This window comes from Cherax quadricarinatus, unplaced genomic scaffold (assembly GCF_038502225.1).
Source record: "Cherax quadricarinatus isolate ZL_2023a unplaced genomic scaffold, ASM3850222v1 Contig253, whole genome shotgun sequence".
Classification (NCBI taxonomy): domain Eukaryota; kingdom Metazoa; phylum Arthropoda; class Malacostraca; order Decapoda; family Parastacidae; genus Cherax; species Cherax quadricarinatus.
Genome location: NW_027195279.1, coordinates 90,596 through 234,774, shown reverse-complemented (window position 1 = coordinate 234,774; position 144,179 = coordinate 90,596). Strand labels below are relative to the sequence as shown.

Sequence of the window (144,179 nt, the reverse complement as noted above, 5' to 3'; positions counted from 1 at the left end):
TAACACTCCTGCATTGTATAGTAAACCTTAAAAGGGGCTAGTCCCCTTTCTGCCCCCTGCTGTCCCCCCTTTTTTTGCTGACCTGTTCTATTGTCTTTATTTATAACTTCATGCTGAATGCCATAATTTAATGTTTCCAACCCCAGTGTTGCAACCTGTTTTTCCCCCCCCACACCCCCTACCTCTATCTTCCATCAGTTTAAAACTAGGATTTCCCTGGCCTTTTAATAGTCGAAGTGCACCCCCTGCCCCAAAAGATGAACCCATCCCTTTCATACATATCATGTTTGCCATAAAAGTTTTCCAGTTGTCAATGAATGGGATTTCCTTGAGTATCTTCTAGAAATTTACACCAATTGCCTGACAAACCATTCATTTCCTACTCCCTTCAGGGAAAATCTCATATGTTGGGGTCCCCCCCTTGACTTAATAAATCTATAGCACCTGTACTTATCGCAGCTCTTTTCTCCTACCCTTCCCCAAAATTTTCCGCACTGGGGGCAGATAATGGGCTTGTTCCCATTCCCCACTGATATTATCAGTCTGTTGACAATGTCCCCCAAAACCAGCTCAGGGGAAACAACTCTATCTCCATCTTCTTTTCCATTACAAAAAGCATCAACATATCTTACCGGGGCACCAAACCCCAAAAAATCGCTTCCTTCTTTCGGGGGGAGTAGTACCCTTACCCACTGATAAAACATTCATCCTGGAGAACAGAGAAACGTTTCCTACCTTAATCTTCACTCTTTTTCCTTATTGGCGCCTCCCATTACTGTGAACAACTCGCCATTGTGCGGTGCTGGGTGCCCCTCACTGCTGGTACCCTTTTCCCTCCCCACCACAGCCTCCTCACGTGAAAACAGACTGCCTCACTGAAAAGCCTCTTTCCCCCACATCCCCAAACCCCTCACCTCTCCCCGGGCCCCATTGAGGGGCCCTTTTTCCCCCAATCTCCTCCTGGAGAAGCAAGACCTCCCCTTAAACTCTCCAACCTCATTTTTTAAAACACTGCAAAAAAGAAGCCATGCTTTGAAACTCCGTAACCCCCAAAAGCAGCCAGGTCTGTGACCTCAGGGACGACTGACCACAACACTGATAGTTGGCGAGTCGTAGTTCCCTTGAGTCTGATGTTGGCGAGTTGATGTTGGGAGTAATGATAGTTGGCGAGTACTGATTTTGGGTTTAGTCGTTTTGGCGGCATGGTTGGTTAGTCTGATTTTTTAAATACTGATGTTGGCGAGTCTGATGTTGGCGAGTAAGATGGTTAGGGGCTGATGGTTCCCCAGTAATGTTGAAGTTTGCTGATGGTTAGGGGGTTGTGGTTGGGGTCTGATGGTTGGCGGTATGATGGTTGGCGGTCTGATGGTTGGCGAGTAATGATGGTTGGCGGTCTGATTTAGAGTTGATGGTTGGGATCTGATGGTTGGAGTCTGATGGTTGGCAGTCTGATGGTTGGCGGTCTGATGGTTGGCGAGTCTGATGTTGGCTTGATCTGATTTTGGGGGAGTCGATGGTTGGCGGGATGATGGTTGGCGGGTACTGATAGTTGGCAGTCGATGGTTCGAGTCTGATGTTGGCGGGTGAGATGTTGGCTTGAGTCTGATTTTGGGTACTGATAGTTGGCTTGAGTACTGATAGTTGGCTTGAGTACTGATAGTTGTCTTGAGTGATGTATAGTGTGATTGAAGGTCATTCTTCTCCTGTGTCCAACAACGTGTGTGTTAATTTATGTATGTACTTATTGTTGACAATAGTTTCATAATATATATATATGTATTATGTCAGCAAAATTTGCTCTTATGTATGTACTTACTGCTCTCTATAGTGTTATACTATATGTATATGTATTATGTCTGTACAAGATTTCCTATCAATAAAATATAAAAATAAAATACCCTGGATGCCACACCAGTCCACTAACACCCAGGATGTGACCCACACCAGTCCACTAACACAGAGGATGTGGCCCACACCAGTCCACTAACACCCAGGATGTGGCCCACACCAGTCCACTAACACCCAGGATGTGGCCCACACCAGTCCACTAACACCCAGGATGTGGCCCACACCAGTCCACTAACACCCAGGATGTGACCCACACCAGTCCACTAACACCCAGGATGTGGCCCACACAAGTCCACTAACACCCAGGATGTGGCCCACACCAGTCCACTAACACCCAGGATGTGGCCCACACCAGTCCACTAACACCTAGGATGTGGCCCACACCAGTCCACTAACACCCAGGATGTGGCCCACACCAGTCCACTAACACCCAGGATGTGGCCCACACCAGTCCACTAACACCCAGGATGTGGCCCACACCAGTCCACTAACACCCAGGATGTGGCCCACACCAGTCCACTAACACCCAGGATGTGGCCCACACCAGTCCACTAACACCCAGGATATGGCCCACACCAGTCCACTAACACCCAGGATGTGGCTTACACCAGTCCATTAACACCCAGGATGTGGCCCACACCAGTCCACTAAGACCCAGTATGTGGCCCACACCAGTCCACTAACACCCAGGATGTGACCCACACCAGTACACTAAGACCCAGGATGTGGCCCACACCAGTCCACTAACACCCAGGATGTGGCCCACACCAGTCCACTAACACCCAGGATGTGACCCACACCAGTCCACTAAGATCCAGGATGTGGCCCACACCAGTCCACTAACACCCAGGATGTGGCCCACACCAGTCCACTAACACCCAGGATGTGACCCACACCAGTCCACTAAGACCCAGGATGTGACCCACACCAGTCCACTAACATCCAGGATTTGGCCCACACCAGTCCACTAACACCCAGGATGTGACCCCCACCAGTCCACTAACACCCAGGATGTGACTCACACCAGTCCACTAACACCCAGGATGTGACCCACACCAGTCCACTAACACCCAGGATGTGACCCACACCAGTCCACTAACACCCAGGATGTGACCCACACCAGTCCACTAACACCCAGGATGTGACCCACACCAGTCCACTAACACCAAAGATGTGCCCCACACCAGTCCACTAACACCCAGGATGTGACCCACACCAGTCCACTAACACCCAATATGTGACCCACACCAGTCCACTAACACCCAGGATGGCCCACACCAGTCCACTAACACCCAGGATGTGGCCCACACCAGTACACTAAGACCCAAGATGTGACCCACACTAGTCCACTAAGACCCAAGATGTGACCCACACCAGTCCACTAACACCCAGGATGTGGCCCACACCAGTCCACTAACACCCAGGATGTGACCCACACCAGTCCACTAACACCCAGGATGTGACCCACACCAGTCCACTAACATCCAGGATTTGGCCCACACCAGTCCACTAACACCCATGATGTGACCCACACCAGTCCACTAACACCCAGGATGTGACCCACACCAGTCCACTAAGACCCAGGATGTGACCCACACCAGTCCACTAACATCCAGGATTTGGCCCACACCAGTCCACTAACACCCAGGATGTGACCCACACCAGTCCACTAACACCCAGGATGTGACCCACACCAGTCCACTAACATCCAGGATTTGGCCCACACCAGTCCACTAACACCCAGGATGTGACCCACATCAGTCCACTAACACCCAGGATGTGACCCACACCAATCCACTAACACCCAGGATTTGGCCTCACCAGTCCACTAAGACCCAGGATGTGGCCCACACCAGTCCATTAACACCCAGGATGTGACCCACTCCAGTCCACTAACACCCAGGATGTGACCCACACCAGTCCACTAACACCCAGCATGTGACCCACACCAGTCCACTAACACACAGGATGTGACCCACACCAGTCCACTAACACCCAGGATGTGGCTCACACCAGTACACTACGACCCAAGATGTGACCCACACCAGTCCACTAAGTCCCAAGATGTGGCCCACACCAGTCCACTAACACCCAGGTTGTGACCCACACCAGTCCACTAACACCCAGGATGTGACCCACACCAGTCCACTAACACCCAGGATGTGGCCCACACCAGTACACTAAGACCCAAGATGTGACCCACACTAGTACACTAAGACCCAAGATGTGACCCACACCAGTCCACTAACACCCAGGATGTGACCCACACCAGTCCACTAACACCCAGGATGTGACCCACACCAGTCCACTAACACCCAGGATGTGGCCCACACCAGTACACTAAGACCCAAGATGTGACCCACACCAGTCCACTAACACCCAGGATGTGGCCCACACCAGTCCACTAACACCCATGATGTGACCCACACCAGTCCACTAACACCCAGGATGTGACCCACACCAGTCCACTAACACCCAGGATGTGACCCACACCAGTCCACTAACACCCAGGATGTGGCCCACACCAGTACACTAAGACCCAAGATGTGACCCACACTAGACCACTAAGACCCAAGATGTGACCCACACCAGCCCACTAACACCCAGGATGTGACCCACACCAGTCCACTAACACCCAGGATGTGACCCACACCAGTACACTAACACCCAGGATGTGACCCACACCAGTCCACTAACACCCAGGATGTGACCCACACCAGTCCACTAACACCCAGGATGTGGCCCACACCAGTCCACTAACACCCAGGATGTGACCCACACCAGTCCACTAACACCCAGGATGTGGCCCACACCAGTACACTAAGACCCAAGATGTGACCCACACTAGTCCATTAAGACCCAAGATGTGACCCACACCAGTCCACTAACACCCAGGATGTGACCCACACCAGTCCACTAACACCCAGGATGTGACCCACACCAGTCCACTAACACCCAGGATGTGGCCCACACCAGTCCACTAACACCCAGGATGTGGCCCACACCAGTACACTAAGACCCAAGATGTGACCCACACCAGTCCACTAAGTCCCAAGATGTGGCCCACACCAGTCCACTAACACCCATGATGTGACCCACACCAGTCCACTAACACCCAGGATGTGACCCACACCAGTCCACTAACACCCAGGATGTGACCCACACCAGTCCACTAACACCCAGGATGTGGCCCACACCAGTACACTAAGACCCAAGATGTGACCCACACTAGTCCACTAAGACCCAAGATGTGACCCACACCAGTCCACTAACACCCAGGATGTGACCCACACCAGTCCACTAACACTCAGGATGTGACCCACACCAGTCCACTAACACCCTGGATGTGACCCACACCAGTCCACTAACACCCTGGATGTGACTCACACCAGTCCACTAACACCCAGGATGTGACCCACACCAGTCCACTAACACCCAGGATGTGGCCCACACCAGTCCACTAACACCCAGGATGTGACCCACACCAGTCCACTAACACCCAGGATGTGGCCCACACCAGTACACTAAGACCCAAGATGTGACCCACACTAGTCCACTAAGACCCAAGATGTGACCCACACCAGTCCGCTAACACCCAGGATGTGACCCACACCAGTCCACTAACACCCAGGATGTGACCCACACAAGTCCACTAACACCCTGGATGTGACCCACACCAGTCCACTAACACCCAGGATGTGACCCACACCAGTCCACTAACACCCAGGATGTGACCCAGAAGTTCAGAGTGACTCTTGACTAGCTTCCCACTTATATTTCAGTAGGTAATTTCCAATAATTACGAACGGACAAATGTTCATAAAGGAATTAATTATTATTATTATTAAAGATTCGCCGATATTCTCCCGGCCCGGGCCTTTTCCAAGTGGTGGCCCGGCCTTGGCTCCCTCTTTAGGGAGTGTCTGAGACCTAAGTCTCCCATGGGAGGAGGCACAAGTACCTCCTCATCTTTGGGACCAATTGTCCCCAGGCCTAGCCACAAGCTAGGCCTCTCTGGTCTGCCATCCCCGCCACAAGGGAGCAAATGGGAATGACAGTCTTATGAGCTAAAGGCTCGGGCTCGGGCTCAGGCACCTACCCTACCCTAAAAGGGTTAGGCATGGTGTCGATCAAAGGAATTAAAAATTCCCTTCAAAAATAACTTACATAAACACTATGAATGTTAAATGCACACTGTGTGTATGCAAGATTAATTGTGGAAATATGTTTATAACAGTGGTATATATATTATGTAATTTTTTTAAAATGTCGTATTTTTTTTAAAACCTTTCCTTAAGTCTATTGTAATTTCTATCACTTTGTTTTATTTTAAAAAGAAAAATGCTATAATAATTGCAAATAGCCGATAATTAAAGTTTTATTATTAACTCCCATTTTGATACATTTCTATCTGTTTAACATAGACTAAACTAACATGATCGTTGGAGAAGCCAGGTTGAAATACTAAAAAATCCAGGATAAAGGGTTACCCCGTGACTTGGCTGGCAAAGCTCTCGCTTCACACACGGAGGACTCGAGTTTGATTCCAGGCGGGGTAGAAACATTTCTACGTGTTTCATTACACCTGTTGACAGTGTTCACCTAGCAGTTGACTGGTGTGGGTGGCATCCTGGGGGACAAGATTGAGGACCACAATGGAAATAAGACAGACAGTCCTGGATGACGCACTGACTTGTGTTTTCCTGGATGGCTAACTCTCCGGGGTTAAAAATCCGAAAGAACTCTTGTCTTCCTATGGATTCCATCACACATTGGATTACTCCTTGATGATAAAGTTGATATGTTAGCCAAGAAGAGTACCCAAAAGGAGAATGTAGAATATAACTTTGGTATAACTGTGTCTAGCATTAGGAATAATATAAAGAGAGAAGTGTGGAAAATAATTTCCCAAAATTATGCTGTGTATATAAACCTGATTAAAAGTATATCTTAAAGAAGTGAACCGATAGGGAAGCTCTGTGCCTGTGCTGACGGGAACGAGAGTAGCCATTGTTTTTTAATGTGATACAAGCAGGGCTGGATTACCGCATAGGCAAACGGCAAACTAGGCATTTGCCTAGGGCCCCGCGCACTTGGGGGCCCTGCGGTCCAAGCGGTTCAGGGGCTCATCCAAGACTGCACACATGGTGCAAGTGCAAAAGGTTCCCTACCTAAAAAGTTCAAGTGTTTGGAGAGTAAAATTAATTTTTAAAAATTAATCAAAACAAAAATAAATAATGAAATAAAATAAAATAAAAATAAATAAACCTAACCATAGATGGCAACACTCAACACGCCTTTGTTTACATCAGAACAGCTGTGTTTTCCCGCTAATGGGTGAGTATGGCAGATTCCTCTCCAGTTTTCTGTAGTAATTACACGTTATCTAGACTTGTACTGTGACAAATTAACTGAAGTGTTGTTGATAGACTTTGATGTGTATGGATAAATGTTTGTTTTCGCCTCTAAATGTTAAGGGAGGTACCTGATAGGGTTACTTGACCAGTAAAGACACATGGACCAGTAAAGACGCATTTTTGTTAAAAATACTATAAAGAAAAACCTAAAAACACAAACTGACTTCCGTTTGTAGGTTTTAAAAGCACTTTGTCCTGTCTTTAAGTCTTTATCATTTCAATAACAGATCTCAATTGATTGATGTTCTACATCACTTCCGTCGCAAATGCTTAGTTTTCAAGTTGCGACGGAAGTGATGTAGAACATCAATTAATTTACTACATATTTCCCCAGAAACACATAAGCCACATCAGAAAATCGTTGGTTGGGTGAAACTGAAAATTGTCCCTGCATTCTTTAATTCTCATGTCCTTATCTATGGTGGTAGGCCATATATCATGCAAAACATAATGATTAGTTTAGTTATGAAAATGGTAATATAAATACCATTGTGCATTGTTCTTGGACTCAGTATGATTTCTGTTTAAGTAAATTGGAGATCAAGGAGGATGAATTAGTAAAATATTCGTAGCCCAAATCACTAACCTAATCTATGGTAAAAGTTCTGTATATGACTCCTTTCTGGTAACGTTTTGAATTTTTAGATGCGCAGCCAGAGGAAAGGGGGCTACAAGGGCCATATCCCCCAATTGACAGAAAAAAAATTAATAATTAAAAAATTAATAATAATTGCTAATGAAAAATTTGTATTTGCATGATTACAGACAGTGATACATCCTCATAATGGCATCTCGTGAACGTGATGTTGGACGTTCTTATGCGAGTGAGTCACAGAAAGAAAGAAGAAAATTCAAGAAGAAGAACAGAAAAAGAAAGATGTAGGAAGCTGCAGAAAGATCACAGACATGCTCACGAAAACAGTTTCTGATGTTACCAGTACAGTTGAATCTGCAGATACGTCAGATCATACAGGAAGCCCTCCCTCCATTATTTCTCAGCCAGCATCTACTTCTTTTGTGTCTCCTCTCAATGTCTCAATAGACATTTCATCCACAGGATTTGTCTTAAAAGATCCTGCCTCATGGCCAAATGTAATCCCAGATTCTCTACGTAATGCTTTCATTGCAGAAAACTTCAGTCAAACTCTGAACATTGACTTTAGGAAATCAGCAAGGATTTATGATGATTGAAGTCGTCGTTGTTTAAAGTCATCTATGTTTTATAGGAAGCTTGCAAATTCAGAAACTGTGAAAAGATCATGGATGGTATACTCTGAAAGCTCAGGAAAAGTGTACTGTTCAGCATGCAAGCTATTTTCTACCAAAGAAAATACCTTCACACAGGGGTTCAATGACTGGAAAAATTCCAAGCGTTTCGAGGAACATGAAAACAGCACCACTCACAGGAGCTGCATTTTAGCCAGTGTATTTCGTGCACAGAAAAAAGGCTTATTGGATTCTCATTTGGAAAATCAAACTGAAAAAGAGCGCACTTATTGGAGAAAAGTTCTAGAAAGAGTTGTTGCTGTTGTAAAATTCTTAGCTCTAAGAGGACTTGCTTTCCGTGGAGAAAAATGAGGTTTTTGGTTCGGAAAACAATTGCAATTTCCTAGGGATCATAGAACTGTTAGCACAATTCGATCCATTCTTAGCAAATCATGTGTCACGCCTTGGGAATGCAGGAAGAGGCACTGTATCTTACATGTCATCTACTATATGCAATGAATTTATTGAACTGATGACTAAGAAGGTCCTCAATAACATCATAGCAGCTGTGAAAACTGCAAAATACTTTGCAATAAGTGCAGATTCAACACCAGATATTTCACATACAGATCAGTTGACATTCATTGTTCGCTTTGTCGACTCCAGTGGTAAGCCTGTAGAGCGCTTTATAAAATTCATTCCTCTTTCAGGCCATGATGGAGAAACAATGATGAATGTAGTACTGGATACTCTGCTTGAACATGATCTCTCTATTATGGATTGCCGTGGCCAGAGCTACGACAATGCAAGTAACATGTCGGGTAAATATAATGGATTGCAAGCCCGTATCAAGCAAATCAACCCACTTGCTGAATATGTGCCCTGCTCAGCACATTCTCTTAATCTTGTTGGGTCATGTGCTGCGGAGTGTTGTGTCGCTGCAGTTTCATTTTTTGGACTTTTACAAGCACTCTTTAATTTTTTCTCTGCTTCAACGCATCGGTGGAGTATACTCAAGTCAACCATTCATGGAGATGTCATCAAATCATTATCAACAATCAGGTGGTCACGCAGCATGATGCAACACATGCTTTGAAAGACAGCTTTGCTGAAATACGTTCTGCTTTGATCCAAATAGCAGAGGATGAAGACCAGACAGCAACTACAAGAAGCGAAGCAGCCAGCTTAGCATCAAAATTGGAAGATTTTGAATTGGCCTTACTCTGTGTGCTTTGGGACTGTATACTGGAACGGTTAAATGCCACGAACAAGACACTTCAGAAAATTGAAATTGAAATGGCTACTTGTGCTAACCTCTATGCAGGCTTAGTGGAATTTGTAAGCTCACTTCGCAATGATGAAGCTTTTGAAATGTTTGAAGAGAAAACTAAACTGCTGGTGAAAGACTACAGTTACCGGGCTGATCATCAGCGGTCAAGGAAGAGGAAACGCAATTTTGAAGAGCCAGACAATGAAATTGTGTTGCTACCAAGGCAGAAATGTAAGACAGCTACATACTTCGTCATTCTGGATTCACTGATTACAGAATTGGTGAAAAGAAAAGAAATGTAGCAGAATCGCAATGACAAGTTTGGATTTCTGTTCAAAATTACTACTATGCCAGATGCAGAATTGAGAGAAGCTGCATTAAAGTTGCAACAACACCTTTCAGCAGATGTTCAGGACACATTTGTTGAAGAAATAGTTCATTTTTCTGGGTATATGAATCAGATTAAAGCTCCACCTGAAAAATGTGCTCCCTCAGCTGCTTTGAAACATTTAAGAAATGCAGGTATCTCAGAAACCTTCCCTAATGTTGACATAGTGTATCGCCTTTACCTAACACTTCCAGCTACTAACTGTGAAGGAGAACGTTCATTTTCTGTTTTGAAAAGAGTGAAAAACCAGCTCCGTTCAACAATGAGCCAAGACAAATTGTGTAACCTAGCCTTGTTGACCATTGAGTCTGATCTAACAAGAAATATTGATTTTCAGAATATAATTGATGATTTTGCCAATATGAAATCCAGAAAAAAGTTTATTTAAGAAGTGCCTGTGAATATAAACAATTCTTTACTTTCTTGAGTTTATATGATTTGATAGTCTTATGCATGATGCAATGATAACAATAATGGTCAGTGATTTATAAAGGGAATAATAGTGCTGTAGTGGTTATGCTGAATATAATAGGTACATGATGTCACTACTTTAATAGCCTAATCTAGTAATACTATGCTGTCTTGAGTTTATTCTCTTTAAAATACATGATTTAACAAGATAGTTATAATGGCTGTTGGTAAATGGTTTTGGTTGTCTTGATGTACTTTCCCTATTAAATTTAATCTAAATAGCCAGAATGTATTTAATTAGACCTTAAACAGGCTCACACCAACCCCCCCCCCCGCCCCAAGCTGGAAGGGGTCGCTTCGCTTACCCGTAACTCAAAGGGGCCCCGCCAATCTGAAAAGCCTAGGGCCCGGAGACTTCTTAATCCGGCCCTGTGGACTGCGGGGGGCACTGACCCCCCCGCAACACCCTCCAGCATGGGCAGCTTTAACCCTTAAACTGTCCAAACGTAGAAGTACGTTTTTTCAAGATTTAAAAGTATGTAAAAAAAGTAGATCTTTTCTTTAATTTACATTTGAAAACGTGTAAAAAAAACTTTGATCTACTTTTTTTTGTTATACGTATTTGAAAATATGTAAAAAAACGTAGATGTACTTTTAGAGCACTAAGCATGTGAACATAAATTTGTTTGGACAGTTTAAGGGTTAAATATTTCCAAGCAGGCTGGGTGACTCATGCTATGGTATGGCATGTGTAAGAATGGTATAAAATACCGACAAGATGAAATTAAGACACATGTGCAACATCTGGGTATCTTTATTGTAGACGTTTCGCCCTCCAGTGGCTTTATCAATACAAATTCCAGGACATAACTTGAAGACAGGACATGTACATAACCTTCACGACTACTACAACTACTACTGCAACTAACCCATCTCTTTGGGAAGGACCTACTTCCACTGGGGAATCCCGCCTACCAGTGACTATGCCCTCGTCTGCTACACCTGAAGATACTATATAAGCGCCAGGCTCCTTGCTTCTGCTTCAGAATCTCAACGACTACGGTACTCTTCGCACCTACTGCAAGGTTGAGGGACTGATTACCTCATCTTCTGTATATAGTTCTACTGTCTTCAAGTTATGTCCTAGAATTTGTATTGATAAAGCCACTGGATGGCAAAACGTCTACAATAAAGATACCCAGATGTTGCACATGTGTCTTAATTTCATGGTATGGCATAAACAGACAAAAAGAGAAAGTGATTATCATTACAAAAGTCAAGGTTAGGTTAGGTTAGGTAAGGTTTGTCAGGAAACAGGACAAGTGTTTCCTGACGTGGGTCTTAATCAGATGATGATCCGCCCTTTTAGCTTTTGATCATATGACTGAGACCTTCTGCTAGCTTACACTTCTCTAAAAATTATGAATATCACAAATGCCACATTTTCATATATGTATATATCAGAATATAAAAGTATCATCACAGATTTCATATAAAAAATATAAATTATTATTATTATTACAATCATAACTGTTAAATCCACAAGGGTCGAAAAATTAAATATATATTATACATTACAGATAAACCATTCTCTGAACCTCAACAACAGCCCCATACATCATGGGTGATGGTGCCATTCACTGAATCTGAGTAACATCCCCATACATCATGGGTGATGGTGCCATTCACTGAATCTGAGTAACACCCCCATACATCATGGGTGATGGTGCCATTCACTGAATCTGAGTAACATCCCCATACATCATGGGTGATGGTGCCATTCACTGAATCTGAGTAACATCCCCATACATCATGGGTGATGGTGCCATTCACTGAATCTGAGTAACATCCCCATACATCATGGGTGATGGTGCCATTCACTGAATCTGAGTAACATCCCCATACATCATGGGTGATGGTGCCATTCACTGAATCTGAGTAACATCCCCATACATCATGGGTGATGGTGCCATTCACTGAATCTGAGTAACATCCCCATACATCATGAGTGGCAATGATGGTGTCATCATAGGTCACTATACAAGCATTACTGGCCTTAGAGACGTATGCTCACTGTAACTTAAAGTTAAAGCTACAGTGACATATAAATACATAACTTTCTATACTGAAATGTTAGTCTTCGAGGAATAAACCAAGTCTTAGATGGGTGTCACATGCTAAACTAAGGAACATCAGTCTTGTGGAACTGACAGGATGATAAATGAGGTACTCGTCCAACACTTGGGGATTTTTATTGTAGAAACTTTTGGCCAACCAGTGGCTTCTTCAGTCAAATACAGAGTACAGGAGTTTGAGGTAATCAGTCCCATTGCTTTGAGTCCATGTCATCAATCTCTCAATTAAGATTTTGTCACCACCAGTCAGGTTAAGACACTGCTGCACTGAGTGTGGGTACACATGTCACAGCAAGACACTGCTGCACTGAGTGTGGGTACACATGTCACAGCAAGACACTGCTGCACTGAGTGTGGGTACACATGTCACAGCAAGACACTGCTGCACTGAGTGTGGGTACACATGTCACAGCAAGACACTGCTGCACTGAGTGTGGGTACACATGTCACAGCAAGACACTGCTGCACTGAGTGTGGGTACACATGTCACAGCAAGACACTACTAGTAATGTTTGTATTTATTTATCATTGTTTTGTGTATGCAAAACTATAGTTAAACTTTACAAATGCATTTTTTTTTATTATTTTTGGGTGTCTGGAACGGATTAATTGTATTTACATTAATTCTTATGGGAATTATTGCTTCGAATTTAGGCAGACCTTCTGGAACAGATTACGGCCGATATTCAGGGTTCCACTGTACCTCCTAGCAAGCGTCTTCACTAACATTTCAACCGTAGTATTTGGGAAAGTTGTACAGTAAATCTTTCATTTAATGACGTCAGAAAAACAGGACAAAAACAGCTGAATTGATGAATATTGGTTACAAAATTGTCTGTTATTATTACAATTGGCACAAAACAATCTCATTTTTATCCTCCATAATCCCTTACAAGTCACCGCTTTTCCCTCTTAGTCTCTTATATGAAGGGTTCACTGTACCTGGGAATGTCATTAAGGAGGGACTCCCTATCTAATCGTAAAGAACAATAAGGCGCAATGCCGTGACTGGAACAATACACAGATAAGCCGCACATACGAGAAATGTACTATCTCCACTTCCTTTCTTCCTCCTCTCTCTGTCCCATCCCTGCCCTCTTCTTCTGTCCCATCCCTGCTCTCTTCTTCTATGTCAACTGGCTCTCTTACCTTCATGTGTTAGGGGGGGGGATGCAACATATCCCCAATGAAAAGCAGGGGTGCCACTAGCATGATAAGAGACACCACACTAAGTGTGAGAGGCTCAAGACTGTTCAACTGCCTCCCAGCATACATAAGGGGGACCCCTGGCTGTCTTCAAGAAGGCACTGGACATGCACCTAAAGTCAGTACCTGACCAGCTGTGCTGTGGTTCGTACGTCAGGTTGCATGCGGCTAACAGTAACAGCCTGGTTGATCAGGCCCTGATCCACCATGAGGCCTGGTCACAGACCAGGCGACAGGGGCAATGACCCCTGAAACCTTCTCCAGATATACTCCAGGTATCTCCAGTTAATGGTCCAAGTTGAACCGAAAAGCAGTGTGCCCTGTGGCCTGGTGATAAAATCTCTCGTTTCACATGGTGAGTGTCCGGGTTCAATTCCTGGCAAGGGTAGAAACATTGGGCATGTTTCCTTACACCGGTTGTCTATGTTCACCCATCAGTATAAAATGGGTACTTGGGTGTTAGTGGATTGGTGTGGGTGGCATCCTGGGACAAAACTGACCTAATTTGCAGGAAATGCTCTATATAACAAAGGTCTTTCTATATAATAATGATATCTTTATTTACTACAAGTACGTACATGTACAAGGTATACAGACTATAGCTGACATCAGTGACATACTATAGTGGTACCTCGGGATATGAACAGCTCAAAACTCGAACAATTATGTAAGTGTATTTATGTAAGTGCTTTTGTAAGTATAGTTGTGGGAGTCTGAAATGGATTAATCTAATTTATATTATTCCTTATGGGAACAAATTCGTTCAGTATTGGCACTCGAACAGCCTTCTGGAACGAAATAAATACGTATCCCGGGGTACCACTGTACTATATAGAAAGACCCTTGTTACGCTGAGCATTTCAGGCAAATTAGGTCAGTGTCCCAGGAAGCGACCCACACCAGTCAACTAACACTCAGGTACCCATTTTACTAATGGGTGAACATAGACAACAGGTGTAAAGAAACACACCCAGTGTTTCTACCTTGGCTGGGAACTGAACCCAGACCCTCGCTGTGTGAAGCGAGCGCTTTAGTCACCAGGCCACCAGAACCCCTTGGTAGTACGTCACTGATGTCAGCTATGGTCTGTATCCCTTGTACATGTACTTGTGGTAATAAATTATTATTATAAGTTTCCTTCTCCTATATGCAGGTTATCTGTGTATCTAAACATAATTTCTGTCTTGAAAATTTCACGTTTAACCAAATTTCTGAAAAAAATTTACTTTGATGAATGTTTTTTGTTCTTCTGTAAGTTCTTGTGCATCAGACAAGATGAGTTGTGAAGAACATTCTGGACAAATTGAACAGTGATCTGGTTTTCTCCTGAGATCTGTTTTATGTGCTAAAAACAAATAGAAGTTCTAAATTATGATTCAAACATCACGACTAAACTGATTTATCATTTCTCACAAATCATGGAACGGGTAGGATTTAAACCCAAGGCAAATGAGTCGTAAAACTCCAGGTTGGAGCGTGAGCCACTTGGCCAGCTGGCTGCAATATGACTGAAACAACTAGGTATACAGTGGACCCCCGGTTAACGATATTTTTTCACTCCAGAAGTATGTTCAGGTGCCAGTACTGACCGAATTTGTTCCCATAAGGAATATTGTGAAGTAGATTAGTCCATTTCAGACCCCCAAACATACACGTACAAACGCACTTACATAAATACACTTACATAATTGGTCGCATTCGGAGGTGATCGTTATGCGGGGGTCCACTGTATTTCTATGCACCATAGGATGAACAGAAATGGTATACAGAAATATACCTAGTTGAATGAATCTTACTTGAGTCAGCTGGCTGAGTGGCTGAATCGTAAAACTCGAGCCCAGTGTTATACTGGCCTCGAGTTTTACGATTCACTTGCCAAAAGTTTGTTTTCAATAGTGTTAGTATAATTTTGTGAGTTATCATCTCTCAGTTTGTACATGTCACTAGATTTTTTTGTTGAGTCCTTTACAAAATCCAAGAATAAATGTTTTCTCCCTTGTAAGACTTTGTGTGTGTTTTTTGTTAGATTTTTCTAAAGTCTCTTAGAGAGACACAGTCCCAATGTGGTGTCTCCCCTGTGTGAGTCCTTGTGTGTGTTCTTAGATGAGATTTTGTTGAAAATTCTTTTAGACAATCCAAACATTGATATGGCTTCTCTCCTGTATGAGTTCTCATGTGTCTCACTAGGACAGTTTTTGTTGAAAAGTCTTTCAGACACTCTGAACAATTATATGGTTTATCACCTGTATGATTTCTCATGTGATATGCCAGACCAGATTGGTGAGTAAAGGCTTTCAGACACTCTGTGCATTTGTATGGTTTCTCTCCTGTATGAGTTCTTGTGTGTCTCTCTAGAAGAGCCTTTGTTGAGAAGTCTTTTCGACATTCTGGACAGCTGTATGGCTTACTGCCCGAATGATTTTTCACGTGATATGCTAGACCAGATCTATGGCGGAAATCTTTTAGACACACAGGACACTGGTATGGTTTCTCCCTTGTATGAGTTCTCATGTGTGTCACTAAATTATATTTTTTGGAGAAGTCTTTAAGACACTCTAAACACTGAAATGGCTTCTCACCCGTATGAATTCTCATGTGCGTCAACAGATGAGATTTAAATGAGAAGTCTTTCAAACAGGTTCTGCACTGATATGGCTTCTCTTGTTTCTGAACTCTCATTTGCATTATTACACCTGATTTTTTTATGTTTACATTGATGTGGGTCATCGCCTGAGACTGACCCACGGAACCTGTGGTCTCAGAAGCCATCGTAATGTAGGTACTACATGAAAATTTGCAATTTATAATTTTTGCCAATGAGTAGTGACTTTTTTGTTTTACGTGGACTCAAATATGTACTCTTGCTGTCACAATGTAATATATTAAGAGTACAAATAATGCTCTTTCGTAAATACAGTGGTCTTACACATTTCAGATTCCCCTAAGATCCATAACAAAATATTTTGAGAGTCTGTACACATATATTTTGGCTATGAACTCTTATGATACAATAACAAATAAATATATTAATACATATCAAGAACTCCAGTTAATACTTTCAGTGTCTAGCTCTTGGCCTTTGTTTATTTTTTTGCTATACAGAAGATGGATATTGAGTGCAAAATAAACTAGGCACTTCAGGGGTAAATTTAAAACATATGATAATTTCTTACAAGGGAAACGTTTTCATAAAATTCTTTAAGAACTTGCAGAATAATATTGATACAAAGACTAAAATGATTCTCTCTGCTGCAGTCTTACATTCTACAGGATAAACTTTTATGTATGTTAATTACTGCTAAGAACACTGTGCAGTAACCTCTTCTGTTGAATAAATTAATACGTGTAAAAAGAAAGCTTTCTTCTTCATCAGGTCGCCCTGACTTGGTGGGAGACGGCGTATGTGTTAATAAAGAAAGCTTTCTTCTTCATCAGGTCGCCCTGACTTGGTGGGAGACGGCGTATGTGTTAATAAAAAAAATATTTTATACTTGCTATCTGGATGGGCTTCACTTCACAAAATATTGATACTGAACACTGAATACTGGTAAATATTGTACATGTAACAGCCAGGATATGGAGGCAAGTGTCAGGTGCTGACAGTGTACATGCAGTTTTTCTGACACCGCGGAGAGCTTCATCAAATTCAGTGTTGACGCACTATGTCAAGTATTTCTTCCATGTTAGCTTCATGCCACTGAGTTTTGCCAAACTCAGTTCTGTCTTCTGCATGAATGACCTGCAAAAGGAATGAGAGAGAAACAGGAGTTGATCAAATTAATCTAGAGGAAGTTAACAGAGTTTGTACCAAATCTAGAGGAAAATAACAGACCTTGTACCAAATCTAGAGGAAAATAACAGACCTTGTACCAAATCTAGAGGAAAATAACAGACCTTGTACCAAATCTAGAGGAAAATAACAGAGCTTGTACTAAATCTAGAGGAAAATAACAGAGCTTGTACTAAATCTAGAGGAAAATAACAGAGCTTGAACTAAATCTAGAGGAAAATAACAGAGCTTGAACTAAATCTAGAGGAAAATAACAGAGCTTGAACTAAATCTAGAGGAAAATAACAGAGCTTGAACTAAATCTAGAGGAAAATAACAGAGCTTGAACTAAATCTAGAGGAAAATAACAGAGCTTGTACTAAATCTAGAGGAAAATAACAGAGTTTGTACTAAATCTAGAGGAAAATAACAGAGCTTGAACTAAATCTAGAGGAAAATAACAGAGCTTGAACTAAATCTAGAGGAAAATAACAGAGCTTGTACTAAATCTAGAGGAAAATAACAGAGCTTGTACTAAATCTAGAGGAAAATAACAGAGCTTGAACTAAATCTAGAGGAAAATAACAGAGCTTGAACTAAATCTAGAGGAAAATAACAGAGCTTGAACTAAATCTACACTAAATGGACATGATATAAATGATTTAGTAAACTGATATGTTGAAAAACTAGACACCTGTGAAATAAATTCACATGTTTATTGTTGAGGTTTATTGTTGAAACGTTTTGTCAACAAGTGGCTTCCTCAGTCCAGTACAGAGATGAATGGTGGCAGATGAAAAGAAGTTGGAGGTAATCAGCCTGGGGTCAATGTACTCAGTCCATCAATCTTGAGAAACGTATAGTACAGGAAGGCCCAGGGTATACAGTATTCTCTTTCGGCTGCCAAACCGTCGTTGGATTTCAATTGAGCCGTTGTTCATTATGTTTGGTGCATTTACCACTTTTCTGCAGTTATCACCATTTTCGTACAATAATTACATAAGGGAAGGACAGTGAAACATATATGTGAACAGTATTTAGATAAGGTTAAAGAGGTCTTTGTGGCATTTATGGATTTGGAAAAGGCGTATGACAGGGTGGATAGGGGGGCAATGTGGCAGATGTTGCAGGTGTATGGTGTAGGAGGTAGGTTACTGAAAGCAGTGAAGAGTTTTTAAGAGGATAGTGAGGCTCAAGTTAGAGTATGTAGGAAAGAGGGAAATTATTTCCCAGTAAAAGTAGGCCTTAGACAAGGATGTGTGATGTCACCGTGGTTGTTTAATATATTTATAGATGGGGTTGTAAGAGAAGTAAATGCGAGGGTCTTGGCAAGAGGCGTGGAGTTAAAAGATAAAGAATCTAACACAAAGTGGGAGTTGTCACAGTTGCTCTTTGCTGATGACACTGTGCTCTTGGGAGATTCTGAAGAGAAGTTGCAGAGGTTGGTGGATGAATTTGGTAGGGTGTGCAAAAGAAGAAAATTGAAAGTGAATACAGGAAAGAGTAAGGTTATGAGGATAACAAAAAGATTAGGTGATGAAAGATTGAATATCAGATTGGAGGGAGAGAGTATGGAGGAGGTGAATGTATTCAGATATTTGGGAGTGGACGTGTCAGCGGATGGGTCTATGAAAGATGAGGTGAATCATAGAATTGATGAGGGGAAAAGGGTGAGTGGTGCACTTAGGAGTCTGTGGAGACAAAGAACTTTGTCCTTGGAGGCAAAGAGGGGAATGTATGAGAGTATAGTTTTACCAACGCTCTTATATGGGTGTGAAGCATGGGTGATGAATGTTGCAGCGAGGAGAAGGCTGGAGGCAGTGGAGATGTCATGTCTGAGAGCAATGTGTGGTGTGAATATAATGAAGAGAATTCGTAGTTTGGAAGTTAGGAGGAGGTGCGGGATTACCAAAACTGTTGTCCAGAGGGCTGAGGAAGGGTTGTTGAGGTGGTTCGGACATGTGGAGAGAATGGAGCAAAACAGAATGACTTCAAGAGTGTATCAGTCTGTAGTGGAAGGAAGGCGGGGTAGGGGTCGGCCTAGGAAAGGTTGGAGAGAGGGGGTAAAGGAGGTTTTGTGTGCGAGGGGCTTGGACTTCCAGCAGGTATGCGTGAGCGTGTTTGATAGGAGTGAATGGAGACAAATGGTTTTTAATACTTGACGTGCTGTTGGAGTGTGAGCAAAGTAACATTTATGAAGGGGTTCAGGGAAACTGGCAGGCCGGACTTGAGTCCTGGAGATGGGAAGTACAGTGCCTGCACTCTGAAGGAGGGGTGTTAATGTTGCAGTTTAAAAACTGTAGTGTAAAGCACCCTTCTGGCAAGACAGTGATGGAGTGAATGATGGTGAAAGTTTTTCTTTTTCGGGCCACCCTGCCTTGGTGGGAATCGGCCAGTGTGATAATAAAATAAAATAAAAGGACAAAGGGCACCACATTTTAAGGTAAGCATTGCATGTACTGTGTATTTATTTCACTTTTATCAGTTTTTTAAGCCTAGTTGTATTGAACACTTAATATGTGATAGTGTGAATAATTATTAAGCATTTTAGACACATTCAATAATGAAAAAAAAACTCTTTTCCATCAGCTGGTAAATTTTGCTTAATGTATGGGGTCACGAATCTTACAGCCATACGAATGAGGCCCACCCGTACATGTGTGGAAGATTCCCAACTACATGGACACACATTAGCAGAGGACTCAGGAATTCTAAAATACAGTGGACCCCCGCATAACGATCACCTCCCAATGCGACCAATTATGTAAGTGTATTTATGTAAGTGCGTTTGTACGTGTATGTTTGGGGGTCTGAAATGGACTAATCTACTTCACAATATTCCTTATGGGAATAAATTCAGTCAGTACTGGCACCTGAACATACTTCTGGAATGAAAAAATATCGTTAACCGGGGGTCCACTGTATATGAGGGTAAAAATACAGAAATTTAAAAACTAACAAAGCAGAGGGGATATGAAATCATGCCACAATGTATACAGTGAAAGATTCAATACTCACATGTGCTTAGATGAAGTGAAAATGAATTATACAGAAGTAAAGAAGTGCCTGAAAGCAGTGATATAAATACAGTAGTCCCCCCCGTGTCCACAGGCAATATGTTACAAGACCTGCCATGGATACCCAAAACCGCAGATAGTAGCAAACTCTATACATCTACCATCCGACTTACGACCGAGTTTGGTTCCGAGAAACCGGTCGTAAGTCGAAATGGATGTAAGTCGAACTTTACTACTGAATATCAACATAACATTTTTCTGCTGCAGGAAATAAAACAGGGAATACAAAAAAAATGTTATTTGTGTACTACCACTTAGAAAATAAAGTTAAAGGAATGATACAACTGCTTAATGTGTTACATGGCACATATATCCATATTTCATTGACTACCACACTCTGAAACACAGCTAATAAGATATATAGACAGTCTGATGGCTTGGCTTTATTGGGGTATCCTGGGTTACTAACCCGTCAGCTAAATACACCTACCATCCGACTTACGACCTGCTCGACTTACGGCCACTCGGCTTACGACCGTGTTTTTTTTGCCAAATTTCTGGGAAATAAACAAGTATTTGTGTTGTACACAGTGTTTATCCTAAACCTTACAGTATAAAATACAATACTAACAACATAAAAAGTAAAGTAAAACATGAAATACCAAAATAAATCAATAAAATAAAGTCATTACAAAAATGTTTTGTTGATATTCAGTAGTAAAGTTCGACTTACGTCCATTTCGACTTACGACCGGTTTCTCGGAACCGAACTCGGTCGTAAGTCGGATGGTAGGTGTAATCCAAACGAAATCCTTTTCATCTAAAACTGTTAAAAAGAGTATAATTTATAAATACAGTAACAGGACAACAGAAAACGCGCAAGCATGAGAAATAACCATGCAAAATAATTTTGTTCTATGCGGCATTTTTGCTGCCAAGCTGCTAATTTGGCTAAATTAGTCAACCTTTATGTTGCTATAGAAGGGTAAGTGCTCACTATTTTTCACTATTTGTCTTGCTAGAAGTGCACAGACTCATCAATTACAGCATCCTCACGCCTCCTTCAGAATGCAGGCACTGTACTTCCCACCTCCAGGACTCAAGTCTAGCTAACTGGTTTAACCAAATCCCTTCAAATATGTTATTCTTGTTTGCACTCCAACAACACATCAATTCCCAAAAAATAAATGTTACCATTAACTTCAACCTAATACAGACGCCTCCCAACTTACGAACAAATTACGTTCTAGAGGGCTGTTCTTATCATGAATTGTTTGTAGGTCGTTATTTTGCCATTTTTCAATTGTTACGATTATTATTATTGTTTTAATATTATTAGCATTATTATTATTGCTCTCTCTCTGAACCAATGTTCATTGAAAACTTAGACACAATACTGTACAGTATCGGTAATGTACGTTTCTTAATACTAAAGCATATTTTAATAATAAATACTGCAATAAAAAAACTTCTTACCCTTTTAATTGGTACAATAAGCTTGAGGTGATGGTCGAGAGGAAGATCAGAGGTTGTGTGGGGCTACTGGGGGAGAGGGTCGTCAACCTCATACACTTCGTCATCAAAGGCTTCGTCAGTCAGGGTTTCGTAAGTACTATGCAGAAGGCGCGCAACTCAAAATTTGGATTTGTGGAAGTATTGCGAATGAAACTTTAACTAACCCAGCAGTCTATTCGTATGTCCGAATGTTCGTAACTTGAATGTTCGTAAGTACGGTAGTGTCTGTATACAAAAATAAATATCCACAGTTAGAGTAGAATTTCTTGGCTGGTTGAGCACAAGCTACATACCACTAGTACATCAAGTTGACAGGTTGAAGCTGGAGGCTTATTCCATCTCAAATAAACCAGATACAGTGGACCCCCGGTTTGCGATATTATTTCATTCCAGAAGTATGTTCAGGTGCCAGTACTGACCGAATTTGTTCCCATAAGGAATATTGTGAATTAGATTAGTCCATTTCAGACCCCCAAACATACACATACAAACGCACTTACATAAATGCACTTACATAATTGGTCGCATTGGGAGCTGATCGTAAACCGGGGGTCCACTGTAGTGTGAGGGATCGGACTGGTCCTAATCACTGCTTATTTAACATTTTCTTCCTGTTGCGATCTTCCTCACCACAAATCGACCATCTCTAACGAAATACTGACGAATTAACACCACAAGCTACTAGCACGAACTTTCAAGATGGACTGAAGTCTTACCTGAATATAAAGAAAAATTGTTAAAACTAATAATACCAGGTTTGGTCTGTGTAACAATAACCCACAAGTTTAGGCCCCAAAAAAAACCCACACATTTTGGCCCCTTGAACAAAAAACCCACACGGGTTTGGGCCCCTTGTAACAAAAAACCCACACAGTTTTAGGCCCTTTCCCCCCCCAAGTTTAGCCCTTGTAACAAAAAACCCCCCCGGGTTTTGGGTCCTTTGTGTGAAAAAAAAACCCAAGGGGTTTGGCCCTTGTCGGGGCCCACGGTTTTGGGGTCTTTGTAACAATAAACCCACAGGGGTTTTAATGTTGAAACCTCACACGGGTTTGGTCCTTTTTAAAATACCCACGGGTTTGGGTTGCTCGCAGTAAATAAACAGGTCTCTAAAAGCGTCATTTTTGGGTCTGGGGTTAACCCCCAAAACCCCCACCACTGTATTTTTATAAACCCATGGGGTTACATCTTGAAAGTGTTTCTTCCCCTGAAAATATCTGGGGGAAATCAAGTTGATCAGTTGTTTTTTTTTGTTTTGTTGTTGGGCCACTGCGGGTCCTCTCTGTCATAGGTCTTTGGGGGGACTGCGCTGACTGCTGTTTACTGACTGACGACCGACGCTGACTTCTACTGACTTCTGACAGACGCGGCCCCCACCGACGACTGCTGTCTGCTGCTTCTGACGGGCTGACTGGGTGACTGACTGACTGACTGTGCGGTCGCCCGGCCCGTCGACTGTGACGCTATGTCGCTCTGTCTGGCTGTCTGACACTGGCCCTTTTGTCGATTGCCGGCTGACTGACCGACTGACGCTTTTCCGGCTGTCGCTTCTGACTGACTGACTGGACTTCGAGGCATGACACTGCTGACGGCGCTGACTGTCTGACAACGCTAATGCGCTGCTGCTGCGGTCTGTCACGCTACGGCAAATATACTGACTGTCGCTAACTTCGACTGACTGTCGATATCGACCCCTTAATTATAGCATTGACTGCTTCTGACACGGCTGGACTAACTGGTGTGTACTGGGCCCCCCTACTGAATTTTAGGGCCGGCAAATGGTAAAAAACTAACACCGGGACCCCACTAAAACAACGGTAAGGCACTGTTCCCACTACCCCTACAAAACCCCGACGACCAACGTAGTGACGCACTGTCCACTGGCACGCTGATGCGGGCCTGCGACCTGTGCTGGCACCCAACAAATACCCGCCTGACCTGTCACCAACAACAATGAAACCCTTTTACCACCTACTCCCCTGGTATATGACTACACTTCCCCCGCCCCATCTTAACTAAATTAGTATACTACCCGCTGACTGACGCTGACTGCTGACGACTGACGCTGACTGCTAACTGGTAGTGACTGACCCGACTGTGACAACTGGTGGTGGTGACTGACTACCCCTTTTACTGGGACGGCTAACTGGTAGTGACGCTGCTGACTGACTGCTAACTGGTATGACTGACTGACTATGCGCTGACACTAACTGGTAGGGTGGGGACTGACTACTGACGCGCTATGACATGCGGCTAACTGGGGGTGACGAAAAACCCCCGGGTGATGCGTAAGGTAAGGGGAAATGCGTATAGACTGATGTGACTATGGGTGGTGACTGACTATATGCTGGTGACTGCTGATAACTGGTGATGACCTGACTGACAACTGGTGGTGACGCTGACTGATGACCGGTGACTGACGCTAACTGGGGTTTTGAAAACTGACGTGACTACTAAATGACGACTGACTAACTTTTACCCCAACGGTGGTACAAATAACTTAATAAATGGTAATTAAATAAGTAAATGGTGAGTAAATGCGAATGAGTAATAAGTAAGTGGTAAGTGGGGTGAGTGGGTGAGTGGTGGTAATTGGTAATGAGAAAATGAGAAAAGTAATGGTAATAAGTGGTGGTGATAAATGAAAAAATTAAGTAAGTGGTGGGGGGTAGTGAGGAAAATGAAGTAATGGGAAAGGAAGTAATAAGTGGGGGTGGGGGGGGAAAAAATATGATAATGTGGTGGGTGATAAAAAAAAAATGAGTAAATAAATGAGTAAAGGTTGGGGTGGTGGAGGAGGTGGGTGGGAAGTAGTGAGGGGGAGTAAGGGGGGGGAGTGAAGTATGGTGGTGGGTAAGTGGGGGTGGGTGGAGTGGTGGTTGGTGGGTGGTGAGTGGGGTGGTGGGGGAGAAAATGGGTGGTGGGGTGATGAAAAGTGGGTGGGTGGTGGTGGGATGGGGGGTGAAGTTTGGGTGGGAAAGAGTAGGTGGGGGGAGTGGGGTGATGGGGGGGTGGAAGTGGGGGTAGAGTGGGTGGTGGGGGGAGTGGGTGGAGTGGGGTGGGTGGGGGGGGATGAGGGGAGTGGGTAAAGGGAAGGGTAGTAAATGGGGGGGGGTGGTGAAGTGGGGGAGAAAAGTGATGGTAATGGGGGGGGTGGGTGAATGGGTAAGGGTGGTAAATTTGGGGGTGGGGGGTTTTTAAAAGGGGTAAAGGGGGTGAATAGGGGGGGTGGGGGGGAAAAATTTAGTGGGTGGTAAGTGAGTAAGTAAGTGAGTAAGTGAGTAAGTAAGTGAGTAGTAGTGAGTAAGTAAGTGAGTAAGTAAGTGAGTAAGTGAGTAAGTGAGTAAGTGAGTAAGTGAGTAAGTGAGTAAGTAAGTGAGTGAGTAAGTGAGTAAGTAAGTGAGTAAGTGAGTAAGTAAGTGAGTAAGTGAGTAAGTAAGTGAGTAAGTGAGTAAGTAAGTGAGTAAGTGAGTAAGTAAGTGAGTAAGTGAGTAAGTAAGTGAGTAAGTAAGTAAGTAAGTGAGTGAGTAAGTGAGTAAGTAAGTGAGTAAGTAAGTGAGTAAGTGAGTAAGTAAGTGAGTAAGTGAGTAAGTAAGTGAGTAAGTGAGTAAGTAAGTGAGTAAGTGAGTAAGTAAGTGAGTAAGTGAGTAAGTAAGTGAGTAAGTGAGTAAGTAAGTGAGTGAGTAAGTGAGTAAGTAAGTGAGTAAGTAAGTGAGTAAGTGAGTAAGTAAGTGAGTAAGTGAGTAAGTAAGTGAGTAAGTGAGTAAGTAAGTGAGTAAGTGAGTAAGTAAGTGAGTAAGTGAGTAAGTAAGTGAGTAAGTGAGTAAGTAAGTGAGTAAGTGAGTAAGTAAGTAAGTGAGTAAGTAAGTGAGTAAGTGAGTAAGTAAGTAAGTGAGTAAGTAAGTGAGTAAGTGAGTAAGTAAGTGAGTAAGTGAGTAAGTAAGTGAGTAAGTGAGTAAGTAAGTGAGTAAGTGAGTAAGTAAGTGAGTAAGTGAGTAAGTAAGTGAGTAAGTAAGTGAGTAAGTGAGTAAGTGAGTAAGTGAGTAAGTAAGTATACCTGGACTATACCTGCAGAAGGTTTCGGCGGTCAACGCCCCAAATTAAATGCGTTGGATTGCGTGGAGCCAGCAGTAACAACCTGGTTGATCAGCCTCTGATCCACCATGAGGCCTGGTCACAGACCGGGCCGCGGGGGCGTTGACCCCCGGAACTCTCTCCAGGTAAACTCCAGGTAATGTTTATTACTACCAGTACCTGACACAACTTATACAGACCATAATAATAATAATAATAATAATAATAATAATAATAATAATAATAATAATATTTATTACTACCAGTACCTGACACAACTTATACAGACCATAATAATAATAATAATAATAATAATAATAATAATAATAATAATAATAATATTTATTACTACCAGTACCTGACACAACTTATACAGACCATAATAATAATAATAATAATAATAATAATAATAATAATAATAATAATAATAATAATATTTATTACTACCAGTACCTGACACAACTTATACAGACCATAATAATAATAATAATAATAATAATAATAATAATAATAATAATAATAATAATAATAACAATAATAATAATAATAATAATAATAATAATAATAATAATAATAATAATATTTATTACTACCAGTACCTGACACAACTTATACAGACCATAGCTGACACCTATGACATACTACTATATAGAAAGTTCCTTGTTATGTACAGCAGTTCCTGAAAATTAGGTCAGTTTTGTCCCAGGATGCCACCCACACCAGTCACCTAACACCCAGTAGGTACTTGTGTGTAAGTGGGCTTACACCTGTTGTCCCTGTTCACCTAGCAGTAAGTAGGTACCTGGGTGTTAGTCACCTTTCACCTGCTGTCCCTGTTCACCTAGCAGTAAGTAGGTACATGGGTGTTAGTCACCTTCCACCTGCTGTCCCTGTTCACCTAGCAGTAAGTAGGTACATGGGTGTTAAGATAAGATAAGATAAGATTTCGTTCGGATTTTTAACCCCGGAGGGTTAGCCACCCAGGATAACCCAAGAAAGTCAGTGCGTCATCGAGGACTGTCTAACTTATTTCCATTGGGGTCCTTAATCTTGTCCCCCCAGGATGCGACCCACACCAGTCGACTAACACCCAGGTACCTATTTGCTGCTAGGTGAACAAGACAACAGGTGTAAGGAAACGTGTCGAAATGTTTCCACCCGCCGGGAATCGAACCCGGGACCTCCGTGTGTGAAGCGGGAGCTTTAGCCACCAGGCCACCGGGCCAGGTCACCTTCCACCTGCTGTCCCTGTTCACCTAGCAGTAAGCAGGTACCTGGGTGTTAGTCACCTTTCACTTGCTGTCCCTGTTCACCTAGCAATAGGTAGGTACTTGGGTGCTAGTCACCTTCTACCTGCTGTCCCTGTTCACCTAGCAGTAAGTAGGTACATGAGTGTTAGTCACCTTCCACCTGCTGTCACTGCTCACCTAGCAATAAATAGGCACCTGGGCGTTAGGTAACAGGTGTGGGTGGCATCCTGGGGAACAAGATTGAGGAACCACAGTGGTAATAAGATCCACGATGACACACTAACTATCTCTGGTTATCCTGGATAACTAACTCTCCCAGGGGTAGAAATCCCAACAGAAATTAAACCACATTAAAAATAAATCTTTGTTTGTTCTTACTAGTTTATTCTAAGCTCAGTTCTGCATAGTTTAATCAATAAATATTCCGTCGAGGTCAAAATTATGTACAAAATTCTAAATGAACCCACACTCTATGTGAGTCAGTGACCGGCTTTCCGGTATGACCGTTGAAAATCATTGGACCGGAAATATATAGATGTAAAAAGATAATTTTTTTAATGAAAATCCGTATATACAAGCAATTTACAGGGATTATATAAATAATCTTGTAAATTATATATATATAAAGTTCAAATAGTGCTCAACCAGGCTGAAAAATGTGGGTTATTCCCGCAGATAAGATCATTTGGTATTCCCTCAGAGGTGTGACCAGTTCAGTTTTATCAAGAGTTATACACTTTTAACTAGAGAATGCCTTATCTGACCGGTTTGAAACTTTCCAGGCTGGTGTATCGTAGCTACAGAAAGATTGAAGTTACTATTGACATGTGTGTGTGCCCTCTGATCACTCTTATACCATTAAACTCTATAAAAAGTGTTCATTTTTTAAACCACTTGGGACCGTAAGTAGGTAAGTAGGTAGGTAAGTAGGTAGGTAGGTAGGTAGGTAGGTAGGTAGGTAGGTAGGTATGTAGGTAGGTAGGTAGGTAAGTATGTAGGTAGGTAAGTAGGTAAGTAAGTAGGTAAGTAAGTAGGTAGGTAAGTAAGTAGGTAGGTAAGTAGGTAGGTAAGTAGGTAGGTAAGTAAGAAGGTAGGTAAGTAGGTAAATAAGTAGGTAGGTAAATAGGTAAATAAGCAGGTAGGTAAGTATAGAAGTAGGTAGGTAAGTATAGAAGTAGGTAGGTAAGTAGGTTGGTAAGTCAGGAAGAAGGTAGGTAAGTAGGTAGATAAGTAGGTAATTAAGTAGGTAGGTAGGTAAGTAAGTAGGTAGGTAATTAAGTAGGTAGGAAGGTAGGTAGGTAAGTAGGTAGGAAGGTAGGTAAGTAAGTAGGTAAGTAGGTAGGTAAGTAAGTAGGTAAGTAAGTATGTAGGTAAGTAGGTAGGTAGGTAAGTAGGTAGGTAAGTAAGTAGTTAGGTAGGTAGGTAGGTAAGTAGATAGGTAAGTAGGTAAGTAAGTTTATCCAGGTATGTGTAGTCTGTGGTCAGTCAAACAAACGGGCTTCCACATGCATAAATTGTCATTTTTGTGGAAATTGGTGTCACGTCCCTTGTGCAGATATCCAAGAACTAGCTACAAGCAATATTAAAACAGGGAAGTGTTTTTGGGTATGCACAAATGAGGAAAATCTGTGGACTAAAATCACAAGGGTATTAAAAGAGGATAACATCAAAGCTGCTTTCATAGACAACCTGGAAGCTTTCTACAACAGATGGGAACATAAAAAGTCTGGGCAGAATGGTACTGCCCTTGATACTGGCCATGTAGTCAGAAACTGTAAGGCTGGAGGTGATGTCCTGGTAGTCAGTAAATGTGGGGCTGATAGTGCTGTCCTGGGAGACAGTAATGGTGAAGCTAATGGTGAAGCTGGAGGTGCTGTCCTGGGAGACAGTAATGGTGAAGCTGGAGGTGCTGTCCTGGGAGACAGTAATGGTGAAGCTGGAGAGACATTAATTTGGAGATGTCCTGGGAGACAGTAGTGAAGCTGGAGGTTATATGTCAGACAGAAATGGTGAAGCTAGATTTTGTCCAGGTAGTCGGGATAAAGGAAGGAATGACCTCACAGGGGACAGGAGCCGTAGTAGGGAAACAAGTGTAGTCAAAGATAAGATAAAACCAATATTGCAAACTAGAAATACCGCAGGAAATAGCAAACAAGAGGACTCCAATAGCAATAGTGAGGATAAATTACCAAAAACAACTGGTGGGAGCTCCATTGTTGGTGCTAGGGAGGATAGAAGTAAGACAGGGAAACATGCACCAACAGGGAATACAGTCACAGAAACCCAAGGCAAGCGGAAACCAAGACTGTGCACATACTATGCACTTGGTATCTGCTGGCATGGGAAATCTGGAAAAACAGATGGGACATGCAACTATGACCACCCTAGAAAATGCCATGCCCATATGAAAACAGGAAAATGCAAACTCCCTTCCTGTAAGCTTTTTCACCCTGAAATGTGTACCTCTTCAGTACAGGAAAGACTGTGCTATAACTTAAATTGCCAGGCATACCATCTAAAGGGGACAAAAAGATACAAAACATCCAGGCCAGGGGAAAACCTGGGTAGCCACAGCCACTCAAGAGGGAGAGGTTTTTTAGTGCCAGGAAGGAAAAAAAACTGGCAGGAAATGGCAGAAATCGTACACCAAATCCAGTCATTCCTGGAGTGGAACCACAGTCGATGGCCTCCACTCCAAACCAACAGATACAGATACTAATGCCGGAAAAAAAATCCCCCCCCAGTACCAACAATACCACCAGTCCGATAACATTCTTCTTTGCAAATATACAGGGTCTAAAGCCAGCTACAAACAACAAAATACCTTTCATCCGTGGACTGCTTGCAGAGGCAAAGGCAATGTTCGCGGCTTTCACTGAGACCCACATAAAGGATCACTTGGACAACGAAGTATGGATCCCAGGTTACAACCTATACAGATGTGACAGAGTGAACAGGCAAAAGGGGGGGGTTGGCCTGTACATTGCAGAGTCACTTGTTTGCACAGAACTGCTTAATGCCTCAAATGACGTAGTGGAAGTTTTAGCAGTAAAGGTCGAGAACCAAAACCTAGTCATTGTGGTAGTCTACAAGCCTCCGGATGCAACATCCCAGCAATTCCAGGAACAGCTGTTAAAAATTGACCACTGTCTGGAAAATCTTCCAGCTCCTGCACCCAACATCTTGCTCCTGGGGGATTTCAACTTAAGGCACCTAAAATGGAGGAATATAGCAAATAATATTGTTGCAGAAATAACACCAGGAGGCAGCTCTGATGAAAACTCACACTCACACGAGCTTTTAAATCTCTGCACAAAATTCAATTTAAACCAGCAAATAATAGAGCCTACAAGACTGGAGAATACACTAGACCTCATCTTCACTAACAATGATGATCTGATAAGAAATGTCACCATATCAAAAACAATATACTCAGATCACAACATAATTGAGGTTCAGACATGTATGCATGGAGCCCCAGACCGACAAAATGAGACTAGTCATGAGGGAGCATTCACCAAATTCAACTTCAATAACAAAAACATAAAGTGGGACCAAGTAAACCAAGTCCTAACCGATATAAGCTGGGAAGATATACTAAGCAACACAGACCCAAACTTATGCCTAGAACAGATTAACTCGGTGGCACTCGATGTATGCACAAGGCTTATTCCTCTAAGAAAAAGGAGGAGTAGATGTAAAATAGAAAGAGACAGGCGCTCCCTTTACAGGCGACGGAAAAGAATAACAGAGCGGCTAAAAGAGGTCAATATATCTGAAATGCGCAGGGAGACACTGGTCAGAGAAATAGCAAGCATCGAACTTAAGCTAAAAGAATCCTTTAGGAGTCAGGAATCGCGGGAAGAACTAAAAGCCATAAATGAAATCGAAAGAAACCCAAAGTATTTCTTCTCCTATGCCAAATCAAAATCGAGAACAACGTCCAGTATTGGGCCCCTACTTAAACAAGATGGGTCCTACACAGATGACAGCAAGGAAATGAGTGAGCTACTCAAGTCCCAATATGACTCAGTTTTTAGCAAGCCGCTAACCAGACTGAGAGTCGAAGACCAAAATGAATTTTTTATGAGAGAGCCACAAAATTTGACTAACACAAGCCTATCCGATGTTATCCTGACGCCAAATGACTTCGAACAGGCGATAAATGACATGCCCATGCACTCTGCCCCAGGGCCAGACTCATGGAACTCTGTGTTCATCAAGAACTGCAAGAAGCCCCTATCACGAGCCTTTTCCATCCTATGGAGAGGGAGCATGGACACGGGGGTCGTCCCTCAGTTACTAAAAACAACAGACATAGCCCCACTCCACAAAGGGGGCAGTAAAGCAACAGCAAAGAACTACAGACCAATAGCACTAACATCCCATATCATAAAAATCTTTGAAAGGGTCCTAAGAAGCAAGATCACCACCCATCTAGAAACCCATCAGTTACACAACCCAGGGCAACATGGGTTTAGAACAGGTCGCTCCTGTCTGTCTCAACTACTGGATCACTACGACAAGGTCCTAAATGCACTAGAAGACAAAAAGAATGCAGATGTAATATATACAGACTTTGCAAAAGCCTTCGACAAGTGTGACCATGGCGTAATAGCGCACAAAATGCGCGCTAAAGGAATAACAGGAAAAGTCGGTCGATGGATCTATAATTTCCTCACTAACAGAACACAGAGAGTAGTCGTCAACAGAGTAAAGTCCGAGGCAGCTACGGTGAAAAGCTCTGTCCCACAAGGCACAGTACTAGCTCCCATCTTGTTCCTCATCCTCATATCCGACATAGACAAGGATGTCAGCCACAGCACCGTGTCTTCCTTTGCAGATGACACCCGAATCTGCATGACAGTGTCTTCCATTGCAGACACTGCAAGGCTCCAGGCGGACATCAACCAAATCTTTCAGTGGGCTGCAGAAAACAATATGAAGTTCAACGATGAGAAATTTCAATTACTCAGATATGGTAAACATGAGGAAATTAAATCTTCATCAGAGTACAAAACAAATTCTGGCCACAAAATAGAGCGAAACACCAACGTCAAAGACCTAGGAGTGATTATGTCGGAGGATCTCACCTTCAAGGACCATAACATTGTATCAATCGCATCTGCTAGAAAAATGACAGGATGGATAATGAGAACCTTCAAAACTAGGGAGGCCAAGCCCATGATGACACTCTTCAGGTCACTTGTTCTATCTAGGCTGGAATATTGCTGCACTCTAACAGCACCTTTCAAGGCAGGTGAAATTGCCGACCTAGAAAATGTACAGAGAACTTTCACGGCGCGCATAACGGAGATAAAACACCTCAATTACTGGGAGCGCTTGAGGTTTCTAAACCTGTATTCCCTGGAACGCAGGAGGGAGAGATACATGATTATATACACCTGGAAAATCCTAGAGGGACTAGTACCAAACTTGCACACGAAAATCACTCACTACGAAAGCAAAAGACTTGGCAGACGATGCACCATCCCCCCAATGAAAAGCAGGGGTGTCACTAGCACGTTAAGAGACCATACAATAAGTGTCAGGGGCCCGAGACTGTTCAACTGCCTCCCAGCACACATAAGGGGGATTACCAACAGACCCCTGGCAGTCTTCAAGCTGGCACTGGACAAGCACCTAAAGACAGTTCCTGATCAGCCGGGCTGTGGCTCGTACGTTGGTTTGCGTGCAGCCAGCAGCAACAGCCTGGTTGATCAGGCGCTGATCCACCAGGAGGCCTGGTCACAGACCGGGCCGCGGGGGCGTTGACCCCCGAAACTCTCTCCAGGTAAACTCCAGGTAAACACTAGACCTCATCTTCACTAACAATGATGATCTGATAAGAAATGTCACCATATCAAAAACAATATACTCAGATCACAACATAATTGAGGTTCAGACATGTATGCGCGGAGCCCCAGACCGACATAATGAGATTAGTCACGAGGGAGCATTCACCAAATTCAGCTTCAATAACAAAAACATAAAGTGGGACCAAGTAAACCAAGTCCTAACCGATATAAGCTGGGAAGATATACTAAGCAACACAGACCCCAACTTATGCCAAGAACAGATTAACTTGGTGGCATTCGATGTATGCACAAGGCTTATTCCTCTAAGAAAAAGGAGGAGTAGATGTAAGATAGAAAGAGACAGGCGCTCCCTTTACAGGCGACGGAAAAGAATAACAGAGCGGCTAAATGAGGTCAATATATCTGAAATGCGTAGGGAGACACTGGTCAGAGAAATAGCAAACAACGAACTTAAGCTAAAGGAATCTTATAGGAGTCAGGAATCGCGGGAAGAACTAAAAGCCATAAATGAAATCGAAAGAAACCTAAAGTATTTCTTCTCCTATGCCAAATCAAAGTCGAGAACAACGTCCTGTACTGGGTCCCTACTTAAACAAGATGAGTCCTACACAGATGACAGCAAGGAAATGAGTGAGCTACTCAAGTCCCAATATGACTCAGTTTTTAGCAAGCCGCTAACCAGACTGAGAGTCGAAGATCAAAATTAATTTTTTATGAGAGCCACAAAATTTTATTAGCACAAGCCTATCCGATGTTATCCTGACGCCAAATGACTTCGAACAGGCGATAATTGACATGCCCATGCACTCTGCCCCAGGGCCAGACTCATGGAACTCCGTGTTCATCAAGAACTGCAAGAAGCCCCTATCACGAGCCTTTTCCATCCTATGGAGAGGGAGCATGGACACGGGGGTCGTCCCACAGTTACTAAAAACAACAGACATAGCCCCACTCCACAAAGGGGGCAGTAAAGCAACAACAAAGAACTACAGACCAATAGCACTAACATCCCATATCATAAAAATCTTTGAAAGGGTCCTAAGAAGCAAGATCACCACCCATCTAGAAACCCATCAGTTACACAACCCAGGGCAACATGGGTTTAGAACAGGTCGCTCCTGTCTGTCTCAACTACTGGATCACTACGACAAGGTCCTAAATGCACTAGAAGACAAAAAGAATGCAGATGTAATATATACAGACTTTGCAAAAGCCTTCGACAAGTGTGACCATGGCGTAATAGCGCACAAAATGCGTGCTAAAGGAATAACAGGAAAAGTCGGTCGATGGATCTATAATTTCCTCACTAACAGAACACAGAGAGTAGTCGTCAACAGAGTAAAGTCCGAGGCAGCTACGGTGAAAAGCTCTGTTCCACAAGGCACAGTACTCGCTCCCATCTTGTTCCTCATCCTCATATCCGACATAGACAAGGATGTCAGCCACAGCACCGTGTCTTCCTTTGCAGATGACACCCGAATCTGCATGACAGTGTCTTCCATTGCAGACACTGCAAGGCTCCAGGCGGACATCAACCAAATCTTTCAGTGGGCTGCAGAAAACAATATGAAGTTTAACGATGAGAAATTTCAATTACTCAGATATGGTAAACACGAGGAAATTAAATCTTCATCAGAGTACAAAACAAATTCTGGCCACAAAATAGAGCGAAACACCAACGTCAAAGACCTGGGAGTGATCATGTCGGAGGATCTCACCTTCAAGGACCATAACATTGTATCAATCGCATCTGCTAGAAAAATGACAGGATGGATAATGAGAACCTTCAAAACTAGGGAGGCCAAGCCCATGATGACACTCTTCAGGTCACTTGTTTTATCTAGGCTGGAATATTGCTGCACACTAACAGCACCTTTCAAGGCAGGTGAAATTGCTGACCTAGAAAATGTACAGAGAGCCTTCACGGCGCTCATAACGGAGATAAAACACCTCAATTACTGGGAGCACTTGAGGTTCCTAAACCTGTATTCCCTGGAATGCAGGCGGGAGAGATACATGATTATATACACCTGGAAAATCCTAGAGGGACTAGTACCGAACTTGCACACGAAAATCACTCACTACGAAAGCAAAAGACTTGGCAGACGATGCACCATCCCCCCAATGAAAAGCAGGGGTGTCACTAGCACGTTAAGAGACCATACAATAAGTGTCAGGGGCCCGAGACTGTTCAACTGCCTCCCAGCACACATAAGGGGGATTACCAACAGACCCCTGGCAGTCTTCAAGCTGGCACTGGACAAGCACCTAAAGTCGGTTCCTGACCAGCCGGGCTGTGGCTCGTACGTTGGTTTGCGTGCAGCCAGCAGCAACAGCCTGGTTGATCAGGCTCTGATCCACCAGGAGGCCTGGTCACAGACCGGGCCGCGGGGGCGTTGACTCCCGGAACTCTCTCCAGGTCTCCAGGTAATACACAAATACATTATCACACATAGCAACATACATATAGACAACCTGGAACAACATACATGTAGACAACCTGGAACAACATACATGTAGACAACCTGGAACAACATACATGTAGACAACCTGGAACAACATACATGTAGACAACCTGGAACAACATACATGTAGACAACCTGGAGCAACATACATGTAGGCAACCTGGAACAACATACATGTAGACAACATGGAACAACATACATGTAGACAACCTGGAACAACATACATGTAGACAACCTGGAACAACATACATGTAGACAACCTGGAACAACATACATGTAGACAACCTGGAAAAACATACATGTAGACAACCTGGAACAACATAAACAAGTCAGAATGACATATTTCCACTGGTGGTCACATATATATTACCTGGAGTTTACCTGGAGAGAGTTCCGGGGGTCAACGCCCCCGCGGCCCGGTCTGTGACCAGGCCTCCTGGTGGATCAGAGCCTGATCAACCAGGCTGTTGCTGCTGGCTGCACGCAAACCAACGTACGAGCCACAGCCCGGCTGGTCAGGAACTGACTTTAGGTGCTTGTCCAGTGCCAGCTTGAAGACTGCCAGGGGTCTGTTGGTAATCCCCCTTATGTATGTGGGAGGCAGTTGAACAGTCTCGGGCCCCTGACATTATTGTATGGTATCTTAACGTGCTAGTGACACCCCTGCTTTTCATTGGGGGGGATGGTGCATCGTCTGCCAAGTCTTTTGCTTTCGTAGTGAGTGATTTTCGTGTGCAAGTTCGGTACTAGTCCCTCTAGGATTTTCCAGGTGTATATAATCATGTATCTCTCCCTCCTGCGTTCCAGGGAATAAAGGTTTAGGAACCTCAAGCGCTCCCAGAAATTGAGGTGTTTTATCTCCGTTATGCGCGCCGTGAAGGTTCTCTGTACATTTTCTAGGTCAGCAATTTCACCTGCCTTGAAAGGTGCTGTTAGTGTGCAGCAATATTCCAGCCTAGATAGAACAAGTGACCTGAAGAGTGTCATCATGGGTTTGGCCTCCCTAGTTTTGAAGGTTCTCATTATCCATCCTGTCATTTTTCTAGCAGATGCGATTGATACAATGTTATGGTCCTTGAAGGTGAGATCCTCCGACATGATCACTCCCAGGTCTTTGACGTTGGTGTTTCGCTCTATTTTGTGGCCAGAATTTGTTTTGTACTCTGATGAAGATTTAATTTCCTCGTGTTTACCATATCTGAGTAATTGAAATTTCTCATCGTTAAACTTCATATTGTTTTCTGCAGCCCACTGAAAGATTTGGTTGATGTCCGCCTGGAGCCTTGCAGTGTCTGCAATGGAAGACACTGTCATGCAGATTCGGGTGTCATCTGCAAAGGAAGACACGGTGCTGTGGCTGACATCCTTGTCTATGTCGGATATGAGGATGAGGAACAAGATGGGAGCGAGTACTGTGCCTTGTGGAACAGAGCTTTTCACCGTAGCTGCCTCGGACTTTACTCTGTTGACGACTACTCTCTGTGTTCTGTTAGTGAGGAAATTATAGATCCATCGACCGACTTTTCCTGTTATTCCTTTAGCACGCATTTTGTGCGCTATTACGCCATGGTCACACTTGTCGAAGGCTTTTGCAAAGTCTGTATACATTACATCTGCATTCTTTTTGTCTTCTAGTGCATTTAGGACCTTGTCGTAGTGATCCAATAGTTGAGACAGACAGGAGCGACCTGTTCTAAACCCATGTTGCCCTGGGTTGTGTAACTGATGGGTTTCTAGATGGGTGGTGATCTTGCTTCTTAGGACCCTTTCAAAGATTTTTATGATATGGGATGTTAGTGCTATTGGTCTGTAGTTCTTTGCTGTTGCTTTACTGCCCCCTTTGTGGAGTGGGGCTATGTCTGTTGTTTTTAGTAACTGTGGGACGACCCCCGTGTCCATGCTCCCTCTCCATAGGATGGAAAAGGCTCGTGATAGGGGCTTCTTGCAGTTCTTGATGAACATGGAGTTCCATGAGTCTGGCCCTGGGGCAGAGTGCATGGGCATGTCATTTATCGCCTGTTCGAAGTCATTTGGCGTCAGGATAACATCGGATAGGCTTGTGTTAATCAAATTTTGAAATTTTGTGGCTCTCTCATAAAAAATTCATTTTGATCTTCGACTTTCAGTCTGGTTAGCGGCTTGCTAAAAACTGAGTCATATTGGGACTTGAGTAGCTCACTCATTTCCTTGCTGTCATCTGTGTAGGACCCATCTTGTTTAAGTAGGGGCCCAATACTGGACGTTGTTCTCGACTTTGATTTGGCATAGGAGAAGAAATACTTTGGGTTTCTTTCGATTTCATTTATGGCTTTTAGTTCTTCCCGCGATTCCTGACTCCTATAAGATTCCTTTAGCTTAAGTTCGATGCTTGCTATTTCTCTGACCAGTGTCTCCCTACGCATTTCAGATATATTGACCTCTTTTAGCCGCTCTGTTATTCTTTTCCGTCGCCAGTAAAGGGAGCGCCTGTCTCTTTCTATCTTACATCTACTCCTCCTTTTTCTTAGAGGAATAAGCCTTGTGCATACATCGAATGCCACCAAGTTAATCTGTTCTAGGCATAAGTTGGGGTCTGTGTTGCTTAGTATATCTTCCCAGCTTATATCGGTTAGGACTTGGTTTACTTGGTCCCACTTTATGTTTTTGTTATTGAAGTTGAATTTGGTGAATGCTCCCTCGTGACTAGTCTCATTATGTCGGTCTGGGGCTCCACGCATACATGTCTGAACCTCAATTATGTTGTGATCTGAGTATATTGTTTTTGATATGGTGACATTTCTTATCAGATCATCATTGTTAGTGAAGATGAGGTCTAGTGCATTCTCCAGTCTAGTAGGCTCTATTATTTGCTGGTTTAAATTGAATTTTGTGCAGAGATTTAAAAGCTCGTGTGAGTGTGAGTTTTCATCAGAGCTGCCTCCTGGTGTTATTACTGCAACAATATTATTTGCTATATTCCTCAATTTTAGGTGCCTTAAGTTGAAATCCCCCAGGAGCAAGATGTTGGGTGCAGGAGCTGGAAGATTTTCCAGACAGTGGTCAATTTTTAACAGATGTTCCTGGAATTGCTGGGATGTTGCATCCGGAGGCTTGTAGACTACCACAATGACTAGGTTTTGGTTCTCGACCTTTACTGCTAAAACTTCCACTACATCACTTGAGGCATTAAGCAGTTCTGTGCAAACAAGTGACTCTGCAATGTACAAGCCAACCCCCCCCCTTTTGCCTGTTCACTCTGTCACATCTGTATAGGTTGTAACCTGGGATCCATATTTCGTTGTCCAAGTGATCCTTTATGTGGGTCTCAGTGAAAGCCGCGAACATTACCTTTGCCTCTGCAAGCAGTCCACGGATGAAAGGTATTTTGTTGTTTGTTGCTGGCTTTAGACCCTGTATATTTGCAAAGAAGAATGTCATCGGACTGGTGGTATTGTTGGTACTGGGGGGGGAGATTTTTTTTTCCGGCATTAGTATCTGTATCTGTTGGTTTGGAGTGGAGGCCATCGACTGTGGTTCCACTCCAGGAATGACTGGATTTGGTGTACGATTTCTGCCATTTCCTGCCAGTTTTTTTTCCTTCCTGGCACTAAAAAACCTCTCCTTCTTGAGTGGCTGTGGCTACCCAGGTTTTCCCATGGCCTGGATGTTTTGTATCTTTTTGTCCCCTTTAGATGGTGTGCCTGGCAATTTAAGTTATAGCACAGTCTTTCCTGTACTGAAGAGGTACACAGTTCAGGGTGAAAAAGCTTACAGGGAGGGAGTTTGCATTTTCCTGTTGTCATATGGGCATGGCATTTTCTAGGGTGGTCATAGTTGCACGTCCCATCTGTTTTTCCAGATTTCCCATGTCTGCAGATACCAAGTGCATAGTATGTGCACAGGCTTGGTTTCCGTTTGCCTTGGGTTTCTGTGACTGTATTCCCTGTTGGTGCATGTTTCCCTGTCTTATTCCTATCCTCCCTAGCACCAACAATGGAGCTCCCACCAGTTGTTTTTGGTAATATATATATAAGTAATTATTTAATTTTGGTGTATTAGCCTTAAGATAAGTTTAATATGGAGGAGAAGCCTTATTTCTACAACCATTGTGGCAGGCTAACAAGTGTTCAGAGGTCTACTTTGTTCCAGTACAGAGGTCTACTTTGTTCCACTCCAAATGTCTACTTTGTTCCATTACAGAGGTCTACTTTGTTCCACTCCAGATGTCTACTTTGTTACATTCCAAATGTCTATTTTGTTCCAATACAAAGGTCTACTTTGTTCCATTACAGAGGTCTACTTTGTTCCACTCCAAATGTCTACTTTGTTCCATTGCAGAGGTCTACTTTGTTCCACTCCAAATGTCTACTTTGTTCCATTACAGAGGTCTACTTTGTTCCTACTCCAAATGTCTACTTTGTTCCATTACAGAGGTCTACTTTGTTCCTCTCCAAATGTCTACTTTGTTCCATTACAGAGGTCTACTTTGTTCCATTTTAAATGTCTACTTTGTTTCATTCCAAAGGTCTACTTTGTTCAGTTCTAAAGTCTAGTTTGTTCTATTCCAGAAGTGTGTTTTGTGCTATTCCAGAGGACTATATTGTTCCATTCCGGAAGTCTACATTGTTCCATTCCAAAGGTCTACACTATTTCATTCCAGAGGTCTACATTATTCCATTCCAGAGGTCGTCATTGTTCCATTCCGGAGGTCTACAATGATCCATTCCAGAGGTCTACACTGTTCCATTCCAGAAATCTACATTGTTTCATTCCAGGGATCTTCATTGTTCCATTTCATGTATCTACATTGTTCCATTCCAGAGGTCTATACTGTTCCATTCCAGCGGTCTACATTGTTCCATTCCAGGGGTCTACATTGTTCCATTCCATGTATCTACATTGTTCCATTCCAGAGGTCTACATTGTTCCATTCCAGCGGTCTACATTGTTCCAATTCAGGGGTCTACATTATTCCATTCCATGTATCTACATTGTTCCATTCCAAGGGCCTACATCGTTCTATTCCAGGGATCTGGACTGTTCCATTCCAGAGGTCTACATTGTTCCATTCCAGGGGTCTACATTGCTCCATTCCGGGGATCTACATTGTTTCATTCCAGGGGTCTACATTGTTCCATTCCATGTATCTATATTGTTCCATTCTAAGGATCTGCAGTGTTCCAATCCAGAGATCTACATCGTTCCATTCCAGGGGTGTACTTTGTTCCATTCCATGGGTCTACATTGTTCCATTCCAGAAGTCTGCACTGTTCCATTCCAGGGGTCTACAGTGGTCCATTCCAAGGGTCTACATCGTTCTATTCCAGGGGTCTACATTGTTCCATTCCAGGGATCTACATTGTTCCATTCCAGGGATCTACATTGCTCCATTCCATGTATCTACATTGTTCTATTCCAGATGTCTACACTGTCCCATTCCAGAGGACCACCGGACGCACCTGTAGCGCTGCGTCCGAACGTGTGACTCAAATTAAAAATAACAAGACGATAATTAACAATTACTTAAATTTTAAACATTTAAACTCACTCAAAACAATTTATTAATAAAATTTAATAAGTTTTCAAAACGTCAGAAGTAAATAAATGACGTATAAAGAGACGAAAGTAATAAATAAAGACATAAAATAAGGGAATCGGATTAGTGGTGTTTTGAAACAAGGGTGACGAGGTGTGGCAGTTGATAAAACTGCTGTTTTAACCTCCTGGCGGCGGTTTATGAGGCGGTTTAAGGGTGTGAGAGGCAGTGTGACACCGTGGGCAGTGTGTCAGCAGCACCTGACACCCCGTGTAGTTAGTAGTTTGTTAGTAATTAGGTGATTATTGATGTGAGTTCCTGCGACCTTGTGGCCTCAGGTGAGTTAATATTTGTTGGGCTCTTGATCCAGGGAGATGGAGCTCTACTCCGGCTCCTTGGATCAAATTGGTATGTCTACTGTCCCACTAGGCCTATGTAACCCGTTTGGATTTAGTGCTCCGCCCCTTTTCCTCCCCCTCATTGTGTTGACGGGCTCTTGATCCAGGGAGATGGATCAGTACTCCAGTTCCTTGGATCAAACCTGATACCCCCAGAGTACTCTGGTTGTTCCAGAGTACTCTGGTTGTTCCAGAGTACTCTGTGGTTGTTCCAGAGTACTCTGTGGTTGTTCCAGAGTACTCTGTGGTTGTTCCAGAGTACTCTGGTTGTTCCAGAGTACTCTGTGGTTGTTCCAGAGTACTCTGTGGTTGTTCCAGAGTACTCTAGTTGTTCCAGAGTACTCTGTGGTTGTTCCAGAGTACTCTGGTTGTTCCAGAGTACTCTGTGGTTGTTCCAGAGTACTCTGTGGTTGTTCCAGAGTACTCTGTGGTTGTTCCAGAGTACTCTGTGGTTGTTCCAGAGTACTCTGTGGTTGTTCCAGAGTACTCTGTGGTTGTTCCAGAGTACTCTGTGGTTGTTCCAGAGTACTCTGTGGTTGTTCCAGAGTACTCTGTGGTTGTTCCAGAGTACTCTGTGGTTGTTCCAGAGTACTCTGTGGTTGTTCCAGAGTACTCTGTGGTTGTTCCAGAGTACTCTGTGGTTGTTCCAGAGTACTCTGTGGTTGTTCCAGAGTACTCTGGTTGTTCCAGAGTACTCTGTGGTTGTTCCAGAGTACTCTAGTTGTTCCAGAGTACTCTGGTTGTTCCAGAGTACTCTGTGGTTGTTCCAGAGTACTCTGTGGTTGTTCCAGAGTACTCTGGTTGTTCCAGAGTACTCTGTGGTTGTTCCAGAGTACTCTAGTTGTTCCAGAGTACTCTGTGGTTGTTCCAGAGTACTCTGTGGTTGTTCCAGAGTACTCTAGTTGTTCCAGAGTACTCTGTGGTTGTTCCAGAGTACTCTAGTTGTTCCAGAGTACTCTGGTTGTTCCAGAGTACTCTGTGGTTGTTCCAGAGTACTCTGTGGTTGTTCCAGAGTACTCTGGTTGTTCCAGAGTACTCTGTGGTTGTTCCAGAGTACTCTAGTTGTTCCAGAGTACTCTGTGGTTGTTCCAGAGTACTCTAGTTGTTCCAGAGTACTCTGGTTGTTCCAGAGTACTCTGGTTGTTCCAGAGTACTCTGGTTGTTCCAGAGTACTCTAGTTGTTCCAGAGTACTCTGGTTGTTCCAGAGTACTCTGGTTGTTCCAGAGTACTCTGTGGTTGTTCCAGAGTACTCTGTGGTTGTTCCAGAGTACTCTAGTTGTTCCAGAGTACTCTGTGGTTGTTCCAGAGTACTCTAGTTGTTCCAGAGTACTCTGGTTGTTCCAGAGTACTCTGGTTGTTCCAGAGTACTCTGGTTGTTCCAGAGTACTCTGGTTGTTCCAGAGTACTCTGGTTGTTCCAGAGTACTCTGGTTGTTCCAGAGTACTCTGGTTGTTCCAGAGTACTCTGGTTGTTCCAGAGTACTCTGTGGTTGTTCCAGAGTACTCTGTGGTTGTTCCAGAGTACTCTAGTTGTTCCAGAGTACTCTGTGGTTGTTCCAGAGTACTCTAGTTGTTCCAGAGTACTCTGGTTGTTCCAGAGTACTCTGGTTGTTCCAGAGTACTCTGGTTGTTCCAGAGTACTCTGGTTGTTCCAGAGTACTCTGGTTGTTCCAGAGTACTCTGTGGTTGTTCCAGAGTACTCTGGTTGTTCCAGAGTACTCTGTGGTTGTTCCAGAGTACTCTGGTTGTTCCAGAGTACTCTGGTTGTTCCAGAGTACTCTGTGGTTGTTCCAGAGTACTCTGTGGTTGTTCCAGAATACTCTAGTTGTTCCAGAGTACTCTGGTTGTTCCAGAGTACTCTGGTTATTCCAGAGTACTCTGGTTGTTCCAGAGTACTCTGGTTGTTCCAGAGTACTCTAGTTGTTCCAGAGTACTCTGGTTGTTCCAGAGTACTCTGGTTATTCCAGAGTACTCTGGTTGTTCCTGAGTACTCTGGTTGTTCCTGAGTACTCTGGTTGTTCCAGAGTACTCTGGTTATTCCAGAGTACTCTAGTTGTTCCAGAGTACTCTGGTTGTTCCAGAGTACTCTGGTTATTCCAGAGTACTCTGGTTGATCCAGAGTACTCTGGTTGTTCCAGAGTACTCTGGTTGTTCCAGAGTACTCTGGTTGTTCCAGAGTACTCTGGTTATTCCAGAGTACTCTGGTTGTTCCAGAGTACTCTGGTTGTTCCAGAGTACTCTGGTTGTTCCAGAGTACTCTGGTTGTTCCAGAGTACTCTGGTTGTTCCAGAGTACTCTGGTTGTTCCAGAGTACTCTGGTTGTTCCAGAGTACTCTGTGGTTGTTCCAGAGTACTCTGGTTGTTCCAGAGTACTCTGTGGTTGTTCCAGAGTACTCTGGTTGTTCCAGAGAGTACTCTGTGGTTGTTCCAGAGAGTACTCTGTGGTTGTTCCAGAGTACTCTGGTTGTTCCAGAGTACTCTGGTTGTTCCAGAGTACTCTGTGGTTGTTCCAGAGTACTCTTTGGTTGTTCCAGAGTACTCTTTGGTTGTTCCAGAGTACTCTGGTTGTTCCAGAGTACTCTGTGGTTGTTCCAGAGTACTCTGTGGTTGTTCCAGAGTACTCTGTGGTTGTTCCAGAGTACTCTGTGGTTGTTCCAGAGTATTCTCTGGTTGTTCCAGAGAGTACTCTGTGGTTGTTCCAGAGAGTACTCTGTGGTTGTTCCAGAGAGTACTCTGTGGTTGTTCCAGAGAGCACTCTGTGGTTGTTGCAGAGTAGTCTGTGGTTGTTCCAGAGTACTCTGGTTGTTCCAGAGAGCACTCTGTGGTTGTTCCAGAGAGCACTCTGTGGTTGTTCCAGAGTGTATTCTGTGGTTGTTCCAGAGAGTACTCTGTGGTTGTTCCAGAGGGTATTCTGTGGTTGTTCCAGAGAGTACTCTGTGGTTGTTCCAGATGGCATTCTGTGGTTGTTCCAGAGAGTACTTTCTGGTTGTTCCAGAGAGTACTCTGGTTGTTCCATATAGTAGTCTCTGGTTGTTCCATATAGTACTCTGGTTGTTCCATATAGTACTCTCTGGTTCCATATAGTACTCTGGTTGTTCCATATAGTACTCTGGTTGTTCCATATAGTACTCTGGTTGTTCCATATAGTACTCTGGTTGTTCCATATAGTACTCTGGTTGTTCCATATAGTACTCTCTGATTGTTCCATATAGTACTCTGGTTGTTCCATATAGTACTCTGGTTGTTCCATATAGTACTCTGGTTGTTCCATATAGTACTCTCTGGTTGCTCCATATAGTACTCCCTGGTTGTTCCATATAGTACTCTCTGGTTGTTCCATATAGTACTCCCTGGTTGTTCCATATAGTACTCTGGTTGTTCCATATAGTACTCTGGTTGTTCCATATAGTACTCTGGTTGTTCCATATAGTACTCTGGTTGTTCCATATAGTACTCTCTGGTTGCTCCATATAGTACTCCCTGGTTGTTCCATATAGTACTCTGGTTGTTCCATATAGTACTCTGGTTATTCCAGAGAGTACTCTCTGGTTGCTCCATATAGTACTCCCTGGTTGTTCCATATAGTACTCTGGTTGTTCCATATAGTACTCTGGTTATTCCGGAGAGTACTCTCTGGTTTGGTGTTTAATAGAGTACTTTGGTTTATTAACTTGTTCTTTAGTGTAAGAGAAGATAAATTTTTTTTTTAGATTTTGAAGCCGGTGGGTTTATTGTCAAATAAATACAAACTGACACTGTTGTGCGTAAGTTTTTTTCCTGACAAAATAACACTGATTTGACAATTTTATATATTTTTATGAGTTTTCTGTATAACCCTTGTGGTTTACTGCTTCTTTTTGACTATAATAATAATTTATAAGAGTTAGTACAGGTACATATTTGTTCCAGAACGATGGTGTTACGAGTGTTGATGACTGTGTTGGCCCTGAGCACTATAGTGGGTCAGGCACAGCAGCTCAGCACGTTTCTGAAGGATCCGCTGGTAGAGGAGAAAGAAGAGAAGAAATGTCCTACCAATTGGTTTACCTTCAAGACCTCGTGCTACAAATTTATCCGTTCCCCAGTGAAGACCAGAGAGCAAGCGAGAGCGCAGTGTCAGGTACGATTATGTTAATGCAGTACTATGCAATATAATATGATCAAATTACAGTTGACCCCCACTTAACGATTACCTCCGAATGCGACCAATTATGTAAGTGTATTTATGTAAGTGCGTTTGTACGTGTATGTTTGGGGGTCTGAAATGGACTAATCTACTTCACAATATTCCTTATGGGAACAAATTCGGTCAGTACTGGCACCTGAACATACTTCTGGAATGAAAAAATATCGCTAACCGGGGGTCCGCGGTACTTTATTGGTCAGAGTTTAATTGCAATTTTGGATTGAAGAACAGAAGGGCACAATACCATGACTGGTTTTTTGCATCATCTGCAGACATAAGAATGGAGGAACACTGCTGGAGACCTACTGGCCCATACAAGGCAGGTCCTTATCACAACCACCTATTCCCACCCATGTATTTGTCCAGCCTTTTCCCAACGCTACCCAAGAATTTCCTTCAGTACCCCAGATGCTAATCAAACCCGGCCCTTTTCACTCATACATCTGTCCAATCTCTTTTTAAAGCTACATTTTTGTATAGTTGTACAGTGGTACCTGTTTGTATAGTTGTACAGTGGTACCTCGAGTTACGAACTTAATTCGTTCCAGAAGGCTGTTCGAGTGCCGATACTGAACGAATTTGTTCCCACAAGGAATAATGTAAATTAGATTAATCCGTTTCAGGCCCCCAAAAATGCACTTACAAAAGCACTTACAAAAATACACTTACATAATTGTTTGAGTTGGGAGCTGTTCGAAACTCGAGGTACTATTGTTTGCTTAGCTACCTCACTTTTATACATAACATGATTGTCTGGTTCTTAAGTCGCCTGTATGCAATAGGATTAGTTTGCCTGAAATGCTCTGCATAGTAGTGGCTTTCCTTTGTAATTAAGAGTATTTTATTACATATATACAGCCTCTCCTCACTTAGCGACGGAGTTCCGTTCCTTAGACCTCGTCAGCGAACAACTTCATCGCAAAGTGAGGAGCATATTATAGTGGTAGTGGGTTTGTGTCAATCATCTTTGATATTGTTTTAGTGTCATCTTCACACCATTTATAACATTTCTGGTATATTTTTAAATGTTTATACAGTAGTGTAATGTATATTGTAATAAACAGAATAGAGATCAGCTCCAATATACATTATTTGGGTATGCATACTGGTCAGAGAGTCTGTCGTAAGTCTGAGTCATCAGTAAACGAGTACGTCGCTTAGTGAGGGGAGGCTGTACAACATTTATAATACTGCATAAAGAAATCAAATTTGTTTGACATATCACACTGTTTAGGCATACGGTGAAGGATCTGACTTGGTGAGTGTGAGCAACAAGGAGGAACATGGCTTCATCACACGTCATCTGCATGAGAACGACCCCCTCCAGCGAGAGTGGTACACTTCAGGCTATCAGAAGACCCCAAGTTTCTGGGAAAATGCTGGAGATGGAACTTCATTTCAAGATATGATGGAGGCTTTACTTCCCAACCAAGGCTCAAGTCCCACCAGAAATTTTCTTGCATACAGGTTAGTGCATTAAATTTAATGTGATCTTGGCCAATTCTGTAAAAGCATTTCTGATGTTAAAAGTGGTATAAAATACCAACAGTTTGAAGATTAAGACATGTTCAACAGTTGGGTATCTTTATTGATGAAATGTTTTGTGAGATACGAAGGGAGCAGTGCTAATGAAATAAGGGTGATGTAAGCAGTCCATCAACCTTGGAGAAAAAGTATTGAGGTGGTCAGTTCCTCAGGGACTGACCACCTCAAATATTTTTTTCCCAAGGTTGGTGGACTGATTACTACTTCTTTTAACAAACTGGCCAGGTGAAATTGCTGACCTAGAAAATGTACAGAGAACCTTCACGGCGCGCATAACGGAGATAAAACACCTCAATTACTGGGAGCGCTTGAGGTTCCTAAACCTGTATTCCCTGGAACGCAGGCGGGAGAGATACATGATTATATACACCTGGAAAATCCTAGAGGGACTAGTACCGAACTTGCACACGAAAATCACTCACTACGAAAGCAAAAGACTTGGCAGACGATGCAACATCCCCCCAATGAAAAGCAGGGGTGTCACTAGCACGTTAAGAGACCATACAATAAGTGTCAGGGGCCCAAGACTGTTCAACTGCCTCCCAGCATACATAACAGACCCCTGGCTGTCTTCAAGCTGGCACTGGACAAGCACCTGAAGTCAGTACCTGACCCGCCGGGCTGTGGCTTGTATGTTGGATTGCGTGCAGCCAGCAGTAACAGCCTGGTTGATCAGGCCCTGTTTCACCATGAAGCCTGGTCACAGACCGGGCCACGGAGGCGTTGAACCCTGGAACTCTCTCCAGGTGAACTCCAAGTAGTACTCCACCAAGGCACGGTGGCCCAAAAGGAAAAACAAAAGTTTCTCCTTTTACCAGCCCCTTGCTCCCGGCATTTTAGTCGCCTCTTACAACATGCATAGCTTATGGGGGAAGAATTCTGTTCCACTTCCCCATGGAGATAAAAAAAAACTAGTAAGAAAATAGAAGAAAACCCAGAGGGGTGTGTATATATGCTTGTACATGTATGTGTAGTGTGACCTAAGTGTAAGTAGAAGTAGCAAGACGTATCTGAAATCTTGCAAGTTTATGGGACAGAAAAAAGACATCAGCAATCCTACCATCACGTAAAACAACTACAAGTTTCCGTTTTACGCCTGGCAGGACGGTAGTACCTCCCTGGACGGTTGCTGTTTACCAACCTACATAGGTGGACTGATTATCTTTATATCATTATTACTGCTCCCTCTGTATCTGACTGATAGTGTAAACATGTTCTTAGGCCTTTATATGCACTGGTGAGTTAAAAAATGACCGTGATTCGCTTGAAAGCGGGGGTCTGGAACCTAACCCACCGTATTAGCGAAGCAGTATGCCTGCATATATTTTTTTTTTTATCATGATGGTTGTCTCCTGCCATGACAGGATGACTCATAGAGGAAAGCACATTCACCATCATTCTTTTGATCCAGAAGAGTGCTGATGTCACAATTGGATTACCCCTCTGATTGCAACATCCTTACCTCTTCAGAGTGTCTGGGTGCAGGTACTACCCTCCCCACTTCCAGGACTCAAATCTAGCTAACTGGTTCCCCCTGACTCCCTTCATAAGTTACTCTGCTCGCACTCCAACAGCACATCCATTAAAAGCCACTTATTTCTATTCACTCCTAACACACACTCACAAGCCTGCTGGATGCTTAAGCCCCTAAAACTCAAAGCTTCTTGTACCTCTATCTCTCCAACCATTCCTAAGATGACCCCCTTCCCTCTCTACCTCCCACCCCAGATTTATACACCCTCTTCATTGATCTATCCCTGCCCATCCTCTACATGCCCCCACCACCTCAACAGTTCATCCTAAATTCACTGAATTATACTCTTGGCTATTCCACATTGCTTCTGAATTTTTAAGCTCTGATTTCTCTGCATGATTTTTCACACCACACAGTGCTCTCAAACATGTCTCTACTCCCTGTAGCAAGTATCTTCACCAGGTGCCAGATCAACCAGGCTATGATGGATATGTGGGTCGGCAGACCACTAGTAGTAACACCCTGGTTGATCAGGCAAGCACCAGACGAGCCTGGCCTGTGGCTGGGCTCTAAGAGCAGAAAAAACAGAATTTATCAAAGGTATTCTTTTCACTGCAGCATTCAAAATCTTTCATGTCTCCATAGGAAAACTCAGCAGCATGTGTGAGTGTGCTCGATAGGAGTGAGTGGAGGCATGTGGTTTTTATGACTTGATGTGCTGTAGGAGTGTGAGCAAAGTAGCATTTATGAAGGGATTCAGGGAAACCATTAGCTGGACTTGAGTCCTGATGGTGGGAGGTAGTGCCTACACTCTGAAGGAGGGGTGGAGATATGTTGCAATTTGGAGGGACATCTGAACTGTGATGTTAGTGTACCTTTGGCAAGACAGTGATGGAGTGAGTGATGGTGAAAGTGTCTTTTTTTTGTGTCACCTTGCCTTAGTGGGAAACAGTTGATGTGTTAGAAAATAAAACAGATATGTCCAATAATTTCTTTTTGTTAGTATTAGGCTCGTTCTGCTTGAAGCTTTGGGCTTTTCTATGTAAGTAGTTATTAGCCTACTTGTAATCTCTAATGCATCTTCTTGGTAATGATTTAGTATGGACCAAAATGTTGTCCAAAATTCCCTCTGTTATGTTCTGTTTCTCAACAGTTACTCATATCGACACAAAGAATGGGGTCTGTTGATGGTGGATGGGGAGGAGCCACTGCTGTACATCTGTGAAATACCTCAGGGTAACATAGACATGTTGATTGACGAGTCTGTCGAGCGAGACCACGAGTATGGCTTCCTGGTCAAGGACCCCACGAAGATACCCCGGGCTCCCATTATCGTTACCCAGCCTAAAAACACCATGTTTGACCTCGTGCGGAGGGAAGTGATCAACTACGTCTCTGTTATGTGTATAGGTATGTAATGTTCTCGACTTTTTACTATTTTTGCATTCTTTCGTATGTTGGTAGACAGCAAACAACCAGAGAAGTATTACTGTTATGTGGTAGTAGGTCAGTAGACAGCTGTCACCCAGGCAGATACTCCCATCTTGTGGTGGTAGGTTGGTAGACAGCAACCACCCAGGGAGGTATTACGTACTGTCCTGTGGTAGTAGGTTAGTAGACAGCAACCACCCAGGGAGGTTGTGCAAGAAAGGTATAAAATACTGGATGGCGAAACGTCTACAATAAAGATATCCAGATGTTGCACATGTGTCTTAACTTTCACCCAGGGAGGTATTACGTACTGTCCTGTGGTAGTAGGTTAGTAGACAGCAACCACCCAGGGAGGTACTACCATCCTGCCAAATCTGTACGAAACAGACCAGTAATTGTTTTACACAATAGTAAGATTGCTGGTGTTTTTTCTTTCTGTCTCATAAACACTCAAGAAAATAAGTACATCTGGCTACTTCTTAGGTCACACTACACATTCATAAACACGTATATATATATACACACTCACCTGACTTTTCTTCTATTTTCATAATACTTCTTGTTCTTATTTTCATCTCCATGAGGAAGTGAAATAGAATTCTTCCTCTGTAAGTAATGCGTGTCGTAAGAGGCGGCTAAAATGCCGGGACAGTTGGCTATTAACCCGTCATCCTATACACATTACTAAATGTGAAAAGGAAAACTTTAGTTTTTTCTTTTTTAACCCTTAAACGGTCCAAACGTATATATACGTTTTTTCAACATCTGAAAGTATGTAAAAAAATGCAGATTTTCTTTTTTGTTTTACATGTGAAAACGTGTAAAAATTTTTATCTACAATTTTTTTTGTTATATTTGAAAATATGTAAAAAAAGTAGATCTACTTTTGTAGCTACGAATTTGAACGTCGATCTGTTTGGACCGTTTAACCCTTTCAGGGTCCGTCCCGTAGATCTACGGCTTCACATTGAGTGTCCAAACCGTAGATCTACGCCAAAATTCTAGCGCCGTCAAATTTAGCGCGAAAGCTCTAATAGGCCTACATGTGAGAGAACGGGTCTGTGTGGTGGGTGTGCGCCATAAACAAAAAATCTAGGCGCCCGCATAGCATTGTGGGAACGCCGGCTCAGTTACCCCTGTTCACCATGCCTTGTCGCAAGTCAGCTCTCAGTCCCCGGAAAATTGGGACTCTCCTCTTCCTGTCTGATAGTTCTGACACTGATGGAAGTGGAAATGAAGACGAATTCTACGGCTTTGATCAGTTAGTGACCGAAAAGAATGACCAGGATATCGATAATAGTGCAGAAAACCCTGATGATCCTCAACCTTCTACCTCTGGTGTGGGCACTCGTGACTCACGGTCGGTTGTTCCTCAACGCAAGAGAAAACTAATATTTTCGTGTGGGCAGGCCTCTGACTTCAGTAATGATGATGATAGTGACGTGGATTGTGATTTTATTGCGCTCGACAATCATTCGAGTAGTGATAGTGAGGAATCATATTCACCAGTGAAGCATCGGTATGTTCGCCGCAGCATGCGCTCGGGTAGTGTACCCTATGCTGTGCCCAGGGGACAGAGTACATCCCGGAGTACATCCTGGAGTACATCCCGTGGCCCTACACCAGTTTTAGGTAGTGATAGTGAGGATGATGTGGTTACACTTGGCATGGATAGACCACAGGCATCAATGGATGGTGTTAGTGGTGATGGTAGTGGCACCGCCGTGCGTGACTCACCAGCCCAGGCTGGGACCCACGCTGCTGACTCGTCAGTTCAAGGACAAAGCGGAGCGTCAGCCACCAGCCCACCACAACCACAACCACCCGCACAACCAGCCTATGATGTCCAGTATCCACCAGCAAACCGTATGTGGGATTGGCAGCAAAATCCCAATTTTGTTCCCAAGCCTCACCACTTTGATGACTTTCAAAGTGGAATTCTACCTACTTGTCCCCTTGGAACCACGGCCAATGAACTGGAATTCTTTGAATTATTCTTTGACCAGCCATTGATGGAAACTATTGTCAGGGAAAGTAATAAGTATTTTGAGTACACCATGGCAAATACGATCATATCACCACAGTCAAGACTACACAGGTGGAAAGAGACGACTGTTGCAGAAATGTATTTGCTTTTTGCAACAATAATGCTTATGCCTCATGTCTATAAGCATAATATAAAAGCATACTGGTCCACAGATCGGCTAATTTCTACCCCGGTCTTCAGTGAAATCATACCAGTGAACAGGTTTATCTTACTCTTACGTATGTTGCACTTCTCTGACAAAACCAGGCCTGACAGAAGTGACAGGTTATACAAGATTAGAAATGTTTTCATGTATCTCAAACAAAAGTTCAGCATATACTTTTATCCATTCAAGAATCTTGTAATTGACGAGTCTTTGATTTTGTTCAAAGGTAGACTGTCATTCAAGCAGTATATACCGAGCAAGAGGAAACGCTTTGGTATAAAACTGTTTGTACTCTGTGATTGTGACAGTGGCCTGGTGTTGGATATTGTTGTATACACGGGAAGTAAAACATTGAAAGATACCAAGATGTTATTGGGTATCTCAGGTGACGTAGTGAGAAACATGATGGCACCTTACCTTGGTAAGGGGCATACATTATATACCGATAACTGGTACACAAGCCCATTACTCAGTGATTTCATGTGAGTGAACAAGACAGATGTGTGTGGCACAGTGCGTTCTAATCGTAAACATATGCCCAGGCTCAACGCAGGTGCTCGTGGTGATGACGTGCAGGTGTTTACTGCCAATGACATCATGGCATTATGGTGGCATGACAAACGAGATGTCACATTGTTGACAACCATTCACCGTAATGAAATGCAAGACAGTGGCAAAGTTGATCGAGTGACTAATGAACGTATTCGAAAACCAGTGACAGTGATTGATTATACACAAAACATGCGCTTGGTTGACAAATGTGACATGCAGATTGGTTTTGTTGATTGTGTTCGTAAGAGTTACAAGTGGTACATGAAACTTTTCTTCCATCTCATGGACATTTCAATGCTCAATGCATATAATATGTACCAAATAAAGACTGGCAACAGACCACCGTATGGTGAATTTTGTTTGTCTGTTGTCAGACAACTCATAATGAAGTACCAGGTAACAACACCTGCTATACAACACGGTCCTCGAATTACTCAGGATATATCCAAGCGTTTGAGGAGGGAAGGTGATCATTTCATAATACAACTTCCTTCAGCTCAGAAGAAATTTGCTCAGAAGAGATGCATCGTCTCTGCAACAAAGACGCAAAGACACTCGGTTTATGTGTGAGGAATGTAAGGTACCTCTGTGTGAGGAATGTAAGGTGCCTCTGTGCATGGTGCCTTGTTTCAAGGAGTTCCACAAGCTCCAGCAGTTCTAAAACCATGTCCAGTGATTGTAAATATGTAAATATATGATAGAACATTAGTATTATACAATATTTGTGCAACAGTGGTAAACAATAATATGATAATAACTTTAGTGCGGTTATTGTGTTCAATACAGTGAGTATATATATATCAATTATATACAGTATTGGTCTCTCAGGCCCCAAATGTTAGTAGGAAAAGAAAAAAATTGGAAAAGAAAAGAAAAAACTATAAAAACCGCAAAATAATGTAATGCGCGTATGTGGAATTCATCGATGTTGCCGCCACCACGTCATTTTTGACAAACTTCTTGGCACTGTATCTCGGTAAGTACTGATCAGAATTTTTTTTTTTTGTCTTATTACCTTCACAAAAATATGCTCTTTAATTCTGTAAGAAAAATAATTTTTTTTTTTTTCAAAATTTCTTGGACACTGGAGCACCACTTCAGATTTTGGCCTTGGACCCTGAAGGGGTTAAGGGTTAAGTCACCCTGTCTTAGTGGGAGACAGTCAGTATTAATAATGAAAATCAAGTTTTTTAAATCTTTTGTTTTTGAGAACATAGCTCTATATACAACATATACAGTGGACCCCCGGTTAACGATATTTTTTTATTCCAGAAGTATGTTCAGGTGCCAGTACTGACCGAATTTGTTCCCATAAGGAATATTGTGAAGTAGATTAGTCCATTTCAGACCCCCAAACATACACGTACAAACGCACTTACATAATTGGCTGCATTGGGAGGTGATCGTTAAGCGGGGTTCCACTGTACTTCGTTTGGGAATACTTGATCTTTCTGCGCTTTCTTCCTTTTGAGGGGGGGGGGTGCCTTGAAGCTAATTAATGGCTCTTGATCCAGGGGAATCAGAGCTACCCTTCCCATATCTTGGACCAAACCTGTTCCCCAGTTAGATGAAGTGAGTTTAGAATATCATATTCTGCAGACCTCAAGCTGAGAACACTCGGTCATTGTCACATGACAACGGGGCATGTGGGTATACAACACTTGATAAATTAGAAACGTATGCAGCACTTGGGCAACTTTATTAAGCAAACATTTTGCCACACAGTGGCTTCATCAGTTCTATACAAAGAAGAATGTGAAGATCAGGAGTTTGAGGTAATCAGTCCCTCAGGCTTGAGTCGATGTAATCAACTCCAGGCTGAGGGACTGATTACCTGAAAGAGTGAAACGTTGCCACAATACATGTATAATGTAACATTATTTGCTCATGTGTCCTTTTACGTACATATTGTCAGTAATCCTACCAACATTATTGCATTGTAATTCACGATTTTCACCTTTCACTATTTTTTCTCCTGCAAGCCGACGGTTACCCGCACCCAACTTACCAGTGGTACAAAGAAACATACGAAAATGAGGCGCTAAAGTCCAAGCTGATCAACCCCTTGGATGACAGACGCTTCACCGTGTCTGGAGGAACGCTCATCATTAATGATCCCAAGCAGGTAAGTCAGTTATATGGGCATGCCTCGTTAATTCGGTGCTCGCTTTTGGGTGCTTCGCTAATATGGCGCTTTTCGGTTATATTCGTGTTTATTATTTTCGGTGCTTGCCTTGTTCCTGGGATGGTTTTCGGCAATTTTCTATTTTTTATTCATTATTTTTAATTTTGCATCGTTTTTTTAAGCCTAGTGCTATTGCGCACTTAATAAATGATAATGTAAACATATTTTCAGGCTTTTGTATGCACTGGCAAGTGAAAAAAGGACTGTGATTTGTTTTAAGTTGGCGGTCTGGAACCTAACCAGTTGTATTAGTGAGGCATGCCTGGCCTTCAAGTGGGGAGCAGCGATGCTGAGGGTGGGCTTTTGATTTAGGAAATTGGGGCCTACCCTACGTTTTTTCAGATCAAATCTTGTTATCTCCTCTTTCTCTAGGCACTGTACAAGCCTAACATTATTAACGCTTCTCTGAATATAATAATAGGGAAGGTGGGGTAGGGGTTGCCCTAGGAAAGGTTGGAGGGAGGGGGTAAAGGAGGCTTTCTGTGCAAATGGCTTAGACATCCAGCAGGCACATCTGATTGTGTTAGAAGCAAATGGAGGCAAATGGTTTTTGGGATTAAATGAGCTGTTGGAGTAACATTTTATGAAAGGATTTAGGAAAACCGGTTAGCCAGAATTGAGTCCTGGTGGTGGGAAGTACAGTTCATGCACTCTGAAGGAGGGGTGGGAATATCTGCTGTTTTGAGCTGTAGTATCAGCACGTCTCTGGCAATACAGTGATTAAGTGAATGATGGTGAAAGTACAGTGGACCCCCGGTTTACGATCACCTCCCAATGCGACCAATTATGTAAGTGTATTTATGAAAGTGCGTTTGTATGTGTATGTTTGGGGGTCTGAAATGGACTAATCTAATTCACAATATTCCTTATGGGAACAAATTCGTTCAGTAATGGCACCTGAACATACTTCTGGAATGAAATAATATCGTAAACCGGGGGTCCACTGTATTTCTTTTTTGAGTCACCCTGCCTTGGTGGGATATGACTGGTTTGTTGTAAAAAATAATATAAGCCTCCAGGATGGACTGAAATGCAAAAATATTCTGCAGATTGTTGGCTGTTAAACATTTAATAACACACCTCAGTTTAATGGACTTGGAGAGTATTAGACAAAATCAGTCGAGTCAGTTGATTCGGAAACACCACCAGACAAGTTCGTTTTTTTTTTTTTTTTTTTTTTTTAAACAAGTCGGCCATCTCCCACCGAGGCAGAGTGACCCAAAAAAGAAAGAAAATCCCCAGAAAGAAAATACTTTCATCATCATTCAACACTTTCACCACACTCGCACATAATCACTGTTTTTGCAGAGGTGCTCAGAATACAATAGTTTAGAAGCATATATGTATAAAGATACACAACATATCCTTCCAACTGCCGATATCCCAAACCCCTCCTTTAAAGTGCAGGCATTGCACAAGTTCGGTTATGGAGTTCTATTTATTGTTGCAATGATGGCAAAGGAGTTTCATCTCTGTCTACCACAATCACTGGTACTGGCAACTGTTTCTCTCCCTGTTAGTTCCATAAATTGAGGGCTAGTTTCCATGCTGACAAACTTGAAACTGCCTTATCGTGATTGTAATGATATAACAAGGAACTCAGAAAATCATACTATCACGATTGCAAACAAACCACAGAATGGGTGTGGTTTGAATCCATGGCAGATGAGTTGTGAAGCTTCAAGTCAGCTGGCCTAGTGGCTTACACACTGGCCTGGAGTTTACAACTCGCTTTGAACTCCATCCTCACATGAGTTGGGTTGAAACCCACCTGTTTCATGGTTTATAATGAGGAACATTGTTGCTATGAACTACTGACCCAATCACAGGGTATACACTTGTACAATATTGAGAGGAATTGACAAGGTGGATAGGGACAGGAATTTTTCAGAGATGGGGCACAGCAACAAGGGGTCACAGTTGGAAGCTGAAGACTCGGATGAGTCACAGGGATGTTAGGAAGTATTTCTTCAGTCATAGAGTTGTCAGGAAGTGAAATTGTCTGGAGAGTGATGTAGTGGAGGCAGGATTCATACATATCTTTAAGAAGAGTTATGATAAAGCTCATAGAACAGGGAGAGAGGACCTAGTAGCAACCAATGAAGAGTTAGGGCCAGGAGCTATGACTCATCCCCCTGAAACCACAATTAGGTCAGTACACATACATTACCTCTCTACCTTTGTCATTAATTATCTAACAGTGGTCACACTTCCAAACATTAACTGTCTTCGATTTTTTTGCTGAAAAAGTTATTGCTTTTAGCATGCTAGCCGTCTCCCCCCAAAAATGGTCACAGAAACGAAAACACATTCACCATCATTCATTCGATAGCTGTATTGTCAGAAGTATGCATGCATCATGGTTCAGATCCCCCTCTGAACATATTCACCCCTCCTTCAGAGTGCAGATACAGGCACATCCCTAATACAGCACTCTTCATTTTTTTTTTTTAACAAACTGGTCGTATCCCACCGAGGCAGGGTGACCTAAAAAGAAAAAACGAAAGTTTTCCTTTTTAAATTTAGTAGTAACATATACAGGAGAAGGGGTTACTAGCCCCTTGCTCCCAGCATTTCAGTCACCTCTTACGATACACATGGCTTACGGAGGAAGAATTATATTCATTCAGTTATATTCGTGTTTATTATTTTTGTCATTTGCCTTGTGACTTTCACACATGCTTCGGCCAGTTTCACACATGTTTGGGCCAGTTTCACACATGTTTGGGCCTGTTTCACAAATGTTTGGGTCATTTTCACATTTGTTTGGGCCAGTTTTATAGTTGTTTGGGCCAGTTTTACAATTGTTTAGGCCAGTTTTACAATTGGGTGGGCCAGTTTCACATATGTTTGGGCCAGTTTCATACATGTTTGTGCCAGTTTCATACATGTTTAGGCAATTTTCACACATGTTTGGGCCACTTTTACACCTGTATCTGCTGCACCTCTTAAAAGTGTGATTGTTTGTGCAACTCGGAGCATTTACAGGTTTGTAACCTGCATTGAATAATAAATTCCTTTAGGGTGTAAGTGCATTTGAAGGGATACCTATAATGCTTTAAGAAGAGGTATGACAAAGCTCTTGGAGTAGGGAGAGAGTGGAACCAGTAGCGACCAGCGAAGAGGCGGGGCCATGGTGCTTGACTCACCCCCTACAACCACAAATAAATGAGTACAAATGTAAAGGTTTAAGCATTTGTAATGATGATGCAATTTTACAGGTAGAAGACCGGGGCAAGTATCACTGCCGAGCGACCAACATGTTCGGCTCGGTCACGTCTGAGAGCATCCAGCTGTCATTTGCATATGTTGCCGAGTTCAACCTCAAGCGATCCAACGAACAAGGCAATCAGTTCTGGGGAAAAGCCATCTACTGTGATCCACCACAGCATTTCCCTGGTAGGAGAGCATGAACTTAGTTAAATGCTAATGTGTATTTTATGAAGGTTAAATAACTGTGCTATAACATTTGCACGGTTCTTTTACCTGCAAATATTATTCTTTTTTAATATAGACAGGTTAAGTCATGGTGCCATGATATATACATGCTTCTTTGACATGCAAATTTTTTTTTATATAGATAGGTTAGGTAACTGCTGTAATATACTGTATACATGTTTCTTTTACACGCAAATAATTTTTTAATGTAGACAGGTTGAGCAACTGCTTCATGATACAGTCATGTGCCGCATAATGACATTTCAGTCACTGACAGACAGCATGTACGACGGTGCACCCATGTGCTGCCAGTCGTGTAAAAATATAGCACATACAATTATGTACAGTACATAATACGGTGGCACCCTGAGTTTTGAACTGCTCCCAATTCGACCAATTATATAAGTGTATTATTGTCAGTGCTATTGTAAGTATATTTTTGGGGGTCTGAAATGGAATAATCTAATTTACATTAATAATAATAGATAAAGAATCACACATAAAGTGGGAGTTGTCACAGTTGCTCTTTGCTGATGACACTGTGCTCTTGGGAGATTCTGAAGAGAAGTTGCAGAGGTTGGTAGATGAATTTGGTAGGGTATGCAAAAGAAGAAAATTAATAGTGAATACAGGAAAGAGTAAGGTTATGAGGATAACAAAAAGATTGGGTGATGAAAGATTGGTTATCAGATTGGAGGGAGAGAGTATGGAGGTGAATGTATTCAGATATTTGGGAGTGGACGTGTCAGCGGATGGGTCTATGAAGGATGAGGTGAATCATAGAATTGATGAGGGGAAAAGGGTGAGCAGTGCACTTAGGAGTTTGTGGAGACAAAGAACTTTGTCCTTGGAGATAAAGAGGGGAATGTATGAGAGTATAGTTTTACCAACGCTCTTATATGGGTGTGAAGCATGGGTGATGAATGTTGCAGCGAGGAGAAGGCTGGAGGCAGTGGAGATGTCATGTCTGAGGGCAATGTGTGGTGTGAATATAATGCAGAGAATTCGTAGTTTGGAAGTTAGGAGGAGGTGCGGGATTACCAAAAACTGTTGTCCAGAGGGCTGAGGAAGGGTTGTCGAGGTGGTTTGGACATGTAAAGAGAATGGAGCGAAACAGAATGACTTCAAGAGTGTATCAGTCTGTAGTGGAAGGAAGGCGGGGTAGGGGTCGGCCTAGGAAAGGTTGGAGGGAGGGGGTAAAGGAGGTTTTGTGTGCGAGGGGCTTGGACTTCCAGCAGGCATGCGTGAGCGTGTTTGATAGGAGTGAATGGAGACAAATGGTTTTTAATACTTGACGTGCTGTTGGAGTGTGAGCAAAGTAACATTTATGAAGGGGTTCAGGGAAACCGGCAGGCTAGACTTGAGTCCTGGAGATGGGAAGTACAGTGCCTGCACTCTGAAGGAGGGGTGTTAATGTTGCAGTTTAAAAACTGTAGTGTAAAGCATCCTTCTGGCAAGACAGTGATGGAGTGAATGATGGTGAAAGTTTTTCTTTTTCGGGCCACCCTGCCTTGGTGGGCCACCCTGCCTTGGTGGGCCACCCTGCCTTGGTGGGCCACCCTGCCTTGGTGGGAATCGGCCAGTGTGATAATAATAATAAAAAATATAATAATATAATAATAATATATAATAATAATATATAATAATAATAATAATAATAATATCTTTATTTACTGCAAGTACATGTACAAGGTATACAGTCCTAGCTGACAACAATGACATACTACTATATAGAAACTCCCTTGTTATGCTCCGCATTTCGGGCAAATTAGGTCAGTGTCCCAGGATGTGACCCACACCAGTCTACTAACACCCAGGTACCCATTTTACTGATGGGGAACATAGACAACAGGTAGAAAGAAACACGTCCAATGTTTCTACTCTGGCTGGGAATCGAACCCAGGCCCTCGCCGTGTGAAGCGAGAGCGTTAGCCACCAGGCCACTTGAACAGCCTTCTGGAGCGAAGACAGTTTGAAACTCGGGGTACCACTGTACTTGATGATGATAATAAATGATAATGATGATATAACATTGATATACGCAATACAGAAGATTCTCAATATGTTTGTGAGTCAAGGGCTTACTGTATGATACTGGTTTATGTATTTACTATACTTTAATTTTTATCGTTATTCTAGAGTGTACTCTTTCTCCTTATAAAAAAAGTTTACTGTTAACCCTTAACCCTTTCAGGGTTTCGGCCGTACTAGTACGGCTTAAGCACCAGGGTCCATGACGTAATAGTACTCATAAATTTTAGTGCCTTCAAATCTAGTGAGAGAAAGCTGGTAGGCCTACATATGAAAGAATGGGTCTATGTGGTTAGTGTGCACAGTATAAAAAAAATCCTGCAGCACAGTGCGTAATGAGAAAAAAAAACTTTGACCGTGTTTTTGGTTTAAAACGGTGACTTTGCACTATATTTTCGTATGGTATTTATTGTTGTATTCTAGTTTTCCTGGTCTCATTGTATAGAATGGAAGACATATTACAGAAATTGAGATGATTTTGACTGGTTTTACAATGAAAAGTACCTTGAAATTGAGCTCAAAGTAGCAGAAATGTTCGATTTTTACTTAAGTTCAAAAGTAAACAAATCGTGCCAAGCGTCCAATACACGTCAACTGGTGAGTCTAATATTCTTTCACAAGTGCGCTGATATTATTTATACCATTTCTACACTAATGCAGTAGTCTGCATAACAGTAAATCTTCTATTTTTTGTGAGAATAAAAATTCAAAGTGGAAAGCAAAAGAAATGTAAGAGGGGCCTGGGGACCTGACTAATGAACAGAGGAAATGTTATTTTAGTGCCAGGAATGTCTTTCTTGTTTATTCTGGACTCTATTCAGAAATTGGCATCTTTTGAAATTTGTGTGAAATTGGCAAAATTGCTAAATTCTGACCACTGTATTGGATAGTTGAAATCAGTAAATTGGTGGTTTCTTGTACTCATTCGATAGAAAAAATGGAGTTCTAGCGAAATAGTTATGATTTTTGTCGACTAGTACATTGGAATTGACCGAAAATAGGGCTCAAAGTGGGCAAAATCGTCGATGCGTAAACATCGTTGAGACTGCTAACTTCGCAATAGCATAATTCCATAAGTTTTCCATCAAAGTTTATACTTTTTGTGTCATTATGATCGGGAAAAGATTCTCTATCTTTTCATAAGAAAAAATAATTTTTTTTTTATTTTTGAAATTTGGGGGACCCTGAGAACAAGTCTCTGAGAGGGCCTGTGGATCCTGAAAGGGTTAAACTGTCCAAACATAAATCTACATTTGCTTGCATAGCGCTCTGAACGTAGATCTACGTTTTTTTCCATGCTTCCTTATGGAGAAAATCAAGGTCGGAGCACTACGCGCACAAACGTAGATCTACGTTTGGACAGTTTAAGGGTTAAACACTGTGCTGTGTTACACTGGCAGTGGCCTCTTACACTCAGTAACATTTGCACAGTGATAGTCGCCTAACAATGCATTTCTCAGAGTGTATCCCCATTGTTAAATGATGAATAACTATATATACATATATCCAGTAGTCTCCCTCAAGGTATCCATGGGGGATATCTTTTAAGACCTACCATGGATACCTGAAACTGTGGATAGTAGCCAACCCTAAATAAAAGTCACTTTTGTTTACATGCATATCCATGATAAAGTTTAGTTGATAAATTATGCAAAATAAGTCTAGAATTACCACTTCTTGCCTGATGGGCAGCACTTTACAGCTTCTCGTAGGCTTTGAAGAACTCCCATCTTCACTACTTTTGCACTTTGGGCCATGGTAAACTGTGGATAACTGAAACTGTGGATACTGACTACATGGAGATGGCATCTCTACTGTACATGTTTCTTTAATACGCAGATTATTTTTCCTTACAGATGTGCACTATTACTGGGCAAGGGACTACTTTCCTAATTTTGTTGAGGAGGACAGGAGAACTATGGTGTCATACGATGGCAACTTATACTTCTCATACTTGGACTTCATTGACATCGGCAAATACAGCTGTAACGTTCAGAGTACCGTCTCTGGTATCGGCAAGAATGGTCCGTTCTTCAACCTGGAAATTTATCCACATCGTAAGTCAATTTTAGTACATAAATTGTTATTGATCGATAAAAATGTTTTGTGTGCAAGTGGCTTGGACATCCAGCAGGCACGTGTGAGCTTGTTAGATATGAGTGAGTGGAGGCAAGTAGTTTTGTGGATCTAACGATCTGTTGGAGTGGGAGCAGGGTAACATTTTGTGAAAGGATTCAGGGAAACTGGTTAGCTGGACTTGAGTCCTGGAGGTAGGAAGTACTATGCCTACACTCTAAAGGAGAGGTTTGAGATTTTTTGCTGTTTGGAGTGACATCTGACCTGTCATATCTGTATGCCTCCAGCAAGAGAGTGAATTATGGTGAAAGTGGTAGCAGTGTGACTTTGTAAATGGTCCAAGTCGACTGAAACGTCATCATAAGCTCCTCTCTCTATGTGCAGGTTAAAAATAGGTATTTAAAGGTATTTTTTAGGATGGTTTTAGGGTATACATCCATATCACGTACAAAAAAGGTTAAAAATAGGCATTTTAAGGTATTTTTTAGGATGGGTTTAGGGTTTTATTGGCTGTTTCTTGGTATTATTTGATAGAATGGAAGACATAGTACTGAAATAGAGATGATTTTGGTTGGTTTCAGGATCAGAAGTAGTGTCAAATTAGACTCCAAGTATGTATTGGAAATGTAAAGATTTGGCCGATTTTCCTTAGGACAGGAAAGGCACCCCCTCCATACACCCCCTGGCCTGTTTTCTGGGTTTTTAATAGGTCTGATTCAATAATTGGGTCACTGTAAACCATGATCAATCATTCCTAATTATATTTTAATATCTAAAAAAATAGAGTAAATTTTTTTTTTTTTTTTTTTTTATTATCACACCGGCCGATTCCCACCAAGGCAGGGTGGCCCGAAAAAGAAAAACTTTCACCATCATTCACTCCATCACTGTCTTGCCAGAAGGGTGCTTTACACTAAAGTTTTTAAACTGCAACATTAACACCCCTCCTTCAGAGTGCAGGCACTGTACTTCCCATCTCCAGGACTCAAGTCCGGCCTGCCGGTTTCCCCTGAACCCCTTCATAAATGTTACTTTGCTCACACTCCAACAGCACGTCAAGTATTAAAAACCATTTGTCTCCATTCACTCCTATCAAACACGCTCACGCATGCCTGCTGGAAGTCCTAGCCCTTCGCACACAAAACCTCCTTTACCCCCTCCCTCCAACCTTTCCTAGGCCGACCCCTACCCCGCCTTCCTTCCACTACAGACTGATACACTCTTGAAGTTATTCTGTTTCCATTCTCTCCACATGTCCGAACCACCTCAACAACCCTTCCTCAGCCCTCTGGACAACAGTTTTGGTAATCCCGCACCTCCTCCTAACTTCCAAACTACGAATTCTCTTCATTATATTCACACCACACATTGCCCTCAGACATGACATCTCCACTGCCTCCAGCCTTCTCCTCGCTGCAACATTCATCACCCACGCTTCACACCCATATAAGAGCGTTGGTAAAACTATACTCTCATACATTCCCCTCTTTGCCTCCAAGGACAAAGTTCTTTGTCTTCACAGACTCCTAGTGAGTGATGAATTCAAAATGGAAGACAAGTGTAATATAGGAGAGGCTTTAGGATGTGATTAATGAACAGAGGAAAGGTGCTGTGGCATACCTGAATAATGTATATTAGAGCTGATTTCCTCTATTCTGTTTATTACAATATACATTACACTACTGTAAAAACTTTTAAAAATATGCCAGAAATGTTATAAATGGTGCAAAGGTGACATTAACCCTTAAACGGTCCAAACAGATCAACGTTCAAATTCGTAGCTACAAAAGTAGATCTACTTTTTTTTTACAAATATATTTTCAATTACAGTGGACCCCCGCTTTACGATCACCTCCCAGTGCGACCAATTATGTAAGTGTATTTATGTAAGTGTGTTTGTACGTGTATGTTTGGGGGTCTGAAATGGACTAATCTACTTCACAATATTCCTTATGGGAACAAATTCGTTCAGTACTGGCACCTGAACATACTTCTGGAATGAAATAATATCGTAAACTGGGGGTCCACTGTATAACAAAAAAAAATGTAGATAAAAGTTTTTTTTACACGTTTTCAAATGTAAAACAAAAAAGATCTACATTTTTTTACATACTTTCAGATGTTGAAAAAACGTATATAGTATACGTTTGGACCGTTTAAGGGTTAAAACATTAAAACATTAAAACCACTACCATTATTGTATGCGTCTTGCTTAGTGATGAATTCATTTACTGACGTGGTTTTAGGAGTGGAACCGTGTCGTTAGTGAGGAGAGGCTGTACCGTACCTTAATTTTTAATGATGGCTATGTGTTTTGCTCTAAAGACCGTGTTTTTTCCTCCTACAGCTAACTACCAGCAGCTGAAGTTTGCTAACAACTTTCCTAAAGCCTTTCCTGAAGCTCCAATAAGAGGTGAAGATGTCAGGCTGGAGTGCATTGCTTTTGGATAGTAAGTGCTACTGTGTGTGTGATTCTCATTACGACATAACCTGCACACAGGAGAGACTTAAAATGACATTTCAGACCGACTTGGACCGTTAACGTCACACAGTGTGTGGCTAGTTAATGGTTAAAGTCAGACCAAAAGTTGTCATAAATTTCCCTCTCCTATATCTGGGTTATTTGTGTATTGTTCTGGTCACAGTGGTGGCCCATGCTAACCTCCCTATGGTGTATAGAAATACAGTGGAACCTCAAATATCGAACTTTTTTCGGTCCAGAAGGCTGTTCGAGTGCCTTTACCGAATGAATTTATTCCCATCAGGAATAATGTAAATTAGATTAGTCCATTTCAGACCCTCAAAAATACACTTATAAAAGCACTTACAAAAATACACTTACATAATTGGTCGTGTCGGGAGCAGTTCGATTTTTGAGGTTCCACTGTATATCTAGTTGGATGAATCTTATTAGAGCCAGCTGGTTAGGTGGTTAATGCATTGGCCTGTGAAATTTAGGACTCACTTGTCATGGGTTTAAACCCCACCTGTTTCCTACATGTATGTGACACCAGTCAGTCTTAAGACCACAGCTTATACATATCCTCTTTTTTTCATAAAAACTACACTTCTGGCTTAAGATATGTAAAATATTACCTTGGCTGTAAAGTTAATTACAGGAGGGCCCTGCTTTTATGGCTGTTAGGTTCCCAAGTCCCGCTGGTTAGCGAAATTCACTGGTGAGTTGAAAAATACGTTTTTTTTCAATATTGGTGTCATCTACAATGCCTGAAAATGTGTTTACACTATGATATATTAAGTGCTTAGTACAGCTAGGCTTAAAAAAAGTTACAAAAGTAATTAAACAGTACATACAATATATTTACCTCATTATATGGTGTGGGTCGCCCTTTTCTTATGCAACTGTTGTGTGAAAACAGCGAAAGGCTGGAAAAAGCACTCGCCTCTGGCAAGACCATAATGGAATGAGTGATGATGAAAGTGTTTCTTCTTTTTTGGGTCACCCGGCCTAGGTGGGAAATGACCGATGTATTAATAAAAAAATAATGAATGGTAGTTCAATTGAAAACTGCCATAAAAGTGGGACACCAACAAAGAGGGAGCCAGAAATGTGGGGCCCTTGTGTATTTTACTAATTTTTGTACCACTGTCTCTCCAGCCCAGTGCCAATGTACAACTGGACTCGCAGAGATGGTCAGCTGCCCCGAGGTGCCCAGCTGCTCAATTATAATAGGGTCTTGGTGCTGCCTAAAGTAGAGCCCTCAGACATTGGTGACTATGTGTGTCGTGCTCAGAACTCCAAACTGGCCATAGAAAATACTATCTCTCTCAGCATACAAGGTGTGTATTTCTCTGTATTCTCTCTCAGAATTCCAGACTGGTCATAGAAAATACAGTGTCTCTTAGCATATAAGGTGTGTATTTCTCAGTGTCAGAATCAGGATTTTAGACATGTTATAGAAAATAATACTGTCATCCTTCAAGGTAGAGTACATCATTCCCTGTGTCACACAGATAATACTGTCATCATTCAAGGTAGAGTACATCATTCCCTGTGTCACACAGATAATACTGTCATCATTCAAGGTAGAGTACATCATTCCCTGTGTCACACAGATAATACTGTCATCATTCAAGGTAGAGTACATCATTCCCTGTGTCACACAGATAATACTGTCATCATTCAAGGTAGAGTACATCATTCCCTGTGTCACACAGATAATACTGTCATCATTCAAGGTAGAGTATATCATTCCCTGTGTCACACAGATAATACTGTCATCATTCAAGGTAGAGTATATCATTCCCTGTGTCACACAGATAATACTGTCATCATTCAAGGTAGAGTACATCATTCCCTGTGTCACACAGATAATACTGTCATCATTCAAGGTAGAGTATATCATTCCCTGTGTCACACAGATAATACTGTCATCATTCAAGGTAGAGTACATCATTCCCTGTGTCACACAGATAATACTGTCATCATTCAAGGTAGAGTACATCATTCCCTGTGTCACACAGATAATACTGTCATCATTCAAGGTAGAGTACATCATTCCCTGTGCCACACAGATAACCCACACACAGGGAAGGGAAGCTTGTGAGGATGTTTTGGTCCGACTTGGACCATTTACAAGTCACAGTAACACAGTGAGGAAGCCGGTATATGTAGGGGAGTGGAACAAGGATGTGAACAAGAGAGGGAGAAGAGGTAATTGTACCTCTTCTCCCTCTCTTGGAAGTAGTGGTACTAGAAAGTAGGGAGAGTAGTTTAGTGGCACAAGAGAGTAAGGGGAGCAAAGCAAGGTAATAGTAAAGATAGTAGCAATAGTAGAAGAATGTAGATGTAGTAGTAATAGTAGAGGAATGGAGATGTAGTAGAAGTGAGGCCAAACTGCCCTTAGAAATACTCTTTCTGTCAGCCTTCAAAGGTGCATATTTTCTTGTGTTGCTCAGAACTAGATTTGTTATACTAAATACTTCGTTTTCAGAGTTATTGTCTTTGCGAATTTTTTTTTTTTTTTTAACGAACTGGCTGTATCCCACCGAGCCAGGGTGACCTAGAAAGAAAAATGCAAGTTTTTCTTCTTAACCCATAAACGGTCCAAACGTATATATACGTTTTTTCAACATTTGAAAGTATGTAAAAAAAGTAGATCTTTTTTTTTTTACATTTAAAAATGTGTAAAAAACTTTGATCTAATTTTTTTTTGTTATATTTGAAAATATGTAAAAAAAACATAGATCTACTTTTGTAGCACTACACATGTGAACGTAGATCTGCTTGGACCATTTACGGGTTAAATTTAGTAATTTACACAGGAGAAAGTGTTACTAGCACCTTGCTCCCAGCATTTAGTAATTTATACAGGAGAAGGGGTTACCAGCCTCTTGTTCCCAACATTTTAGTTGCCTCTTATGACACGCATGACTAACGGAGGAAGAATTCTTTTCACTTCCCCATGGAGATATATACAGTGGACCCCCGCATAACGATTACCTCCGAATGCGACCAATTATGTAAGTGTATTTATGTAAGTGCGTTTGTACGTGTATGTTTGGGGGTCTGAAATGGACTAATCTACTTCACAATATTCCTTATGGGAATAAATTCGGTCAGTACTGGCACCTGAACATACTTATGGAGTGAAAAAAAATCGTTAACCGGGGGTCCACTGTATATATATACAGTGGACCCCCGGTTAACGATATCGTTATGCGGGGGTCCACTGTACAGTGGACCCCCGCTTAACGATCACCTCCAAATGCGACCAATTATGTAAGTGTATTTATGTAAGTGCGTTTGTACGTGTATGTTTGGGGGTCTGAAATGGACTAATCTACTTCACAATATTCTTTATGGGAAAAAATTCGGTCAGTACTGGCACCTGAACATACTACTGGAATGAAAAAAGTTCGTTAACCGGGGGTCCACTGTATTTGTGTTTTATAAATCCCAGTTCCTATAATTTTGATACACAGTGGAACCTCGGTACATGACCAGCTGCCTAGTTGAACAAAGCTCAGCGCACGACCAAACAAATACAACCTGCCAGAACATAGCTGTAAACTATTTTGTGTTTCTTCAAATTTTTTGGTGTTTTTTGTATTATTTGTATAAATAAGTCGCTATGGGGTCTACAACAATTAGTGATAACAGCCAACCAAACAGAAAATTGGTTGGGAAGAACTTGTTAGAAGTATTGGGAAGATGGAGGGAATATTTTGAGGAATTGTTAAATGTTGATGAAGATAGGGAAGCTGTGATTTCGTGTATAGGGCAAGGAGGAATAACATCTTGTAGGAGTGAGGAAGAGCCAGTTGTGAGTGTGGGGGAAGTTCGTGAGGCAGTAGGTAAAATGAAAGGGGGTAAGGCAGCCGGGATTGATGGGATAAAGATAGAAATGTTAAAAGCAGGTGGGGATATAGTTTTGAAGTGGTTGGTGCAATTATTTAATAAATGTATGGAAGAGGGTAAGGTACCTAGGGATTGGCAGAGAGCATGCATAGTTCCTTTGTATAAAGGCAAAGGGGATAAAAGAGAGTGCAAAAATTATAGGGGGATAAGTCTGTTGAGTATACCTGGTAAAGTGTATGGTAGAGTTATTATTGAAAGAATTAAGAGTAAGACAGAGAATAGGATAGCAGATGAACAAGGAGGCTTTAGGAAAGGTAGGGGGTGTGTGGACCAGGTGTTTACAGTGAAACATATAAGTGAACAGTATTTAGATAAGGCTAAAGAGGTCTTTGTGGCATTTATGGATTTGGAAAAGGCGTATGACAGGGTGGATAGGGGGGCAGTGTGGCAGATGTTGCAGGTGTATGGTGTAGGAGGTAGGTTACTGAAAGCAGTGAAGAGTTTTTACGAGGATATTGAGGCTCAAGTTAGAGTATGTAGGAAAGAGGGAAATTATTTCCCAGTAAAAGTAGGCCTTAGACAAGGATGTGTGATGTCACCGTGGTTGTTTAATATATTTATAGATGGGGTTGTAAGAGAAGTAAATGCGAGGGTCTTGGCAAGAGGTGTGGAGTTAAAAGATAAAGAATCACACATAAAGTGGGAGTTGTCACAGTTGCTCTTTGCTGATGACACTGTGCTCTTGGGAGATTCTGAAGAGAAGTTGCAGAGATTGGTGGATGAATTTGGTAGGGTGTGCAAAAGAAGAAAATTAAAAGTGAATACAGGAAAGAGTAAGGTTATGAGGATAACAAAAAGATTAGGTGATGAAAGATTGGATATCAGATTGGAGGGAGAGGGTATGGAGGAGGTGAATGTATTCAGATATTTTGGAGTGGACGTGTCAGCGGATGGTTCTATGAAAGATGAGGTGAATCATAGAATTGATGAGGGGAAAAGGGTGAGTGGTGGACTTAGGAGTCTGTGGAGACAAAGAACTTTGTCCTTGGAGGCAAAGAGGGGAATGTATGAGAGTATAGTTTTACCAACGCTCTTATATGGGTGTGAAGCATGGGTGATGAATGTTGCAGCGAGGAGAAGGCTGGAGGCAGTGGAGATGTCATGTCTGAAGGCAATGTGTGGTGTGAATATAATGAAGAGAATTCGTAGTTTGGAAGTTAGGAGGAGGTGCGGGATTACCAAAACTGTTGTCCAGAGGGCTGAGGAAGGGTTGTTGAGGTGGTTCGGACATGTAGAGAGAATGGAGCGAAACAGAGTGACTTCAAGAGTGTATCAGTCTGTAGTGGAAGGAAGGCGGGGTAGGGGTCGGCCTAGGAAAGGTTGGAGGGAGGGGGTAAAGGAGGTTTTTTGTTCGAGGGGCTTGGACTTCCAGCAGGCATGCGTGAGCGTGTTTGATAGGAGTGAATGGAGACAAATGGTTTTTAATACTTGACGTGCTGTTGGAGTGTAAGCAAAGTAACATTTATGAAGGGGTTCAGGGAAACCGGCAGGCCGGACTTGAGTCCTGGAGATGGGAAGTACAGTGCCTGCACTCTGAAGGAGGGGTGTTAATGTTGCAGTTTAAAAACTGTAGTGTAAAGCACCCTTCTGGCAAGACAGTGATGGAGTGAATGATGGTGAAAGTTTTTCTTTTTGGGGCCACCCTGCCTTGGTGGGCCACCCTGCCTTGGTGGTCCACCCTGCCTTGGTGGGAATCGGCCAGTGTGATAATAATAATATAATAATAACTTGTTCAATACTCAGAGCGGTACTCGAACTGCCTTCTGGAATGAATTAAGGTCGCATACCGTGGGTCCGCTGTATAAGGAATAGTGCACTTTTCTCTTATGTTGTGCGACTCTCACAACTAGATTTCTTATAGTAAATACTTAATTTAAATATCCAAGTTATTGGCTTCTTCTGTGTGAAAAAGTTGCTTTGCAAGTGATATATATATATTCATTCTCCACAGGGAAGTGGAAAAGAATTTTTCTTCCGTAAACCGTGTGTGTTGTAAGAGGCGACTAAAATGCCAGGAGCAACGGCCTAGTAACCCCTTCTCCTGTATAAATTACTAAATTTAAAAAGAGAAACTTTCGTTTTTCTTTTTGGGCCACCTGCCTTGGTGAGATACGACCAGTTTGTTGAAAAAAAAATATATATATATATATATATATTCATTCTCTATAGGGAAGTGGAAAAGAATTTTTCTTCCATAAACCATGTGTGTTGTAAGAGGCGACTAAAATGCTGGCAGCAAGGGCTAGTAACCCCTTTTGTATACATTACTAAATTTAACCCTTTCACTGTTGGTGCCGTAGTACTACGGCTTACATGCCAGTGTTGGTGTTGTAGTACTACGGCTTACATGCCAGTGTTGGTGCTGTAGTACTACGGCTTACATGCCAGTGTTGGTGCTGTAGTACTACGGCTTACATGCCAGTGTTGGTGCTGTAGTACTACGGCTTACATGCCAGTGTTGGTGCTGTAGTACTACGGCTTACATGCCAGTGTTGGTGCTGTAGTACTACGGCTTACATGCCAGTGTTGGTGCTGTAGTACTACGGCTTACATGCCAGTGTTGGTGCTGTAGTACTACGGCTTACATGCCAGTGTTGGTGCTGTAGTACTACGGCTTACATGCCAGTGTTGGTGCTGTAGTACTACGGCTTACATGCCAGTGTTGGTGCTGTAGTACTACGGCTTACATGCCAGTGTTGGTGCTGTAGTACTACGGCTTACATGCCAGTGTTGGTGCTGTAGTACTACACCAAAATTCTAGCGGCTTAAAATCTAGCAGGAGAAAGATGGTAGACCCACATATGAGAGAATGGTCAGTGGTCAGTGTGCACAGTATAAAAAAAATCCTGCAGCACGCAGTGCATAATGAGAAAAAAAAAACTGATCATGTTTTTGGTTTAAAACTGACTCTGCAGCATATTTTCGTATGGTATTTATAGTCGTATTCTCATTTTCTTGGTCTCAATCGATAGAATGGAAGATATATTACAGAAATAGAGATGGTTTTGAATGGTTTTCTGTACCTTGAAATTGAGCTCAAAATAGCAGAAATGTTTGATTTTTGTCGATATTCAAGAGTATACAAATCATGCCATGCATCTAATACACATCAACTGGTGAGCCTAATATTCTTTCACAATTATTATTATTATTATTATCACACTGGCCGATTCCCATCAAGGCAAGGTGGCCCGAAAAAGAAAAACTTTCACCATCATTCACTCCATCACTGTCTTGCCAGAAGGGTGCTTTACACTACAGTTTTTAAACTGCAACATTAACACCCCTCCTTCAGAGTGCAGGCTCTGTACTTCCCATCTCCAGGACTCAAGTCCGGCCTGCCGGTTTCCCTGAACCCCTTCATAAATGTTACTTTGCTCACACTCCAACAGCACGTCAAGTATTAAAAACCATATGTCTCCATTCACTCCTATCAAACACGCTCACGCATGCCTGCTGGAAGTCCAAGCCCTCGCACACAAAACCTCCTTTACCCCCTCTCTCCAACCTTTCCTAGGCCGACCCCTACCCCGCCTTCCTTCCACTACAGACTGATACACTCTTGAAGTCATTCTGTTTCGCTCCATTCTCTCTACATGTCCGAACCACCTCAACAGCCCTTCCTCAGCCCTCTGGACAACAGTTTTGGTAATCCCGCACCTCCTCCTAACTTCCAAACTACGAATTCTCTGCATTATATTCACACCACACATTGCCCTCAGACATGACATCTCCACTGCCTCCAGCCTTCTCCTCGCTGCAACATTCATCACCCATGCTTCACACCCATATAAGAGCGTTGGTAAAACTATACTCTCATACATTCCCCTCTTTGCCTCCAAGGACAAAGTTCTTTGTCTCCACAGACTCCTAAGTGCACCACTCACTCTTTTCCCCTCATCAATTCTATGATTCACCTCATCTTTCATAGATCCATCCGCTGACACTTCCACTCCCAAATATCTGAATACATTCACCTCCTCCATACTCTCTCCCACCAATCTGATATCCAATCTTTCATCACCTAATCTTTTTGTTATCCTCATAACCTTACTCTTTCCTGTATTCACTTTCAATTTTCTTCTTTTGCACACCCTACCAAATTCATCCACCAACCTCTGCAACTTCTCTTCTTCTCTACCATTTTTACAATAATGCAGTAAATAACAAAAAAGGCACAATACCGTGACTGAAACGATACACAAATAACCCGCACATAGGAGAGAGAAGCTTACGATGACGTTTCGGTCCGACTTGGACCATTTACAAAGTCCAAGTCGGACCGAAATGTCGCCGTAAGCTTCTCTCTTCTATGTGCGGGTTATTTGTGTAATAATGCAGTAGTCTGCATAACAGTAAATCTATTTTTTGTGTGAATAAAAATTCAAAATAGAAAGAGTGTAATGTAAGAGGGACCTGGAGACGTGACTAATGAACAGAGAAAATGTTATTTTTGTGCTAGGAATGTTTACATTGTTTATTCTGGCCCCTATTTTGAAATTGGCCTTACTTGAATTGTATATGAAATTGGCCAAATTACCAATTTCTGATAACTTTATTGGGTAGTTGAAATCAGTAAATGAGCAATTTCTGTACTCAATTGATGGAACAATTGGAGTTCTAGCAAAATAGCTATTGAGTTTTGTCGACTGGAACAATGGAACTGGCAGAAAATAGGGTTCAAAGTGGGAAAAATCAACGATGCGTAAATATTGCTGAGATCACTAACTTTGCAAGAGTGTAATTCCATAAGTTTTCCACTAGATTTCATACTTTTGGTGCTATTACCATCAGGAAAACATCTCTATCATTTTATAAGAAAATATAATTTTCTTTTTTTTTAAATTTTTCGACACAGAGCGAGAGTTTAGAATCGGGTCGCGACAGTGAAAGGGTTAAAAAGAAAAATGTTCATTTTTCTTTTTAGATCACCCTGCCTCGGTGGGATACAGCCGGTGTTGGAAAAAATATATATATATTCATGTTTTATAAATTCTAGTTTCCATAATTTTGATATACAGCCTCTCCTCATTTAGTGACATACTCGTTCACTGACGACTTGGACATACGACAGACACTTTGACCAGTTATGCATACCTAAATAGTGTATATTAGAGCTGATTTCCTCTATTCTGTTTATTTCAATATACAGTACACTACTGTATAAACATTTAAAAATATACCAGAAATGTTATAAACGATTCAAAGGTGACATTAAAACAATATCAAAGATTGTTGACAAAAACCCACTACCATTATACAGTGGACCCCCGGTTAACGATATTTTTTCACTCCATAAGTATGTTCAGGTGCCAGTACTGACCGAATTTATTCCCATTAGGAATATTGTGAAGTAGATTAGTCCATTTCAGACCCCCAAACATACACGTACAAACGCACTTACATAAATACACTTACATAATTGGTTGCATTCGGAGGTAATCGTTATGCGGGGGTCCACTGTATTATGTTCCTCACTTAGCGGTGAATTTGTTTGCCGACGTGGCCTTAGGAACAGAAATCTGTCGTTAAATGTGGAGAGGCAGTATACGTGAAAGTGTACCTGTCATATGTTTTGGTTTGGAGTTGTCTCAAATTTTAAAAAAATTCCCCTTTTTTGCAGCTAAACCAAGTTTCACAATTCGTCTGCACGACCAGTTTATCGCTAAAGAAGCCGACCTGATGTGGGAATGTGAGGCTTTTGGCATCCCTGATGTGGACTACGAGTGGTTAAGAAACTCAGAGCCGCTCACGTTCGACTCTCTATCAGTGGAAGAAAGGAATCGTTACGAAATTGTCGTAAGTGTCTTTCATGTTTAGCGGGTAGTAGATGGGTAGTCATGCTGTTTATGATGTAAATGAAATGCAAAACATGTGATGTACAGAATGTAGAATAAAAAGCGACAATACCGTGACAAAAGTTCACAAATAATCTAAAGATGAAAGTAAACAATAAAGGAGAAAAAGTCACAATACCGTGACTGGAACAATATGCACATAGGAGAGAGAGAGAGAAACTTAGGACTACATTTTGGTCTGACTTGGACCGAAACATGTCAGACTGGTTAATGGTCCAAGCCAGGCCAAAACTTCGTCGTAAGTTTCTCCTACGAGCAGGTTATTTTTTAAACTAAATGTTTTCATTTGTACTGGGGTTTTCAGTGGTCGAGGATAGTCTCACAGTATTTTCTAGTATGTAAGGTGCACAAGCATACAAGACGGTGTTTCCAAGCAGTTGTAACGTAACGTTGGTAAACAAGTGTAACCCAAAGCCTTCCCTTGATCCTGACCTTGAGCATATAAAGCACAGGCCGATTTCCCAAGGCTCTTCGGGAAGAAAGCACACTTTATATGCCGGAAAATATGGTATGTGTTGTACATTTACGTCTCTTAAAATGTAGATAATTCAACCGTTATGAAGTGGTAAACAGTGAACCCTTAGCACACTCCTTTGCTCACTCCTACTTAACACACATGAGGACCTATAAGAAGTAAATATTTATTATATTGTAGTACACCATTGACCCCTCAGGTGGGCACTTTAATGCTGGTGAAGGGCTATTGATCAAAGGAATTGGAACAACCCTCTCTGAGATCAAACCTGATCTGTACATTATGTAGTTGTCCTGTTACTTGTTCTGTGCTTGTGTTTGCTTGTAAGATGACCTGCATCACTGGGTTGTGATGGCTGTGTGGGCCAGCAGGTTGCTAGCAGCAACAGCCTGGTTCACCAGGCAGTCATCAAGGAAGCCTAAACTCAGGATGGACTGTGAGGGCAGGAAAATCCCTCAAAACTGGTCACAGGTATAAAGTGGAAGTCTCCTGACCCTATATCATACCTTTACTTAGGACTTGCTGCGGTATGGTGACGGTAGTGTATGTACACCAGTTATGTACGCTTGCAGGTTTAGGTTAGGTAAGGTTCGCCAGCAAACAGTACAAGTGTTTCCCAAAGCGGGTCTTAGATGATGACCTGCCGTTGGAGCTTTTAGTCATCTGACCGAGGCCTTCTGCTAGCTTACCAGTCCACTCCTTTAAAAATTATGGTCAGTTATATATACACTTGTATATGTACACCCTTCAACCGTTAAACTGTGAGGGTTAGCATATTTTCAAATACAGGAAGGCTTAACATATACAGTGCCTATTTATGTTGGCTTTGATTATGTTCCACCCGTGGGTGGAACATAATGAAAAATGGCTCATTTTGTAACTAACGAAATATGGAACACTGAAAATATGGTGTATGTATATGCGAGGCCCTGTGAGAGCTGACGCTGGTCCACTGTGCCTCACTTTCAGTCTTGACCTGGAGCTCAGAGTGGCTGGACATGTGTGGGACCTGGAGTTCAGAGTGGCTGGACATGTGTGGGACAGGTTTCTTTGAGGGACTCCATAAAACTGTAGAAGAGCAGGAATAACTTTCATTACAACCTACGTCACTCATTCAAGGACCCCACAACAATTATTTGGGTTCTCTTCTTGGTCAGCACCTATTATGGTGTTGGCTCTGTTCTTGATTAGCACCTATTCTATTATGGTGTGGGTTCTCTTCTTGGTCAGCACCTATTATGGTGTGGGTTCTCTTCTTGATCAGCACCCATTCTATTATGGTGTGGGCTCTGATCTTGATCAGCACCTATTCTATTATGGTGTGGGCTCTGTTCTTGATCAGCACCTATTCTATTATGGTGTGGGCTCTGTTCTTGATCAGCACCTATTCTATTATGGTGTGGGCTCTGTTCTTGATCAGCACCTATTCTATTATGGTGTGGGCTCTGTTCTTGATCAGCACCTATTCTATTATGGTATCATGTGGGATTCGAACACGTGGATAGGGTAAAGTAATACTCACGTAGGCTGGAAGTACGTATAATTACGGATAATGTGGGGAGCGCCCTAACAGCCGTAACCTTGTCTCCTTGCTCACTCTCGTAACACTGACTGGCCGCCCACAGTACCCATATGTGAGGGGGTCTTTGAATACTGCTGTGGTCAGCACAATATGAATACAGACAGTGATTCAGGCAGAGACGGTTGGTAGTGAGTCATCTACTGGTACACTGGTTACTGGTAACTGGTTACTACTACTGAGAGCTGCAACTTCAGACTTGCAAGATAGTGTCCAGTTACCTCAAGTGTCCGAGGACGCTCTGACTTTGAGTGCTGAGCCTATCCCTGCAATGTCTGCTAGTTCAAGTAGTAGTTTCTCCACAGGGGACGCCTTGTCGGAAAACAATTACTTGCAACTAGTAATGCCATCTCTTGTTGATGTCACATGCCGTCTGCAGAAAGACGTTTCTGTCGCAGCTAGTGCCCTCACTAGAGTGTCTGTAGTTGTTCCTAGTGTTCCAGATGGTGATAACATCCTAGTTGACAGTGATTCCTGCAAAGTAAAAGGTCTATTTGTTGAACCATCCTTACATGTTGTAAGAGATAGTAAGATCCATTTCTTCCTAGCCAACACTTCTGGTCACAGTGTTCGCCTCAGAGCAAATACCAATCTTGTTGACCTTGTTCACTATCCTTACCCTGTTCAGGTAGAGGACGAGTTGTCACCTGACCAGTGGGTCGGTGCTATTTCTACCGGGGAGACCTCATCCACTTCACTGGATCAATCTGTTCCACCAGTTGAGGAGAAAGACTTAGCTCCCACTGACTTCCCAGATGAAGTCAAGCGTTTGTTGACTCTGTTGAACAAACGTCGTAAAGCCATTGCCTTACCAGGTGAGAAGATGGGTATAACGAACTTATTGTCCCATCGTATTCCACTTGAACCTGGTACTAGACCTATCTACATACCTGCGTACAGAATGCCTCATTCACAAGTTGCTGTTGCAGAAGAATTGATCAATCAAATGCTTGATGATGGAGTTATTGCACCTAGCAATTCACCTTGGAATGCACCCTTGATCCTAGTACCTAAGAAGGATGGTACTTGGCGCCCAGTGATTGACTTTAGGAAGTTAAACGCGAAAACCATTCCAGATCGCTTTCCACTCCCTGTACTGGGTGATCTTTTACGTAACATCGGAGATAACAAAGTCTTTTCAACCCTGGATTTGTTACAAGGGTTTTGGCAAGTCCCTCTTCACGAGGACAGCCAAGAGCTAACTGCATTCTCCACTCCTACAGGTCATTATCACTTCCTCCGTATGGCGTTTGGATTACGATCCTCCCCTATCACGTTCTCAAGGCTCATGACTAATATCTTTAGAGGTCTCATAGGTAATGCACTTATGGTGTACTTAGATGACATAATCGTCATGTCTAAAGACGTGGATACACACTTGAAAAGACTTGATGTAGTACTTGGTAAGCTTGAAGAAGCCAATTTAAAGATCAAACTGTCTAAATGTCAATTTTTCAGATCAGTCACTCCTAGAGGGGTTACGACTGACCAAAGTAAAGTAACTGCAGTACTAAATTTTCCAACTCCCAAAACTGCTGATGCCGTAAGATCCTTTGTGGGCTTAGCAGGTTTTTATAGATCTTTCATTACCAATTTTTCTTCCATAGCTGCTCCTCTAACTGAGTTGCTTAAGAAAGATGCTCCTTTTGTTTGGACCTTCCGTCAAGAAAGAGCATTCCAAACTCTAAAAGAAAAGCTAACATCTGCTCCAATTTTGAAATTTCCAGATTTTTCTAAGCCCTTCTATCTGACAACTGATGCTAGTTCAATTGGCATAGGTGCCGTACTAGCTCAGAAGACCGATGGCAAGTACAACGCAGTTGCATTTGCTAGCCGAGTCCTTACGAAGGCTGAACGTAATTATACAGTAACTGAGCAAGAAGCTTTAGCAATAGTATGGTCTTTAAAGCACTTCCGAGACATTTATCAGTACTCTGTTCATGTCTTGACAGACCATGCTCCACTGATACCTTTATTCCAGAACAAACAACCTACTGGAAGGTTAGCCAGATGGACCTTGACTATCCAAGAGTTCAATCCCACCGCTGCCACCATTTATCATGTGGGATTTGAACACGTGGATAGGGTAAAGTAATACTCACGTAGGCTGGAAGTACGTATAATTACGGATAATGTGGGGAGCGCCCTAACAGCCGTAACCTTGTCTCCTTGCTCACTCTCGTAACACTGACTGGCCGCCCACAGTACCCATATGTGAGGGGGTCTTTGAATACTGCTGTGGTCAGCACAATATGAATACAGACAGTGACTCAGGCAGAGACGGTTGGTAGTGAGTCATCTACTGGTACACTGGTTACTGGTAACTGGTTACTACTACTGAGAATGGTGTTGGCTCTGTTCTTGATCAGCACCTATTCTATTATGGTGTGGGCTCTCTTCTTGATCAGCACCTATTCTATTATGGTGTGGGCTCTCTTCTTGATCAGCACCTATTCTATTATGGTGTGGGCTCTCTTCTTGATCAGCACCTATTCTATTATGGTGTGGGCTCTCTTCTTGATCACCTATTCTATTATGGTGTGGGTTCTCTTCTTGATCAGCACCTATTCTATTATGGTGTGGGCGCTGTTCTTGATCAGCACCTATTCTATTATGGTGTGGGCTCTGTTCTTGATCAGCACCTATTCTATTATGGTGTGGGCGCTGTTCTTGATCAGCACCTATTCTATTATGGTGTGGGCTCTGTTCTTGATCAGCACCTATTCTATTATGGTGTGGGCTCTGTTGCTGATCAGTTATAAATATCCTCTTCTGTCCCAAGCTGAATCTTGGGTACCTGAAGGAAATAATCTTTGTATACCTTTGGGTTTCTGTTGTATGGATATACCCATGTGCATTCCGTCTGATAAGCAGTGCCTCTACTGTCTCAGGTGTGAGTAGAACGATTCCATGGAAAATCGAATTTTCACCACTTGAAACACTGTCTGGGGCCATGCTGATGGGGAAGGCAGTACAGTGGACCCCCGGTTAACGATATTTTTTCACTCCAGAAGTATGTTCAGGTGCCAGTACTGACCGAATTTATTCCCATAAGGAATATTGTGAAGTAGATTAGTCCATTTCAGACCCCCAAACATACACATACAAACGCACTTACATAAATACACTTACATAATTGGTCGCATTCAGAGGTAATCGTTATGCGGGGGTCCACTGTATTTCAGTAGTTTCTCCAGCTGTTATGATTAAGCTGCCAATGGAAAGCAGGGGTGCAGTAGGCGCAATAAAGGAACACTGTATCAATGTCCATGGTCCCAGACTATTCAACATATGACCAGAAGATATTGGAAACACTGCTTGGACAAGTGTAGAAGTCTTGAAAAGGAAATGGGACAAGTATCTTCACCAGGAGCCAGATCAACCAGGCTGTGATGGATATGTGGTTTGGTGGACCACCAGCAGTAACGGCCTGGTTGACCAGGCAGGCACCAGACGAACCTGGCTCATGACCAGGCTCTGTGAGTACATACTCTTGGAACTCATCAAGGGTATATCATAGGTAAGGTATGAGGTTCAGAGCATTGTGGGAGCCCTAGATAATGATTGCCGCAACAAGCAAACATAACGTAACTCTGGATTTTTACGTGTGATTTTATCCATGACTTGTTGTTAGGTAAGACACATATGCAACAGTTAGGTATCTTTATTATGAAACGTTTCGCCTACACAGTAGGCTTCTTCAGTCAAGTACAGAAAAGTTGATATTGTTTCATACTATGGAACAATGCTCTTCTCCAGACTGAGGGACTGACCACCTCAAAACTTTAAGGGTGATGGACTGATTACATCGTCTTCAAGTATATTCTGCTTCTATCAACTTTTCTGTACTTGACTGAAGAAGCCTACTGTGTAGGCGAAACGTTTCATAATAAAGATACCTAACTGTTGCATATGTGTCTTACCTAACAACCTGTCGGTATTTTATACCATTTTAATGTTTTATCCATGACTTGTTGAAGGAACTTATGGAACCCAGCCTGAGGCCATGATTTCCCATTGGCCATCTGGCCAACCAGGCTGTTGGCATTAGCAGCCCATAGGTCCACAGGAGGAAGGTGTCCTATTACTTATACCTTATCATACCTTGATTTACCTTTGATGAGTTTGAAGTATATTCGGAGCGCGGCCATGGGTCCAATTCATCTGGTGCTAGCCTGGTCATCCAGGCTGTTGCTGGTGGTGGTCTGCTGTCCCACATATCCATCACAACCTGGTTGATCAGGTTGTGATGGATACGTGGGACTTTAATGAGGGTTAGAATAATGTTCTAGTAAAAAATCCATCTTTCATTAGGGTCAAAACAGTTTTTTCTAAATTTATCATTGTTTATTTCTGAAATTTGTTCTAAAAAATATTTTTCTCAAAATACACCTACCATCCGACTTACGACCACTCGATTTACGACCGTATTTTTTTTGCCAAATTTCTGGGAAATAAACCAGTATTTGTGTTGTACACAGTGTTTATCCTAAACCTTACAGTATAAAATACAATACTAACAGCATAAAAAGTAAAGTAAAACATGAAATACCAAAATAAAACAATAAAATAAAGTCATTACAAAAATGTGACTTACGACCGGTTTCTCGGAACCGAACTCGGTCGTAAGTCGGATGGTAGGTGTACATTATTTTCAGTGGAAAAACAATTTTTTTTTAACAAATTGGTTGTTTCCCAATAATGTAATAGTAATAATTTTAAACAATAATAATAATAATAATAATAATAATAATAATATTTATTTCTACAAGTACTTGATACAATTTATACAGACCATAGTTGACAACAGTGGCATAATATATAGAAAGCCCCTTGTTATGCAGAGCATTTCGGTGTCACGTAGCTCGATTAGTGGCGCACTCAGTTCACACATTCAGGTCCGTGGTTCTATCCCCAGTATGGGTAGAAACATTAGGACGTGTTTCCTTAAGACACCTGCTGTCCCTGTTCACCAGCAGCAAATAGGTACCTGGGTGTTAGTCGACTGGTGTGGGTCGCATCCTGGGGGACAAGATTAAGGACCCCAATGGAAATAAGTTAGACAGTCCTCGATGACGCACTGACTTTCTTGGGTTATCCTGGGTGGCTAACCCTCCGGGGTTAAAAATCCGAACGAAATCTTATCTTATCTTACCATCACTCACTCATTAGCTATCTTGCCAGAAGTGCACGGATATTACTGTTCATATTCTAATGTAATCTTTTATATTTGACCTTTAGGACAGTGTGCTGAAGATAAAGGGAGTTATAGAAGCAGATGAGGCCACCTACCAGTGTAAAGCCACCAATCAGCTTGGTTCCTCGTTCTCGTCTGCCCAACTTAAAGTCTTAAGTATGAATAAGTTATTCTATACAGGAGGGCTCTGTTTTTATGGCTGTTAGGTTCCCAACCCACAGCGATGAGCAGATATCGCTTGTGGGTGGAAAAGAGCAGTTTTTTTTATTATCAGTTGCATCTAAAACGCTTGATAACTTGTTAACATTATCATATACGGGAGTGCCCCATTTGTACGGCTCTTAGGTTGAAATTAAGACACATGTGCAACATCTGGGTATCTTTATTATAGACGTTTCGCCATCCACTGGATGGCGAAACGTCTACAATAAAGATATACAGATATTGCATATGTGTCTTAATTTCATCTTGTCGGTATTGTATACCATTCTTTTACGGCTCTTAGGTTCCTGACCACCAGCGGGTGGAAAAGAAAATTTTTTCATTATTAAATACATCTAAAGCATCTAAGAGATCTTATTTGTGCCCTGTGGGAGTTTACGTAAGTTTGTTATGAGAAAGGTGGGATAGTGGTCTGTGGAGTTACCTGTGATAATGCCAGCTCTTAGTGCGGATATAGTGTTAGTCCAGATACGGCCAAGTAGTGATGCACTTGTCTTGGTGATTCCTGTTGGTATGGTTATAGATGGTAGGAGTAAGCAGTTGCTCATAGTGTCGGTGAATTCAGTTACTTGTGGGTCGTGTTCATCGATGAGGTTAATGTTGAAGTCTCCTGTAAGTATCAGGTGATGTTTATTCATCTCTGTATCAGTTATTGTGGATCTTAGGTTTTTGTTAAATGTGTAAATATTTGAGTGAGGTACTCTGTAGAAAGCTCCAATTGTTATGGTTTTTTTTTTAAGGTTTTTGACCATGAATTTTGCAAATGTATATTCACCATTATCATCCCTGGTGCAGGTAGATTTGATGCATTCAAGTTCATCAGAGTAGTAGATTGCTGTGCCACCTCGTATTTGATTGGGCCTATAGTTGTGTATGGCTGTGCAACCAGGTATAGCAAAGATGCTTGCAGTGTCACATTTAAGCCAGGTTTCAGTGAGAGTTATGATTGACATACTGGCATGCAGGGAACTGAGTAATGCTAGGAGGTCATCAAAGTGCTTACTCAATGACCTGACATTATAAAATCGAATACTGTTATATTATCATTGGTACTGAGTAGTGTCTTGGCCTGGCTTGCAGTGTAGTAAAGGCAATTATTGTCAGGATTGTTTATGTCATGTAATAAGAGGTTAATATCAGGATCGATGTTAACGTACATATGACTAATGAAGAATATATGTATTACTAATAAGAAGGATTGAAATATTGACTTAGACAACTTGTATAAAAATATACAAGTTGTCTGGTGGCCTGTATCTTGTGGCCTGTATCTGGTGGCCTGCACTTGGTGGCCTGCACCTGGTAGCCTGCACCTGGTTGCTTGCACCTGGTGGCCTGTACCTGGTGGCTTGTATCTGGTGGCCTGCACCTGGTTGCCTGCACCTGGTGGCCTGTACCTTTTGGCCTGCTCCTGGTGGCCTGCACCTGGTGGCCTGCACCTGGTGGCCTGTACCTGATGGCCTGCACTTGGGAGTTTGGAAGGCAGGCTGCGAGGTATAATAGTTATATAACAAGTGAATAATTATGCATGGCGATTTCTGGAATGGTAGTACAAAATTAAGTCACAGTCAATTGCGTGAGAAACGTAAACCAGTGAGGCAGTTGATACTATCTGGCAAATGATAGTACATGAACCAGCACAATAATGGAGTAATAACATACACTACACGTAGTATAATGATTTGGACACTGTGGTTAACCCTTAAACTGTCCAAACATAGATTTATGTTTACAAGCATAGTGCTCCAACCTTGATTTTCTCCATTTCAAAGCATGTAAAAAAACGTAGATCTATGTTCGGAGTGCTACGCGATCGAATGTAGATCTACGTTTTGACAGTTTAAGGGTTAATCAGTTTCTGTAAGATTTGCATCTTGAAGGAAGCTGGACAGTTCATTTCTGCCACAATTGCAATAGTATTTTTTTGTTCTGTGATTTTATCCTTTGCATCACTGGAAATGGCTACAGTTTCCTTCTGAAGGGAATTGCATTTTCACTTAAACTCCTCTGTTTGGTTTTTCAAGTCATCCATTATTGTCCCAGGTAGTGCTGGCTACCTCTTTTATTCCTCTTTTCTCTCTCTTTTTGAGAGTGCCTTTGCCCTCTTGACACATTAAAAATGTTGTGTCCATATGTGCATGTATGCATGTGGTATGTGTGCATGTGCACTTAAAGGTGGATTTGTTACTTCTTTCTTTCAACACTCCGGCCGTATCCCACCGAGGTGGGGTGGCCCACCGAGGCGGGGTGGCCCACCGAGGCGGGGTGGCCCACCGAGGCAGGGTGGCCCACCGAGGCAGGGTGGCCCACTGAGGCGGGGTGGCCCAAGAGGAAAAACAAAAGTTTCTCCTTTTACATTTAGTAATATATACAGGAGAAGGGGTTACTAGCCCCTTGCTCCCGGCATTTTAGTCGCCTCTTACAACACACATGGCTTACGGAGGAAGAATTCTGTTCCATTTCCCCTTGGAGGTAATTGGAAATAAATAAGAACAAGAACTAGAAAAAAAGTAGAAGAAAACCCAGAGGTGTGTGTATATATATGTTTGTACATGTATGTGTAGTGTGACCTAAGTGTAAGTAGAAGTAACGAGACGTACCTGAAATCTTGCATGTTTATGAGACGGAATAAAAAGACACCAGCAATCCTACCATCGTGTAAAACAATTACAGGTTTTCATTTTACACTCACTTGGCAGGATGGTAGTACCTCCCCTGGGTGGTTGCTGTCTACCAACCTACTACCACAGGATGGTAGTACCTCCCCTTCCCTGGGTGGTTGCTGTCTACCAACCTACTACCACAGGATGGTAGTACCTCCCTGGGTGGTTGCTGTCTACCAACCTTCTACCACAGGATGGTAGTACCTCCCTGGGTGGTTGCTGTCTACCAACCTACTACCACAGGATGGTAGTACCTCCCTGGGTGGTTGCTGTCTACCAGCCTACTACCTAAATGGATTTGTTACTGTATGTGTGTATTTGTTTGTGTGACTGTATTTGATGAGTCTACTTTTCCTTTATTGCTCACAAACCATACCACGGGTGGGGTTAGAACCCGCGATCAGAGAGTCGCAAAACTCCAGACTGATGTGTGGCTAATGCGTTGGTCTGGATTTTTGTAAGAACATAAGAAAGAAGGAACACTGCAACAAGCCTACTGACCCATGCAGAGCAGGTCCATGTCGTCCCCTCCCCCTGGATTAGCCCAATGACCCCTCTCCCCCGGATTAGCCCAATGACCCACCCAGTCTGGTCACCTCCACTCAAGGATGGAGCATGGCACCAGACCCAGCAGCACAAGCTAGTCAGGTCCAACTCACACCCACCCACACCCACTCGTGTATTTATCTAACCTATTTTTAAAACTACACAACGTTTTAGCCTGAATAACTGTACTCGGGAGTTTGTTCCACTCATCCACAACTCTATTACCAAACCAGTACTTTCCTATATCCTTCCTGAATCTGAATTTTTCCAACTTGAAACCATTGCTGCGAGTCCTGTCTTGCTGGAAATTTTCAGCACGCTATTTACATCCCCTTTATTTATTCCTGTTTTACATTTATACACCTCGATCATATCCCCCCTAATTCTACGCCTTTCGAGAGAGTGCAGATTCAGGGCCCTTAGTCTATCTTCATATGGAAGATTTCTGATACATGGGATCACGGGTTCTAACCCCACCCATGGTATGGTTTGTTTGCAAACATGTCATTACGATTTCACGAGTTGTATTGCTCACAAAATAGTAATAACATGATTGCAGACTTGCCGTTGGCTTAAATCCCATCCGTTCTGTGTTTTTTTACCTTTATAACATGGCTGAACACATCGTGAAATGTTATTCATATCTGTAGGAGGAGTTCGAGATATTTGCTGTTTAGAATGACATCTAATCTGTCATATCTGTGTGCCTCTGGCAAGACAGTGATGGTTTGAATGATGGTGAAAGTGTTTCTTTTCCAGATCACCCTGCCTCGGTGGGAGGTGGCCAGCATAGTAAAAAAGAAAAAAATCTGTAGACATGCCTAGTACAAAATATTCCCACGTAAAACAAATTATCATATACTAATGGCAAAGAAATTTGCTTTGAATCCCTGTTGAGGGCTTCAAGACCACTAAACCTTCTAGGCTTCCAGGGAAGTGAATTTCATAGCTGCTAGTCAATGGCAGTTATAAAACACCGGAGAAAGAACCTCTTATAGGCAGGCCCCACTTTACAGCGCTTTGCTTTACAGCTTCTTGCTAATGCAGCGGTTTTCAGTTCTAGCCATTCTTCATTTATTCACACTTCCTACAATATATTCACCATTCACTGTAAGCTAGGGATAAAAATATTTTAAGGTAGGTGATGTGTGTACTGTATGTATTTTTTAGGCCTAGCTCTATTGCTCACTTAATATATGATACTGTAAACATGTTATCAGTCTTTTATATTTATTTGAGAGTGAAAAAAAGCTGTGATTCACTTTGTTTTTCACTTTACAGTCGTAGCCTGGAACCTAACATACTGTATAAACAGGGCTCTCCTGTACTAACTAGACCTGGCACACAGTAGTGAATCATACTGGTTGTATACACAAATAACCCGCACATAAAAGATAGAAGCTTATGACAACGTTTCGGTCCGACTTGGACCATTTACAAAGTCACACTTACCAGAAGTGGAGCAGGACGGCTATATATAGGCAGGAAGAGGTGGTGGTGGACTACTACCACCACCACCTCTTCCTGCCTATATATAGCCGCCCTGCTCCACTTCTGGTTAGTGTGACTTTGTAAGTGGTTCAAGTCGGACCGAAACGTCGTCGTAAGCTTCTCTCTTTTATGTGCGGGTTATTTGTGTATTGTTCCAGTCACGGTATTGTGCCTTTTTTTGTTATTTATCCTGGCTGTAGTCCTGATACCAAGACTTGTTTTTGGTATACCAGCTGACTGCAAATCTACGATGTACTGTAAACAGTGGCTTCTTGACGCATCCTCACCGAAGAGCTTTTTCTTGTCAGTTTTTGGTTAAGCTCATTTTTCTAACCTTGGTTACTTTGTCAAATATTTGTATGGCTACTGACTGACACTGTCATGCACGCTGACTGTTGAGAGATTCCCAGGACCAGTCCAGTGACAGTAAGTATTCGGAGCATTGCTGGTGGCTGTATATGTGCACCCACTCCTGCTTGTGTGTGTGTACTCACCTAGTTGTGATTGCAGGGTTCAAGTCACAACTCTTGGACCTGCCTCTTCATAGTTGCTACTAGGTCACTCTTCCTGCTCCATGAGCTTTATCATACCTCTTCTTAAAGCTGTGTATGGATCCTGCCTCCGCTACATCACTTCCCTGACTATTCAACTTTCTGACAACTCTGTGACTGGAGAAATACTTCCTAACAATCCTGTGACTCATCTGAGTCTTCAACTTCCAACAGTCTGTGTGTTCATGTGTGCAGAAAAGAAAGAGAGAGAGAGAGAGAAAGAAAGATTGACTTAATCACTTAAGTCCTTCTTTTTATTGTTAAATGATTATCTTCTTATTTCTTCAGAGTTGGCTCCCACTTTCCGTAAGAAACCTCTGGAGGCTGAGATGTACGCCTCTGAAGGCAAAAATGTCACTATTGTCTGCAATCCTGAGGCTGCTCCCAGACCTACATTCGTGTGGCGGCAAAATGGATTAGTCATCGGAAACGGTATGTTATGTTCGGTTATTTTGGAGGGGCCTAAAGAAAGATGAAATATGCTTTCAGGCAGTTACCATATTTTCTGGCAAATAAGGTGCATTTTTTCCCACAAAAAATCTTGGAAAATCAGTCTGTGCCTTATATGCTCAAGGTGAGGGTCAACTGTAGGGTTTGTGTTGCATTTTAGCAGTTGTTTACTAGTGTTATATTACAACTGCTTGGAAACATCGTCTTATATATCTCATGTGATCGTACACTTTATCTTCTTTCAATGCACCAGCCGTATCCCACCGAGGCGGGGTGGCCCAAAAAGAAAAACAGAAGTTTCTCTTTTTAAATTTAGTAATGTATACAGGAGAAGGGGTTACTAGCCCCTTGCTCCCGGCATGTTAGTCGCCTCTTATGACACGCATGGCTTATGGAGGAAAAATTCTGTTCCACTTCCCCATGGAGATAAGAGGAAATAAACAAGAACTAGTAAGAAAAATAGAAGATAACCCAGATGGGTGTGTATATATATTCTTGTACATGCAAGTGTAGTGTGACCTATGTGTAAGTAGAAGTAGCAAGATGTACCTGAAATCTTGTGTGTTTATGAGACAGAAAAAAGACACCATCAATCCTACCATCATGTAAAACAATTACAGGCTCCCATTTTACACTCACTTGGCAGGATGGTAGTACCTCCCTGGGCAGTTGCTGTCTAGCAGCCTTCTACCACAGGGCAGTAGTACCTCCCTGGGTGGTTGCTGTCTACCAGCCTACTACCTAGGATCATGCACCTTATATGCTGGAAAATATGATATTGTGTTTTAAAATTAAGTGGTACTAGAGGTATGTAACATGCAGAATGTGATGCTCTAATTTTTTTTTTCAACATGTCAGCCATCTCCCACCGAGGCAGGGTGACTTAAAAAAAGAAATACTTTCACCATCATTCAAGATATTCACCATCATTCACACATAATCAGTTTCTTAGCAGAGGTGCTCAGATACAACAGTTTCGATGTGACTCCAGACAGCCAATATCCCAGTCCCTTCCTTTAAAGTGCAGGCATTGTACTTCCACCTCCAGGACTCAAGTCTGGCTAACTGGTTTCCCTGAATTCCTTCTCAAAATATTGCCCAGCTCATACTCCAACAGTCATCAGGTCCCAAAAACCATTCATCTCCATTTACTTCTATCTAACACACACTCACGTGCCTGCTGCATGTCCAAGCCCCTTGCACATAAAACTTCTTATACCCCCTCCATTATTAACCTCTGTATATGTTTGCTTATAGTTGCATCAGAATGAGACACTAGATCAGGAAACTACAGTGATTGTATACTTGACAGGTGGCCGCCGTCGTATTCTTCGTAATGGCAACCTCATCATCGACCCAGTGTCTCGGGAGGATGAAGGCAACTACACTTGTAATGCTGAGAATACATACGGCTCGGACACCAGTTCCGGCCGACTTATTGTACTGCGTATGTAATTTCTTTGTTGCATTTCTCAGATCACAGTGAGATACACAATTAACCCGCACATAGGAGAGAGAAGCTTATGACGACATTGTGGTCAATATTGGACCATTTACATGTCACATTGACGCAGAAGAGTGTGGGAGCCAGTATATATAGTGGCTTCCTCACACTTGTGTGTTATTTGACTTTGTAAATGATCCAAGTCAGTCCGAAATGTCATCATCAGCTTCACTCTCTCTCCTACATGTGGGTTATTTGTGTATTGTTTCAGTCATGGTATTGTGCCTTATTGTTCACAATGAGATAACTCCAGAAATGGATGGAATAGCAAAGTTGTAGAAAGATGGCCATAATATAGGGAAAGTTGTACAAAACCTGATGACCTATTTATATTTTTTTAACACGCCGGCCGTCTCCCACAGAAGCACGGTGACCCAAAAAAGAAGAAATGCTTTTGTAAAGTTTCTTCTTTTTAAATTTAATAATTTATATAGGAGAAGGGGTTACTAGCCTCTTCCTGCCAGCATTTTAGTGGCCTCTTACATCTCTCATGAGTTGTGTAAGAAGCATTCTTCTTCACTCACCCCTTCCTGCCAGCATTTTAGTGGCCTCTTACATCTCTCATGAGTTGTGTAAGAAGCATTCTTCTTCACTCACCCCTTCCTGCCAGCATTTTAGTGGCCTCTTACATCTCTCATGAGTTGTGTAAGAAGCATTCTTCTTCACTCACCGCTTCCTGCCAGCATTTTAGTGGCCTCTTACATCTCTCATGAGTTGTGTAAGAAGCATTCTTCTTCACTCACCCCTTCCTGCCAGCATTTTAGTGGCCTCTTACATCTCTCATGAGTTGTGTAAGAAGCATTCTTCTTCACTCACCGCTTCCTGCCAGCATTTTAGTGGCCTCTTACATCTCTCATGAGTTGTGTAAGAAGCATTCTTCTTCACTCACCCATGGAGAATTTATAGAATTATTATTGAAAGAATTATGGGTAAGACAGATAGTAGGATTGCAGAGGAACAAAGATTTTAGCAAGGATGGGGAGGATGTGTAGTCAGTGTTTACACTGAAGTATATAAGTGAACAATATATGGATGAAGGTAAGGAACTTTTCATTGTATTTTGGATTTAGGAGTGGAGGTACATGTGGGATGGTAGGTGGAGGTACATGTGGGATGGTAGGTGGTGGTGGAACATATGGGATAGTAGGAGGTGGAGGAACATGTAGGATGGTAGGAGGCAGAGGAACATGTGGGATGGTAGGAGGCAGAGGAACATATAGGATGGTAGGAGGCAGAGGAACATGTGGGATGGTAGGAGGCAGAGGAACATATGGGATGGTAGGAGGCAGAGGAACATGTGGGATGGTAGGAGGCAGAGGAACATGTGGGATGGTAGGAGGCAGAGGAACATATGGGATGGTAGGAGGCAGAGGAACATGTGGGATGGTAGGCAGAGGAACATATGGGTTGGTAGGAGGCAGAGGAACATGTGGGATGGTAGGAGGCAGAGGAACATGTGGGATGGTAGGAGGCAGAGGAACATATGGGATGGTAGGAGGCAGAGGAACATGTGGGATGGTAGGCAGAGGAACATATGGGTTGGTAGGAGGCAGAGGAACATGTGGGATGGTAGGAGGCAGAGGAACATGTGGGATGGTAGGAGGCAGAGGAACATATGGGATGGTAGGAGACTGAGGAACATATGGGATGGTAGGAGGCAGAGGAACATGTAGGAGGCAGAGGAACATATGGGATGGTAGGAGGTGGAGGTACATTTGGGGTGGTAGGATTTGGAGGTACATGTAGGATGGGAGGAGGTGGAGGTACTTGTAAATGATTTGGGGTGGGATAACAGATCTTAATCTGTAAAATTAACACTAAAACAAAAGTGTATCAATAAGAACACGTATTTACTGTTTGAGCAGGTAAGCCGGAGTTTTACCTGAGTCCTCCAGAGCTAATAACAACCTCCAAGGGTGAGACTATTAACCTGGAGTGCGAGGCGCACACCGACGCACTCCTGGACACAACTTACACCTGGAGGCACAACGGTCTACGCATCGAGCTGGATGACACGGAGTATCTCCGTCACCTGGCCTACGAACAGGTACAGTTGGCTGCTGTGTCTCTTCGAGGGGAAAGGGAGGGATATGTTCACAGGTAAATTGCTCTTGATCCAAGGAATTGGTGCAACCCTCTCCTTGGATCAGGTCTGATTGCCTGCTGTCCTGCAGTGTAACATCAGCAAGTTTAACACTTGGCTGTGATTGCAACAGTAAATGTGTTGGTAACACAGTAGCTGCCCTGGATCTCTTAATTTCCATTATGTATCTTAAGTTTCCATTATCTCTGTTAAATTTCCATTATTTCTTATAAATCTTCATTATCTCATATAAATTTTCGTTATTTCTTTTAAATTTCCATTATATCTTGTAAATCCTTTTGCATATATTTCTTTTAATGTTTTCTTTGCAGTTTTTCAGTACCAGACTTATTGTTGAATAAGTTTGTGGGTAACTGGCAACACTGCAGCTATTTTCCACCTAGGATGGATAACCCAGAATGGAAGAAACACATTCACCATCATTCATTGAGTCACTATCTTGCCAGAAGTGTGCATACATCACAGTTTAGATGACCTCATGTGTAACTTCTGCACCCCTCCTTCAGAGTGCTGGCACTGTACTTTCCTCCTCCATGACTGGCTAACCGGTTTTCCCTGAATCCCTTTGTAAATGTTACCCTGCTCACACTCCAACAGCAAATCAAGTCATTAAAAGCCACTCGTCTCTGTTCACTCCTCTCTAACATGATCATAAAGGGATGTTGGATGTTAAAGCCCCAAGCTCACAATGCCTCTCTTCAACCCTTTAGGGTCACCCCGTACCTCCTCTATCTTCCATGTCATATTTGTACACCCTCTTAGTCATCCTATTTTGCTCCATCCTCTAAATGTCCAAACCACCTTAACAACCCCTCCTTAGCCTTCTAAATTATAATATAGTATTTAAAATATTTACATGAAGGTTGATGGACAGAGTTGGGAGGGTGTGTAAAAGAAGGAAATTAAAAGTGAATATAGGGGATAAGAGTATAAAAAATTTAGGTAATGGAAGATTGGATATCAGATTGGAGGGAGGGAGTGTGGAGGAAGTGAATGTATTCAGATATTTGGGAGTGAACTTATCAGCAGATGGGTCTATGAAAGACAAATCATAGAATTGCTGACATTAATACAATCATAGAATTGATGAAGGGAACAAGGTGAGTGGTGCACTGAGGAGTCTGTGGAGACAATGCTATCCATGGAAGCAAAGAGGGGCATGTATGGGAGTATAGTTATACCAACACTCGTATGTGAATGTGAAGCATAGGTGGTGAATGTTGCAGCGAGTAGGAAGCTGGAAGCAATGTGTGGTGTGAATATTATGTAGAGAATTTGTACAGTGCCTGCACTCTGAAGGACGGGTGTTAATGTTGCAGTTTAAAAACTGTAGTGTAAAGCACCCTTCTGGCAAGACAGTGATGGAGTGAATGATGGTGAAAGTTTTTCTTTTTCGATCCACCCTGCCTTGGTGGTCCACCCTGCCTTGGTGGGAATCGGCCAGTGTGATAATAAAAAAAAAAAATTGTAGTTTGGAGATAAGGAGGTGCAGAGTTGTTAAAAGTTTTATCCAGAGGACTGAAGAGGAGTTATTGATATAGTTTGGACATTTAGAGAGGCTGCAACAAAACAGGATGACTTGGAGGGCTTATAAATCTATAATGGAGGGAAGGTAGGGTAAGGGTTGTCCTAGGAAAGGTTGGAGGGAGGGGGTAAAGGAGGTTTTGTGTGCGAGGGGCTTGGGCATCCAGCATGTATATTAGGAGTAAGTGGAGGCAAGTGGTATTTATGACTTGACTTACTGTTGGACTGCGAATAAGATAACATTTATGAAGAGATTTAGGGAAACCGGTTAGCTGAACTTGAGTCCTGGAGGTGGGAAGCACAGTGCCTGCACTTTGAAGCAGAGGTGGGGGTATTTACAATTTGGGGGGGGGAGGGGATCTGAACTGCAGCACAGGTGCACCTCTGGCAAGACAGCAGTGGAGTGAGTGATGATGAAAGCATTTCTTATTTTTTGCATCACCTACCTTGGTGGGAGACAGCCAGTTTGTTACAAAAAAAATTGATTTCTAATTTGTTGTCGTATGTATTTTTCTTTGTTGTCTGTGCAGCTAGCATTATTTTTTATTTTTATTTGTTTATTTAATTTTCCAGGGCTATGTGTATGACTTCCAAAGGAAACTCTATAATCTCTATGTAAGTACATGCCATTCATCATATATATACATATATATATATATACTTTGCATAGTACTGCATATATATATAAGATATCCTCTGCATAGTACAGCATATATCTATATTTAATATCAATAACAATACTGTGCTAGCCAAGGATTCGAACCGATGTTGTACTGACCTGCCGTTGTGAATGAGAACCACATGACGACTTAACCCACAGTCAAGTCGTCATGTGGTTCTTGCTCACAGTGGTGGGCCAGTACAACATGGGTTCAAATCCTTGGCTAGCACAGCATTGTTATTGATCAATACCACTTGTTCGTGGTTACAGTAATATATATATAATATATATAATATATATAATATATATATATAATATATACTCTGCATCTGTATATAATTTGTTGTAATTATCTGTGTTATTTTGAACAGTACCTGCAGATAATATTTTGTGGTATTCTGTTTATTAAGGCAGACGACTTTACGTTTTATTTTCTTGCGGTTCTGCTTATTATAATGAAAGACTTATGGTTATATTTTCCAACAGGACAATCCATACGAGACATCGATGTTTTTGAAACAGAGAGCACAAGAGGTGTATGTGAGCAAGAGAGAGCCTCCCTACCAGACGGTCAGTGCAGGCAAGAAGTACTCGCAAAATCGTAATAGTGCGATTCAAACAAACCAAGGAACGGGTGGGGTCTGAACCTATGGTGAGCTAACCTCCTTATGGCGTATAAATATACCTAGTTGGATGAATCTTATTGTAGCCAGCTGGTCCAGTGGCTTACGTGCTGGCCTGGAGTTTTACGACTCGCTTGCCATGGGTTCTAACTCCATCCGTTTTGTGTGTTTTTTACAGGCAAGCATTTCTAGGTAAAAGAACTCTGATGTAACTAATGTGACATTTTACTGTGGCAATGTTTCACTCACTCGGAGCTTTGTCAAGCCATTACAAGCATTGTTGTCAGGGAAAGTGGGAGGTAGGGACAAGGGAAGAGCAACTGCTACATGAACCCCATTATTCCCATTGAAAACCATGTATGAAATTCAAGAGTGCTTAAAATGAAGAAATATTACTTGCTGTTGCGGCCCCCTGCCAAACTAGCGGTTAAATAGTTAACCTGCCGGCCGGCAGTACCACTGGGTACGTCATCAAACCCAATGTGGGGACTGCTGAGCCGGCCTTAGATCAGTAAGTGCCTGAGTGCCTCACGGTGCGCATCTAAGCAGTAGGTACCTGACCACCTAATCGTACAGTCTACTGGCTTTAGAAACAGTATGTACCTGAGCGCCTCACGGTACGCACCGCAGTATTATGTACCTGAGCACCTCAGGGTACGCACCTAAGCAGTAGGTACCTGAACACCTAAGGGTACACGTCTACTGGCTTCAGCAACATTAAGTACCTGAACTCCTCAGGGTACACATCTACGCAGTAGGTACCTGACCACCTAATCGTACCTATCTACTGGCGTTAGAAGAACCGCTCACCGCAGCTCACTGAGTCTGTTGGCCTCAGTTACTTGACGGCCGCATTCAGTGAGCTTGCAGCATGGTGTTCGGCTAGCGGTGTGTCAACTGGCTTTGGAGAGGATTTACTGGACTACTGGTGATGTCTGTGGACTCACCGTCTACGCTGATCAACTGTGGGCTGGAATCATCAGATGCTGTTTAGTGGGACATTACATGAAGAAAAGGTTGGAGTGTTACACTGAACTGGACCAGGACCGTAGTGTGACACTTAGGAACGTATGATGGAGTGGAACACTGAGATATGCACAGGACCGTAGTGGAACACTGAGATGAAAAGGGTGTCGTGGGACACTGAAGATGGCCTGGTTGTAGTGTACACTGAATAGTATCATGTGACTGGCCTCGACCGGATAAGTGTCGTGAGAAACAGTTGACTGTAATATATTATTTTAAATGTTACTTAATTTATTATTTTAGCATAGAGATATATATATATATATATATAGTGACACAGTAGTGTCAAGAGAGTTGTATCCTGTGTAGGGTTACGAATTATTTATTATTTTAGTAAGATGCTAATTATAATTTATTATAGTAACATGTACATATTATCATATGTTAGTTCAAATACCTCTAGACCAAAGATAGTTGATTTTTATATATTAAAGATTAATTGATTTTAATGTGTGTATTTATGTATCCCGAACTCTTTATTACAAAAGGAGTAAATCTTGCCGTCTTCTTTTAAAAATTACTTTTTTTGTAATACTTGCCTAAACTTAAGTTAAGATTTCTGTTATACAGGAGGGCCCCGCTTTTACAGCAGGTTAGGCTTCGGGCTACTATAGGGCCCTGCTTATACAGCAGGTTAGGTTCCAGGCTACTGTATGTTCTCTAAGTGGTCATAAATTTAGAAATTCTAATTTCAAATGCATATTCACTTTTATTTTATGCAGTACACATTTTGTTTTGACTTTGCAAATAACACCTAAATTGTAAATCAGTCTTACAGTTTTGTCTAAAAGTCTGCGTATTGGGATTTTCCTCACACTTAAATTACTTATATTAAGACATTCTTATGAATATAGTGCAAGATAAATGTGGCAATGTGGATTTTTTTAACATCTCAATGATTTCAGGGTTATCGTGAAGGTCACCTGCGCATTGTGAACGTGTCGCTGGCAGATGCAGGCGTTTACGAATGTGTAGCTATGACCCCTGTGGCCAAGATTGCCATCTCCTCGACTCTCATTGTTCGTGGCCCTCCAGGACCTTGTGGTTAGTATCACGCACGCACGCACGCATGCACACACGCACGCACGCACGCACACACACACTCAGATGAATCAAAGGGATGTTAGGAAGTATTTCTTCAGTCATAGAGTAGTCAGGCCATGGAATAGCCTAGAAAGTGATGTAGTGGAGGCAGGAACCATACATAGTTTTAAGGCGAGGTATGATAGAGCTCATGGGGCAGGGAGAGAGAGGACCTAGTAGCAATCAGCGAAGAGGCGGGGCCAGGAGCTGTGAATCGACCCCTGCAACCACAAATAGGCGAGTACAAATAGGAGAGTACACACACACACACACACACACACACACACACACACACACACACACACACACACACACACACACACACACACACACACACACACACACACACACTCACACTCACACTCACACTCTCACACACACACACACACACACACACACTCACACTCACACTCACACTCTCACACACACACACACACTCACACACACACACACACACACACACACACACACACACACACACACACACACACACACACACACACACACACACACACACACACACACACACACACACACACACACTCACACACACACACACACACACACACAGACACACACACACACTTTTTTTTCTCCAACACATCTGTCATCTCCTGTCAGGACAGGGTGACCCAAACAAGAAAGAAACACTTTCACCATCACTCGACACTTTCACCATCATTCAACACTTTCACCATTACTCGACACTTTCACCATCATCGACACTTTCACCATCACTTGACACTTTCACCATCACTCAACACTTTCACCATCATTCACACATAATCACCATCTTTGCAGAGGTCCCCAGATAATATATATCAAGCATTACCTCTCCATCCACTGCAGGATTCGAACCCATACACACTGTATCAAAGTACAGTGGTACCACGAGTTTCGTACAGCTCCCAACTTGAACAATTATGTAAGTGTATTATTGTAAGTGCATTTGTAAGTGTGTTTTTGGGGATCTGAAACGGATTAATCTAGTTTACATTATTCCTTATGGGAACAAATTTGTTTGGTAATAGCACTCAAACAGCCTTCTGGAACAAATTTTGTACGAAACTCGGGGTACCACTGTACTGTGTGTGTAATTAGATACAGAGTGTGCAAGTTTGAATCCTGCTGTGGCCTGAGAGTTAATGTTTGTTAAAGATTTCCTCACTTTGCAATGGTTCAACTTATGATATTTAGACTTTACAGTGGTGCGATAAAGCTGTAAGACTTTTTCGGACTGTACATTTATTGATAGGATTAACTGCTACTACTTCTTTCAGCAAACCGGCCGTACCCCACCGAGGCGGGGTGGCCCAAAAAGAAAAACAAAAGTTTCTCTTTTTAACTTTAGTAATGTATACAGGAGAAGGGGCTACTAGCCCCTTGTTCCCGGTGTTTTATTCACCTCTTAACGACACACATGACTTACGGAGGAAGAATTCTGTTCCACTTCCCCATGGAGATAAGAGTAAATAAACAAAAACAAGAACTATTAACATTTTCAGGGTCCCAGACCCCTAAAACTTGTCCGCAGCGTCAAAGAATTTAACCCTTTCACTGTCGGTGCAATATTAGTACGGCTTACAAGCCAGTGTTGGTGTCGTATTAATATGCCAAAATTCTAGCGGCTTCAGATCTAGTGGGAGAAAGCTGATAGACCTACACATGAGAGAATGGGTCTGTATGATCAATGTATGCAGTATAAAAAAAATTCTTCAGCATGCAGTTCATAATGATAAAAAAAATCTGACAGTGTTTTTGGTTTAAAATGCCGACTTTGAGGTGTATTTTGGTATGGTATTTATGGTTGTATTCTCATTTTCTTGGTCTCATTTGATAGAATGGAAGATATATTACGGAAATAGAGATGATTTTGATTGGTTTCACGATGAAAAGTACCTTGAAATTAAGCTCAAAGTAGTGGAAATGTTCGATTTTTGCTGATGTTCAAGAGCAAACAAATGACATCACTGTCCAATATGTGTCCAACCGGCCAGTCTAATACGCAGTCATGAATGGGTTGACATTATTTGTACAATTATTACAATAATGCAGTAGTCTGCATAACAGTAAATCATCTATTTTTTGTGTGAATAAAAATTCAAAATGGAAAGTAAGAGTAATATAAGAGGGATCTGGAGATATGACTAATGAACAGAGAAAATGTTATTTTAGTGCCAGGAATGTCTGCACTGTTTATTCTGGACACTATTTTGAAATTGGCATCTTTTGAAATTTGTGTGAAATTGGCCAAATTGCCTATTGGTCAGAAATTGGCCAAATTGCCAATTTCTGATCACTTTTTTGTGTAGTTGAAATTGGTAAATGGGCAGTTTCTTGTACTCAGTCAATAGAACAAATGGAGTTCCAGCGAAATAGCTGTGAGTTTGGTCGACTGGAACATTGGAATTGACCAAAAATCGGGCTCAAAGTGGGCGAAATCGCCGATGCATATATCTTCCATTCTGTCAAAAAACCGAGATTACAGCCATAAAACCCATGTGAAAATACACTGCAAAGTTGCTCTTTTAAACCAAAAACACAGTTGCAGTTTTTTCTTGTTATGCACCACGTGCTGCAGGATTTTTTTTATATGGTGCACACTTATCACATAGACCCATTCTTTCATATCTAGGCCCAGATTTACCACTTAAGGCTTATCTAAGTGAGCTAAGCTCATGGCGTAGTACTGTGACACTGACAGTGACCTCAGAGCCACAGTACTGTGGTACAATCAGTGAAAGGGTTAAGAAAATAGAAGAAAACCCAGATGGGTGTGCATATATATGCATGTACATGAATGTGTAGTGTGACCTTAGTGTAAGTAGAAATAGCAAGATATACCTGTTATCCTACATGTTCATGGGACAGAAAAGGCACCAGCAATCCTGTCATCGCTTAGCTGGACGATACCTTCCTGGGTAGTGGCTGTCTACCAACCTACTACCTAGCTTATTTACTTGTATTCATATTCGACATGATATTTTCAACGTATGATGGATTCATCAGAACATAACCTTATTGTAAGTTAAGGATTACCTGTGCATAGTGGTGTGTGTGTCTCAGTGGATGACACAGAGGTATGTATCTCAGTGTATATATCGTATTTTGCGGCTTATAAGGCGTGTTTTCGTTTCATTGGCTTGACATTGGACGTAACTGGGAGAGCTACAGCCCACCCCACGTCACATACTTATAGCTCCCATCACTGACCTTCAGTTTATAGGACGCAGGGTGGTTTTTGGAGACATTTTATGGGGAAAAATTGCATCTAATAACACCCATTATATCCATTGATATTTTGCAGTATGTGAAGATCTTTTCCATGTGTTGTATATCTCACTGTCTGTCAACTCCACATTCAGACACCAATTTACTTGTTAGATTTTTTTGAGTTTTAGGTGATTTGCTTTTGTAGATCCTCAGCTAAATATACCACAAGTGAGGTAAAGATATAATTATACTGAGTGATCATTGTTGTTTGTGATGCATTGTAGCATATTTCTGAAAGAATGCAAAGTTATATAAATTTCCTTAGGTGTGTCCTAGATGCAAGTGTTGAGTTTTAGTGTTAAGCTATAAACCTAAGAGCTGTATAGTCCTTGTGGCTTAGCGCTTCTTTTTTGATTATAATAATAATAATAATATAAACCTAAGAAATTTTCATTATCATGTCTTTTGAGTGTGTCAGTGATATACAGGTGGGCCCCACTTTACAGCGCTTTCCTTTACAATGTTTTGCTAATGAAGCGGTTTTAAATTATACCCGTTCTTAATGTTTTCGGACTTCATACAGTAAATATATTCATTACTCACTATAAGTTAAGGAGAAAAATATATTTTTTTTTTTTTTTTATCATCACACTGGCCGATTCCCACCAAGGCAGGGTGGTCCACCAAGGCAGGGTGGTCCACCAAGGCAGGGTGGCCCACCAAGGCAGGGTGGCCCGAAAAAGAAAAACTTTCACCATCATTCACTCCATCACTGTCTTGCCAGAAGGGTGCTTTACACTACAGTTTTTAAACTGCAACATTAAACACCCCTCCTTCAGAGTGCAGGCACTGTACTTCCCATCTCCAGGACTCAAGTCCGGCCTGCCGGACTTGAGTAATTAATGTGTGTACTGTATGTGCATTTTTTAGGCCTAGCGCTGTTGCTCACTTAATATATGATAGTGTAAACATATTATCAGACAATGATTCACTTTACAGCAGTAGCCAGGAACCTAATCTGCTGTATAAGTGGGGCCACACAGTAGCCTAGAGCCTAAACTGCTGTGTAAATGGGGCCCGGGCCCGCCTGTATGCATGTGCATTTCTTGGCTTTGAGACACAAACATATCAGTCTTTCCTTACTATGTGTATCTCACTTCAGACAAAGGTATTTCGTTATCGTTCATTATATATTCTGTATGTTAGGTGGAGTAGCTGCCGTGGACCTGACCAGCACCAGTGCTCGTGTTCAGTGGACTGACGGTGCAAGTAATGGACAGCCTATCGAGAGTTATACCATACAGACTCGCACACAATGGTCCAAGAAATGGATAACTGTAGCTGAGAATGTTACAGCCAAGGTAAGACTTACTTTGTCAACACACCAGCAGTCTCCCACCCTGGCAAGGTGACATATAAAGAAAAACAAAAGATTTATTTTTTAGGTCACCTAAATGTAAAAAGAAAAACAAAAGTTTGTCTTTATATATTTAGTAATTAGGTAAGACTTATTACATTATATAATTACTTGCTAACTAGTAAAAACGGAGCTAAGAACTATGAATAACCCGCACATAGGAAAAGGAAGCTCAAGACGACAATTCAGTTCGGCTTCGAGCATCAACTAGCCACACGTGACTAGTTAATAGAAATAACACTAATTGACATGCTTCCTGCAACACAGTGATGGAGCGAGTGATGATGAAAGTGTTTCTTCTTTTTCGGGAAACCCTGCCCCAGTCCAAGTTGGACCAAAACCTCGTCATAAGTTTCTTTCACCTGTGTGCGGGTTTTTTGTGTAAAATATATGTAATAGTATATAAAAATCACCTGTTATTTTAGGCCTGCACTTGTGTGAGTTCTTGAAAATAGTAAGTTTTGTTCAGTAATCAGAACTATTTTCCCAGAGAGAGATGCTGACCAGTTCTCAGTACTTCTTGTACAGTAACAAGAACACTGGTTCAGTTCTGAGTACTTCTTGTACAGTAACAAGAACACTGGTTCAGTTCTCAGTACTTCTTGTACAGTAACGAGAACACTGGTTCAGTTCTCAGTACTTCTTGTACAGTAACGAGAACACTGGTTCAGTTCTCAGTACTTCTTACTTAACAAGAACACTGGTTCAGTTCTCAGTACTTCTTACTTAACAAGAACACTGGTTCAGTTCTCAGTACTTCTTGTACAGTAACAAGAACACTGGTTCAGTTCTCAGTACTTCTTACTTAACAAGAACACTGGTTCAGTTCTCAGTACTTCTTACTTAACAAGAACACTGGTTCAGTTCTCAGTACTTCTTACTTAACAAGAACACTGGTTCAGTTCTCAGTACTTCTTGTACAGTAACAAGAACACTGGTTCAGTTCTCAGTACTTCTTACTTAACAAGAACACTGGTTCAGTTCTCAGTACTTCTTACTTAACAAGAACACTGGTTCAGTTCTCAGTCCTTCTTGTACAGTAACGAGAACACTGGTTCAGTTCTCAGTACTTCTTACTTAACAAGAACACTGGTTCAGTTCTCAGTACTTCTTACTTAACAAGAACACTGGTTCAGTTCTCAGTACTTCTTACTTAACAAGAACACTGGTTCAGTTCTCAGTACTTCTTGTACAGTAACAAGAACACTGGTTCAGTTCTCAGTACTTCTTACTTAACAAGAACACTGGTTCAGTTCTCAGTACTTCTTGTACAGTAACGAGAACACTGGTTCAGTTCTCAGTACTTCTTACTTAACAAGAACACTGGTTCAGTTCTCAGTACTTCTTGTACAGTAACAAGAACACTGGTTCAGTTCTCAGTACTTCTTACTTAACAAGAACACTGGTTCAGTTCTCAGTACTTCTTACTTAACAAGAACACTGGTTCAGTTCTCAGTACTTCTTACTTAACAAGAACACTGGTTCAGTTCTCAGTACTTCTTGTACAGTAACAAGAACACTGGTTCAGTTCTCAGTACTTCTTACTTAACAAGAACACTGGTTCAGTTCTCAGTACTTCTTACTTAACAAGAACACTGGTTCAGTTCTCAGTCCTTCTTGTACAGTAACGAGAACACTGGTTCAGTTCTCAGTACTTCTTACTTAACAAGAACACTGGTTCAGTTCTCAGTACTTCTTACTTAACAAGAACACTGGTTCAGTTCTCAGTACTTCTTACTTAACAAGAACACTGGTTCAGTTCTCAGTACTTCTTGTACAGTAACAAGAACACTGGTTCAGTTCTCAGTACTTCTTACTTAACAAGAACACTGGTTCAGTTCTCAGTACTTCTTGTACAGCAACGAGAACACTGGTTCAGTTCTCAGTACTTCTTACTTAACAAGAACACTGGTTCAGTTCTCAGTACTTCTTGTACAGTAACAAGAACACTGGTTCAGTTCTCAGTACTTCTTACTTAACAAGAACACTGGTTCAGTTCTCAGTACTTCTTGTACAGTAACAAGAACACTGGTTCAGTTCTCAGTACTTCTTGTACAGTAACAAGAACACTGGTTCAGTTCTCAGTACTTCTTACATAACAAGAACACTGGTTCAGTTCTCAGTACTTCTTACATAACAAGAACACTAGTTCAGTTCTCAGTACTTCTTGTACAGTAACAAGAACACTGGTTCAGTTCTCAGTACTTCTTACATAACAAGAACACTGGTTCAGTTCTCAGTACTTCTTACATAACAAGAACACTGGTTCAGTTCTCAGTACTTCTTACATAATAAGAACACTGGTTCAGTTCTCAGTACTTCTTACATAACAAAACACTGGTTCAGTTCTCAGTACTTCTTACTTAACAAGAACACTGGTTCAGTTCTCAGTACTTCTTGTACAGTAACGAGAACACTGGTTCAGTTCTCAGTACTTCTTACTTAACAAGAACACTGGTTCAGTTCTCAGTACTTCTTGTACAGTAACAAGAACACTTGTTCAGTTCTCAGTACTTCTTACTTAACAAGAACACTGGTTCAGTTCTCAGTACTTCTTACTTAACAAGAACACTGGTTCAGTTCTCAGTACTTCTTGTACAGTAACAAGAACACTGGTTCAGTTCTCAGTACTTCTTGTACAGTAACAAGAACACTGGTTCAGTTCTCAGTACTTCTTACATAACAAGAACACTGGTTCAGTTCTCAGTACTTCTTACATAACAAGAAAACTGGTTCAGTTCTCAGTACTTCTTACATAACAAGAACACTGGTTCAGTTCTCAGTACTTCTTACATTACAAGAACACTGGTTCAGTTCTCAGTACTTCTTGTACAGTAACAAGAACACTGGTTCAGTTCTCAGTACAGTGGACCCCCGCCTTACGATATTAATCCATTCCTGAGAGCTCATCGTAAGCCGAAATTATCGTTAGCTGAATTAATTTTCCCCATAAGAAATAATGGAAATCAAATTAATCCATTCCTGACACCCCAAAGTATGAGAAAAAAAAAATTTTACCACTTGAAATATTAATTTTAATACACACAAACTGAAGAAGACATGCACAATTACTACTCTACTAAGAATAGAATACATGACACTTACCTTTATTGAAGATCTGGTGATGATTGATGGGATGGGAGGAGGGGAGTGTGTGGAAGTTATTGTTTAGAAGGGGAATCCCCTTCCATTAGGACTTGAGGTAGCAAGTCCTTTTCTGGGGTTACTTCCCTTCTTTTAGTGCCATTAAGGACCAGCTTGAGAGTCACTGGACCTCTGTCGCACAACAAATCTGTCCATAGAGGTCTGTACCTCCCGTTCCCTTAAGACTTTCCTAAAATGGGCCATAAAATTGTCATTGTACAGGTTGCCAACACGGCTTGCAGTAGCTGTGTCAGGGTGATTTTCATCTGTAAAGGTTTGCAGTTCAGCCCACTTTGCACACATTTCCTTAATCTCTCTTTTCAGTTCCATAATAATTCTCACCCTTTTTACCACAGGGATGGCACTAGAAGCTTTCTTGGGGTCCATGGTGACTTATTTTGCAGTTACAAGCACTAAAAACACTGGGATAATGTGAAATGTACCGAATGTATGCGTAGATGCGACCGCACTGGCTGACTTGTAAACACTGGCGCTGAGGCCACACGTGCGACGTGTCCCAGACGAATCACGTAAGGCGAGTTTTTTATTGTGAGGCGAGAAAAATTTTTGCGTTCAAATGCTTCGTATGGCGGATTTAACGTAACGTGATGTGTTCGTAAGGTGGGGGTCCACTGTACTTCTTACATAAGAACACTGGTTCCGTTCTCAGTACTTGTTACACAACAACAGATACAGGGGGCCTACTGTATCATTACCCAAGTTAGTATCCATGGTAGGTCTATGAAGATGTCCCCCACAGATATAGGGGGACTACTGTATCATTACCCAAGTTAGTATCCATGGTAGGTCTTGGAAGATATCCCCCGTGGATACAGGGAGACTACTGTATCATCACCCAAGTTGTAAATTGTTCGTTTCCTTCCCTAGCTGATAGATCCTACCAATGGTCGTCGAGAGTACCAGCTGGGCGACGTTCTCTCCCCCTGGTCATCACATGAGTTCAGAATACGGGGTGTGAACAACCTTGGTAATGGACAGTTCTCTGCTCCCTCACCTCAGGTAAGTATCTCACCTCACGCAAGTATCTCGCCTCGCGCAAGTATCTCACCTCACGCAACTTTAGAATTTGTTGTTGTAAAGTAATTACTTTATACTGAAGTTGAGAGTGGCAGGATGTACACACTGAGAGGTGTATATCCTTGTACACCAGGTGTATATCCTTGTACACCAGGTGGTGTATATCCTTGTACACTAGGAGATGCATATTATTGTACACCAGGTGTATACCCTTGTACACCAGGTGTATACCCTTGTACACTAGGTGTATACCCTTGTACACCAGGTGTATACCCTTGTACACCAGGTGTATACCCTTGTACACCAGGTGTATACCCTTGTACACCAGGTGTATACCCTTGTACACCAGGTGTATACCCTTGTACACCAGGTGTATACCCTTGTACACCAGGTGTATACCCTTGTACACTAGGTGTATACCCTTGTACACCAGGTGTATACCCTTGTACACCAGGTGTATACCCTTGTACACCAGGTGTATACCCTTGTACACCAGGTGTATACCCTTGTACACCAGGTGTATACCCTTGTACACCAGGTGTATACCCTTGTACACCAGGTGTATACCCTTGTACACCAGGTGTATACCCTTGTACACCAGGTGTATACCCTTGTACACCAGGTGTATACCCTTGTACACCAGGTGTATACCCTTGTACACCAGGTGTATACCTTGTACACCAGGTGTATACCCTTGTACACCAGGTGTATACCCTTGTACACCAGGTGTATACCCTTGTACACCAGGTGTATACCCTTGTACACCAGGTGTATACCCTTGTACACCAGGCGTATACCTTGTACACCAGGTGTATACCCTTGTACACCAGGTGTATACCCTTGTACACCAGGCGTATACCTTGTACACCAGGTGTATACCCTTGTACACCAGGTGTATACCCTTGTACACCAGGTGTATACCCTTGTACACCAGGTGTATACCCTTGTACACCAGGTGTATACCCTTGTACACCAGGCGTATACCTTGTACACCAGGCGTATACCCTTGTACACCAGGTGTATACCCTTGTACACCAGGTGTATACCCTTGTACACCAGGTGTATACCCTTGTACACCAGGTGTATACCCTTGTACACCAGGTGTATACCCTTGTACACCAGGTGTATACCCTTGTACACCAGGTGTATACCTTGTACACCAGGTGTATACCCTTGTACACCAGGTGTATACCCTTGTACACCAGGTGTATACCCTTGTACACCAGGTGTATACCCTTGTACACCAGGTGTATACCCTTGTACACCAGGTGTATACCCTTGTACACCAGGTGTATACCCTTGTACACCAGGTGTATACCCTTGTACACCAGGTGTATACCCTTGTACACCAGGTGTATACCCTTGTACACCAGGTGTATACCCTTGTACACCAGGTGTATACCCTTGTACACCAGGTGTATACCCTTGTACACCAGGTGTATACCCTTGTACACCAGGTGTATACCTTGTACACCAGGCGTATACCCTTGTACACCAGGTGTATACCCTTGTACACCAGGTGTATACCCTTGTACACCAGGTGTATACCCTTGTACACCAGGTGTATACCCTTGTACACCAGGTGTATACCCTTGTACACCAGGTGTATACCCTTGTACACCAGGTGTATACCCTTGTACACCAGGTGTATACCCTTGTACACCAGGTGTATACCCTTGTACACCAGGTGTATACCCTTGTACACCAGGTGTATACCCTTGTACACCAGGTGTATACCCTTGTACACCAGGTGTATACCCTTGTACACCAGGTGTATACCCTTGTACACCAGGTGTATACCCTTGTACACCAGGTGTATACCCTTGTACACCAGGTGTATACCCTTGTACACCAGGTGTATACCCTTGTACACCAGGTGTATACCCTTGTACACCAGGTGTATACCCTTGTACACCAGGTGTATACCGTTGTACATCAGGTGTATACCCTTGTACACCAGGTGTATACCCTTGTACACCAGGTGTATACCCTTGTACACCAGGTGTATACCCTTGTACACCAGGTGTATACCCTTGTACACCAGGTGTATACCCTTGTACATCAGGTGTATACCCTTGTACACCAGGTGTATACCTTGTACACCAGGTGTATACCCTTGTACACCAGGTGTATACCCTTGTACACCAGGTGTATACCCTTGTACACCAGGTGTATACCCTTGTACACCAGGCGTATACCTTGTACACCAGGTGTATACCCTTGTACACCAGGTGTATACCCTTGTACACCAGGCATATACCTTGTACACCAGGTGTATACCCTTGTACACCAGGTGTATACCCTTGTACACCAGGTGTATACCCTTGTACACCAGGTGTATACCCTTGTACACCAGGCATATACCTTGTACACCAGGTGTATACCCTTGTACACCAGGCATATACCTTGTACACCAGGTGTATACCCTTGTACACTAGGAGGTGTACATCTGTGTACACCTCTGATTTTATACAATAACTTGCTTTAATACCATTAATGAAGGACTAAAGTATTCTTGATTAGTGTGTACATGTGACATGCAGCCTTTATGATGCTTGTGTAGTAGATAGGTTTCAAACCTCTCCAGTCAACATTGTTATGCATCTTTATTTCTTTTTATTTGGAGGAGGGGAGTAAGTACTATATAGTTAATTAGAATGAACCTTAATTAAGCTACTGTCCTTTACAAGTGCCTGATCAATCAGCCTATTATTTGTCTGTAAGCCACTAACAGCAGCAGCCTGGTTGACCACAGCTATCAGCATTGGGCTGTGAATGTAAAAATGAATCTGGTTAGGTTAGGTGAGGTTAGGTTAGGTTAGGTTAGGTTGGTTCGGTTCGGTTAGGTTAGGTTAGGTGCAGTTAGGTTAGGTGAGGTTAGGTTAGGTTAGGTGTGGTTAGGTTAGGTTAGGTTGGTTCGGTTAGGTTAGGTTAGGTTGGTTAGGTTAGGTTAGGTTAGGTTGGTTCGGTTAGATTAGGTTAGGTTAGGTTGGTTCGGTTAGGTTAGGTAGGTTCGGTTAGGTTAGGTTGGTTCGGTTAGGTTAGGTTGGTTCGGTTAGGTTAGGTTAGGTTGGTTCGGTTAGGTTAGGTTAGGTTAGGTTGGTTCGGTTAGGTTAGGTTGGTTCGGTTGGTTCGGTTAGGTTAGGTTAGGTTGGTTCGGTTAGGTTAGGTTAGGTTGGTTTGGTTAGGTTAGGTTATGTTAGGTTAGGTTAGGTTAGGTTAGGTTGGTTCGGTTAGGTTAGGTTAGGTTGGTTTGGTTAGGTTAGGTTAGGTTGGTTCAGTTAGGTTAGGTTGGTTCGGTTAGGTTAGGTTAGGTTAGGTTGGTTAGGTTAGGTTAGGTTGGTTAGGTTAGGTTAGGTTAGGTTAGGTTGGTTCGGTTAGGTTAGGTTGGTTCGGTTAGGTTAGGTTAGGTTGGTTTGGTTAGGTTAGGTTGGTTCGGTTAGGTTAGGTTAGGTTGGTTCGGTTAGGTTAGGTTAGGTTGGTTCGGTTAGGTTAGGTTGGTTCGGTTAGGTTAGGTTGGTTAGGTTAGGTTAGCTTAGGTTAGGTTAGGTTAGGTTAGGTTAGGTTGGTTAGGTTGGGTTCGGTTAGGTTAGGTTAGGTTAGGTTGGGTTAGGTTAGGTTAGGTTGGGTTAGGTTGGGTTGGGTTAGGTTAGGTTAGGTTAGGTTGGGTTAGGTAGGGTTTGTCAGGAAACAGGACAAGTGTTTCCTGACTTATTTCGTAGTCATGTGATGACTCGCCACTGGAGCTTTTGGTCATCTGATCGAGGGTTTCCACTGGCCTACCCCTCCTCCCATTAAAAATTATGGTTATGATTTTACCATTAGGTAAATACATCTGGAAAATAGTCTCAGGTGTAGTCACAACAGCTGAAAAAAATATTGGAATGAGGATTAACATTGTGTTCAGAATAAATTATTGTCGATCATTTTTAAGACAATCATTTAATACTGCATTATTTTTGTTTTTGTTATCGGTTATTGTTGTCAGGCAAACACAAGAGAGGACCGGCCATTCACTACCCCGATGAACTTGGGCGGCGGAGGCGGCAAGACCGGGGACCTTACCATCACCTGGGATGTAAGTCACTTTAAACTAAATCAGAGGTTGGGGAACTGGGGTAAATTACCCCAAATGGGGTAAAAGTGAAAATCTCCAGGGTAATGAAAGTTCACTAATTTTTTTTTTTTTTTTTTTTCAACAAACTGGCTGTATCCCACCGAGGCAGGGTGACCCAAAAAGAAAAATGAAAGTTTCTCCTTTTACATTTAGTAATATATACAGGAGAAGAGGTTACTAGCCCCTTGCTCCCGGCATTTTAGTTGCCTCTTACAACACGCATGGCTTACAGAGGTAGAATTCTGTTCCACTTCCCCATGGAGATAAGAGGAAATAAACAAGAACAAGAACTAGAAAGAAAATAGAAGAAAACCAAGAGGGGTGTGTATATATATGCTTGTACATGTATGTGTAGTGTGACCTAAGTGTAAGTAGAAGTAGCAAGACGTACCTGAAATCTTGCATTTTTATGAGACAGAAAAAAGGACACCAGCAATCCTACCATCATGTAAAACAATTACAGGCTTCCGTTTTACACTCACTTGGCAGGACGGTAGTATCTCCCTGGGTGGTTGCTGTCTACCAACCTACTACCTAGGAAAGCGTGTAATATAAATCGTAAATCTACACTTGGAGCATTATGCATGTGAACGTAGATCTACGTTTTGACGGGTTAAGGGTTAATAAGTGAGGCAGATTACGTTGCTTTATCAAGTATAATACTTTTCAGCTTTTATTACCGTATTCTCCATACAAATGGATTCAATAATCTTGAATTTGAATGCTCCTTGAGTTTTCCCAATTCTGTGGACTTTAAAGTCTAGTGGGGAATTTTGCTGTACACAAGTTTGTTTTGGGGTAAGACTCTGAAAAGTTTTCCAACCTCTGCACTAAATCCTTCTTGATCGTCACACAACTCTTCCTAAGACTTGGTGACTCTCTAAGAGCAGTTGAGTCACACATTTCTTATGAAGGCTGTGCACAAAATTCGTAAAATGAGCACAACTCGTAGAATTTTGTGCTAATTTCTGTTTTAATGCTGGCGGTCAACCACCAAGGCAGGGTGACCCAAAAAAGAAACACTTTCACCATCATTCACACTGTTACTGTCTTGCCAGAGGCATGCAGATATGACAATTCGGATGTCACTCTGAACAGCAAATATCCCAAACCCCTCCTTTACAGTGCAGGCACTCTACCTCTCACCTCCAGGACTCAAGTCCGGCTAACTAGTTTACTTGAATCCCTTCACAAAATATCACCATGCTCACACTCCAACAGCTCAGCAGATCCCAAAAATAATTTCTCCACTCCTGTTTAACATGCTCACACATGCCTGTTGTATGTCTAAGCCTCTTGCACACAAAACCTCCATCCTTTCGTAGGACAACCCTTACCCCACCTTCCCTCCACTACAGATTTATCCACCCTCTAGGTCATCCTATTTTGCTCCATCCTCTCTGAATGTCCGAGCCACCTCAATAACCCTTCCTCAGCCCTCTGGATAATACTATGAGCATCCTCCACCTTGTAATCTCCAAACTAGAAATTCTCTGCATAATATTCACACCAAACACTGCCTCCAGCCTCCTCCTCCTCCTCCTCCACTGCAACATTCACCACCCATGCTTCACACCCATATAAGAGTGTTGGTATAACTCTACTCTCATACATTCCCCTCTTTGCCTCCATGGATAACATTCTTTGTCTCCACAGACTCTTTAGTGCACCATTCACCTTTGTTTCTTCATCAATTCTATGGTTTACCTCTTCTTTCATAGACCCATCTGCCAGCACATCCATTCCCAAATATCTGAACACTTCACTTCCTCTATGCGCTATATCTTTCCCCTAATATTTATCTATGCAGTTACTCTTCAGTGATTTAATAATGTTGGTAGAATTACTGACAGTATGTTAGCTAAAAGGACACAAGTGCAGCTAATGTGATATTTTATTGTGGCAACGTTTCACTCTCCAGGAACTTTGTCATGGTTGACAAAGGTCCTGGAAAGCAAAATATTGCCACAACAAAATATCACATTAGCTGCACTTGTGTCCTTTAACCTAACATAACTCTTTAATGCTGCTTAATATCTCTTGAACTAGGGAATTAGTTACCCTCTTCTCAAAGGAAGGTGAAGTGTAACTTATGGGTTTTGCTCCTTCCTATACAGGATTGGAGGGAAGGTTTAGCATGGTAGGGGCTTGAATGCCCTGCAGGGATGTGTTGGTGGGTTAGAATCAGGGTGAAAAAAGTGAGTTTTTGTTCTGAGGTCATGAAATTTAAGCAAGATAACATCATGAAGGTAGTTGGTTAAGCCAGTTAGCCGCACTTCAGTTTTGGAAGTGGGAAAAACAGTGCCTGCACTCTGAAGGATGAGTGAGGATGTTACAGTTCTGGAGGTGGGAAGTACAGTGCCTGCACTCTGAAGGATGGGTGACAATGTTACAGTTCTGGAGGTGGGAAGTACAGTACCTGAAAGTTTTCTTAAAGGTAGGAATGTTGCTTTTCAGAGAAACATAGTGTAATATCCGCGCACTTCTGGTAAGACAGCAACTGAACGAGTGATGGTAAATGTGTTTCCTTCTTTGGGTTACTCTACCCTGCTGGGAAATGGCTACTGTTATAAAGAAATAATAATAATCTACACTTATAACCAAGTCACTTTTTCCACACTTGGTAGTTTGAACAGAACTTACAACTTAATTATAATCCCAGCCACAACAACATGCAAGCTTAATATGTGGAATTTTGATGTTTTGTTATTAATTTACCATTTGTATCCGCATAGCTATGTGAGTACAGGTCGACCATCACTAATCTGGCATCATCGGGACCTGTAAGGTGCTGGATTAGTGATTTTGCTGGATCACAGAGTGGTTAGGTCAGAATACACTTAATCCAACAGCTAGCTACTACATCCTACCTTTAAAATGCTCCGTAAAACAATACAGGTTGGTTAATAAAGTTAATCAACTTACAGAAGAAAGTTCATCACTGCTGCTTCCAAAGTGAAGAGCTGAAATTTACAGCTAACACACTTACATGTCTTGAGGTGAAGGGAAAGGCTGTCAGGATTGCCATCTTCTTGAGGTGAAGGGAAGGACTGTCAGGATTGCCATCTTCTTGAGGTGAAGGGAAAGGCTGTCAGGATTGCCATCTTCTTGAGGTGAAGGGAAAGGCTGTCAGGATTGCCATCTTCTTGAGGTGAAGGGAAGGGCTGTCAGGATTGCCATCTTCTTGAGGTGAAGGGAAAGGCTGTCAGGATTGCCATCTTCTTGAGGTGAAGGGAAGGGCTGTCAGGATTGCCATCTTCTTGAGGTGAAGGGAAGGACTGTCAGGATTGCCATCTTCTTGAGGTGAAGGGAAGGGCTGTCAGGATTGCCATCTTCTTGAGGTGAAGGGAAGGGCTGTCAGGATTGCCATCTTCTTGAGGTGAAGGGAAGGGCTGTCAGGATTGCCATCTTCTTGAGGTGAAGGGAAGGGCTGTCAGGATTGCCATCTTCTTGAGGTGAAGGGAAGGACTGTCAGGATTGCCATCTTCTTGAGGTGAAGGGAAGGGCTGTCAGGATTGCCATCTTCTTGAGGTGAAGGGAAGGACTGTCAGGATTGCCATCTTCTTGAGGTGAAGGGAAGGGCTGTCAGGATTGCCATCTTCTTGAGGTGAAGGGCTGATTCACATCTTCATCTTCAAGATGTCCTGGTAGCAGGACATCTGGGTGAGCAGATGTTTGAAATGACTCTAGCCAAAATTAGTGCTGGATTAGTGATGGGACCAGATTAGTAATTGCCGGATCAGTGATGGCCGACCTGTACTGTTTTCTTCTTTCTTTCAACACACAGGCCGTACCCCACCGAGGCAGGGTAGCCCGAAAGGAAAAACGAAACTTTCTCCTTTTACATTTTGTAATATATACAGGAGAAGGGGTTACTAGCCCCTTGCTCCTGGCATTTTAGTCGCCTCTTACAACACGCATGGCTTATGGAGGAAGAATTCTGTTCCACTTCTCCATGGAGATAAGAGGAAATAAACAAGAATAAGAACTAGAAAGAAAATAGAAGAAAACCCAGAGGGGTGTGTATATATATGCTTGTACATGTATGTGTAGTGTGACCTAAGTGTAAGTAGAAGTAGCATGACGTACCTGAAATCTTGCATGTTCATAAGACAGAAAAAAGGACACCAGCAATTCTACCATGTAAAACAATTACAGGCTTTTGTTTTACACTCACTTGGCAGGACGGTAGTACCTCCCTGTACTATCTTATTATTTCTTTCTTTCAACACACCGGCCGTATCCCACCGAGGCGGGGTGGCCCAAAAGGAAAAACGAAAGTTTCTCCTTTTATTGAGTACACTAGCCCCTTGCTCCCGGCATTTTAGTTGCCTCTTATTTACGGAGGAAGAATTCCACTTCCCCATGAGGCAAGAATAAGGTAGAAGAAAACCCAGAGGGGTGTGTAATATATGAAGTATACCTAAGTGTAAGTAGAAGTAGCATGACGTACCTGAAATCATGTTCATAAGACAGAAAAAAGGACACCAGCAATTCTACTCAATTACAGGCTTTTGTTTTACACTCACTCACTGTCTTGTACTATCTTATTATTATTATTTATTAACACATCGGTCATTTCCCACTGAGGCAGGGTGACCCGAAAAAGAAGATACACTTTCATTGTCACTCACTCCTTCACTGTCTTCTGGCTTCTGACGATGTTTTAGTCCAAATCTTGGATCATTTTCAAAGTCACACTAACACACAAGAGTGAGGAAGTCAGTATATATAGGCGATGGGGACAGGGAAGGGACCAAGAGAGGAAGAACAAGTAGTGGTGGTAATGCAGGTAGTGGTGGTAGTAGTAGTAGTAGTAGAACTAGTTGTAGTAAAAAGTAGAGAGTAGTTTAGTGGCACAAGAGAGAGGAAGAGGCATGAAGGGTGAAGTGAGGCAATAGGTTTGGAAATAGGGTAGTTGATGAGTGGAACAGTCTACCTAGTTGGGTTATTGAGGCTAGGACCTTGGGTAGTTTCAAATTTAGGTTGGATAAGTACATGAGTGGGAGGGGTTGGATTTGAGTGGGACTTGCACATCAGAGCTTATTTCTTGGGTGGCATTGAAAATTGGGTTGGGCAAATGTTTTGTTAGTGGGATGAATTGTAAAGGACCTGCCAAGTATGGGTCAACAGGCCTGCTGCAGTGTTCCTTCTTTCTTATGTTCTTATATTCTCATGTAACAGCGGGTTATTTGTGTATTGTTTCTATCATACATCTGTGTATAATTACACTTATAATGTAAACTTTTTGAAAAAATTACTTGCTGCTCCCACAGTGTGTTTTACCTGTGTTTGTATATTCAGATATCTGGTATTCTGAGCCTTCATGATGACGATGGACTATTGATCCAAGGAATTTTAGCTACCCTTCTGTTTCTATAATCAGGCTTGATTGCCTCACATTTCCCAGACACTGTATGTCATCTATAATAATAATAATAATAATAATAATAATAATAATAATAATAATAATAATAATAATAATAATAATAATAATATCCATGGGGAAGTGGAGAAGAATCCTTCCTCTGTAAGCCATGCGTGTTGTAGGAGGCGACTGAAATTCCGGAGCAAGGTGCTGGTAACCCCTTCTGTAAATACAGCCTCTACTCACTTAATGACGGAATTCCATTCCTAATACCATGTCGGTAAATGAATTTGTTGCTAAGCAAGGAGCACACTGTGATGGTAGTGGGTTTGTATCAGCCATTTTTTATATTGTTTTAATGTCACCCTTGCACCATTTATAACATTTTTAGTACATAGATTTTTTTTTTATTAAATGGCCGATTTGGTCCATACAATATACCAAGTGATCCACCAAGGCAGGGTGATCCCCCAGGGTGGTCCACCAAGATTCCATGGGGCAGGGTTCCACCAAGCTCCAAGACCACCTGGCCTGAAAAAGAAAAACTTTCACCATCATTCACTCCATCACTGTCTTGTCAGAAGGGTGCTTTACACTACAGGCAAAAACCACGAATTCTGGACGAGGCTAATAAAATGCCTGTAAATGCCTATCTTTATAGTTTAGACGCTCCTTGAGTATCTTAAACTTCCTCTGGTGCTTAGGTTCATTGCCAGAAGCCTTAGAAGGTGCAGGGCATTTGGGTGGAATCTTAGGGCTTAAACGAGCACAAAATGAAAAATGCAGGAACAATCTGACAAACACTTGAGATAGCTACACGTGGTAAACAGTTATGATGCGTGAATGCTTTGCCTCATCTGCCGGATATACATCACAGGTCAACAGCCAGTCAGCAGCAAGGAGAAATGAATAATGCTGTTGGATTGGCTACTTTCAAACCTTACACCTCTGAGTATTGGGGCATTTCACCATCCCAAGCTGCGTTTTCCTGTACGGTCATTTTGTGTCCTCTCTACAGCACTAAAAAATTGATACAGTATTGTATTTTATATGGAAATTTTACCGAATTTACATTAATAATTATATTACAAAATTATTAAAATATATTTTTCTTAATATTTAGTGTTAACATGCATAAAAAATTATTGCGACGGAAAAAGCCATAAAAAATTCCACAAATTTGTGGGGATTTACGCGAACAGTTATTAGGTTCTAAGGAAAAATCTGCAAATTACTGAAGCCGCGACTTCAGAACCTTGAATTCATGGGGGTCCACTGTAGTGTACTGTATATTGTTATAAACATATTAGGTGAAATTAGCCCTAATATACATTATTTAGGTATGCTTACTGGTCAGAGAGCCCGTCATAAGTCAGAGTCGTCGGTAAACAAGTACGTCGCTAAGAGTGAGAAGAGGCTGTAATAATAACAGTAATAATAATAATAATAATAAAAATAATAGTAATAATAATAATTGTAATAATAATAACTGTAATAATAATAATAGTAACGAAGACAGTAATAATAATGGATGTTACAGCCACTGTCAGGAGAGCACCAGAATGCTCCTGGGGTGTACTACAAGTTGTTCTGGAGACGCACCGTCATCGACCCCGAAACTGATTTCCAGACCATCGTCCTGCGTAACCGTGGCAACATCGGGATGCACGTGGTCGATGTCAACCCCATCAAGTACTTCTATACTCAGTATGAAGTCAAAATCCAGGTATATAGGCTTTTTTTAATATTGGTAAACTGCCTACTCTATGCCTACTTTCTGACTCTTGCAGCAGTGCTTTTGACCCTGGTGGGTTTACCTCTTCTTTTTTCTTATAATAATCTGACTTGAAATTACATGTGCTTACTTTCTGACTCTAGAAATTACATGTGCTTACTTTCTGACTCTAGAAATTACATGTGCTTACTTTCTGACTCTAGAAATTAGATGTGCTTACTTTCTGTCTCTAGAAATTACATGTGCTTGCTTTCTGACTCTAGAAATTACACATGCTTACTTTCTGGCTCTAATAACTCCTACTTACTTTCTAACTCGAGAAACTTGTACTAAGTGCATACTTTCTGACTCGAGAAACTTCTACTAGTTGCTTACTTTCTTACTCTATAAACTCCTGCTGGTAGCAGCACCTAGGTAAGCACCTAGGTGCTGCTACCAGTAAGTTAAGGAACAATGTTCCATTACACATCTCATGAACTCCATTAATGGGTTTTCCAGGCCTGGAATAATCAAGGTCCTGGACCCATTAGTGAACCGGTTGAGATCTTCTCCGCTGAAGACATGCCCCAGGTACAGCCAACAGAAGTCTCTGCCTTTGCCCACAATGCTACTTCACTCAATGTTACCTGGCTACCAATTGAACCCACCCGGGACAACATCCGCGGAAAACTCATTGGTTACAGGGTAAGTGTGTTGCGAATGTTCTAAATAGGGGACTCGGTAAGGATGGGTGGAATAAGAGTTTTTAGAATAGTTTAGATGGCTTTACTTAAGAACATAAGAAAGGAAGAGCAGTGCAGCAGGCCTACTGGCCAGTTGCAGGCCCTTCTGAAATCCAAACCCACTAGCAAATATATTCGCCCAACTCATGTTCAGTGCTACCTTCATTTCCTTCGCTGTAGTCGAGGTGCCTCCTGCTGCGAGTACCTCATCAGTCAGGTTATGATGAAACTGTGAGCCTGTGAGCTGTTTGCAGGAACAGCCTGCTTGACCAGGGAGTTAACTAGGAAGCCTGGTCTTAGGCCATGCTTCAAGGGTACAAAATCCCTTCACACCAGTCACAGGCAGGTTTCAGTCAGTTCTGGATCATTATCAAATCAGGATTGACTCTTACGTGGTCTGCATTTTCTCTGCAAATTGTGTATAAAACGTGAAGTGTTCCAATCACACTGTTACAACCTTTTTTTTTATAGGGTCACACACCAAGGTAGGGTGACTCCAAAGAAGAAGAATCTCTTTCATCATCATTCACGCTATTGCTGTCTTTGCAGAGGGACGCAGATACAACAGTTTTGATGTCACTCGAAACGGCAAATATTTTTTAATATAGAAATTAATACTGAAAGTTTAAAATAACTGGCAAACTTGGATTTTGACATCAGCTCTAATTTTTCATACAAAATAATGTATTAAATACATTTATTTTGAAAATGTTCTTATAATTCAGAGTGCATTCTGACGGCACATTTTTTTCGGCAGATTAAGTACTGGAGACGGCAGAATGAGGAGACTGACCACATCATTAAGTTACAGCGAGGTACCGAGCCTCATGGTCTTATTCTTGGCCTCATACCAAACACCTTCTACTGGGTGCGTGTCATGGCCTATAACCAAGCTGGCTCGGGACCCGAGAGTGAGAGATTCCTCGGTAAGCAATATTTTTTACCCTTTAAAAAAATTTTAGAGCAAGATTTATTTAAAAAAATGATAATTTATGACTCCTGAAATTTACAGTAACACAATTGGGGAGGGTTTCGGGGGTCAGCGCCCCCACGGCCCAGTCTGAGATCAGGCCTCTTGGTGGATCAGGGTCTGATCAAGCAGGCTGTTACTGCTGGCTGCACGCAAACTGATGTACCAACCACAGCCCGGGGTTAGAACCCGTGGCAAGCAGGTTACGCACTGGTCTGGAGTTTGCAACTCGTATGCCATGGGTTCTAACTCCACCCATACTGTGGTTTGTGATAATTTCTGTTTCTACTCAATAAACATCATTTTTGTTATTTATTCGCAATACACAAATAACCCGCACATAGGAGAAGCAAACTTATGACGATGTTTTGCTCCAGCATGGACCATTGAGTAGCCTTGCATTGTTAGTGAAACTATTTAATGGTCCAAGTTGGACCGAAACGTTGTCATAAGTTACAGTCTATAATGTGCGGATTATTTGTGTATTGTTCCAGTCACGGTATTGTGACTTTTTATTCATTACTTTTGCACATGCTCAATAATAACCCACATGGAGACAGGACTCAAGTCCGGCTATATAAAATAACTGGTTTCCCTGAATCCCTTCACTAAATATTACCCTGCTCACACTCCAACAGCTCATCAGGTCCCAAATTCCGTTCGTCTCCATTCACTCTTATCTAACACGCTCACGCACACTTGGTGGAAGTCCAAGCCCCTCGCCCACAAAACCTGCTTTACCCCCTCCCTCCAACCCTTTCGAGGACGACCCCTACCCCGCCTTCCTTCCCCTCCATGTCATTTTACTTTGATCCATTCTCTCTAAATGACCAAACCACCTCAACAATCCCTCTTCAACCCTCTGACTAATACTTTTATTAACTCCACACCTCCTAATTTCCACACTCCGAATTTTCTGCATAATATTTACACCACACATTGCTCTTAGACAGGACATCTCCACTGCCTCCAACCTCCTCCTTGCTGCTGCATTTACCACCCAAGCTTCACACCCATATAAGAGTGTTGGTACTACTATACTTTCATACATTCCTTTCTTTGCCTTCATAGATAATGTTTTTTGTCTCCACATATACCTCAATGAACCACTCACCTTTTTTCCCTCATCAATTCTTTGATTAACCTCATCCTTCATAAATCCATCCACTGATACGTCAACTCCCAAGTATCTGAAAACATTCACTTCTTCCATACTCCTCCTCCCCAATTTGATATCCAATTTTTCTTTATCTAAATCATTTGATACCCTCATCACCTTACTCTTTTCTATGTTCATTTTCAACTTTCTACCTTTACACACACTCCCAAATTCGTCCACTAGCCTCTGCAATTTTTCTTTAGAATCTCCCATAAGTACAGTATCATCAGCAAAAAATAACTGTGTCACTTCCCATTTTGTATTTGATTCCCCATAATTTAATCCCACCCCTCTCCTGAACACCCTAGCATTTACTTCTTTTACAACCCCATTATAATACTGGGATATAGCTATTAAAATATTGCCACTATCAGGGGGCTAGTAACCCCTTCTCCTAGCGTATTAGTGTCCATTTCGTGTAGATAATCTCCATTAGGAAGTGGAAAATAATTCATGCATAAGCCATGCATGTCATAAGAGGTGACTATAATGTCTGCAGCAAGGGGCTAGTGACCCTTTCTCCTGTATAAATTACTAAATGTGAAAAGAAAGACTTGTTTTTCTTTTTTGAGTCACCCTGCCTCTGTGAGATATGGCCGGTTTGTTAAAAAAAAAAAAAAATGAACCAGGGGCCTTGGAATGTTGGCAGAATATCCTAACATGAACATTTCCCCATCTTGCATAATTCTACACCAGGGGTTGCCGACCTTTTCTGTGCCCTGCACCCCTAGGAAATGTTTGATTAGTGTTGTACCCCCTACAAAAGTAATATCACACTCAAAGATAGTCAGATTTCTAGTTTTTGAATCTCAGATTGAACCATTACAGTACTTTAGGTGAACAAATTGAGCTACAAAAAAATAAGCTTTTAATCCAGTGCATAAAATGCAAATGTAAATTGAGCAATTAGGTAAGTTTTTAGTAAAATAAACAAATTTGTGCTTTTCATTAGGACACTGCCGCATCCCCTGACATGCCACCTCACACCCTTTTGGGGTGTGTACACCCCTGGGGGTACATGCACCTGAGGTTGGGAGCCCCTGATATATACAAATAACCCACAAATAGGAGAGAAAAGCTTATAACAGCACTTCGGTCCATCTTGGCACAAGTCAGACCAAAATATCATCATAAGCTTTTTCCCTCCTATGTCCGGGTTATTTGTGTATTGTTCCAGTCACGGTATTGTGCCATTTTGTTCTTTACATAACTACGTATTTTATTCCCCAGAACGAACCTGGCGCTTCCCTCCTCTCATGCCTCCGAATGCAGTCAAGGTTTACCCCATCAACCCCAGCACCATACGTGTCACTTGGAGAGGTGTTACTCCCACGTCTATGGAAGAACCACTTATTGGATACAAGGTAAGTTCCTATATTTATGCTTTATTGAGCATTCATAAAATATGTGAATTAAAAGTATAGGCAGGCCCCACTTATACAGCAGGTTAGATTCCAGGCTACTGTAGGGCCCTGCTCATACAGCAGGTTAGATTCTAGGTTACTGTAGGGCCCCACTTATATAGCAGGTTAGATTCTGGGCTACTGTAGGGCCCCACTTATACAGCAGGTTAGATTCTAGGCTACTGTAGGGCCCTGCTCATACAGCAGGTTAGATTCTGGGTTACTGTAGGGCCCCACTTATACAGCAGGTTAGATTCCAGGCTACTGTAGGGCCCTGCTCGTACAGCAGATTAGGTTCCGGGCTACTGTAGGGTCCCGCTTATACAGCAGATTAGGTTCCGGGCTACTCTAGTGCCCCACTTATACAGCAGATTAGGTTCCGGGCTACTGTAGGGCCTCACTTATACAGTAGTTAGGTTCTGGGCTACTTCTGTAAAGCAAAAATTGCTATAAAGTGAATCAGAGCCTTTTTTCACCTTTTTCATCATTATTCATAACTCAGTGTAATCTTTATGATAATAATAATTTTTATTTCAGCATGATAGTGTTTGTACAGTGATGGGTGACATTTAGCTGTGCTTGCAGAAAGCTTATAGTTCTTTCTTTCAACACACCGGCCGTATCTCACCGAGGCGGGGTGGCCGAAAAGGAAAAACGAAAGTAAAGCTCATAGTTATGCTGAGCATTTCAGACACGCTTAAGCCTGACTAAAGACTACGATGGCAATAATTATTTGCTTATATATACGGTCTCTTAGGGTTCGTGTATTCAAGACACACGTGCAGCAGTTGGGGATCTTTATTGTTGCAATGTTTTGCCTATAATGTAGACTTCTTCAGTCAAGTACGGTGGAGAATGTATTGTGTATTGTAGTAGTTGCTAGGTTAAGATGATGTAATTAATCCATCAACCTTGGGGAAATAGTGTGAGGTGGTCAGTCCCTCAGCCTGGAGAAGAGTTCAGCTTCATGGAGCTGAACTCTTCTCCAGGCTGAGGGACTGACCACCTCACACCATTTCTTCAAGGATGATAGACTGATTACACCATTACCTCATCATTTCTGCTGCCTTGTCAGTATTTTATACAATTTTCAACATTGATGTATTTACAGGTCAAAGTCTGGGAAGCTGATCAAGATTTCACAAAGGCCAACGATACCTATGTATACATTGGGTCACCACTGGAGGTTTACATCAGCGAACTTTCTCCCGGCAAGTCTTACAACTTGCGAGTACTGGCGTACTCGAGGGGTGGCGATGGCAAGAAATCTTCACCTCCGTGGAAATTCCAAATGGGTGAGTAATATATGCAGGAATTATTGGATAAAAACTTAAGATAGTGATGGAGTGAATAATGGTGAAAGCATTTTTTTTCTTTTTTGGGTCACCCTGCCTCGGTGAGAAACAGCCAGTGTGGTAAAAAAAAAAAGGATACTTCTAGAAACAGTCTTTATCCATTATAGACCTGGGTATTCTGTACGTGTCCAGTACTATGCTTTGTGCTACGTTCATACGTGTCCAGTACCATACTTTGTGCTATGTTCATACGTGTCCAGTACCACGATTCGTACTACATTTGTACATGTCCATTATCATACTTTATGCTGTGTTCATATATGTCCAGTACCATACCATACCACCCACAACCTCCACCCATACCACCCACAACCTCCACCCATACCACCTTGCCCTATAATTCTCCTCTGGCCACATGCGTCCACCCACACCATTCCAACCATCAGCCTCCACCCACACCATTCCAACCATCAGCCTCCACCCACACCATTCCAACCATCAGCCTCCACCCACACCATTCCAACCATCAGCCTCCACCCACACCATTCCAACCATCAGCCTCCACCCACACCATTCCAACCATCAGCCTCTACCCACACAACTCTACAGCTTCAAGCCCACACAGCTCCACTTCCACACCTTAATCATACTTTCACAACCCACACACCTAGCATAGCCACCCACCACCCTCACCAACAACCCCACACTTACCCAGTCACCCACCTACACCAGCAACCCCACACTCACCTACCCAGTCACCCACCTACACCAACAACCACTCACCTGCCCAGTCACCCACATACACTGATAACCCCACACTCATCCACCTGGTCACCCACCACCCACACCATGCTACCCACCACCTACACCATGCCACCCACACAATCACCATCACACCACCTTGTTGCTTCCAAACTCCACCCAGCATCCTCCAGCTCCTGTCCCTGCCCCTCCTCCATATAAGCTATGAGGAGAGGCTAATGAAATTGAATCTAATGACTTTGGAAGGCAAAAGAACTGAGGGAGATATAATAATATACAAAATACATAGAAGAATTGATAGGGTAGAAAGGGACAGACTGTTTGAGAAACAGCTGGAAGTTAGCCACACATGAGCCATTTGGATATCAGGAAGTAATTCTTCAGTATCAGACTGGTTGGGAATAATAATAATTATTTTTTTTTTATTATCACACTGGCCGATTCCCACCAAGGCAGGGTGGCCCGAAAAAGAAAAACTTTCACCATCATTCACTCCATCACTGTCTTGTCAGAAGGGTGCTTTACACTACAGTTTTTAAACTGCAACATTAACACCCCTCCTTCAGAGTGCATGCACTGTACTTCCCATCTCCAGGACTCAAGTCCGGCCTGCCGGTTTCCCTGAACCCCTTCATAAATGTTACTTTGCTCACACTCCAACAGCACGTCAAGTATTAAAAACCATTTGTCTCCATTCACTCCTATCAAACACGCTCACGCATGCCTGCTGGAAGTCCAAGCCCCTCGCACACAAAACCTTTACCCCCTCCCTCCAACCTTTCCTAGGCCGACCCCTACCCCGCCTTCCTTCCACTACAGACTGATACACTCTTGAAGTCATTCTGTTTCACTCCATTCTCTCTACATGTCCGAACCACCTCAACAACCCTTCCTCAGCCCTCTGGACAACAGTTTTGGTAATCCCGCACCTCCTCCTAACTTCCAAACTACGAATTCTCTGCATTATATTCACACCACACATTGCCCTCAGACATGACATCTCCACTGCCTCCAACCGTCTCCTCGCTGCTGCATTTACCACCCAAGCTTCACATCCATATAAGAGTGTTGGTACTACTATACTTTCATACATTCCCTTCTTTGCCTCCATAGATAACGTTTTTTGACTCCACATATACCTCAACGCACCACTCACCGTTTTTCCCTCATCAATTCTATGATTAACCTCATCCTTCATAAATCCATCCGCCGACACGTCAACTCCCAAGTATCTGAAAACATTCACTTCTTCCATACTCCTCCTCCCCAATTTGATATCCAATTTTTCTTTATCTAAATCATTTGATACCCTCATCACCTTACTCTTTTCTATGTTCACTTTCAACTTTCTACTTTACACACATTCCCAAACTCATCCACTAACCTTTGCAATTTTTCTTTAGAATCTCTCATAAGCACAGTATCATCAGCAAAAAGTAACTGTGTCAATTCCCATTTTGAATTTGATTCCCCAAAATTTAATCCCACCCCTCCCGAACACCCTAGCATTTACTTCCTTTACAACCCCATCTATAAATATATTGAACAACCATGGTGGCATTACACATCCCTGTCTAAGACCTACTTTTACCGGGAAGTAGTCTCCCTCTCTTCTACACACCCTAACCTGAGCCTCACTATCCTCATAAAAACTCTTTACAGCATTTAATAACTTACCACCTATTCCATATACTTGCAACATCTGCTACATTGCTCCTCTATCCACTCTATCATATGCCTTTTCTAAATCCATAAATGCAATAAAACTTCCCTACCTTTATCTAAATACTGTTCACATATATGCTTCAATGTAAACACTTGATCTACACATCCCCTACCCACTCTAAAACCTCCTTGCTCATCCGCAATCCTACATTCTGTCTTACCTCTAATTCTTTCAATTATAACCCTACCGTACACTTTTCCTGGTATTCTCAGTAAACTTATTCCTCTATAATTTTTACAGTCTCTTTTGTCCCCTTTCCCTTTATATAAAGGGACTATACATGCTCTCCGCCAATCCCTAGGTACCTTCCCCTCTTTCATACATTTATTGAACAAAAATACCAACCACTCCAACACTATATCCCCCCCTGCTTTTAACATTTCTGTCATGATCCCATCAGTTCCAGCTGCTTTACCCCCTTTCATTCTACATAATGCCTCACGTACCTCCCCCACACTTACATTCTGCTCTTCTTCACTCCTAAAAGATGGTATACCTCCCTGACCAGTGCATGAAATTACTGCCTCTCTTTCTTCCTTAACATTTAAAAGTTCCTCAAAATATTCTCGCCATCTAATACCTATCTATACTCGCCATCTACCTCTCCCTCTCCCCATCTACTAACTCCCCTACTCTGTTTTTAACTGACAAATCCATACTTTCCCTAGGCTTTCTTAACTTGTTTAACTCACTCCAAAATTTTTTCTTATTTTCATTAAAATTTCTTGACAGTGCCTCTCCCACTCTATCATCTGCTCTCCTTTTGCACTCTCTCACCACTCTCTTTACCTTTCTTTTACTCTACATATACTCTGCTCTTCTTATAACACTTCTGCTTTGTAAAAACCTCTCATAAGCTACCTTTTTCTCTTTTATCACACCCTTTACTTCATCATTACACCAATCACTCCTCTTTCCTCCTGCCCCCACCCTCCTATAACCACAAACTTCTGCCCCACATTCTAATACTGCATTTTTAAAACTATTCCAACCCTCTTCAACCCCCCCACTACTCATCTTTGCACTAGCCCACCTTTCTGCCAATAGTCGCTTATATCTCACCCGAACTTCCTCCTCCCTTAGTTTATACACTTTCACCTCCCTCTTACTTGTTGTTGCCACCTTCCTCTTTTCCCATCTACCTCTTACTCTAACTGTAGCTACAACTAAATAATGATCCGATATATCAGTTGCCCCTCTATAAACATGTATATCCTGGAGCCTACCCATCAACCTTTTATCCACCAATACATAATCTAACAAACTACTTTCATTACGTGCTACATCATACCTTGTATATTTATTTATCCTCTTTTTCATAAAATATGTATTACTTATTACCAAATCTCTTTCTACACATAACTCAATTAAAGGCTCCCCATTTACATTTACCCCTGGCACCCCAAATTTACCTACTACTCACTCCATAACATTTTTATCCACTTTAGCATTGAAATCCCCAACCACCATTACTCTCACACTTGATTCAAAACTCCCCATGCATTCACTCAGCATTTCCCAAAATCTCTCTCTCTCCTCTACACTTCTCTCTTCTCCAGGTGCATACACGCTTATTATAACCCACTTTTCACATCCAATCTTTATTTTACTCCACATAATCCTTGAATTAATACATTTATAGTCCCTTTTTCCTGCCACAACTTATCCTTCAACATTATTGCTACTCCTTCTTTAGCTCTAACGCTATTTGAAACCCCTGACCTAATCCCATTTATTCCTCTCCATTGAAACTCTCCCACCCCCTTCAGCTTTGTTTCACTTAAAGCCAGGATATCCAGCTTCTTCTCATTCATAACATCCACAATCATCTCTTTCTTATCATCTGCACAACATCCACGCACATTCAGACTTCCCACTTTGACAATTTTCTTCTTCTTATTCTTTTTAGTAATCTTTACAGGAAAAGGGGTTACTAGCCCATTGTTCCCGGCATTTTAGTTGACTTCTACAACACGCATGGCTTACGGAGGAAAGATTCTTATTCCACTTCCCCATGGATATAAAAGGAAAAGTAATAAGACCAAGAACTATTTCATTTACATACAATAAATTTTAATTGATAAATTACGCATGGTAAGTTGAAAATTATCACTTTTTCGCTGATGGGGAAGCACTTCACAGCTTCTCTTAGGCTTTGAAGACCTGCCACCATCACTACTTTTGTGCTTTGGTGCCATTATTAAGCCACATTAAGGGTTATTTTTGGGCCACAGTACACCATGAATAACTGAAACCGCAGAACTCAAATCCGTGGGTTCCTGGGTGTTAGTGGACTGGTGTGGGTCACATTCTAGGGCAAAATTGACTTGATTTGTGGGAAATGCTCTGCATAACAAGGGGCTTTCTATGTAGAAGCATGTCAGTGATGTCAGCTATGGTCTGTATACGTACCTGGTGCATGTACCTGTAGTAATAAAGATTATTTTTTATATTTACTCATCAGGGATTTTGCCCACTTTGAGTCCTATTTTAGGCCAATTATATTGTTCCAGTTGACCAAATTTTTAGCTATTTCACTAGCATACCTTCCATCTTAGCGACTGAGCAAAAGAAATTGCCTAATCAACTATTTCAACTACCCAATAAAGTGATCAGAAATTGGCTATTTGGCCAATTTCATACATATTTTAAAATATTCCAGTTTCAAAATAGGGTCCAGAATAAATGATACAGACATTCCTGGCACTGAAATAACATTTCCTCTGTTTATTAGTTACGTTTCCAGGCTCTACACATGAATTCCATTTTTATTCACATAATGAATTTTTATTCTCAAAAAACTGAAGATTTAATGCTATGTAATATTGTAATAATTGTGTAAATATCAGTGCCTTTGTGAATGCATATTAGACCCACCAGATGATGTGTATTGGATGCATGACATGATTTGTTTACTCTCGAACATCAGCAAAAATCAAACATTTTCCCTGTTTTGAGCTCAATTTCAAGCCATTTTCAATCCCAAAAGCACAAAAATCTTAGCTATTTTTGTAATGTATCTTCCATTCTATCAGTTGAGACCAAGAAACCATGAATACAACCATAAAAACAACACAAAAATATACAAAGTCGCTGTTTTAAACTGAAAGCATGGTCACAGTTTTTTCTCATTATTCACTGTATGCTGTTGGATTGTTTTTATATGGTGCACACTTACCACATACACACATTCTCTCGTATATTATTTACTTCTTTCTTTCTTTCAACACACTGGCCATATCCCACCAAGGCAGGGTGGCCCAAAAAGAAAAACGGAAGTTTCTCTTTTAAATTTAGTAATTTATACGGGAGAAGGGGTTACTAGCCCCTTGCTCCCGGCATTTTAGTCACCTCTTACAACATGCATGGCTTACGGAGGAAGAATTCTGTTCCACTTCCCCATGGAGATAAGAGGAAATAAACAAGAACAAGAACAAGAAAGAAAATAGAATACCCAGAGGGATGTGTATATATATGCTTGTACATGTATGTGTAGTGTGACCTAAGTGCAAGTAGAAGTAGCAAGACATACCTGAAATCTTGCATGTTTATGAGACAGACAAAAGACACCAGCAATCCTCCCTCATGTAAAACAATTACAGGTTTTTGTTGTACACTCACTTGGCAGGACGGTAGTACCTCCCTGGGCGGTTGCTGTCTACCAATCTACTACCTTGGATTATTTACTTATTATATCATATGTGAACTGTTGTATTTGGGCACCTCTGCAAAGACAGTAATTATGTGTGAATGCTGGTGAAAGTGTTGAATTATCTTGAAAGTGAAAGTGCTTCTTTTTTGGGTCACCCTGCCCAGGTGGGAGACGGCCGTTGTGTTAAAAAAACAATTCATATTAAACTTACGGTATTTTCAGCTCATGACAGGATCATTGGAATGTAACTTCTTCGTAGGTCAAGGCGCACCTGTGGTTTTATATAAAATTCACCTTGATTTATTGCATTTCATTTATTTTTGTGTTACAGGTGATACTGATGTTCTGCGAGGAGAGGCTCCGGCACCGTCCCCTGATCATTACCTCAGCACCAGCATCGTCATCACCTTCTTAGTTGCCTTCTTGACCCCACTAATGAGATCCAGAGTGGTGACGTCTAACTGACCATTGTTCACCTCGCACATAACATGTTGCTTCAAGTGAAGAATGAACATTCAGGTTGTTTGTCTGTGAATTTCTTGGATAAAGAAAATCCAGTTGAAAGCGTTCACAGCTTTGACCTGCACAGAATCCGATCCAGTGTTTTCGTCCGCCTTTTATAACATTGTGTTTTTCAAAGATGTTGAGGTTAAATATATAAATACGTTGATACCTTACTGAATCTCAATTAAGTATATATATATACTGTATTGTACTTCCAGTTAGATTGGTAAAAAATTTAATTATATATTGTAATTAAAATAGGATAGACTAAGTGGGCAGTAATATATTTTTAGTATATGTGAAGGCTTGGACTTTCAGAGAAATTCTCTTTAATATCCTCAAGAGGTCCTGTGATGTTTTGCCTCTGCCTGTAGAGGGAGCATCTCTCTCTGATATACCTCTTCTCTTTATTGTAACATTGTTAGTGCAGAGTATTTTTTACGTCACTGGAGACACCGTGGTCACCAAGATCTCCCTCACAACTGGTCACAAAGATAGTGCACCCATTGCTCACATTCTCTCATCAGAAATAATGCTTCAGTTCTCACCATCCATTTTAAGAATTCCATTTTTATCTTCTCTTTCCTTGCCGTAATTTCTCCGGTGTTTGCAGTACTAGTTTAAGCATCTCACATTTTATGGAGTGGACATGTCGTATTTTAAGGGCGAACATGTCACATTTAAGAATGGACACGTCACATTTTTAAGAGACGTTATCATAAATCTCCGACAGTTAGTAAATAAGATCATATCAGTTATTTACACTGAGCTTTTCAAAACAAAACTAAAAATATATAATCATACTGGGAATTCCTGGCCAGGTTTGGATTTTAAACCTGGAGTCTGAGATAAGAGAATAATTACAAAAAAAGTTTTAATGTACCAGCTGTCTCCCACCAAGGCAAGGTGACTCGAAAAAGAAGAAATCCTTATAAGGCTTCTCTTCCTTCATATTTTTCTTTCAACAAACTGGCCATATCCCACCAAGGCAGAGTGACCTAAAATGAAAAACAAAAGTTTCTCTTTCTAAATTTATTAATGTACCCAGGAGAAAGGGTTATTAGCCCCCTTGAATAATAGTAATATTTCTTAAAAATAATAATACACACATTAATAAAATACTTGACATTATAGGGGGGCTTAGTTATACAGTGGAAAGATAGGGGACTTAGTTATATGATGCTTGCTTGCTTATAGTACGTGCCTGCAATAATTCCATCAAGCACAGACTTGTTTAGATGGATCGTGGTGCAAGGTGGTGGAACTTTTGATCCATTTTACTAAACTGTAAAGATCTAAGGGAGAATTTCAGAGAATATTTCATGAACGAACCAAAGATTATTATTTTAATATCTGAGAAGTGGAACAGAATTCTTCCCCTGTAAGCTATGTGTGCCGTAAGAGGTGACTAAAATGCTGGAAGCAAGGTGCTAGTAACACCTCCTCTATATATTACTAAATTTAAAAAGAGAAACTTTTGTTTTTCTTTTTGGGCCACTGTGCCTTGGTGGGATACGACTGGTTTGTTGAAAGAAGAAGGAATCTGAGTACAAACACGATTTTGAACTTCTTTGAGATGTCAGATTTCCAACTTTCAGTGCTTGACTGTAAGATGATGAACCATCTTCGTGTGATCTGGATCATTGCAGGGCCGTATGATCAGAATCATAAGCAGGACCGTATGATCATCAGGTTATTAAGTTCTGAGAGAAAGATGCATTCAACTAAGACTTGTAAGTGTGAACAGAGGCCTTAGGCTGCTTGGCAAAGACAACCCTCAAAACCAGTCACAGGTATGTCTCTCATATACTCTACTCGACACCTTCAATAGTGTATGTTCCTGCAAATAAGGCACACTTTTTTCCCACAAAAAGTCTGAGAAAATCATCCTGCACCTTACAAGGTCAGAGTCAAGGTTAGGTTTTGGGTCACACTTGAGTGGTTGCTTACCAACGTTACAACTTTGTTACATCATCTTATATGCTGGAAAATATGGTATTTTTCCCTGCGGTCTGTTCTTTGGTGGAAGGAGATGTACACATGGGGCAGTGGGCCACCAGCAGCAACAGCCTGGTTGACCAGGCTATCACCAGACAAGCCTGGCCCATGACCGGGCTCCGGGAGTAAAATCGTAAAATCTCAAGACTCATCAAAGGTGCGCATACACACACACACACACACACACACACACACACACACACACACACACACACACACACACACACACACACACACACACACACACACACACACACACACACACACACACACACACACACACACACACACACACGCATACACCACACACACGCATGCACCACACACACGCATGCACCACACACACACACACGCATGCACCACACACACGCATGCACCACACACACGCACGCATGCACCACACACACACACGCATGCACCACACACACGCATGCACCACACACACACGCATGCACCACACACACACGCATGCACCACACACACGCATGCACCACGCACATGTACGTACGTACGTGGATTCTACAGTACTGAGGTTGCTCATGGTGAGATGTGTACTTATTAAATGTCTTCATCTGTAGATACATTTGTTTCTATGCAACTTGGTGGTGCTGCAAGGTCTCGGTTAGTGCGAATAATGAATTCTGTGATGTGGTCACATTTGAATTTGCACTATTCAAATTATATATAGTTTTTGTGCATAATTTCAAGTTTCTGGAAAAACTAGCATTAATTAATTTCACTAAAGCGAAATTCACACTAATTGAGGCCTGACTGTATTTCCATTCTGGTTCAACTACGTTGTTTAAAAGGACCATTTTTAGTTTTTCTTCTATATCCATTATGTTTCACTTACCTAAACTAAACTCCATCATATATTAGTCATTCCATCTGTGCAATTTATTCAAATCTTTTAGGAATTTTTCATTTCTCAAGACTCCTGTGTCCTGTACACACGTTCATAGAGTTGTTTATTGTAGGCTCGTATCCTGTCACCTTCCACAGCTCGCATCTCATGTACTCGCCTATTTGTAATTGCAGGGGTTGATTTGCAGCTCCTGGTCCTGCCTTTTTACTGGTTACTATTAGGTCTACACTCTCCCTGCTCTAAGAGCCTTGTCATCTCTCTCCTTAAAGTTATATATGGATAAATAACAAAAAGGCACAATACCGTGACTGGAACGATACACAAATAACCCGCACATAAAAGACAGAAGCTTACGACGACGTTTCGGTCCGACTTGGACCATTGACAAAGTCACACGGTGTGACTTTGTCAATGGTCCAAGTCGGACCGAAACGTCGTCGTAAGCTTCTGTCTTTTATGTGCGGGTTATTTGTGTGTGTTATATATGGATCCTGCCTCCACTACACTGCTCCCATCCTTTTCTTTATCTCTAATCAGAGACAGATTTTTGCCTTATTATTTTTGTATTATTTTGCACAGTATTGTGTGGGTGTATATCTTGAAATTATTTTTCCTCGGGTAGAGGTTTTTCATTCAGAATATTCCACAAATATTGTCATTACCAACTATCTCAACTTGTCTTTCAGATGAGAATTTACATCTTGTCAATAATTAGCAAAGATTATTTAATATATGGTGAATGTATTATGCTTTTTGTATAACTTTATTGGTATCGGTAGCACATTCCGTATCTTTAGGAATAACGCAAGACAATTTAATTATATCAATCTTAGCCCAGTATAACCGTGGCTTTGCACAAGGAAATCCTTCAGTTTGTTATCACAGATGCAGCATCACTGTCAGTGAAACTGGAAGAATATCCCAGGACACTGTGTTGTAACCCCTAGTTTCTTTTAGATTGGGGGTAAACATGAGTTTTGAGACTCTGACTGCAGATTCAAACCCCACCTGTGGTATGGTATGGTTTAGGGTAAACATGTATTTTGGCAAAGATTTCTACATTAAATGGGTCATCAGTGACTTAGATTGGGAGTAAAAATACATCTCGACAAATATTTCTATACCATGGGGGTCATGAATGACTTAGACCTGGGTCAGGGGTCACTTTCTAGTTCCCCGACGAACAAAACACCAGCACCTGGAATTTTATATCTGACCATTATTAAATTTAAAGCCATTCATGGAAGCTGTTTGAATAATAACAGAAATACAAGCATTTAATAGTATGTATAGTTAGGCAGAACTTGTATGGAGGAAAGATAACAGCCATTTTTCCAAAATTTAACTTCTGTGCTTCTACTCTAATAGTCAGTTTTATTATTGAATTCTTTTATATCACAAATAATTGAGTTGCATATTGCAGTATATAGTAAGCTGAACATTGTACGTGACTGTTGTGAACGTTTCTTGCAATTACATACAAGACTTTATGATATGGTTATAATCGTGACCATGCCGAAGGCCTCGGCCAAATGTCCAAAAGCTCCAGCTGTGGGTCATCATATGAATAATACCCGCATAAGGAAACACTTGTCCTGTTTCCTGACCAACCTTACCTAACCTAACCTTGTGATGAATGGTTTGAAAAACCGACAAGTTGAAGATTGAGACACTTATGCAGCATATGGAAATCTTTATTCAGGAAACGTTTCGCCACACAGTGGCTTCATCAGTCCAGTACAAAGAGGAAGGCGTAAGGAGAGGAGGAGAATGAGGTAATCAGTCCCTCAACCTGGAGTCGATGTGTACATTCTACAAGATTGATGGACTGAACACATCGACTCCAGGTTGAGGGACTGATTACCTCATTCTCCTCCTCTCCTTACGCCTTCCTCTTTGTACTGGACTGATGAAGCCACTGTGTGGCGAAACGTTTCCTGAATAAAGATTTCCATATGCTGCATAAGTGTCTCAATCTTTAACCTAACCTTACATAAGACTTATGGTAGGGATTCAGGGGAAGATTTACTGGCAGCTTATTATATATTTAATTGAAAGTACTAAACCCATAAGGGTCATATAGTGCCCAAGGAATGACAGGGAGTCAAGTTTGATCCAAGGAAAAGGATAACTAAATAAATTCTTGAATAATTCTTTCAACCAAGTTGAATTCACACTTAACTGTGACAAGTTTTATTTACCAAAAAAAAAAAAAAATCACATTCCAATTAGTATTAGGTTTATTTCCTTAGTTTACTCTCACAATGTAAACCTGTGTAATATATTTTGAGATTGGTGGCCATCATAAGAATACAAAATTAATATTTTTGAGTGTGGTGGCCACCATACGTATAAAAAAATAAATATTTTGATGCCATAATAAGTCTGGCATATATTGACATACATTGCAGCACTTGTTAAGACTCGTACTTTCTCAACGCTCTGTGGAAAATTTACAAACTTTTAGCATGTAAACTCTGCCAGTTAACCCTTTTTACAATGCTAATATATTTTTCACGCCTGCATATCGTATATGTTATTATCTTAAGAAATTTTTGGATATATAGCGTATCGTTTACATTGTGTAACTTTGGTGTGATTATTATATATCATAGAGGAGTGAAACGTACGTTGAAAACGTTGTTTTTAATATTGTAACTTAAAAACGTTGTTTTTAATATTGTAACTTAAAAACATTGTTTTTAATATTGTAACTTAAAAACATTGTTTTTAATATTGTAACTTAAAAACATTCTCTTCATTATTGTAACTATAATACCTACTGATTTTTTTGTGCCAGCGCTCGCTTAATTGTGGTTGAAGGGATTGAGTCACAGCTCCTGGTCCTGCCTCTGCTGGCCACTACTGGTCTCACTCCTGGCTTTGAGCCCTGTCATACCTATTCTTAAAGCTATGTATGAATTCTGCTTCACAATGTTTTCATATTCTCGACCTCCCTCATGCTGTATGACTCCTACAGGTTTAGTGCTCTCCATTTTACTTGCTTCATCAGAGATAAAATTTAAACACAGTGTGAACCACGGTATGTGACCTTAATTCATTCCAGAAGGCTGTTCGAGCGCCGCTCCGAGTATCAAACATATTCTTCCCAGTAATGTTGGTAGAATTACCGACAATATGTAAAGTAAAATCGGCTTGACAAAGCTCCTGGAGAGCGAAACGTTGCCACAATAAAATGTCACATTAGTTGCACTTGTGGCCTTTTACTTTACAAGTTCTTCCCAACCAATTTTCTGTTTGGTTGGCTGTTATCACTAATTGTTGTAGACCCCATGGTGACTTGTTTATACAAATAATACAAAAAAACGCCAAAAAATGTGAAGAAACACGAAATAATTTACAGCAAAGTTCTGACAGGTTGTATTTGTTTGGTCGAGCGCTGAGCTTTGTTCAGGTAGGGAGCTGGTCGTATACCGAGGTTCCACTGTAAACTGAAGTTAATATGTATGGTATATACAACATATATATACAGTATATACATATTTATCATACAGTATATGCATGTTACTAATCATTCTGAGAGTCACTACCAATGATACACAATGAATATACTGTTATGGATGTATTAATATATATACTATGAATTTATAACACTTGTATTATGTACGAAGCACAACCATTATTAACTCTGTAATATAATAAGTACAAATGTGAGATTGTATACACTGTGTGTGTATATATATATATTGCCCAATATACATATTAATGAAAGTCTATGTAGTAGGACCCATGTATCCACGAGGGATGCGTTCCAAGGACCTGCCGCAGATACCAAAACCGCGGATAGTGGCGAACCCCACGTATATATGAGTCTCATACATACTTATTATAAAGCTTAATTGATAAATTATGCACAATGAATGGAGAATTATCACTTTTCCCTGATGGGAAGCACTTCACAGCTTCTCTTAGGCTTTGAAGACCTCCCACCATCACTACTTTCGCACTTAGAGGTCATTATTAAGCAAAATTAAGGGCAATTATCAGGCCAGGGTAAACCGTAGATACCGGACCCGTGGATACGGTGGTTCTGCTGTATATATTGCCCATGAAACATATTAATGAAACTACACAAATATTGCTTAACCCGTAAACGGTCCAAACAGATCTACGTTTACATGTGTAGCGCTACACAAGTAGATCTACGTTTTTTTACACATTTTCAAATATAACAAAAAAGAAAAGTATATCAAAGTTTTTTTACACATTTTCAAATATAACAAAAAAAAAAGTATATCAAAGTTTTTTTTACACATTTTCAAATATAACAAAAAAAAAAGTATATCAAAGTTTTTTTTACACATTTTCAAATGTAAAAAACAAAACAAAAAAAAGATCTACTTTTTTTACATACTTTCAAATGTTGAAAAAACGTATATATACGTTTGGATAGTTTACGGGTTAAATTCCCTTCAGTGTGTTGTGTAAAAGACAATATGAACAACCAGTGAATATTTGTTACATGAGTTCTTGTGTTACGTAAAATGTGTCATCAATAAGCAGTGAACATTGACGTCACATTAGTTCTTGTGTTTTGTGGTTTAATGAAAAACAGTCGGTTCTCTAGGCTTGAACATTTGTTTGTTGTATTACTTTAGTTAATACTAGACAGTGACACTTGCCTCATCTCTCACCCACTTTCTCATAGCACTCATTTTTCCTTGAATTTATTCTAGGTATATTTTACAAATATTTCCGTCCAAGATGTTTGTTATTGTGGTCCGTGGCAATGGTCCTCAGCCTTCCTACACAAGTGGGCCACATTGATGGTCAGATGTGTGATGAGGGCCACACTGTTTTATTGACATTGTGAAGTGTGGACCCTATATGAGTGAATTCATAATCTCACATGAGGGCTGCATCCATTTCCTAGAAGGGCCACATGCGGCCCATGGCCCGCAGGTTGGGGACCCCTGGTCCATGGTGTATATTTTGTTTACTAATATAATGTGTCAAGACATCTCAATATTAATAAGTTTTTAGTCGTATTTAATTTTAATGACTAGAATTCTGAATTTTATAAACATGGAGTATTGTATTTGTATTGTTTAACTAGGATACTAACCTGAGAAATGGTCTCCAGATGCCTGTGACCACAGGCAAGGGTATAGCCACTCAACGACCTTGAACGGTTGTGTAATGATATTGACCTAGTTTGTGGAATGAAGAAGAGTACACGACTACCACATATGACAGCTATGTTCAGGTGTCCCTTGTTTTATGCTGGAGATGGACTTGAGTCCTGGAAATGGGAAGTACAATGCCTGCACTTTAAAGGAGGGGTTTGGGATATTGGCAGTTTGGAGGGATATGTTGTGTATCTTTATACGTATATGCTTCTAAACTGTTGTATTCTGAGCACCTCTGCAAAAGCAGTGATAATGTGTGAGTGTGGTGAAAGTGTTGAATGATGATGAAAGTATTTTCTTTTTGGGGATTTTCTTTCTTTTTTTTTGGGTCACCCTGCCTCGGTGGGAGACGACCGACTTGTTGAAAAAAAAAAAAAAAAATGCACTCCAGGTCCCTGGCAGCTGTATGGAGCTCACTCAAGCCATTAATACACTTCACTATGGCTTGTCAACTGTACCAATCACATATGGCAACTGTATTTTATATATGGAGTTAATGACAGGAACAGGACAGCATAAAACAAGGGCAGCCTGTATATGTAAAATGCACATAGTAGAGTAAGCTCTTTTTATTTTAGACATTTTGCTCTGTATAGATCTTTATCAAGTCTGTATAGAGCTTTATCAAGTTATATAACTTTATCAAGTCTGTATAGAGCTTTATCAAGTCTATAATAGAGCTTTATTAAGACTATATAGAGCTTCATCAACTGTATAGAGATTTATCAAGTTTATATAGAGCCCTACTTAATGCAAGGTATCCGATAAAGTTCTACACCCGTAAGTGTGGTAGAGTGTCTGGCGATAAGGTTATAATCAGGTCCAGTATATTTATGATGGGACAGCTCTGATTCCTTGATATCAAGAACCCTCCACGCACACCAAGACTCCGCCTCAGTAGGAACGGCTCCCAAACAGGCTGTGCTGTACGATTTCATACCGGTAATTTGCGGGCTACCTGCCCCTTGGTATATTACGTATGGAGGAGTTGTATGATATATATGTCATGTATGATGTATAGAGGAGTCATCATGTATGAAGTATGGAGGAGTCAAGGTTAGTGTCACACGCAGTTTACAATATACGTATATGTATGTTTATATAAAATCATGCAATAATCCCAGGAAAATGTATATTAAGTAGTAATTTTAAATGATTTTATAGATGCTGCATTTATAAATTTTTAATCTCTTATATCGTAGTTTCATTACCCTCGTCCAGTGGATGAATACTATAGTGTCTTAAAACAGCAAATAAATAACTGGGTGATGTTTTACTTAAAACAATTAAAAACTGTTACAATCATCAGTAAAAATTAAGAAATACCATCTTGCCCCACAATTATAATTCAATCAAATTAAGGGCTACACCCTTAAGGCTTTTTGATTATAATAATAATAATAATACACCCTTAAGGGTCATAGTGCTGCTGGGAACAATGTACGAAGGTACGACTATTGGACCTTTCACCGTCCAGATCTATGAAAGTAAAAGTGCTAAGTACCCACATTTAAAAAATATACACATACAGTGGAACCTCAAAAATCGAACTGCTCCCAACACGACCAATTATGTAAGTGTATTTTTGTAAGTGCTTTTATAAGTGTATTTTTGAGGGTCTGAAATGGACTAATCTAATTTACATTATTCCTGATGGGAATAAATTCATTCGGTAAAGGCACTCGAACAGCCTTCTGGACCGAAGAAAGTTCGATATTTGAGGTTCCACTGTATTTATACTTTCTAAAATAAAAAAGAATCTTTTCCTAAAGGTAATGACAACAAAATTACGAAATTTGATGGAAAACTTGGAATTGTGCAGCCACAAAATTAGCAGTCTGGGTGCATTGTACACATCAGAAATTTTGCAGACCTTGAGTCTTAGACTAATTCCAGTGCTCAATTTGGCCGAAATCCATTATTTCCACTAATTTGTCCTTACGGGTTAGAGCTTGGTTATAATTATAATAATATTACACTACTTTGAGGCTAATTTCGAGCTACTTCTAGTCCTAGAACCAGATAAAAATCATCTCTATTTCAGTATAATTTCTTCCATTCTATAAAGTGACGCCAAGAAACAACCAATAAAGCTATTTTTAAACCACAAAGTCATAGTTTTGCTTTTCCAATCATGCACCGCATGAGGCAAATTTATTTTTATGCAGTGAGCACTTGCCACACTCATTCTCTCATATCTAGGCCAAAATTTACTGCTTGTAACTTATCCAAATGAGTCGAGCTCCTGATGTAAAACTATGTGATGGACTCTGGCTTCAATGACGTAGTTTTACACAATGGACAGTCAAAGGATTAACCCTTTCAGGGTTTCCGATGTACTAGTACGACTTACGCACCAGGGTTATTGATGTACTAGTACGACTTATGCACCAGGGTTATTGATGTACTAGTACGACTTACGCACCAGGGTTATTGATGTACTAGTACGCCTAAACTCTAGTGCCTTCAAATGTAACGAAAGCTGGTAGGCCTACATATGAAAGAATGGGTCTGTGTGGTCAGTGTGCGCAGTATAAAAAAAAATCCTGCAGCACACAGTGTAATGAGAAAAAAAAAAAAGTGTTATTGGTTTAAAACAGCGACTTTGCACTGTATTTTCGTATGGTATTTATTGTTGTATTCTAGTTTTCCTGGTCTCATTTTATAGAATGGAAGACATATTACAGAAATTGAGATGATTTTGACTGGTTTTACAATGAAAAGTACCTTGAAATTGAGCTCAAAGTAGCAGAAATGCTCGATTTTTACCAAAGTTCAAAAGTAAACAAATCATGCCAAGCATCCAATACACATCAACTGGTGAGTCTAATATTCTTTCACAAGTGCGCTGATATTATTTATACCATTTCTACACTAATACAGTAGTCTGCATAACGTAAATCTTCTATTTTTTGTGATAAAGTTGGTAGAATTACCAACAATTTGTAAAGTAAAAGGACACAAGTGCAACTAATGTGACATTTTATTGTGGCAACGTTTCGCTCTCCAGGAACTTTATCAAGCCATTACAAACAATACATGGACACAGAGGGTATATAAAGGCTCAGAGTGAGGTGTAATACTAGTGATAGTAGTAGTAGTAGTAGTAATACAATATGGTAGAACAATTAACTCGCACATGAGTAAAAGGATATAAAAGCTATAACTTGGGTAACATAAAAATAGGTTAGACAAATATTTCTATTGGAGGCTGGATAGAGAAGGCCTGTTTCAATTTAATGTGCCATGTGTATTATTAACAAGAGAGACGGAGCGCTGTATAGCCCTTGTGGCTTAGCGCTTCTTTTTGATTATAATAATAATAACAAGAGAGACTATGTGATGGCAGGGTTTACTGTTTTCAGGAGGATTCTTGCTAAGACTTCAGAGATGGTGAAGCTGCCTTTGTTTTGTTTAATTGTATTAGAAACAGCTATTAGTGAAGATTCAAGGCACTTGCGTCTGCGGAAATTAGTTTCTTTGATCACTAATTGGGCGTCCCTGAATTTCATGAGATGATTGGTGGAATTTCGGTGTTGTACACAGGCGTTGTTCAAGTTATCGTTCCTACATGCGTTCCTACCGCTAACTTCACGAGAACATAATTCCGTAAATTTTCCATAAAATTTCATACTTTTGGTGTCTTTATGATTGGGAAAAGATTATCTTTTCATAAGAAAAAATAATTTTTTTTTTTCCGAAAAATTTTCGACTGAGAACAAGTTTAGCAGAGGGGCTCTCAACCCTGAAAGGGTTAACCCTTTCAGGGTCGACAGGCCCTCTCAGAAACTTATTCTCAGGGTCGGCCAAATTTAAAAAAAAAATTATTTTTTCTTATGAAAAGATAATCTTTTCCCAATCATAATGACACCAAAAGTATGTAATTTGATGGAAAACTTACGGAATTATGCTCTTGCGAAGTTAGCAGTCTCGACGATGTTTACGCATCGGCGATTTTGCCCACTTTGAGCCCCATTTTCGGCCAATTCCAGTGTACTTGTCGACAAAAATCATAACTACACCTACCATCCGACTTACGACCGAGTTCGGTTCTGAGAAACCGGTCGTAAGTCGAAATGGTTGAAAGTCGAACTTTACTACTCAATATCAACAAAACATTTTTGTAATGACTTTATTTTATTGTTTTATTTTGGTATTTCATGTTTTACTTTACTTTTTATGTTGTTAGTATTGTATTTTATACTGTAAGGTTTAGGATAAACACTGTGTACAATACAAATAGTTGTTTATTTCCCAGAAATTTGGCATAATAAACATGGTCGTAAGTTGAGTGGTCGTAAGTCGGATGGTAGGTGCATTTCGCTAGAACTCCATTTTTTTCTATCGAATGAGTACAAGAAACCACCCATTTCAACTATCCAATACAGTGGTCAGAATTTAGCAATTTTGCCAATTAAGCACAAATTTCAAAAGATGCCAATTTCCGAATAGGATTCAGAATAAACAAGAAAGACATTCCTGGCACCAAAATATCATTTCCTATGTTCATTAGTCAGGTCCCCAGGCCCCTCTTACATTCTTTTGCTTTCCACTTTGAATTTTTATTCTCACAAAAAAATAGAAGATTTACGTTATGCAGACTACTGCATTAGTGTAGAAATGGTATAAATAATATCAGCGTACTTGTGAAAGAATATTAGACTCACCAGTTGATGTGTATTGGACGCTTGGCATGATTTGTTTACTTTTGAACTTTGGCAAAAATCGAACATTTCTGCTACTTTGAGCTCAATTTCAAGGTACTTTTCTTCGGAAAACCAGTCAAAATCATCTCAATTTCTGTAATATGTCTTCCATTCTATAAAATGAGACCAGGAAAACTAGAATACAACAATAAATACCATGACAGTAGTTTGTTGGATTATGTATTGGTAGATAAAAGACTGTTGAGTAGACTTCAGGATGTACATGTTTATAGAGGGGCCACAGATATATCAGATCACTTTCTAGTTGTAGCTACACTGAGAGTAAAAGGTAGATGGGATACAAGGAGAATAGAAGCATCAGGGAAGAGAGAGGTGAAGGTTTATAAACTAAAAGAGGAGGCAGTTAGGGTAAGATATAAACAGCTATTGGAGGATAGATGGGCTAATGAGAGCATAGGCAATGGGGTCGAAGAGGTATGGGGTAGGTTTAAAAATGTAGTGTTAGAGTGTTCAGCAGAAGTTTGTGGTTACAGGAAAGTGGGTGCAGGAGGGAAGAGGAGCGATTGGTGGAATGATGATGTAAAGAGAGTAGTAAGGGAGAAAAAGTTAGCATATGAGAAGTTTTTACAAAGTAGAAGTGATGCAAGGAGGGAAGAGTATATGGAGAAAAAGAGAGAAGTTAAGAGAGTGGTGAAGCAATGTAAAAAGAGAGCAAATGAGAGAGTGGGTGAGATGTTATCAACAAATTTTGTTGAAAATAAGAAAAAGTTTTGGAGTGAGATTAACAAGTTAAGAAAGCCTAGAGAACAAATGGATTTGTCAGTTAAAAATAGGAGAGGAGAGTTATTAAATGGAGAGTTAGAGGTATTGGGAAGATGGAAGGAATATTTTGAGGAATTGTTAAATGTTGATGAAGATAGGGAAGCTGTGATTTCGTGTATAGGGCAAGGAGGAATAACATCTTGTAGGAGTGAGGAAGAGCCAGTTGTGAGTGTGGGGGAAGTTCGTGAGGCAGTAGGCAAAATGAAAGGGGGTAAGGCAGCCGGGATTGATGGGATAAAGATAGAAATGTTAAAAGCAGGTGGGGATATAGTTTTGGAGTGGTTGGTGCAATTATTTAATAAATGTATGGAAGAGGGTAAGGTACCTAGGGATTGGCAGAGAGCATGCATAGTTCCTTTGTATAAAGGCAAAGGGGATAAAAGAGAGTGCAAAAATTATAGGGGGATAAGTCTGTTGAGTGTACCTGGTAAAGTGTATGGTAGAGTTATAATTGAAAGAATTAAGAGTAAGACGGAGAATAGGATAGCAGATGAACAAGGAGGCTTTAGGAAAGGAACAAAAATACAGCGCAAAATCTCTGTTTTAATCCAAAAAAACGGTCAAAGTTTTTTTCTCATTACGCACTGTGTGCTGCAGGATTTTTTTTATACTGCGCACACTGACCACATAGACCCATTCTTTCATATGTAGGCCTACCAGCTTTCTCTCACTAGATTTGAGGGCGCTAGAATTTAGGCGTACTAGTACGTCAAAAACCCTGGCTCGTAAGCCGTACTAGTACGGCCGAAACCCTGAAAGGGTTAAGAGTGGGGGGATAAAGGTATGTGAAGCTAAGGGCTAGTGGACGTAGAGGTCAGTGCGAGAGTACCTTGTGGGTTCAGCGTTTAGTTATGATTATAATAATCGTAGTGCAAGAGTAAAATTAAAATCTAATTTGATGCAACAGGTTAGTTTCAGTTCAAAAGTCTGAATGTGTGTTAAAATTGGACTTTCAATGATAGGACAATCATTTAAGATATGTTGAACAAACAGTGCGGCTTGGCAGTCCACGCGCAACAGTTTCAACACCTAACCGTGACTCATACGTGTCCAATACATAATCATGAGAGTGCAGTCTCCCAAATTCAACAATGCTGAGAAAAAGATCACTAGAATTGTAAATGTGGTTTGCCAAAACAATTTGTTGTGGTTCAGTGTGGACCAACATTGCTGCCTGCACTGAAAAAATGGTCAGGGTATGAAATAACCCTATGGGAAATTTGAGAGGTCCTGAATAGCTGATTGGCTAAGTCTGCATGTTGCATGTCCAGGAACCCACAATATGCAACTTTGCCCTTACTAGAAATGTGTCATAACTAAAACTGTATACAAAGGTTAATGGGACGAGGGGAGAAATTTTATTTTTTTTATCCTACAAGCAATATAATAAAGTAACGGCCCTACCTTTATCGCAGACTCCCTCTTTGAATTTTTGACGGCAACGGATTTATTACACAAACTCTGATACAGTGGAACCTTGGTATGTGACCTTAATTCATTCCAGAAGGGTGTTCGAGTGCTGCTCCGTTTGCGTATCGAGCAGGTTCTTCCCAACCAATTTTGTTTGGTTAGCTGTTATCACTAATTGTCATAAAATAATTTATAATGGAGTTCTGGCAGGCCGTATTTGTTTGGTCGAGTGCTGAGCTTTGTTCAAGTAGGGAGCTGGTCGTATACCAAGGTTCCACTGTATTTCCTTTAGC

The 144,179-nt window shown here is 41.6% G+C and overlaps 1 protein-coding gene and 1 long non-coding RNA gene across 3 annotated transcripts; one reads left to right on the top strand and one right to left on the bottom strand.

The window, feature by feature from the left end:
• Positions 1-12,776: 12,776 nt before the first annotated feature.
• Positions 12,777-22,928, bottom strand: LOC138851286 (uncharacterized). Its single transcript, XR_011391121.1, has 3 exons — positions 22,697-22,928; positions 22,144-22,407; positions 12,777-17,620 (listed from the first exon to the last, which is right to left on the bottom strand). It is a non-coding gene; the product is annotated as an uncharacterized lncRNA (long non-coding RNA).
• Positions 22,929-41,449: 18,521 nt separating this feature from the next.
• Cont (Contactin) lies at positions 41,450-129,535 on the top strand. Of its 2 annotated transcripts, XM_070080254.1 has the most exons (26): positions 41,450-41,640; positions 45,610-45,820; positions 47,121-47,353; positions 50,059-50,315; positions 55,063-55,205; positions 58,487-58,664; positions 62,591-62,791; positions 65,158-65,260; positions 66,430-66,611; positions 74,816-74,991; positions 82,346-82,457; positions 88,063-88,206; positions 89,537-89,671; positions 91,594-91,775; positions 93,930-93,971; positions 94,504-94,587; positions 96,572-96,710; positions 101,169-101,323; positions 105,412-105,543; positions 109,550-109,639; positions 116,587-116,772; positions 117,280-117,465; positions 118,261-118,429; positions 120,863-120,996; positions 122,147-122,330; positions 128,802-129,535. In XM_070080254.1, exons 2-26 carry the CDS (start codon positions 45,614-45,616, stop codon positions 128,933-128,935), a joined length of 3,888 nt encoding a protein of 1,295 aa, XP_069936355.1. In that variant the 5' UTR covers positions 41,450-41,640; positions 45,610-45,613; the 3' UTR covers positions 128,936-129,535. The 2 variants fall into 2 exon arrangements, with proteins under 2 accessions (XP_069936355.1, XP_069936356.1); XM_070080255.1 differs by lacking the exon at positions 93,930-93,971 and having other exon boundaries at positions 41,500-41,640; positions 128,802-129,083.
• The last annotated feature ends 14,644 nt before the right edge of the window (positions 129,536-144,179 follow it).

What these genes read in the sequence shown, in the direction of transcription:
- Cont (XM_070080254.1), top strand. Translation starts at nt 45,614, where the DNA reads ATGGTGTTACGAGTGTTGATGACTGTGTTGGCCCTGAGCACTATAGTG. An exon ending in GGAAACTCTATAATCTCTAT is followed by an intron (nt 93,972 to 94,503) that starts GTAAGTACATGC and finishes ATTTTCCAACAG; the next exon opens with GACAATCCATACGAGACATC. An exon ending in CTGAGAATGTTACAGCCAAG is followed by an intron (nt 101,324 to 105,411) that starts GTAAGACTTACT and finishes TTCCTTCCCTAG; the next exon opens with CTGATAGATCCTACCAATGG.